Source organism: Lathamus discolor, chromosome 2, assembly GCF_037157495.1.
Source record: "Lathamus discolor isolate bLatDis1 chromosome 2, bLatDis1.hap1, whole genome shotgun sequence".
NCBI classification, from domain to species: domain Eukaryota; kingdom Metazoa; phylum Chordata; class Aves; order Psittaciformes; family Psittacidae; genus Lathamus; species Lathamus discolor.
Genome location: NC_088885.1, coordinates 54039428 through 54152479, shown reverse-complemented (window position 1 = coordinate 54152479; position 113052 = coordinate 54039428). Strand labels below are relative to the sequence as shown.

The following is a 113052-nucleotide window of genomic DNA, read 5'->3' as shown; positions in this document are numbered from 1 at the left end:
ATACCTGGATCACAGACTGCATCCAGAAATAACAGCTGGGCAATGAAAAGTGTTTTTTTCAGACAGAAAAAAACTAGTAAAAGGTGGGAAAAAAAAAAAAGCTTACAGCAGTTGCTTTTACATGTCAAAATAAAGGCACAACAGAATAGCATTACATTTCAGAACAGCTGGGTGGACATAACACAAGTATCACCTCTTTCTGTGGAAATGTCCTGACATAAAGGATTACTGCTTACTTGAGAGGTTACTGCTTCAGTCAGGGAACTGAGCATCACCCTAAAACTAGAGTTTTGAAAGAGAAGTCCCATGTAAGTGAAGGGCCAGGTGTGTTTAGAAAGTGGTCCAGGAACACACAAACACACACTCATGGTCCCACAGAATTGGATGGCAGCTCTCCCCTTGGCTTCCACAAGGCCAGGATTTCACTGAGAACATGGACGGCAGGTCTCCGCAATGGTAGAAGCCTGCTTGAGGTCACCTAAGCACTAATTTCAAAAGGCACACTGTCAAACCAGCTTCAAGGGATTGTGGCACACAGTTTGGTTTAAAGCTTTTTTCAGTAACTCTTACCCCGATGACACTGTGTTGTCAAGGTTAAGGGAACCAAAAAGACTGGAGGGAATTTTAGGTCCAATGGGAAAAGTTAGCTTAAGTGAAAAGAATACATTGTAAAGTTTTTTCTTTCATACTTTTAGAATACCTTGGATTGGTTACGCAAACTTGGAACACTTTTTTTCTAAGTAGGACTTTGGACATGACAGTGCTCCTTTACTTTAGTGCCTCAAACCCACACTGTGAAATCTGACATGGGGAACACAGAACATGTATCTGCATGTTCTGGTGTGGCCTGATTAGTTGTGTGACTTCAGAGAGAAGGAACTTCTAGGAATTGGTTTTATCAGGACTCTACTGGCAACAGCTCCTTACAGATCATATTGTCAATACAGCAGATGCAGCTGCTATAAATGGATATGGCAGCGAGTGAGATCAGCCCGGCTATTTGGTCTTGGTAAATTCTTAACACCCTGACTTCACAACTCACTGCAGCATCACGGCATATGCCAAAAGGCACACAGCTCACATATGGGTACTCACATGAATACATGAAAAAGCTTTCCCTGGTTAAACTGAAGATGGTCATAAAAAAGCAATAAGCAATTTTAGCAGAAAGGATGTGACATGCAAGATAACCTAAACATATACTTAGTGCCACCCTCAAAGCATGTCCAAGTACATCCAGACTTTTGCCTCAAACTCGTTTCAGGCTAAACTTGTTCTATTCTCTAGACTTTGATGTAGTGCACACTTAATTTAAACATTATATATATATTTATTTACTGTGCGTACACAGACCCTTCTCCCTTTTCCCTGCAGAAACATATCAGACATTACAAAAATAATTTGTGGTATAAAAGAATTCTCACACAATGTAGAATTTTTGTTTGTATATGTAACTAAAATATATATATATTTTCCCCAAAGTAAAAAAGTCAAAATGTCCTTATTTTCCTCTATTATATAGTCTATATTATTTACAATGTTACCAAACAATATTCTGTATGTAAAAAGTGATGATAATTTGTGGGACACTTCCTGCTTAGCAACTTCTCAAGCGGAGTGTGGCTTGAAGAGGACTGCAACAACAGCACTGTCATAACATTACTGACCAACACCTTCCTCTGCAATACGAGTTTCTCCCATACCAAATGAAACCAGATCCTTCCCCTCTAAGGCAGGGTAAGTTCTGACAGTCTGCCTAGAAGTAGCACAAGTGGAATAAAACGTGTGCTCTCTGGTTTCCATGCTGTGATACTAAGGGGGATCAGGATTCCTCATGGCAAGGCCTGACCCTGCCAACCTGGAAATACTCCCCAGCAACGTTGCATCAAGGGGTCCCAAGGCTTCTGCTGCTCCTACTGAAACCAGCAACTTCCAGTGGGAACAGTAGTGAGCCAGGAGACAAGTAAAATGCAGTACGGTTACTGGGGGCACTCACGGACCTTCTCTTTGAAACAGACAAACACAAAGATCTCAGCATTTCCATAGGTGTAACTTTATCCAGCACAGTATATTCTGTAAGAGAATTGCAGCTGAAAAAGAAGCAGAGTAAAAAATGGTTTTCTTTTGCCTTAAACAGAGAAAACTCTGTGATTGGGACTAGCTAAAATCCTTAATCATAATGCATAAGCCTGTACTACTTAACTGATGGTTAGATTGGTTTATAGCCATGCATATAGGCATGCATATGAGACACATACAATTTCCAGCCTTGCTGCACTACTACAATTTCATTAGAAAGTCACTATCTATCATATCAAACCAAGCAATTTTAGTTTCTGTGGCATTTCCAGATTCAAAATGCAAACTCAAACTTTCTCCACCTAGGAATCCAGCCCAGTCAGTGCAATAAATTCATAAAGAGAGTTACACCACATGGGGATGGGGATCCTGATGGAGAATCCTGTCTTCTAAAGTCAAGGGGAATTTTTACCCAAGGTTCATATTCACATAAGAACTGCTGTACAAGAGAGGAAGGTCAACAAAAAGTTCTGCAGCAAAGTTTTTGAAGAACTACATCCTCCAAGTCTGAAAGGGAAGTGAAACTTAGCGTAACATAAGAGGTGTTGTACCCATCATATTCAAGGGAGTGTTAAGAGGGAAAGAGCCACGATTGCTTATCACAGCTACACCTATGGATGTGCCCACGCTGACTTGGAAAAAGACTCCGCAGTACTGAACAGAACCAAAATCATGTTGTCAGTGAGAGTTCAAATGCCAGATCAGTGATGAGGAAACTAGTTGCTTGACTGCTCAAGTGTTGAAAAACCAAGAAATTAATCAGAGAGTGTCTTCATGAATAAAATAAATTCCAGTTTGAAAGAACAGCTTTAGCTGTACAAATCAGTAAATAAGCAAAAGCTCAGGATTTCCTTCTTTGCTACGATAGCGAGACAGACACACATACCTACACACATTTAAAATTTTTAACTCAGCACACACGCAATTTGGGAATTCTGTTTAAAATCAGTTTCTGAATCCTGTTTGACAAGATGATCTATAAGGAACCATCACATCAGGGAAGATATAATACTTTACAATCAACATTCAGTCAAAGTTTGTATAGTTGTGCAGTTCCCCACAGTAAGATAAGCTACATGTGAGAATTTTTGTTTATGCTTTCTCAAAAGAGAAGACTTCAGAGACTGTCTAATAGGCTATTAAAATCATATGGCACTTTCAATAAATACTTTAAAGCTTCTTAAAGAAATTAGGATAAAAAAAGCAACTGCTGTAATAAGCCTGTTTTAGCCATAACACATAATGCTGAAGGAAAAAATCCAGAACAGCAAACAGATAATAACAGTTAAAAGACAGTACAGCTTTTTTCTTTCTGCAGCAATATGAACTGGCTCCCATTCCTGGGGAAATGGGAGCAAGCTCACCTTGAAACAAGTATTCACTCAATCTTAACTGCTCTACGCTCCACCCCAACCCTTACATCACTTCACTTCTAAAACATAGTCACATTTTTATATAAATCTCAGTGCAGAAATGTATTAAACATGAAAAATACTGATCCTGCAAATGTTTACAACCACGCTTAACATTAAGTGAGCGCCCAACATCATGACACCAGAAGAGCTACCTACATGCTTAATGCTAAGCACAGGTATGTTGCAGCATCAGGCCCAAAGATGCCAACCCCCACCGGGGACATCACTTGGTCAGAATGGTTTCGTCTGTCTGGTTTTGTCAAGGTGTTCTCAACAGAAGCACATCAAGAAACAGAAACTTCCAAACCTACACACAGAAATACAGTTACATGTGTGTACATACTAATATGCAATATACATTCAGTAACTTGAAAGAATAGGTTAAGACTTTATTCAGATAGACAAATTAAGGCAATTATCTTAATGTCTGTTCAAGATAAAGGACCATGTCCTCATTTGTGACCTCTAGGTTTTAAAGCTATATTTTTTCAAGAAATATATTTTTCTTTATATTTTCTCCAATCAGCCATTTTGTTCGCTTAATAAATTATACCTGTGCAAGGGTGCACGCTGACAATTTGGCAGTGGCAAGAAGTCCAATTCATTTATATAATACACACTTCTTACATTTTCGTTACAGGGTGATTAGTTTAGGACTGCATTTTGGCTTAATACAAAGGAAAATTTAGAAGTTCTGGCCATCCAATAGACATAACTTTGTCAGTCCAGCAAGACACAGAATTCATGGTATATTCAAAGTAAAAAAAAAAAAAGTCAAAAAATTTACAAAATAATAAAAGAAAAAAAAAAAAAAAAAAAAAGATGTACTGTCCTTTCACTAAAACAGACCAAAAAAATAACAGAGGATGAAAACAGCCTTCACAAATAAGAGTGAATAATGCCCAGGTACCTTATATAGGCAGTTATTCTACAACTGTATACAGTTATTTACAATGGTGCTTTATAAAACAAACAAACAAACAAAAAATGGTAGCACTTCCTAAAAGATTTTGGAACTTTTTTTCTTTTTTTTTTTCTTTTTTTAAAACTCCCTTGTCATAAAAGCCAACTTACATTAAAATATACTTACTACAAGACAACACAACTAACAAAATATATAATAAAACTCATACAAGTAGAAAATTCTGAGGTATTTCTGGTTTGAGGTGGTCTGTGGTCATGAAGTTTTTAATTTTTTTTTCAGTTTAAACCTCGGAAGCCACGTAACGTGTGTGTTTTGTGTTTGTTGGTTTTCTTTTTTTTTTTTTTAAGTTTTTTTTTTTCCTTTTTTTAAACATTGCATGTTTTGCAAATTAAAAAAATATTTCAATGTTGAATCAGCAGCATTAGGAACATTCACTGACTAGAGCGAGTTTATGGCATAATAAGAGTAATGGTATTTTAGAATATGCACCACTTTAAGACAAAAGAGTTTTGTCACAGAGCAAGGAGAAAGCAGCGTCAAAGAAACCAGTCGAAGAGATGCTGCGATAATCGCTGCTGCTGCTGCTGAGCTGCCTCTGCCTCCTGCAGCTGGGCAGCTCATAGGTGTCTCAGATGCTACAGGAGCCATCTGCCACCGGTTCAGGCATTCCCACCACCCCCTAAGCCCAAATTAATAAGGAAAAAAAAAATTACAGAGCCAGTTTTCACACTTTTCCTTTTTGCACCATCTGTACCTGGAGCTTGGGCTGACAGATCACCAACCCCAAGGCCAAATTTGCTGAACTGACCCACAATTAAAGTAAGATGCAAAAATTTTGCCATCTTCCAGTCTTTTACCAAAGTGTGTCTGAAAACACACTTTCCTACCTCTTCCAATTACATGGCTTAAAAGCATCCCTCTTCTTACTAGCTGGAGTTGAAAAATAAAAGGTAATTATAGTTCTGCTTTGTTCTGTTACCACCGAAGCCTGAGATACTGGAGGAAGAAAGAACTAGTGCCTTGCTTACAACCACTGGCTCTTTAACTCAGCTTTCTCCACACTCTGCAGTCATTAATACTCTGCCCAGAAATGTCCTTCCTCTCCTCTATGGTTACCTGAGAAGTAGCTCCATAGCAAATGATGTTTCCCCAAATGCTGCCAAATCCAACGTCACTCTCCCCACCCCTATTCTATGCTCCCCCCTTCAATTCTACCATCAAGAATTAACATTCTCTGCCCAGTTACTTTTTTTCCATGTTACAATGACACCCGTTAGATCCGTAAAAGACACATCTGCTGTTTTTTTTTGAAGCTCACTTCCAAAAAAAACCAAGAACCAAAAGGAACTGAACCCAAAACCAAAACAAAACGGGGAAAAAAAAAATCTTTTGAGGAAGGTGTATTCTTTACATAACAGTCTTAAGTTTCCTCCACAGTTTGCAGCATTGCGTTTTCTAAGATGGTAGGTGGTTTTCCTTTATGTCACAGATGCTCCGCTCAGAAGACAGACCAATAAAGAGAAACCCAGAAAACTGAATAAAATAAAAACAACTGAAGTGAGTTTGTTGAGGTTCTGAGGTACCTGCACCTTTTCTGCATTCATTAGTCGGCACCTGAATGCTTGCTGAAATGTCCTTTTTTTTAATACAGTAGAGCAATGTGCTGGTAAAATTGATCCAATCCAAAAAATAATAATAATAATAATAACAATAATAATAAAAAGTCAAGATAAAATAGCAGCTGCATTCATGTGTTTGTTGGATTTTTGTGTTTTTGTTGTTTTTTTGTGTGGGTTTTTTCTTAAAACTTTCTTCTTTTTTTTTTCAATCCACTGAGTCTTGAAAGACAAAAGTGAACCAGGACTTAGATACTAGACTCTTTGGGCGGCAAGTCCACATTGGTGACGGACGTCACGATGGAGACGAGGCAGTCCGAGGTAGTGCCATTTACAGATTTGCGGATCTGCGCAATGCGCTCCTCGACACAGCCTGCCGAGAGCCGAGCCTCCGCATCATGGTCCCAGCACTCTTCGATGGTCACGCAGAGCTGCGCCAAACCCTGCAGGCAACAAGGGGGAGAAAGCACTGTCAGCATCAAAGCCTGCTCCAGGGACTGTCTGCAGCAGATGGGGAGGTCCACTTAACACAGCCTAACGCTGTGAAGAATAACTAAGAATATTTTCTCCATGGTATCATAGAATCATAGAATACCAGGTTGGAAGGGACCTCAAGGATCATCTGGTCCAACCTTTCCTGGCAAAGCATGACTTAGAGTAGATAGTCCAGCACCCTGTTCAGCAGAATATTAAAAATGTCCAGTGTTGGGGAATCCATGACTTCCCTGGGAAAGTTATTCCAATGGCTGATTGTCCTATTGTGGAAATTTTCCAAACATTATGCCAATTCAAAAAATTATGCCAATTATCGTGGGATAAGCATTAAAAGTGACTTTAAATATGTGTTTTGGGATTTTTTTTAAGCTTTTGCTTTCTCGGGCTATATGGCTCGATCATATACAGCTTTTTTTCATAGCCTCAAAAATACTTCTTTTTATATAAAAATATAGCCCAAGATTTGTCAGTTAAAGCATTAAAAGACATCAAGTATCTCGATTCCCATGATAAAACCATGAGAGCTGGCAGCACCGTATCAGTTACTATGAAACCATTGCTTTGTTTGCAGTCACTTCCAAAGAAAAACTAGGAAAAAATTCTTCCCTGTGAGGGTGATGAGGCACTGGCACAGGCTGTGAGGGTGATGAGGCACTGGCAGTGGCTGCCCCATCCCTGCCAGTGTTCAAGGCCAGGCTGGACAGGGCAGGGGGCTGCTTGAGCAACCTGGCCTTGTGGAAGGTGTCTCTGCCCAGGGCGGGGGGCTGGAACTAGATGAGCTTTAAGGCCCCTTCCAACCCAAACCTTTCTATGATTCTATGTAACCAGAATAACTAAATTCAACACTGCCCGAAGAGCGCAGTTCTTACTTCAACCCTCATTTGAACTGTAGACTCATCTTTACCTACAGCCCACAGCCCTCAACTTCAAGGCAGTGAGTTAATACACCTGAGTCTAGCCAAAACCATGGCAGTTTGGTTCGAATAGATGCATTTAGCTTCTTTCTGAAGCCCTGTGAGATTTCATCATCTGCTTAGTTTCCCAGTCTGAAAAATATAATATCTTTTATTAAAAATGCAAGCCTGAAATTATCTACCTCTGGGAAACCCACGCTGCATTTTGCTTCAATGCCTGCTTGCTTCACATCGAATTAATTTTTCCTCAAAAAATTGTTCAAGTCTTGAATCTATCTAGTTTGTGAGGTACGCATCTCTGATGTTACGAATCATTTTCTTTTTCTCAATGAAAAAGACTTTATTTTCCATTCTTTCACCATATTGAAGGAATCCTACTATACCACCAGACGCTCCATGTTTAGCACTGGCTGTCTTTAATCTGCAAATTTACTCTCTAAACAGAAGGAAAAATGGAAAGGGGAACATGAAGGTGTTGAGTGACCCCTCATTCCCAGCACTGACTCTCTTTAGCACTGGCGAGCAGGTCCATGCACCAGGGTGGACTCATTAGCTTCCCCCTGAAGCCTACAAGTGATGCATAACCACATCCCTCATTCCAATCACACAGGAAAACATTTTCCACCATTAACCAGAAGGGACGTACGGGGTGTTTCAGCCAGTGATCCTTGAACACAGGGCGCATCTTCTTGTGAACCACCACTTCTTGCAGGTCCTCAAGGGATGGGTGCTGACCTATTTCTTCTTCGAAAGGCAGCATGTATTCATCCACTGGACCTAAGGTGCACACAAAGAACTAGGTCAGTACAGAAATGTCCTGCACAGAGCCACGTCCTCCCCATGCATGAGTGAGCTGTGGCTCCAGAGCAACCTCAATCCACTGCAGCAAAGCCTGAAGTTCACATGTCACTGCAGACAAATGTGATTTATATTCTTTCTGCACAATGGACTTCGCTGTTCCCGCTGTCTGTCTGCCTTATGCATTTTCCACCTCATCAAGTTAAGAATCTGAACCCTCAGCCGGGCCTCCCAATCCCACTGCCCTCCTTGAGGAGGCTTGTCGGGTAGTCTGTGATTTATTTTAATAGAAAGGGCAAAGCAGCGCATCCTCACATTTTAGCATAGTAATTCAACACACAATAACCTAGAGAAAGGTTTCAGCATGAGCATAATTTTATTTTAGGCACTGACTAGCATGGTCAAGCATATAGAACACTTAAATTTCTTGCTTTGTGATCTGGCTTGTCATAGGCTTGAGTCAGCCTCGAGTCACTGGAGCCAGATGCACTCATCCCAAGTACTAGTTCCCAAGCGCAAAATGATTTCTGAATGGTTTAGTTATACCAGTTATGGCTGTGAACTGCTATGGGCCACAGGAATGAGACAACTGTTACGAGTATCAGTGCAGATGCTGGAAGGTAGCAGTAACTTCTGCTTATTGGAACATCATTTGGCTTTTGGCAATGTGTAGATGCTTTCTCACAAAGAGCAGCCTAGCTTAACTGATGAGCTTTCTCAGAGTGCTCCATGGCATCACTTATGGTTTCCTGGCAGCAAACAGTGACCTCTTTCAAGAGTGGAGATATTTCAAGAGGGCCTTTCCAGACTAAAGTAAGAGCTGAGCACTTCAGCTGGTCATGAACTGTGACGCCAACAATGTGATGTTAAGGTATGCTAAAAAACAAAAATATGAAATCACTAAAACAACTTATCACTATTCTTGTTGACATGGCACGCCAGTCACTAAACCAAACTGAAACACTCATTCCAGAGATGGCACAATAATGTTCATGACCTTCCCTTCCTCTTCCTCCAAGATGGATCAAGGCTATAGAGAGCTGCACTGATGATCTTCAAGCCAAATCTGTTCTTTACAAAACATCACTTCTGAGCTAGAAGTGCAGATGAGGTTCAGTGTAACTCCCCATCATCCTAAAGGAAGCCTTCCCTCTGATTTAATGGTGCTTTGTATAGCATTTGCAGTATGTTGGCCAGCTGCCGTATGAGAAGAGTTGGAAGGAAATCACAAACGTGACAGTCTAAAAATCCAAATGCTTATTTGGGGAATCTAAACAGAGAAGGGTCATTCCTAAATGGGTACCACTGTTAAACCCTACTGTGCTCCTACCTTCCTGCTCCTCCAGCATTTTATCTGGTTAGATAGTAAATTTTTGAAGAAAAATTCAGAAGAAAAGGCCTTCTCTTACCACACACCTGTGTGGTAAGATTGACTGGCTCTTTGGTCCTACTGTAATACTAATAAAAACATTTGAAGTCCAGGTGAGGTACTGTTCATGTATGAATACCCGTATCCACACAAGAAGAAAGAAGCTGGAGCAAGCAGCCTTGGAGCTACTACAATGAAATGATTGCTTCCTTGACCAGGGGCAAGGTGCTGCAAATGGCAAGGGTGTCACCAAAGGGCAGAAGTGCTATTTGGACAGAAAAGATGCCCCATTTTGCAGCATCATATTAGAATAAAAAAAAAACAACAAAAAACTGAGAAAGGAGACACCTTGAAAGTTCATTCTTTTGGATCATGCAGGAGAAAGTGAGATCTTCCAAAACTCTACATGGAACAACAAACTCTTCCCATTGCTGAGAGAGGGCTTGATCAGCAAAAGTCAAAGATTAATACCTAATGACTTACGATAGCAGGCAAATGGACTTGCTGACCCAAGAAGGTCCTTTCAGCCTTTGTTCCTGCTACTTCATCAAGGTGCTTCATTTCTGGGCATTCCATTCAGGCTACCACACTGCCTATCACACAGCAGAAGTGAGGTGTGACAGCCAAGCTGGAGCCCAAAGCCTGCCTTGGTCATGGGCAGGAATGCAGAGTGCTACGGAGAGCAGCACAGAGCAGGCTCAGGGCTACAGGACACCCACCACCACTGATGCAGGAATCACCTACACCTCCTTCTGAGTTCTCAGCCAATTTGCAACGTAACCAGCACACTTAAAAGCACGTTGAGACTTGAATGCTACAAAGGTTATTATCTACAGAGAATGACAGATTATGTTAAAAAATATGCAAGTGAAAAACAGGTTAGCTGCTTAATAAAAATATACCATTGATTATTATTAATTAAAAAAAACCAAACCCACAAAGACTGGACCACTGTCTGGACCACTAAACAATACTGAAACAAAGCCCTCCCCAGGGAAGAGACAATCTTTATTCTTACCATCAACTGCTCTGCATCTGGAGACTAGTTCCCACAACACCAGTCCCATTGCATACATGTCTATCCTCAGGAAGGCGTCTCGTTGGAAGTTGATTGCTCCCTCTAACACTTCGGGAGCCATATACCTCCTTGTTCCCACCTACAGAGAAAAAAACCACAACTCAGACGACATTCTAGTTGGGCCGTCAGTGTCCACTGGTTGGAGATGAGTGACAGCCAGTTTCATTAGCCTTAAGGCTACTTCTGCTGAAGTTGCACCACACTGGGAAAACAGGAAAAAGGGAGTTGTTTTTTCTGACACAGATTCACATTAACATCACTGGAATCTAGATAAGCTACCTGAAGGATAAAGCTGAAGTGCATGGCTATGTGTGTGATATTCATTCAGGGTACACTACAGGTCTAATTTAAACACAGTGTGGTGTGTAAGTATGGATGGAATTCTGCCTTCCCTGCATCCCACTGCATCTTGCTCTGGCGGCATACGCTCCATGAGAAAATGCTGGTTTTGGAGACACCAAACATCCTGAGGTCAACTCAGACTTGGTTATCATAGTTGTTGAAAGTTCAACCCCCTTTCACTCAAAAAAAAAATAACTATACGAAAAAAAAAAAAGAGTAAAATTGATAGATCTTGAAATGGCAGGAAAACTTATTGTTTTGATATCCCCGGATAAAACAAGTCTCCTTTAACCACAGGAGCAGTAAAGCATGAACCCTGCAAAGTCTACCCTGCCCTGGCTTGTTGTGGTCTAGTTTGGCAAAGATCCCCTCTCGCCAATTTGAGGGGACTCAGTCCTCATTAAAGTTGTGTTTAGTCCAGCCAGAGCCATACTAAGCTCCTCATATAGTTGTGTACAGCCCATACTGGAGGAGACTGGTGAGAAGAGCCAGGGGAAAAGCACCTTTCTGACATGGGATTTGAAACTCCTTTAATGCATTCTTTTAGAAAATTCTTATCCGTTCTTGCTGTTACCTGAGTCAGTGGGGACAGGGGAAAGGCAGGATGTGAAAAAGGTATCCAAAAACTCAGGAAAAGACAAAAATAAAATGGCAAAGATAAGGAAAGCTGGGAGGGACTAACTTCACTCCTAAGATAAAAGTAAAAAGGGAGCCTGTATTGGAGATGAACACTTAGAAAACCCCACAGGCACAAGCAGGGGATGCTGGCCTTGCTGTGCCCAGGCACAAGAGCATAATCACAGAATAGCAAGGGTTGGAAAAGACCTTAAGATCCTCTGAATGAGGGGCTACTTACTGCAATGCAAAGGCAGAAAATTTAGAACCCATAAAAATGTACGAAATCGTTGAGGCAGTGCACAGCCAGCTCACAAGATCTGCTGCTAGCAAAGGTCACCCAGGCAGCCACCCTGGCTGAACTCTTAAAACTAAATGAATGATTTTCAGAGTACTAATATACGCATTGTAGTGTTAGTATTAATATTTAGGAGTATTAATATTAGTGCTACGGTCCAGACAGGTGGTCCATGCAGTGGGTGGGGAGCTGCCTGACTGCCTGTACCCAGAGGGTGGTGGTCAATAGCCCCTTTTCCAGCTGGGGTTCCCTAGGGATTGATGTTGGGCCCAATGCCATTTAATATCTTTGCATATGATCTGGGTAATGGGATCTGTGGTACCCTGATGAAGTTTGCTGATGACACCAAACTCGGTAGGGAACTTTGGAAGGGAGAGCCACCCTGCAGGAAGACCTGGATGGGCTGGAAGAGTCGGCTAACAAGAACCTTATGAAGTTCAATAAGGACAAGTTTAAGGTCTTGCACCTGGAAAAACATAATCCAGGAGAGCAGCACAGGATGGGATCTACCCCGCTGGGGAGCGGCTCTCTGGGAGGGACCAGGGATCCTGGTAAACAGCAATCTCAATATGAGTTGCTGCTGGGGCAAAGAAAGCCAGCAGAAGGCTGGGTTACATCAACAAGGACACCACCAGCAGAGGTAAAGGAAGTCATCATTACACTCTACTCAGTGCTTGTCAGGCCACAGCTGGCATACTGTGTTCAGTTTTGGTTCCCAATATACAAAAAACGATACGGACAGGCTGGAGAGGGTGCAGAGAAGAAACATAAAGATGATCCGAGGGCTGAGAAGCCATATGAGGAAAGGCCGAGAGAACTCTTTTCAAACTTGAGAAAGGAAGGCTCAGGGGAGACCTTACCACCATGTTCCAGCATTTAAAGGATGGCTACAAAGAAAATAGAGACTCCCTTTTTACAAGGAGTCACATGGAAAAGATGAGGGGTCATGGGCACAAGTTGCTCCCAGAGAGATTCTGACTGGATGCAAGTGGAAAATTTTTCACAATGAGAACACAATGAGCCATTGGAATAATCTCCCCAGGGAAGCGGTGGTCTCCCCAGCACTGGACACTTTTAAGATTTGGCCGGACAAGGTCCTGGGCCATCTAGTCTAGGCCATGCTTTGCCTAGAAAGGTTGGACCAGATGGTCCTTGAGGTCCCTTCCAGCCTGGTATTCTATGATTCTATGAATATTTAATACCTAGACAATAAAAAGTCAACAAGTCCCATGTTTGAAGGAAGAAGCTGCCTGGCAGCAGGGCTGGGGTGACCTCACCTGCACAGTGGTCAGGAGGGTTTGAGCACTCTCCCAGCTCACCCACATTAAAGCAGCTCCTGGAATTTATGTCTGACCACAAGCTTTTATGGAAAATACATATCTCAAAGAGAATTAAAGCTACACAAACTACCCCAACTTGCAAGGAGCTTTGGCAAGCCCAACTTTTTAAAACGTGATTGTTAAAGATAACGATTACCTGTCCATGAGTGTCCCCTGGAGGCTTCCCAGGTTCAAACCGTACAGCTAGTCCAAAATCGGCTAGCACTGCCGTCAAGTCATTCTTCAGCAAGACATTTTTACTCTTGAAGTCCCTACGGACAAGCCGAGAAGCAAGTTTGGGAAGGGTTTATTATGGCACACAGCCAAATCACATTGCAACACACCATGTTGTAAGTCTATAGGCTTAGTAGCCCCCAGTACATCAACACCTTCCTTCCTTACCTGGCTATCCATCATGGCCAGCACTGGCGAATTTGCTTGCTCCTCACTGCCCATATCCCTAAAACACAACCAAGCAGCCCTGTGCTGCTCAGCACAGAGTTGACCAAATTCTGCAGTGAACTAACCTCGAACTAAATGAAGGAGTGATATGAAGGCAGTGTTTTAATTAGAACAGGCAGTATAAAGCACCGTTTCTTGCTCTGAGTACCAGCTGTGGACCCACTCCTCTACGCACTTATATTTCTCACTCCCAACAACAAAAGCAAGACAGGTTAAGGGGTTCATTTACTCTTTATCCTAGTAAGGATGTTTGCTCCCCTCTACAAAATTAGATCTTCCTGGAAATTAGTAGATGCTGGTGAGACTCTCTTCACCCTGACTACATGCTTCAACAGACTTTTGCCATAGTCATCTATTGTACTTATGTTTTAATTGCTGGATTGATCTTCCCTGGAGAATTCAGAGAGCTGGAAAGCAAGCAGGAAATGGGGTGAGCCCACACTCAGAAAAGCTGTTGGGATTGGACCGGGCAGCTGACAGGCAGGTGTAAACATCTGCAGTGGAGACGATGGGTCTGTCCTTGAAGGCAGGAGACATTCGTGTGAGTCCTGTGCTGCACTGGGACTGTTTCAGGGCAGCTCAGGTAAACCTGCGGGGGCTGGAAAGGGGAGGAGGGTGAAGGAGGGTCACACTGAGATGCCTAACCACTCGAGCCCTGTTCCCTGGGCTTCCCGCATTTTCATCTGAAAAGGAATGTTTGGCAATCTAATTAAATTACAGACCTTAGACAGCAGATGGCAATTGTCCTGTATGCTCAGCATTATAATTTCCCTATCATCAATTCACTCAGTGACCCTGCTGATTGCAGGACATTGCAGGCCTGCACAAATAATTAATGAGGGCAGATACAATTGTTCTACACTAGAGAGACCTGTCAAAATTCTCTGGGAAGAGAGAAACTGCTGGACCATAGAGAAGGACTGCTTGCTGTGGCCTCGGATGCCAGAGCACCAGCTCAAAGCACCACAAGCAAAAAGCATTCTGTACCACCCAGCCTCTGATTTTGAGCTTAAAAGAGGATTTTTCCTTTCTAAACTAATTGCAGCATGATGGAAATTTCTGACTCAAGGATTAAGATGGGGAAAGTGGGTGGGAAGTTGTAGAGTACCATATAGCCATGGAATGCCAGCAGAAAACAGTCTCCATCATTTCAGGGGGACACATCAGGTTTCTAGGGACACCGTACAGTTTTGCAGAAGCTGCAAAACATCTGGACCCCTCCGCTACACAGAAAACCACCGTTTACCTAACACCTGCCATCTTAGAGACTGCTTCCATGCTATAGCATTTTTCCCACAAGCTTAGAAAACAGCCATCATCTAATGACATAGATAAACGCCTTTGCTCAGCCAGCATTAAGGGATTATGCCCTCCAGGATGGTACAGATTGTGTGCAAGATTTTTCCAAAATGGTGATGCACAGAAATGAGGAGCACATAGAAACGCTCAGACCGTCTGCCTGAACGATACATTTCCAAAGTGAAATGTAAACCAGTATTATTGTATGGGCATTTTGTTCACCCACATGGCCCTTTGGGCATGCAACAGTTAACTACTGCATCTTGATACATGATGCAGTAATTTCCCTTTGTGCTTCCTTTTTTTTTTTCCACTATTTCTGTACATTTCCCCATTTTTCCATGTTTTGTTTCCTTCCTTCCACAAAGGATCTTGAACTGGCACATGTGAGCTGCAATGCAAACATATACAGGACAGGGAGAAAGACTTGATCCAAGCCATGCCAAGTAGAATTCCCAATAACATCACATGCATTAGACCATACTAGAATGGTCACTGATAAAGGAAAGTGACCTGAAAAATAAATATATATCTTTTCCCGTGCAATGCTTTAAACTAGGGAATAAGGGAGTGAGGGGACTGTGAACGATGGGTGCGTTAAACCGATTCAGATACCAGAGATTTTATTTTCAGCCTCCACGTGGGGGCACTTTCGCACCAACAAGCAATCCCATAACCTTAATCCTCCTTGTAGTGCCGGGGGCCAGTCAGGAGTTAGCTGAAGCCCTGCCCAGCAGTGACTGGAGGAGTCACACCTGACAACCCCAGCATCTTCACATGCTTTGCGTGAAGCCATTCATAAATACCCACCCTCCCCCCAGTTTAAAATGCATTTGGTATTTTCTTTTAAAGCAAAAATAAAACTGAAAGGAGTGGGGTAATCCAAGGGAAATACCCTGTGTCCCGAAATCCCTCTTTGGTGGGTATGTGCTAAATTCACACAAATAGCGCATTCTCCATCTTTTATAATTTGCTAAATGGATGGGGACACTAATGAGCACGATCTGTTGCTTTAAAGCCTTTCTATAGCCTTTCTCTGCTCCCCACCCTCAGGAATTTTCATGTATAAACTGCTGCCCTTTATTCCACAGGGACAAATGTCAGGGACACAGAGGTCAGCTCCAGGAGCAGCACAAAGGCAGCTGCAGGCTCTTTCAACAGCCCCCAGCTCTCAGGAACCTTCAGGTCTGGGTAGGGGGGGCTGTTTTGGGGACAGGGACACTCCTGCAAAAAAGGGATTATCTTGGCATAGATGAAGACAGACCCACTATACAGGGTACAAATTGCTGCAGCTGGACACGGGATTTAAGTCCCTCCTAGATGAAATGTGGTGGGTAGCAGGGGAGTACGGCTGCGGATTAGGGCATAACCCATGTAAATCCCTTCTGGAAAACTCCCCCCTCCTGCCGTGCCACTAGCATAACCCTGGTAGAGATGCTTTAGTCCAGGGCAAGCAATGTGGGACTTTGGAGAAGGGCTAAAGTAAGTATTATTGCAATGAGGATGCTTTAACCCACTGCTTTCTGGATTCCTGCTGTCCCCAGGGTCCTACAACCCAGACGGTTTGAAGACGGTGCCAAGAGGTCTCAGAGGCTCTGTGGTCCCTGCTCTGGTGTCTCTCATAAGCCCCCCTGGTGTGATTTGGGCACTATAAAATACAGGGAAAAATATACAGCAGCCATTTTCTGCATTTCTACGGTTTCTCCATTTCTTCTAACGATCAAAAGCTCTGTGGGAAGGCACACAGTGGAGTTATCAGTCTAAAACACTTAGGGAAAATTAGGGACCACATCTTGGTACGGCTACAGACATACGTAGATTACAATGCGATTTATCAAGCACGGTTCTTCAGCAACTAGATTTCCCTTCCTACTATATGTCAAGAAAAAGGTTGATCAAAGAGGGAAGCACCTAGCCTTCAGATGTTTGCCAGAAACCACTAACAATCGTACTAACTTTTTCACAGACAAGAAACTTACTTGCTCTTCACCATTTCCTACACGGCTGAAAATAAATTCTTGCCTTAGCATAGAATTTGTTGGGTTAAAAGGCATTTGCCTCCTAAAAGCACAACCTCCTCCTTTTTCATTCAACAGCACAATTTCAAAGAGGTTGCGAACATTTGAACACAACAGTTGAACGGTGTCAATGAAAGAGGCCATACCTGTGTGCTATAGCAGGTTTGTGTCCTTCACCTTTGCACCAAGGGACATCTTCATGAAGGTAGGACAAGCCACGGGCCATTGTTTCTGCAACATGGCAGAGCTCATTCCAGCTGATAATATTGCCCTTCAGGTAATCCGTCAGAGAACCCTGTGAAACAGGACATCGTATGCTCTTAATTGCAGACCCTGCTATGTGACAGATGTGCCAATTCATCAGTTTAGAAAATTATTTTAATGAGCGCTTAAGAAATTTGAACCTTGATTTAACAGGGAGAAAAAAAGTAAGAAAGAAGAAATAAACCCCAGAAGCATTCATCAGTCCTCAGCCTTTGACAGCACAGAAAGTATCTAGATGTCAAAAAGGAGTCTACTAATCTGCCAGGGAAGGGGAGGGAGGTAATGAAGGAACAAAATCATCTCAAAATGCAGCAATTCATCTAACTTAAGAAAGGAGAAAGCCTTCCATGCAAGAAGATTATGCATCGTATCAGCTGGTTGTGGCAATGATTGACTCAGTAGACCTTGGATTAAACAGAGGGATAACACTGCTGGCTCAACCCCGGATTTGTGCATGTTTGTTTTATTTCAAGTGTTAGTTACGTTTGATAACTAAAGCAATCCATGAAATGGGAGATGTGCCCTGAGCTTCAAAAGCAAATACAGAGCCCATCTGCAAGGGGTCAGTTGGAACTGCAATGGTCTGCAACACCCAACTCCCACGTTAAGAGATGGTGACCACCACATACATAAGCCATGGCCTTTTGTGCCTGCCTTTCACCCCAAGTCGCACCTTTATTAATCCCATGTTTGTGTAGGGAAGCCTTGAAAGCTTAAGGGCCTTTGAAGGAGGAGAGCTGTAGCCCTTCTCTGCTACCACTGAGCCACGACTCACCATGGAGAAACTGAACAGATTACAGTAGAGCTTCTGGGAGAATATTAGACACCAAATCCTGCTGTTTCACAGCCAGCTACCTCTCTTCCCTCCCAGAATGTACATGCAATGATACCTTACCTTATCGTGGAAAGCTGTGATCAGCCAGAGCTCTGTCTCTAGGTTTGTCCCTCTTTTCTCTGCTGCGATAAACTGCAAAAGGTTTTCATGCTTCATGCCAGGAGTATTGAAAATCTCCCTTTCACTCTGCCAAGACTGCTTATCCTAAAGCAGGGAGAAATGCACCATCAAAGATCACGCTTCGCTTTAAAGCAAACAGCTCCTTCAGCTCAGCCAGAGCTGTTCACAGTCCTCTTAGTATCATCCTCCTATGTTCGGATGTGATGTATCCCTTCAAAATGAGGCTGTTTTCCTAAAGTGTAGATGCTGGAGAAAGACTGGAAATTGCTGTTCTCAGTCTCCCTTCTCCAAAATTATCCTCAGCTCATACCCTACAGCACACGTGTGGGGAAGAATCCAAACTCAGCCTCACTGAGAATTAAGATTTGTCAAGATTTCCGAAGGATGCTTGCAAGAATAAAGCCAGTGCATATAGCACCCATATCTGCATTGTAGCTGTAATTGTTACGATTGCAAAATCTAATCTAGGCTCTATTGAATATTTACTAGTAGGTCACAGCTGGTTTGGACAGAAGATGTGCAAATCTCCTTTAGCAATACTATGACAACAAATACGGGGCAAAAAATTAACAAAGAAGGAGATAGCAGAGGATCACAAACATATTTCAGTCATTCTTCTTTCATTTGACTTTTGATTGCTTTACTCTTTCCGTCTGCAATTCCTAGAGAGTGAAGTCAGGAGTGTTCAAAGGTTTCCTAGAGCGGAAGACATGAGCTGACAGAAATGCTGCAGTGCAATTAGCTTTCACAGCGCAGGGGCTGTGCCTTTGTAAGCTCTAAACTGTTTGCTAGGTTTGGGTCTGGATTTACAATCTACCCAGGCAATACATACAAAGCCAGGGCTTTGGGCTTTTGTGTGCATTTTGGGAATCGCAGCTGCATGCTGCCTTGTTGGACTTTAACAACACAGACATTTGCAGTGAAGTTAAAATACCCTGTAGATTTCAAAATGAGTTTGTTTTTGCCCTTCTTGCAACAACTACTACTACAGGAAGCTTTTGATAATGAGATATGAGATAACAGAGAGAAAACTGTAGGAAGGAAGGGTCCTTGAACTTTTTCCCCCAGAAGAAGAGTCCAAATGCATCTTTGTTATTGTCTTAAAAACCATAACCTCCAAAGGCATTTAGGGCATCTCAGCACCGGTGAGGCAGCCCAGTGAGTGAGAACCTAATGTGATGCCCTCCTTACCTGAATAGGAAAGATTTTCACTGCTACATAGTCATTCATCAGCTGAGCCTTCCACACACAGCCAAAGCGTCCCCTTGCCTTGATCTCTAAGAGCTGCAGGGGCTTTAGGCCAACCAGGGGAGAAGGCGGTGGAGGGCCTGGGTCCTGCATGAGAGAGGAACATTGTCATGAGCTGAAGCTGGACTGTAAAACAAAGAGAAGGGAGCAATGGGGAGACTGTGGATGGAAAAAAAGGCATAAAGAAGTGGCATTTTATTTAATACAAATCACCTCCAAGTGTCATTTTGTGTGTAGAACTACTACCTGCCATCCTCTGGCAAAACCCAAATTCTCCTATGTTTTCAAAGCAAGAGCTATTTTGGGCTGTAAAACATTGATGACCTCAAGGTTAGCTCCTGTCAAAAGTAAGAACTTTTTGATCTGTGTGACCCAACAGCCACGTACACCTAAAACCTCCCACTGCTTTGCACTTCATTAGGCATTTTTCACATAACCCCTGCAATCGGCAGTAAACAGGTCTGTCAGCATCATAAAGATTGTATCTGTTTAAACTGCATTTGTCCAGGAGAACAATGCAACCTCACAGGATGTGTGAGGTTGGAGTTCTGTCCTATCTGCTTTCAGATGAGAAAGGCTCACAGTATGGGCTATAACAGGCAAAGGAGGGAGGAAGGGGAAGGTAGCTGCTCGACCGTTCAAAAGAAAACAGAATGCTCAGGGTACAGCAGAGCCAGCAAGGACCAGTTCCTGACGGCTTTGGGCCATGAGGATGACCTCCTACATGCATTCACTGATGGCTCATAAAAACAGAGCTTCAACAGGGAAAGCATCTCCCCAGCCCCATAAAGCTGGTAGGAACTTAATCATGTCCCTGATCTCTTTCTCTGCAAAGTTGGCTTAAATTAAGCAATGAGATTGAGAGTTTGGAGGGGAAGGATAGCCAACAAGCAGGGCTGTGTAACTCCATCCCTTAGTAATCTCAGACATGTTGATAACCCTATCTAAACCCATCAGCCCCAACAGGGAATGACTACCACAGAGGCCAACTGCACCACCAACTTTAAAAACAGAGGGAAGTTAGGCCATCTAAGGAGAGTGAAGCAAAAGTGGACACAAATATATAGTGAGCAGCCTCCATGCCTTTTGTAAGGTCCAAGTAAAGGGAAGCAACTCCCTCACCTCATTAATGTCGACGTGCCCGTAGGGAGGCTTCCGGTGACGATACATCCAGAAGGCCAAGAGGATGGCCATGGAGAGGACAGCAATGGGGAGCAGTGAGTACACCAGGATATTGAGCAGGGACGGCGTTGGTGGCGGCGGCTCGTATATGACTGGGAAGAGATCAGGGTAAATGTAGGAAAGGACCCTTCAGGCATGCAACAGCACTGTCAGCTACACGCCCAGATGCAACCAAACCCCATCCTTCCTTCTGCTCCAAAGTTGACAATGCTTAGTGGCATGACCCAGCACATCCAACAGCATTCATAAGGCTCTGTAGTTTACTCTTTTCCATATGGCTTTCAGTAATGGAATTACAGTGGTCCAAACCACACCGCACAAGCCGAGCCTCCATCTGACCTTTATTTAAGATGGGTATTTCTTGCCAGGATACATAAAAGCAGAACATTTCCTCTTCTTAACCCTTCTGAATGTATTAAGTGAGCACGAAATCCCTTACAGCACTGCTTTGCCTCTTACAGTGATTGACAAGATGTCAGTTTTTAGTAAAATGCTGCAGCAGCCACAATCAAATGCACTATTCCCACAGTAGTTCTTGTTCCAAATTACATCAGTGCAGTTGAGACACAAACAATGGGAATACTAAATGGAGCCATGTTGCTATGTTGGAGACAGGGAAGGAAAAAATAGCAAGACTTGCCAAATTAAACAAAAAACTGTGAGAGAAAGAATATTTGCTACTAGGTTGCTACGCATACATTAATAACAGGAGATAATAAAACATCTGTAAACAATTATAACCTAACAGGAAAGCCCAGGAAAATCTGATAACAGTCTGTCGGAACATCTCAGTAAATGTAGGTAGTTGACTGCAAAAGAAACCATCCTAGAGCAAAAGATCCACCTGCTTTAATAATTTTACTGAATAATACTTTAGCAAGCGTTGGCTAGAAGAATAATTTTTCCTATTAGCCTTTGAAGAAGGACCTGCTATTACTTTTCTTCCTTGAAGTATATCTACAAGCTCTGAAAGCTGACATGCACACCTATTCCCTTTCAATCCTCAGATGAGCAAGATAGCAATCAAATGCAAAAATCTCAGATGCTCAAAGTATTTGGAGACTCAAGACCTATGAAAATTAATGACAAAGGTGTCAAATACCTCGTTAAGAGTTTAAGTCTTGATCTGTGCTGTATAAATCACTCTACCCTCTTCCTCCAGTGTGTGGTTTTGTTTTGTAATATCCCACTGTGAATGTCCACTATAAAGAAAACCTAATCTTTACTGATGGGATCCAAGGTGTTATTACAAAACACTTTATTCATGGAGTGAAACTATTCTTAAAGGTCCATAGCAGAAGGATTTCTGGCCTTTGTAGCCAAAATGGTACTTTGTGTCCTGCTGGATGTACTTTTTTTTCCCCTCAACAATCAAAAACTCCACACCAAGAACCAACAGAGCCATCACAAACCAGGCCTAGAGGAATAGACCCCAACCGCCTATCCACCCAGTCACTCACCTTCTGGGCCGGTGACTTCAGGCAAATGGGTAAATTTTTCATTGCAATAGTTGCCCTCGCAGCAGCAGAAAAACACTTGAGGGTTTTCTTCTGTGGCTACACACTCCTGCCTGCATCAGGGACGGACAGACACGGCAATAAAGGGAAGAGAGAAAACAACATCAGCCAACTCCTGCCTCTTGTCTTTGGGAGCTGACCTGCCCCAAATTGTCTTCTCCATGTGCCTTCCCCTGCTGCTGAGCTGCACAGATCAGCAGCCTCCACTTACAGAAAACAACTTGGCACTCAAGTACCCCAGTGGATAGCAAAGACCCTTGAAAAGACCGTAAAGGAAACAAATGCTTCCATATGTACTGAAGGCATTAGATGGTGAGTAATAAATAACAGCCGCCACTGCTAACTGAATGAGAAGCAGAAAAATGATGGAGAGATGCTTCATTCCCTGAACAGTGTCTTTCTCACAGCCCATATGTATGCTGTCAGGGCAGAGGAGTATTTGATCATGCAATTAAAGATTGTGCCATAAAGCACGTAAGACGAGAGCTAAGACTGCTCTCACAGACTTTAGCATCGCTAACTCTAGAAGGGCACCAGACAGCAGTACCAACAGTCCAGCTGCAGGTTTTGTTGGGGTTTTTTAAGGTTTAATTTTAAAGTGCCATCTTCTTCAAAAAACATGTTCTGCACAAAAGCCTTTAAGAAAATCAGGTTGCGGTCTCATTTTTTGTATTTGCCTGTTAGCCTTCTCAGCACTGAGGTTTTCTTGCTCACTGTGCAAGGCATTAGGGGACTTCCACAGATCTGACCAACTCCACTTCCACACATCCTCCCTCTCCCACACATCAATGCCAAGAGATGTGCAGTGACTTCATCAGTGATCTAGTAGTCATTTCTCTTTCTTAAATGCCTGCTTCCCTCCCCTGCCACCTTTTGCTACATTACCCTCAGCTTTTAGTTATTACACTTGCAGAGCTGCTCTGCAGAGAACTGTATCAGACTACTTCCTGAAGCCCAGCTAAATTATATGCATAACTTCCTTCCTTCAACCACTCAGAGGAAGTAGCAAAACAATCATATGTGTTTGACATTATTACTCATTTATGAACCCATGCCAAGTCTCCCTTTCTGTGGTATCACTGACATACTGCCACAAGACAAACGGAAAGGACTCTCTTCAATCATAACACAGGGTAGTTTTCAATGCTTTATTCCTTTTGGAGGAAAAAAAAGTGGCTATAGCTGAAATGTCTCCTGCAAGATCTCAGCTGGGAAGCACTTGGTTTGTTTTTAGGCTTTTATTTTTTTAAACTTCAAAGAAAAAAAAAAACAACAAAACCAGCCATTTGACTTATTCAAATGAACAAAGATGTTTCAACAAGTTAAGCAATGTTTCCAGATGCTTTTTTGTGAAATCAGATAACAAGCCGTTTGGATTTAACAGCATCAGTATTGGAGTCTTCAATAGAAAACACATCCTTTGCTAAATCCGTTGGTTAAAAAATCAAGCTAATGAGTGAAAACAGCCTGCTCCACGTCTGCAATTCATTATCCCTGTCTTTGAGTTGGTGTGCACTCAGGGCAGGCATCCAGGTACATATGACATGTTATACTTAGCAAATATTACAAATGAGACAGTGGGAGAGAATGACACATTTTTCTATGGCAGCAAGGACAGGTTTTGTAGCGGTTCATGTGCTCTTCAAGGCAACATGAACACGACCTCTCTAGTGGGGCTGTGTAAACAAATGAAGAGCACAAGTCAATTTTTAAACACTACCTTTTTCCTATAACCTTAAATGTACACATGACACATTCTTGCTTCCTTAAGATAAAGAACAGAGTAAGGAGCTATCGCTATCAACATCCCAGCCCTTGAACTCCTGAATTTTTCCCCTTCCGGTGACAAAGAGGCAGTGCCAGAAAACAGAACATACTGCTTGTGCTCCAAGAGGACCTGCAGCCTGGCAGAATAAGGACCATGCCCTGCATCCAGGGGATGCTTCTGTACATATAGATACAGGTGAATCTCCTGAGGCTGTGCCAAGCTCACTTTCCAAAGATGCTGAAGACAGAGACAAAAAGGGCATCAGCACAGCACCGCTGATCGATAAATCATCTTTTTTAGCCATTTTTTGCTATCTTGGGATGCAACACTACCTGCATGAAAGGCTGCTGAGGGCACTCAAGGGAAGGAAAAAAAATACTGCATTTAAACAGCCTTTATTTAATTAAAGCTAACCTTTATTTCACATGATGCTTTCAACACTTGTACTGTTTGTTAATTCTCAGAAGATCTTTTAGCTTTGCCCTGGAACTGTGGCTTTGAAGAATCAGGCTTCAGGATAATGGATGCTCAACCCCAGGGCTGCAAAAGGCTGGTGAGGAGCCTTGGAAACTTTTTACTGTTGTAGCAGAGCAACACATCATGACAAAGTTTAAGAACCACTACATCCCTGCACAGAGACACTCAGTGACAAGTGGCACTGTATATGAGAGCAGGCACTGAAAAGAGAAATCTGTTTACAGTAAACACTTCTGCCTGGAAGTAGGAAACTAGAGTGACCTTCTGTTCTCAGAAGGATTGGCATTAAGATGACTAATGAGCCAAGAAGGATTGATTTATCGGGAAAGAATAAAAATTTAACTATATATAGAGCTTGGCTACACAAATGGCAAGGGAATAGGTGTGGTGGGAAAGTAACCCCGGTGCTAATAATAGAATGAAGATGAGGAACAACTCGCAGTCGGGGTAAGTTAAGACAACAGGCAGAAAAGCAGAGATAATGCACAGTGCCAAAGGGAGAAAAGTTTCCAGCCATGGGGCAAATCTAGTCCCAGATTAAGCCCCACAGCTTAAGATGTGATATCCTAAAATTTTTGGAATGAGAAGCTACAAGGATGTGCAGATGGGAATTGCACAAAGGTGAGATCAGCCTACGCTGGTGTTGTATCTAGGGAAATCCTTGAATTTTATGTTCTGTTAACCCTTCTTGGAAGGTTTGGGTTTGGACTGGTTGGTCATTGGGTTTTTATAACAGAAACACTAAGTCTAGAGCTACTAAACACTGTCCTTTTAAACTGTGAAACTTCAGAGGGCTATTTTCTTTAGCCGTAACTCTCTCTCCCCCTATAGAATTGCATCAAGGGAAGTAAGAAAACACTAGTTTATTTTCCTAGCTATTTAATGAGGCTGGAGGCTCCGTACTACAAAGCCTCACTCTTTTCAGCTCCATACAGGCAGTGACATGAACATTCATATTGCTTTGCTACCCTACTCTTTCTCCTGGACAGTCTCTTAACTCAGCCAAAGAACAGTGAAACTTTTTGCAACATCACAAATGCCAAATACCTCAACCTGTAACCACCCCCAGATACCCATGCTTTTCTAGAGAGCGTTTTCCTTTGTATTGCCAAATGCTCTTGGAAGAACATACTGCTCTTCATTTGATGGTACAGGACAGGTTTTTCAACAAATGCTAGAATTATAAAAGTTTTGCTAAGAAAAAAAGAAGAAAACCCCAAAACACTCCACAAACCACAAAAAACAAACCCCAACCAAATGCAAAAACAAACCTAAAACTGCCTTTTGTAGCCTTTTTTAGTTTCTATTTATAAAGTTAAGGCAGGTAAGAGACAATTTCAAGAGCTATGTTAGCAACATAAGTAATTACAAGGGCAAGTGACCTGGATTTGCTTTCTTTTCCCCAACACAAAAACCATGAGCCTTTGCACTTAAAGGAACAATTAAACCTGCATGCAGAAAACACAGCTAGGCTATTACCTGTCATAACAGTTGAAGTCATCTAACCAGCAGCCTTTCTTCACCAGCTCGATGGAGCCTGAGTTGTTTCTCCAAGAAGCATAGCAATGGAGCCGCTTGTCCTTCTCTCCCTCACAGCGCTCCACACCACTCTGGTTGGTCTTCTCCAACTCCCAGTTGGCGTTGTAGTAAATGCATTCCCTTGTCTCAGCCTCCCCATGGCCTGGTCCTGAAGCAAAATTCAAACCCCAAGTTAGTTCAAGCAAAATCAGAAACCGATCCCAGGAGACCTATATCGATGTCACTATGCTTCAGGTGACTCAGACATTTGCCTCCCTGGGAGCTATGCAGCTCATCGATGTGAGCTTCAGCATAGTGTAGGGGGTTATTGTCCTCTGCTGGTGTGAGGTGGGGAGCAAAGAGGTTTGGTTTGTTTAGGCGCACAACAGGAGCTCATGATGAAGTCAAGAGCCCAACTGAGACACACTCCCCTAAAGTCTCCTCTGGCCAGTGCTTCAACCACAGAATCCTAACAGTGGGATTTACAAGGCAACCCATACTCTCTGTGTTTTCTATCCACAGAAACCCTGTTTAGGAAAAACAACCTCCCAGAGTGCTACTTGGCTCTTGCTGGGATGTCACGCCATTGACTTCCCCTCCCTTTCCACCACTATTTTGGGAAACACCACCTAAAAATAAACGGATTCTTACACGGGCAGGATATGACTGAGAACAGATAATACTCATCCTGCAGAGGAGAGCCAGACCAGTGCCTGTTCCTCACTTGGATCCCAGTTTAGGCTTATCTGGATGAGTCTCCACACAATAAATACCATGTTTTTAAGCTGTGGCTGACAGAGCTCATGCTGCCTCTCCACCCAAGCAAGGCGTTCAGCAAAAAGCAACTGTTCCTCAAATGGACACTTGGTCACCATAAAGGGGCCTCCACAGCCTATGAGGCTTTCCTCCTTTAGAACCTTGTACCAAAGGACTGAGGAGTTCCTACTGCTCAAAGTGAAAAAATTCCCCCATAGCCATGGTGGAAATGAAAGACAACTTTTTCCCATTGAAAAGGGAATCAGGTACGGGAAATACTGGTATCTGCAGGTGGCCTGTTTTGTCCTAAGCCTCTCTTCATTTGGAAATACTCTGTGGCATTTTGAGGATTAGTTTAAAATAAGGAGAATGAAACAAACATACAACATGTAAGCAGACAACCAGAAAGGTACCATGAAGCTCACGTTCATAAATCTTGAGATGCCCTGCAACCATCTCTCTTTGAGATTACCCAACCTAAGGCAAGGTCAGTTATGGTCATTATTTTGATGGATTGCAATCACGGAAAACATAGGTGTCCCAATAAAATGTGTTGACAACCGGGCAGAAAACACAAAAGGGTCCCATGGGATGGTGAAATGAAAGTGCTGCACTCCTAAAATAGCCAGACCTTTGCAAAGTGCAGAACTAAGCTTCTGGCTAGAAAATTTTGCAGTGCTTTCATGACTCCATCATCCCCAAAGGCCGTGCAACCTTTAACGTTGAGATTAAGGCAGCCAGGGCCATGTCTGGACAATCTAAATGCAACCCAGCCTATGATTCCTACTCAATACGGCAAACCAGACACTTCTGAAAGAGCTCTATAAGGTGATGCAATTCATTCTTCATAAGACACTGAGTAGCGAGTGGCCTACAGCCAGCAAAGAAAACACCCAGCCTGGGCCCAGGCATCAGCTCCAGGCCCCAGATACCTTCTGTAGCTTCATCGTTTTCATTCCTGAACACCCATCAACTACTGAAGTGGGTACTCTCACAACACCAGCTAGAGAAGGGGGTATTACTTCCAACTGAAGATTCAACATGCCAAGTTTAAACAACTTGTCCCAAAGAAGCAGGATGCTGGGGAGGAACCTGACCTGCCCTTCCACAGCCTGCAACTCCTCAAGTTGCCAAGTCTCCAAGCTGTTACCTGGTGGCAGGATTCACCTCCAATTTTGCAGTGCTTGTAAAGCCCTTTATAGATAGCACCTGAGACAGAGACTGCATTTAAGCTATTCAACGTGGCTTGATCTGCTATAGGGAATCAACCTTCTGCACGAACAGTCATCAAGCAAGGAGTGCAGATGACCTGGGATGCAGTGGAAGCGGAACTGTAAGATGGTTGGAGGAAAAGGAGTTTCTGCCAAAGCTAGGGGTGATGCGTCCAACCCGATCTTGATACCAACACCTGGACTTCACCTTAGGTAATTTTCATGTAACGGAACAAACTCATCAGACTGGGAAGATCTCTTTGCAAGTAGAAGAGGGCTTCAATCCTTCAATAACTCTTTTTTGAGAGGAATGTTTAATCTATATTGTGGGAGAGACTGCAAGGGAGGAGGGGTATGAGAAAGTCATAAAGCTGACTTCTGAAACTGGAAATTATAGTCAAAGCACACACGAACAAGAGCTCGATTCCAGTAGCACCTGCAGGTTTTATCAGCACTTGCAAAGATCCGAGTTCACCTCTGACAAGTTGCTTACTGTAATAAAAACAACCTACCAATATCCCTCAACATAGAACAGTATCAATATTGACACTCCTTGTTAAAGCTTTGATATTTGTTCTCTTGATACTTACACTACGCTTTGTTAGGGAAGATTAAGCATTTTTGCTAAACACTGGTTAAATTAACAGGAAAGCAAAAGAGCATTGGCTTGTGGGGGGGGAGGGAAATACCCTTTTATTTATAAAGGGATGAGTAAATGTCTTTGCTTCATTGTAATACTTCACATGGCTTCCAGCTGATACGTGATAGCTAATACTAACAATTTCTGGTCCAGTCCTTGAAATATATTTTGTAATATCATTTCCATCACCCCAAACCACATCTTGCCTTTGCTCTGGATGGAAATTTCCTCTCCCTCCCCAATCCCATTTCCCACAAAGCAGGAAGCTTTCTGGGAAAATGAACCATTTGTCTGGGAAGCAGGCCCGAAATCTAATCCTGGCTCAGCCGCCTCTGTCTGTAACCATGAGCAATATTGAGTAGCCTCTGCTTTCTCCACCTGCAACAATAGCCAATGCAATGCACAAAGCTGCGGTGAGGTTTGACGTTTCCACTATGGTTCGAAAAGGTAATGTTAAAAAGATGTGCAGCAGGAGCTGTATCAGCCCTGGGACCAGCAAACTGAGGCTGCTAAATCCTGTGCTGAGCCCGGGCTCCCTTCCCCCAAGACAGTTGTCTTTTCTGGAACAAGTTTCAGCTGAAGACTAAGATCTGCTTGCAAACACACAAACCCAACTCTGCACACAGCAACTGCGCCAGGAAAAAGGCCTTTCACAGCTTTTCCCCTGCCGTCAAAGTTTAGATGAGTTGAATAAAAGCACATATAAAGTTCTGGATAACTAAATGTATGTATGCTTTCCTTAAAACTGCTCCTAAGGACACTCGCATTAAGGAGACACTTCAAAAACCCATGTGTTTGCTACCTGCTTTCACATCTCTCAAAAAGCCCTTTGGTGAGGACCCTCATCCCGCTGGGTGCTCAGGACTGCAAGAAACCCTTCTGTTTGTGCCCAACATGGCCCCAGCAGAAACAGACAGGGCTTCAGGACAGGGTATTAATTTACCTGCTGCTTTAGCTCATCAAGACACACTCATACCTTGCTCTGTAATGGATCATGCAGAGACCAAAGTTTCTCACTAACTGTCATATCTGAACTTGCTGCATTAAAACCCTCAACTGAATGGAGGGAGGGGGAATTGAAACAGGGGTTTACCCCTTTGAGGGATTAAGGTGGGGTGGTAGTGACTAAGAGAAAGAAATCTGAGCTCTGCTTCTTGCATCTCCAGGAAGCCATGTAGTTTTTCCTGCCTTCTCTTCCCCTCGTGCAATGGATAGTGTCCATCCCCCAGGGCCACTGGAGGCCTGTACGAAACACTGAGCTGGAGACTTCTGCCAAGTGACACAGGTGGGAGAGGCACAGATCAACCTTGTCCTACTCCTTATTTCAACTTGCAAGAACATCAGAGGGAATTGCCCCAAAATGGATGCAAAGAGAGCTTGTTTCCTTCCACTGGACACAGCTGATGCATTAGCACAAGTGTTGGGTTGGACTTCAGTGAGCTTCCCTCAATATCCAGCAACACAACCTGGCTCAAAGGAGGTGTTAAACCAAATTTGAGCCACTGAGGGAAGGGAGAGGATTAATTCTGGCAAAAAAAAAACAACCCAACCCTTTCCTGAAACAAAAGCCTTTAGGGACAGTTACAAACCACAGCTTGAGATGGACTACACGGGCTGTGTCCCCCCAGTCCTGCCCACCCCTCACCACAACGTTCTTGCTGTCTTCCTCATACCAGCACTGGTAGGGGGTAGGAAATCTCCTGACCTCCTTCATTCAATGGCACTCCCTGGTAAGGACATCCTGCTCATGCAGGGTAGAAAATAAACATATTGAGGAACTACTTAGATTTTGGCAGAAAGTCAACAGGACTTGGGTGCAATGAGATATAAAACATTTGCTAAGCAAGTGTTTGAAGATTGCTGTCAGAACTCGATTTGAGTCACTGGGCCCTTCTTCCCTCCTGCCTAAGCCTACTCTGCCAGCCACAAAGCAAAATTTGGGGGAAAAAGGCCTGTTTCCTACCTAGCAGGGACTCCCACGAGGTACAGACAAAGGTAGAAATGTGGTTGGACCTGCTGGCCTCTGCCACATGCATGCATTTTGCAAGGCAGATGTTTCTCCCAAGGCTGAATGATTGCTTGCAGAAACTACCGCAGGCAGAACCACACCACTACATTGGCAGCGCTCTGCAGAAAATGCTGAGCAAGCAAACCAGGAGCATGCACATCAGGCAGGAGCATGGCATTTCCAGCAGAACTGGAGTTCTCTCCATGGAAATAGCCTCATGTCAGCAGCCAGGCAAAAATGATACAAGTTTTAATACCACAATCCACAAGTAGTCATTTAAGGAATAAAGTCTGAAGTCTGTTTTGGAGTCAAAGTCTAAGGAAGGAAGAATTAGGCTTTGCAGGAGCAGATGGGTTTCTGGTATCCCGCTGTATCCACCCGATACTTCAGGATGATGCAGTGTGGCTGCTCCCAACACCTTTCTTCAATAAAAGCCACACAAAAATACCTTTTTACAAAATATCACCAAGCCCAAGTAACTCCCATCATGAAGGCAGAGGGAGGCTACTCCCCACCACCCACTTTGGGGGTCGAAATCTTTTTTACCTCAGTCCTGAGAAATCATTAAACTGATTCCTTTAGGTCAATTTTCTGCTCCAAATGACTGAAGCATCACCAGGTTTTTGCCGAGCAAGACCCCCAGCACCTATTTGATGCACATAATGATAGGAAGAGCAGTCAAAACACTGTGCAGCATGGGAAGACCTCTCTCTACTTCGGAGTTGCAAGGCACAGAGTGATCTCATTAAAAAGGGTCCTCTTGAACTGAAGGACTTCAGCCTGCTGAAGCATGGGACCTTGCTGCTGATCTGAGACTAAACTCTGCTCTCCTAATTTGGAGCTGCTGACAGATCACTGAGGCTGTGTCATTATCCAACAGCTGCTAAATTATAGCCAAGATCCAGTATAGCAACTCTGGGTCTAGGTGTTAGCAGTTGCTGGGCTCCTAACTCATAATTAGATACATAGAGAATATCTTCCCCAAGGCTGAAGGCTGCTATAAATCTCAGCTCTTTATTTCTGCCTGTCCCCTTTTTAAAACCTAAAATGAAAGTATATATGAAAAGATGGGATGTGTCAAAATAGTCTGCATAAACACCAAGTGATTTACCAGACAGTCTGTTTGCCTAACTGTCAAAACCACCGGGCTTATATATGAAACTGTGTATGCAACTGAAGTTATTTGCAAACACTTAGTTATGTCCCTATATAGCTATTTGTACATGCAATTTTATAATATAAAATGACAGAAATTGTACACTGAATTGGGGTAATTGCCCTCTAATTTGGAGGGTAATTGCATGTAGCAATTAAGCAACTGTGGATGCATTCTTGCACATGTGATTATGAAAGTTGGGCCCTTTGTTTGAGGTTTGGGGTTGTTTTCAAGAGCCTTCCCTCAAACCACAGCTTAGTTGAGCAGAGCTGGGAAATAAGAAGCTGCTGCTGCACAACCTTCTGGGATGAGCCACTTTCGATTGCTCAGCACCTGCAGGGATCCTAAACCAGCTGCCTTCGAGCCCTGAGCTGCATTTTGGCACATTCTTCAACGGGGAAAGCCAAGATCTAAGCATGTGTAGAGGACACCTGGGGGCATTGCTGGAGAGGGAAAGGTAGGGAAAGAGGGCTGCTGACCCCCAGCTTGCTCTCTCCCAGACAACTGCCCAGAAGTTATGTGCAGGATTGCGAATTAAAGAAATTCAAACAGTTAGTGCTAGCATTTCAGATCCCAAAATAAAGCCAGAGGAAGGTTGGCAACTGGGAAAGTTTGGAAAATGTTGCTCTGGAGAGACCACCCAGTTGCATCTCTACAGAGCCGATATTGAATCCGCAATTAGTAAGTATTGCTCCAACACTTATTCCCCAAGCAGGGTGATTTCATTCCAGTTATACTTAAATAATAGGGTCTAAATAATTTTTTAGGCAAAGCATCAAACTAGCGATGACATCTGTGGTTAAGTACGTAACTGTACATGAGGATTTAAAGACTTGTTGCGTGCAACCTCTGTTCTTTCACAAAAAACCTTGAAACAGCAGAGCCCTGCATAACAGAAACAAGCCCCCTTGACTCTGCACAGCCCTTTTCTCAAGCCAAAACTTCATTCCACCTTTTGGGATCTCCATGGCCAGTGAACACCCAGGCACAGAATGATCAAATATCCAGCCAGCAGGATGCAGGGATGGGCACTACTCTGGCTAATTAAAAAAACAACCCTGATAAAGCATCCACTGCTGCAAAATGGTTTGGTTCTTAAGCCAGACCAGGTAGAAACAGGCCCATGCAACACTGAGAACACTAACAGTGTAACACCAAGGGAAGATATTACTTTGAATTTTGTTTTCTGTCAATACATTTGGCATATCCCACGATAAAAGAGCTCTAAGTTTTCTAGTCAATCAATGGCTGTTAATCTATTATCTCAGCATATATTGCCATGGTAACCTGCAATGATGCCATTGACAACCAGTCTCAAAAGGACAGGAGGCTTTAAGTCATTTTCTTTTAAAATTAAAAAAGGAACTTTAATATTAAAGAAATACATCCTCCCTGCTCACCAGGGATGACAACTCAGGGCTTCTATATTCACACCATGACTCACGCTTCACAGCTTCCACGGACATCTGTGTAGCAACACCACCCCCCCCCCCCCCCCATGTACCATGTATCTCTTTTTTAACTTGGGCTTAAGTCAGTAAAAGATAACAAGGAAATTATTAAAAAGAATTAGATCTTTATTAGAATTTTCCCCCAAACTGCTAGTAAAACCTGTTTTGTAAAATATAGAGAGCATGTTTTAAGAGTCACTACTACCAGCTTGGGGAAAGGACACAATAGCTGTTTAAGTCTTCTGAATAATTTCCTTGGTATTTTAAGTCAAATAGGGTAGACAGAAGGAGGATCTGGAGAAGGACATGCAGTATTCCATCTCCTTACAAGTCCATAAAACCAGGCAGATTCCTGTTTAGGGAAGACAGAGCTCAGTGACATATCAGTGTTGTTCGATCTAGTGAAATACTGAGTGTACACACACACACACAACACACGCAGAGCTGATGAGATTAATCTCTTGGCCCAAAGGGGAGGATCACTCAGGAAAAGGTTTAGTAAATCATTCCTCTGGCCAGGCAGAGCAATCCGAGGAGGTTTGGCCAGGTCACCAGCTGGACTGGCGTGAGGCAAGACAGAAACGTTGCCAGCAGTTAATCAATTTATGGAAGCAGAGCATTTTTTACTTGAACTCAGTTGGTCATTTCTGTATTTTATTTAAAGAAGAGATCATTTCAGTTATCCATTAGAAAAAGGCTATTTTGTAGCATTTCAGTTAAGGACAAAGCCAAAATGTAATTAGATTTCTCCCTTCGCACTGCTAACCGTATCTGTCTCCCCCAAAAAGGTTTTAGTTCTTTAATAAAACCATCAGGGAGATCAATCAAAAGTATTTAATGCCACGGTGCTTCTGCAGTTCATGTTTAAATGCACTTTGGGTCACAAACGAGGCAATTTGGACAGGAGAGCTCAAACCGGATTAGTAACAACACACAAAAAAGGCCTAATTCCTTTTTCTTTTTTTACAGATGCATAGTACTCTGCTATACCCAAGAGGATAAAAACAAGATCAAGTCAGCCTCAACAAACACAAAGTCACACATCCAAAAAGGGCACCATCACTGGCTGACTGCCTGCCCATGCTGTGAGGTGAAGTAGAAAGCTGTGATGCTGGAGACCGCTCATCCAGACTTCCCCAAGGTGCTGAGCTGCTGTCTATCCGTGTCTGACTGTGCCCAAGGATGCCACCTCATGAAGGACCTCTACCACAAGCAAAACATGTGAATGCCTACCACTCCCTCCAATCGTCTTGCTCATTAGGAGACACCTCCTTACATCCTTTGCAAGAAAATGCCTTGACCCATATAGGATTTCCATAGAGGAGTGGGTTGCGTTTACCCTGCAGACTAGGAGTTTTCAAACAAGCATATAGTTATTGAGATTACTTTTTTTCTTAAATTTGAGGTGTGCATTTATAAAAGCATTAAGGAGACCATTTATTTAGTTCCTAACAGCAATGAGTACTCTCTGGCATGAAAAATGGACCCTTGTGGGTTAAGCACTGTGCAAATAAGCTACCGAGAAGATTATCTCAGCTGCTAAACTTTGCAGCCTTGCTGATGGAAAATAGTCAACTTTAATGACAAGATTAAGATATTTACAACTACACTCCTGAAAAATCAAGTAGAGAGCAAATTTTGACCAGATACCACAAATCACTACATAAAATATGCAGCAAATACTGAAATGAGATTTAAAACACCCTCATTTGTTCTCTCCTGTTCTCCTCAGGAGCCAGCATAAGTTCTCCAAAGGGCATGGGAGGAGGAGGCAAAATCACGTAGTTCGTAAATATTTTCCACACACACGGAGTGAAGTTTTGAATAGCTTTCAAAGCAAGTCTACAAAAGAAACTTCTTTCCAGGCGAAGGGATGTGGATACGGGAGCATCCCCTTGTGGAGTGCAGAATTTAAGGAACAGTAATAACCACACGGCAATACCTTTCCCAGCTCTTTCACATGTACCTGCTCCATCCCACCGCCCTCAAACTCCCATGTTGCTGCCACCAGCAGAAACTCTTTTCAGAGCTCCTCATTTGTCAGGTCTTCTCCGGAGAGAGACTGATGCATGTCTAAAACACCAGAGAACACCTGGCAAGCCACAGAGAACTTCAGTACCCAAACAGCAGCACCTCAATTCATAATCTACACATGGTCCTCTGAGATTTATCAGCAGGGACATTTCAAATATGCTTTAAAATGTGCTGAGTCTACTAAGATTGGGCCCCAAGTGCTTTTCTATTGATTCTGCTTGACATTTCCAAATACCACAATTCCAAATTTAATTCACTGGTAATTGGAAAAACTGTAATGCATGTAAATGGACAAGAAGATGTTGAAAGTCCAAAAGGTCAAGCATCAGGAAAGCATGCCCCCAAGAACTAAATGATGTTTGTTTGTCTTCTTGTCACCCTCTTCCACTTGAATAATCAAAGCTCGGAGCTGGGCAGTTTTCTCAACAGGATGGAGGAAGAAAGGAAATAAATAAGCACAAACACTCTAAACTATGGGTTCAAAAATCACTGCTTTAAATTTCATCACTGACCAAAATTCAAGTACACCATAGATATGACTCACTTGATCAGCAGATTACATGAGCAAGTGGGAAACTCAGGGAAGAATTAATTTGATAACTCTGTCAGTAGATGAAGATTCTCTCTATGTAGAAATCAGCTGTCTAAGATCACTTTTCTGCTACTCCATAGCTTTACAGGCATTAAGCTTCTCCTTGCCAGCCAGGTGTAGGGGAGGCAGTGGCAGAGAGAAAAATCTCACTAAATGTCTAAGTACAAACCTCAGTTCCAGTGTAATGATGGACATTTGCTGGCTGATCCCCACTGGGGTCCCTACTTTATCGATCTGAGAAAAATCAGACTTCTGTTTCAGAGGAACCAAGGACTTCAGCAAGAAGAACTGCTGTAGGACCATGCTGGGGATGCTCACCCAGCTCTTTATACAGAGCCCTGAGTTGCAGCAAAGCCCATCACTCTTTATAGCATGCTCAAGGGTTCAATGTATTGATGGGTAATTAAGCAATTTTGGGCAAAGACCATTTGCATATGATACAAAATTCCCATGTTCCTCCATGTTCTAGAGAATAAAACATGCCAATTTTAGCTGTGAGTGTGACCTGAATTCCCCAGCACGTAAGCAGTCCCTGATACTCTGACACCTTGGTGCATTTTAGCACAAACAAGCACTAGCACAATTTATAGTCAGTTACACTGATGAAGGACAAGTATGCATTAGCACATTCCAATCAGAGTTCCTTTAGTTCAGCCCACAGCAGTATATATGAAAATACCTGACAACTCCTCGAAGCAAGTAACATCTTTCACATTACACCCTAGATGTTCAGATCACTCAGGTTTTGTACAAGAAGAAACCACTGACTTTTCAAAGCCTCTTTCCCAGCATACACTGGTATTTCAAGAGTTAAAAAGCTTCAGTCAAAGCATGGGAAGGCAGCTGAAGCTAGCCTGAAAGAGAAGGGAGGCAGGAAGAAAAGCAACTCTCTAGCCCTTACAATCACACACTAGCCTTAAGCCCTCCAAAAGGAAGTAAAGACATTCCTAAAATTCTTCGAGGATGAGAAGCAAGCTGTCAGCTGAATCAGAAGTCCATTTCTCCCATCTTTACGCTCTTAATGGCAAATCCCACATGAGCAATTTTGAAAGCCTCTTTTACAATGGAGTTTTCTCCCAAGTGGCTACCGCGTATCTAGGACTTGTCTCATGTTTACAGAAATGTACCTTTCTCTTTTGGGTCTATTGAAAAAGCTCCCATCAAATGACCTGAGGAAGGAATGTAGCACAACCCAACAGCATCATGCAATTTCCACTGATTGTTTCTGTTACAATAATGAAAGGCACGGAAGAAATGGCTGGATAACTGCAGTGATTCTCTAAGGACAAGTTATAAGAGATGCTGGATATATATTATGTAAAGGGGGGGGGGGGGGGGAATGAAGTCCCCTATTAGCTTTCCTCTTGATTACCTGCACTCACCAGCATCCGGATTCCACTTTGAAATAAGAATGTTTCTGAGAGATTGTCCCAGAAAGTTGAAACTCTGCCTGTTTCACAGGTGGAAAGCAGTAAGATAAATAAGTGCTTTTGGATAGGTCTTCTCCATTCTAGTGTTTTATAGTCTTCTCAAGCCATAAGGAAAACTAAAACACTTTGGACCACAGTGTGCACACAGCATGGAAGGAAAAGCACTTACTCTCCCATCTGTGTCCAAGATTTCTGGATGACATGAGCTCAACAGCTCCACCCCAGAAACTGGGCACATTCCCTTCCAGTTCACCTTCCCATTTAGATTTCTGTTTCCATGGTGACCAGGCTCCAATATTACATAAAGCAACATCAAGTAATATTCCAAGATTCAGTCCTGTACTCCTAGACAATTTCCTAACCTCAAGATAGGTGGGAACCTCCACAAGCCCTATCCCTGATGCTGCTCCCATGTATTCAGATGCTCATGTATGAGAATAAGGAAACAGAGGTGCCCTAGTCTGGGCAGTCCCAGGGATATCACAAGTATTTTAATAGATATCTCACTGGAAATGTAATGGGAACCCAAGAGAAGAGAAAACTTTGGGGAGACCTTATTGCAGCCTATAGTTCACCGCTAGATCCTCCTTCCAGCCCTTCTTGTAGATGGACATCACGTTTGCTAATTTGCAGTCAACTGGGACCTCCCTGGTTACCAAGGACTGCTGATAAATGATTGAAAGTGGCTTGGTTGATGAATGATAAATGATCGAAGGTGGTTCCTCCCTCTACTAACCTAAACACTTAGTGGAGAGACCTTTCCTGACACCAGAGAGTAGGTCAGACCTTGACAGAGCAAACCACATCAAAACTTCAAGATACTTCACATTTTTCTCTTCCTTCTCCTCCAGATTTCAGCAAGAAGGCAACAAAGTATTAATTCATCCTTGTTAAACCACCTCGCAAAAAGTCTTTCAAATACTCCCTCCACGACCTGCAAAATTATTTTCGGCTGCAGTCAAACCCTTTCTTCTCAAAAGCTTCATCAGCAAGATGCAGTAATCACTTGTTTACCTCTGTGTGCATGAGTTGTAAAATGAGAGAGGTGCCTGCAGGAACATACACACAGAGGTCTGGCAGCCACATGGAGATGAGCAAACTGCAACTCCGAACAGATCTTCTCACTGCCTCCCCCCTGCTCAGGGACACAGGCGTGCAAACTACTCCCACCTCTCCAATAAAAAGGTACTGCATGAGACATTACTGTATACTCCTGTTAATCAGCAGGAAGAGAAATGGAGGGCATACCATGAATAAATTCAATTTTTCACTATATAAAGTAATAAAATATTCCAAGGCAACGTGGAAAGTTTCTCTGCAACTGCTGCCAGCTGAGCAATAAAACCACTAAACTACCCACTAGGTTTTGACACTCGGGTCTCGATGCTCTTCAGCCAATTTTCCTGAACTTTGGTAAGGCGTTGCAGCTATCTGAGAAGAGCAAACAAAACTTTCGCTAACTTTTTGGAGAGGAAAGGACTGTCCACACCAACAAGTAGGTGAACACACCTGCCCCAGGCAAGACAGCCACAAGGACAGGAAACTCTCCATCTGCTGCATCTGTTACTTTTTGAGGTCAGAGCAAATATAAGGAGAGTTTCAGCCCACCACTACATGTGCACGTTTACTGTGGGTATCATGTCACAGTTTAAGCCTTTCAATTTAAATACTCCAGTACAGAATTCACTCTTTAATAAAATAACCCCAGGAAAACATAACCTATTATTTCAGCTATCCTGGGATCTCAGCGACCACTGACACACACTCTTCTTAATGCTGAATTAAGACTGGAGAATAATAATATTGCTGATTAATCTCCCCCAGCTCTAAGATGGGCCATACTTTGCAAGGGTGAGACAACTGATGAAGAGTGGAACAAGTAATAAGCAAGAAGTGATGAAGGGTGAAACAATCACAGATGGTGGGGTTTATGTTCAAAACAAACATGGAGAAGACAATTCCTCATGAAAAGGGCAGGCGATGTGGAGAACCCCTTCTCAGAAGATGCCCCATAATGTTTTAAGAAGAAACAAGTGCACTTGCTTGTTCTGCCATTCCTCTCCAGGCATCTTTTGGCAATAGATGGTGTCAGGCCACTGGGCTGGATGGACTTTTGTTCTGGCTCAGTCTGCCCATTGTCTAGTTCCTATACTAAATGGCTTCAAACTAAAAAACATCATTTAAAAATACTTCAAATGCTGCAAGGACCAAGCAGCTACTACTAAACCAAATGCAGAGTGTTACTAACTGTGTCTTTGCTCTTGATTTTCATTTGACCTATCTTTTCTTTCATGTTGGGATTTGAGGAACCCAATCCCTTTGAACAACTGCCCTGAGCCTGTAAGTGCCATTTAGAGCCAACAGCTGCTGGGAGAAGGACACAACTCTTTCACAAGCTCCTCCCTCCACAACTCATCCCCCTTCCCCTTCAGATGAATGTCTGCAGCAGTTTCCCTGTGGGAAGGAGATTTTGCATAGGGTTTTCATTCATTGTTCATTGGTATTTTCCATCTTAACAAATTTCTAATGTTTTATGCAGCACGGATGTCCCTGCTTTATAAAGAGGGAAGCATGAAGTAATAACTATTCATTAACAACACATCATAAGTGACCTGTACACTGAAGCAGAGGAAGCTGCTGTGCCTGCCTGGCTGTATTCTGGAAGAAGATGTGGGCCAAGATTTTCAAAGGGAGTAAAGATTTTCATGCAGGGTAGCCAGTCTAACCTATCTTGAAAAGGTGTCTGATTCCTGAGGGCACAAAAAACGTTAAAAAAGTCTCAAGTTAAGTATCCACAACCCACTACACAGTTTTGAAAAATCTAAGGAGAGAAGTCACCATAGTGCTCAGTCCGAGGTGGCATCTCACAACCACCTTTGATCTCACCAGGGCAAGGTATTAACATATTGTCCTTGCCATAAGAGAGACATTTCTAGCGTGAGATAACTAGATTAGCTATCTCACCACCAATTCTGAACAATACTGGTGTTTCTATCAAAATGTAGTCCTACAGATTGAATCAAAGCAAGGGAAAACCTACAAGCCTTGCAGCAAGAGCTGCAGTCCCTTGTTCACAGCAGGCTTTTCTAGTGGGGTACGGACTACATGGTAGTTATGCCAATACAGGCCACACATTCCTAGTGTGGCAAAAATAAAGGTCCTGCCCTTGTGCCACTGGTTTTTCAGAAGGAGATAATTAAGCTTTTTTTATTCTTGGAAGAGGACTAGTCCCATCTTTAGGTTGCCATCTCAGGCATACATGGATGCATGCAGGAAGCAAAGCACCATACACACAAGTGAGGAGAAGAGCCAAGACACAGACAAGCACAGTCCAGACACCAGAATCATTTGTGAAGTAAAAATAACACGCATCACTTTATGCACAATTACATTTTCAAAAGCAGGAATGTTAGGGAATTTTTTTGAAGACAGCCAGTGACGTTTTTCGCAAGGATTGCTGACTCAAGCCCTTGATCTAGCTGTTTAGCTGATGACTGGAAAAAAGCCCTGGCTATGTTTATTCTTTAGACAAAGTCCAGCTAAAAATGCATACAGGCTTAAATAATCTGTGTAACAATGACCTCAAAACCCTAAATACAACACTGCATTGCATGCAGGCTTCCCAACAGGATAAAGCATTGTCAGGACTGATACCCAGCTATCCCCTTTTGATGCACATTCTACTAACACTGCGTTTTCATCTTTATATCACCACCACGGCTCTTGGAAGTAATATACTATTTCATTTCCATTTAGCATTTCAATACGGCCCCAAGGGCTTAACATACATCTGGTCCTCACTGCATTAGTCTCTTTCCAAGGAGGATATTGCCTGAAGAAGGTGAGACAAAGGATGCACCACATCTTGAGAACCTCCCACATCGGTTCTCAGCCAAAACCGTGAGCAGAACCTCCCGCATCCTCTCCTGGCGAAGCATCCCAATTTACTTTGCAGCTCTCCATGCCAGTGCTGCTTTACGAATAGCAGCAAATGCCATTATCCCAGTTATCACAGGTGGGGAGAGCCGGAGTAAGAGGCACAGCTCCAAGCCCAAGGTTATACATCAGTCAGGAACAAGCCACTAGGAATACCTGACTCATCAATGTCAGATCCCAAACTTTCCATGTTACCTAAACAAAAGCTTAATGTAAGACACTGTAACACGTCTGCTGAGGACAGCTTGGGAATTACAGATCTTGCATGCAGGCTTGTGGCTTTATGTCTATCATCTTGCTGTAAGTGCCCCTCTCTTTTCCCTCTGCACAGCCCAACACAGCAGCGGTTTTGCTCCCATCATAAGTGTTACCTTCAGTGGGAGAGAAAGACTTAATATATTTTAAGACATTTATATAGATTATTATTTAGGATTTGAGAACTTTTCAAAGTAGTGAAATACTGCTTTTTTTCCATACTGAGAAGTATTTTTACTCACACACCTAGTGTCTCCTACCCTTATGCTGGCCATAACCCCCCTTCAAAACCCATCACCCTGGGTCTGAGCACAGGCAGAGATAATAAACGAGAACAAGACCAAGTGCCTCAGACCAGGGACACAGCTGATTAACCTGATTAACCCTCTCTTCTCCTGGGAGAGCTTGGGCTGGTCATGTTGATTTTGCTCTTGCCATCGGGTGATTAGCAGCAGCCACACTGGGCACAGGGAGATGGTTACTGCTGCCTAGTGCAAGGTCAGGCTCCAGCTGCTGGTAAGCAGAGAACTGCAGACAGGAGGATCTTCAGACCCGTTTTAAAATCATCTTAAAATAGGGGGGATGCCTCTCCATCAAGCAGGCAGCACAAGCCTTGCCCAGACGCTTAAGTTTATCCCTACCCAACCACTCAATACATCCCAGCCCATCCCCAGCCTCAAGCACAGAGCAGCTGTGCATTTTTTTGCCGTAGGTATCTTTAACAAGGGCTCAGCGACAAGGAGTACAACACACTTACCTCTTCATCTATAAAATAAATATATAATTTTTTAAGCAAGGACACATATCAAAGAGCACAGGATGTAGTGCAGTGACTCATGCGACCGGCAAAGTACAAAATTGGCTGCATGCATGCCTGCATAGGGCATTCTGCAGCTATTCCTATAATTAGTCCTTCAAACGCTAGAGGGGAAAGTAACAAATTCAAAGAGGTTCCACTTCTCAATTATTCACATATTTCCAAATCACGGTTGTCTGTCAGAGAGCAACATGCCATTGCCCTAGGATATCAAAATGAGAACTGAAAAGTCTCTCCAGGAACAGGATTTGCTTCCATTACATTTATATCACCTAATTCATTTTAAGATTATATATAATTAGCCTATCCCTCCATTCCCAACTCCCCCCCTGCAAGTTCAATATTCTCTCCCAATTTCAGAACATACCACACGTGCCAATGGCGCTTCTTCTAAAGCAGCAGCCTCTTGCCTGTCAAACAATATGAGGAATTTTAATTTCTTTTTTTCAGCATTTGCTTTGAATTGCCAAAGTTTTCAAATGCACATTAGCACCAAACGAGATTTTTACTCTTTTTTTTTTTTTTTTTTTTAAGCAAACATCTCTGAGGAACTTTTTATCTTTACTTTTCTTTTGCCTTCCGACTGCGAGATTTCAGGCTACCATCCCTAATGCTTTACAGCCATTTTCCATCACCATCACTCAGCATGCTATCTTCATTTGAACGTCTCTGCTTTCATTTTAACCCTTCTCAATTCCAGCAGGTAAACCTGCTGTAAGGTTTAATATGAGAGAAAACAAAAGTGCCCTGATCACCTTCCCCTCAACACACTATTACAGCGTCACTCCCAGTGAGGATGCAATTTCCTTGAACTAGAAAAAAAAGTGAGCCCTGTATTCTTAAAAAGAGATTTCAGCAAATGTATGAGGAGACTCCTGAGATGGGCAAGTTTTTTCTGGCCAGCTATGAGTATAAAGGAGTTACTTGATTATTGTTAATTTTTCAATAGGGAAGGAAAAGGATCTTTCCCCATAAGGGAAACATGGAGTTTGCTGCTGCCTCCTGCTCTGCTCCAACCTTCTGCTGAGATTTCTCTGAATTGGGGGGGGGGGGGAAATCACATTAATCATCAACCATTTTAGCACAGGTGATTTTTGGACTAGATGAAAAGCACCCAATTTCTACCAGAGGTGAAACAGCACAATATCAAATACAAAGAATCTGCCTGGTGTGTCACCACTGCCATTCCAGCACAAACAACCCAGCAGGTTTTGTTAAGATGAAATCAAGTATTCCCCTATAGTAAGAAGATGCCACAGGGGTGGGATGACTCTCAACGGTCCAGGATCCCATTGCATTTCACTGCTTTGCTAACAACACCTGTGATTTCAGCTGCAGACTTGTACTTGGCATTTTCACCCTTTTGAAGGAATGGGTTTTTCAGTTTTCAAGCAACGAAACAGGGAAATAAGTTATTAGAGCTTCTTCCAACTTGCAAAACCAAGTAATATAAAAAAAACAAAATACAAAGGGATGTTTCACCCAACTTCCACAGGCACCCATGACCCCAGGCAGCCAGTGCTTGGTTTGATGATGTTTAGCACCAAGGTTTTGAGCATCTCTATAGAACTAAGAGAAAAATACCCTAGCCCTTAATTGGGATAACTCACAGGCCTGAAGGGAAAGCCAGGGTGAAGACAGGCTTATTTTACCACAAAATAAACCAGGTGAAGGCAACCTCAAAGGAACGAGCTGAGCTGTGCTAAAATAAGGAACAGCACTAGCAGGCAGGGTTGTCTGGATGTATAAATAGCTAAAGCAGAAAAGCATCACCATCCTCCATGAAAAGAGAAGAAAGCAAAGGCGGGGGGGGGGGGGGGGGAAGAAGGAGGATAGAAAAAAAGAGGGAAAAAAGCATTCTTTAACTCTACCAAGGAAAATGTGGCATCTTGCACTGCTTCTAATCAGACCCAAGAGAGCATGGTGGCCAGAAGAGCCCTGTGGCTGCACACATTGTCATCCAGCTCCTGTCATCCTTCTGTCCAGCCCATCAACAACCACACTGGGTGTGAGGACACCAGCACTGGGGCCAATCAACCCACCTGGGACCACCAGCACAACATCAATGGCGCAGGCAAGGAGAGGATGAGGAGGCAGCCCAGCATGAACACCCCTGCTGGCGTGAAGTCCCCCCAAACGCTCCTCAACCCCAGAGAGCTGGGAACTTCTCTCCCTACCTCAAAATCTGCCCAGAGAAACCATGGAGGAGCACTGCTAGTTTGGAACACACAGAAGTGAGCACAGAGAGAAGGATGTGATTGAGGGGTGGGGAAGCCTGGCTCAGGCATGGTAAAAGGAGAAAATACCACTTATACCCACTGTAGATTTTTGGGAGTTTTGGTGTATTTTAGCCTAAAGAGTTCCCAGAACCACCTTGAAAACTTCCCCATCCCCTCGCATAACCCTCAGTGCAAACAGCTCCCACAGACATCTCCTGAAGAGTCAGCTAACTTAAAGCAGGCATTGGGCAAACACCCCATAGCGTGGTGGCTTGCAAGAAATTCTGATCAGCCTTATTGCTTTCAAGACAGTGGAATCACCAATACTAGCTCCATTTGTTTTTTCCCCAAGTGCTTTTACTTTGTATTCTCCAACATTGTAACTCCTTGCACATCACACTGCAATTCCCCATTAAGCCCCAGCAGCTTATTTCCAGCTTTACTCGAGTTTTTTGCAAGCTGTTCGCCCTCGACTGGAAAGCAAACGTGCTGTTATTCCTCCCTCCTGGCTGATCCTCAGGTATGACTGACATATCAGCTGCAAAGGATTTTCCACATCATGGGTTCCCTCTTAAAATCGCAGCAGACGATTGCTGCCTGCAATCGGTTTGCGGCTTGCGCACACACCAAGCTGTTCCAGCAGAGCTGTTCAGGCTCCTGCTCCTCCTGAATATCCACAGGCGAGCACGTTTACCCTGCAATAATATTGTTTTGTTTCAATTTGGCCTTGTGGGTATCTCACAATGAAATAAAACAGATTAAAAATTAATTCTCCGCTCCAGATTAGGAATATCTACATGCCTGCATCCATTTAGGACCAGCTATTTCACATTAAATTCATATTGTGTTTTAATTTCAGTAGCACATCTGACCACATCTTTAGCAGCTATTTCTTAAAAGCTGTAGCGCTTAAGAGCAGCGAAGCTAATGAGTACTTGCAAATAGCTTTTTTATTCAAGAACTAGTAACACTTTAAACCAGGTAGGCAAACATGGGGTATGCTGAGCGAGAGCATTACAACAGCAGTCCAAAGACCTCTTCCCAGTGCACCATCCAAGGAGCTGTTGGCAGCAGCGTGAGGCAGGTGTGTGTCACTGGGGAAAAGCCTCAATTGGAAGCGATTTCAGTGGTGAAGCACCTTCCCAGAGATTCAGTCACTCAAGGACTTGAAGGCCACAGCGCTCAGAGGAGGGACACCTTCCCCACCACATCCAATGTTTTAGTGCCAAGACTTGCTGGTTGCATCCAAATTCCCCCATACTCTTGCCCTACACCCGTCTGCACAGCATCCTCTTGCTCATCAAGTAGGAGAGTTTGCAAAACAGAAAGCCACTGCCTTGAGACAATCTGTAATGAAAACCCCACTTGCAGCTCCATGGATGCCGTCCGTGCCTTCCCGTGTCGAAGCTGCACTCGATAGAGGTCTTTCACTTCCAACAGTCACCATCGTAAAGGCAAAACGTACTGAGAGCTGCTGCAAAATAGAAGTTAAAAGTCTTCAGCAGCTATCTGCTCTTCACAAAATCTGTTTCAAAGAGCATCAGACACCAAGATCAAAGCACATGTGAAAGTCCCCATGGAGCTCAGCAACTCCAGGAGGGGCTTCCAAGTGCCTCAGCAGATATTTCCCTCGGCTTCTGGAAGTAGGGCTGAGTCAACACCAAGTGCTTTTGGGAAATCCCTCCTTGCAAACCGTCCACCTGAGGGATGGCAAGAACAGAGAACACCACAGCAGTGCTAGAAAGTGACTCTCTCTCATGCATTTCAATGCACTGGGAAGCCCGATTAATCCACAAATGTTTTCTGGAGCACAACAGGAATCCTAAACTCCGAGCATTCTCAGTAGGAGATTGAGGACTGACGCATACTTGTTTTCAGAGGTGTCATCTGCATCAGCCAGATGTGCCTTCCAGGTATTTTGTCCCATCTCATTATCGTAGGATAGAAAGTTTTATCTTCTGATTCTTATTTCCATTTTCCACTTAGAGATGAAGGACACAACTTCTCCACAGTTCCTCAGTTTTTAACTCAAACACCAGAGAGGATATTGGGTTTCATTACAGTCAGACTTCTTGGTTCCCTTCCTTCAGCAGACCTTTGTGTCAGTAGCAACAGCCTCTGCCATATCATGGGTATTCCCACAGGATTTGGAACTGATATGACCAGTATCATTCTGCTCCTCAGCCAACTGTGCTGTTTCCAACTCTACTGACTGCTAAGCAATCTTAGAGGCTTAAGTAGACTTTTATCCTGGAACAGATTTTAAGCCCGAAGAGTACCCAGTAGAAAAAAAGACAGGCTGTGGGTATCAGAAGATAAAGGTCCTCTGTCCACACAATGTAGAAGGATAAATTAATGCAACACAGTCCTTGTCAACAACCTTAACATCTACAAAATCTCAAGCCCATGACACCAAGATTGTGCTGGGTGACTCCTTTTGTCATCCATCTGCTTCCCTGAATGGTCAACCTATGGCTGGTACCACACAGCATCTTCCAAGCACACAAATGCATCCTAAATCCTGCTGAAGACAGCATCTCTCCAACTCTGTTTGACCAGGGGATGGCTGTAGTTTAGCCCCGTTTTTAAAATGTAGTTATCAGAAAGAAAGTGAGAAATTCACATCCTGTCCTCCAAAAATAAGACATTATGGAGAATAAAGCACATGGCTTGTGGAGATACTAGCTTCACTTAATCATGAAGCATTTCTCCCAGCTGGCCTTGTAAAATATTATGGTTAATCCAGCCCCACTGTGAGTGGTTTGTTTTTTTTTTTTTTTATATAATGAATCAGGTGGAAACCAGTAATTTCCTCCAGACGAGGCTGATTTAAGAGGGGGCTGTGGCAAAGGCAGCTCCAGCGGAGCAGATCGGGATTTCTTCCCAATATATCCCCCTCTATGAAGATGGATGCTTGTCACGGATTTTTCCACATGGGCATTTCAGGGGGTAAAGATTGTTCCTTGCCTGCTACAAGGGGACAAGCAGACCACGACCTACCATTATTCATGCAAGTGGGATTTTCCATGGCTGCCTCATTTCGCACAGCCTTGAGCCCAGCTCTGCCATCTGCCCTGGGCAAACCACATCACACATGCATACATGAATAAGATAACAGAATGGGACGGAAAACAAGATGAATAGGTGAGTGATTATATGTTGGGGTTTTGTCCTGGGTTCAGCAGTCGCAGTCATTTTTCTCCTTCTTAGTAGCTGGTGCAGTGCTATGTTTTAATTTTTTGGCCTGGGAACAGAGCTGATAACACCGATGTTTTTAGTTGCTGCTCAAGTATTTGGTCTGGCCAAGGGCTTTCTGAGCCTCATGCTCTGCTAGGGAGGAGGGGAAGCTGGGAGGAGGCAGAGACAGGACACCTGACCCAAACTGACCAAAGAAGTATTCCATACCACAGCACGTCATGCCCAGGATGTAACGGGGAGTTACTCGGAAGGGCTGGGACTGCAGGGTTGGAGGAGGTATTGGTCGGTGCTCGGCTGCGGGGAGTGGGGCGAGTTATTGGTTGGCTGGTGTTGAGGTGTTGTATTCTCTTCCCTTGTTATTTCCTTTATCATTATTATCAATGGTGGTAGCAGTAGTGATTTGTGTTATACCTTAGTTACTAAACTGTTCTTATCTCAACCCGTGGGTGTTGCATTCTTTTCGATTCTCCTCTCGGTCCCTCCAGGAGTAGAGGGAGGGCAAGAAGGGGGGGGGGGAGTGAGTGAATGAGTTTTGTGGTTGGGTTTAAACCACAACAGGTTTTTTTTCCCCTATCCAAAACGAGCCACCTCCATCATTAGTGGTGGGTAGGGATGAGGATGTACTTTACATTCTCCACTGAACAATTGCTCTGTTTTAAGAGGATGACCAATTCAGAAGGTGAAAGAGATACAGTCCTCGTGAAAGAGATACTGTCCTAGTGGTTGCAATGATGTGTACTCATGAGACAAGACCTACCTTAAAAGATACCTTAACAGCGGAAACCCAGCTGGTAACACGCAGTGACACAACCAGATTTCCACGATGGGACAAAACCCAACCGAGGATGCCATATCTGAGATGTTCGTATCAATTTGAATAGTCAGAAGCAAGCCCCTGTTTGCAGGATTTCCCCCTAAAAGCAGAAAATTTGCCAGGTTTCTGTCTGCCTTTAGTTAATGCAGCATCTCTGCTCCAAAGCCAGATTGCTTAACTTCTAGTTTTTTTGTTAACATTAAAACATTCGTGACCACAAGCATCCACTCCCTATTTCATTTATAGCTTAGGTAAATTGAGAGTCACTGGCCAAACAATAGCCATTAGTATTCTAGTGCTCATTGTGTGGCTAATCTTTCTGTGTATTATGAAAAACAGACAAAGCATTGACATACACTTCTTTTAAATGCAATCTCCTTCACCTTCCATACTTCTTTTTTCCCCTCCTGGAATTAAATAGCAGCGGCAGGTACTATTACAAACAGCATTTCCCACTCAGCAGTCAATGGCTGGGTGCTGCATTAGTTCACCCTCCACCACTAACACAGCTGGCTAAGCTTGCAGATCCTAGCTGCAGCAGGATTGTATGGCAGATACACCTCTATGAGGAGTCACAAGTGCAGGGTGTACATCCCATAATATAAATCACAATACAGAAAGATTTCCACTGATTTTTCCCTCTACTGCTATTTTTCATCCTTTCTGTTGTAGTTTTCAAAATGGAATGGTGTCAATGTAAAGCACCGGCTCTTTACAGGAGAGCCTCATCCTATGCTTATGGAGAGCCTCCATACATTAAGCAATGTAGACTAAGCCACAGCAATCATGGGAGGAATTAATGCAAAGGCAACTCATATATATCCATACTAGGGGCAGAAGAAGCCCAGACAGAAGCAGCACATCTGCTCCTACCATCCTCACTGTATTCCCCAAACAATGGGAAGAAAAGCCTGGAGAAGCACTGACCCTCACTTCATTCAAAGAGTGCCCCTGCTCAATTCATGAAAGTTTGCCTTTCCTTTTCAAGTGAAAAGGCCAGAAGAATACTTGGGAAACCAAAAGATCGCTTGGAAAAAAAAGAAAAGAAAAAAAAAAAAAAGGGAGGGGGAAAAAAAATCATTTTAACTGCAGGAGGTTTCAAACTATCAAACCCCATAAACTTTGCTTAAAAGATTTACAGCGAACTGGTATGCTGGGGATTTAATTTTTTTCTTTCTGGGTTTTTAAGGAAGAAAGTAAACATAGTTTTTTAATCCTTCCACAAAGAGATTTACAACCCTAATGTGCTGAAGCATAAACTGATACAGTGACAAACCCCCTTTCTCCTTAAATGTGCTAATAAGGTTGATCCTTTCTCCAAAGCTTTGTTCTTGGGAGGTTTCTGCAATGAGTTCACGTCTTTCACCGGCACAGAGCCCTGCTCATGTGGAAATCATTGGGCTGAATACATTCACTGCCTCATCTGCCCCTCAGCATCAGATCTCAATTGGGATTTGGGGTGCTGGGCAAATGACTGGCCAGCAATGCAGGAAAACAAAACAAAAGAAAAAAAGGGAAAAAAAGGGAAAAAAAGGGAAAAAAAAAGGGAAAAAAGGGAAAAAAACCCAAAAAGAAATAAAAAGAGCGGAGGGTGGAGGGTTACTTTTACAATGCAAAGTGAAGCACGATTTAAAATAATCTATCTGGGAGAGGGAGCGGCTAGCAGGGAGCATGCCAGTGCTTGAGTGCAGCTTCCCAGCACCTTCACGATACTGAGCAGCAGCATCCACCTGTGGTTTTAATACATCTGGCAAGGAAGCCCTATCCCACACCCCAAAACTATTGAGGCAACAACAGCCCCAACATTATGGGTTTAAGAATGGAAACACTAAGCTGAAATTACCTGCAGGGACAAAAGGCCCAAAAATAGAAGGTTAAGTCAAATGTAAGAAATCCCATCCCACTGAGACATGCATGGGAGTGGTTTGACTTTTCAAAAGCAGGGAACTGATCAAAGGCACGCACAGTAACAGGAAGAGAGTCAATTTGCGGCATCAATATCCATTTTACCCGTTAACACAGTGAACAGGGTGCCTTGCTCAAATGAGGAAGGTTCAGTGTCATGGATTGATTCCTGCAGAAAGTTAGGCTGAGACACCTCTCACCCTCTGCTCTGTGAAACAGCAGATCGTCATGCTGATGAGTGGCCTCAGGGATGCTCCATCCTGCAGCTACCAAAGTCCAACTTATACCAGTAACCTCCACATTTTCTGCTTTTACAGGTAACTGCAAACCAAACCAACAGCCTCCTCCATCCCAACTTGCAAATAGCTGCCAAGGAGTCACTACACAACTATCCTTGGATGCAAAAGAAGGTCAACAGGGACTCTGGCTCTTCTAACACCCCGCGACAGCCACAGCATCACTTTGAAGACAGATGAAGTTTAAAAACAAACAAAATCCCCGCGACTCACAGCTGCTCTCCTGTATGCAGGCTGTGGCCAAGGAAGGATTCCTCCTGCAGTATTTTTAGCTGAACACGTGCTACATTTATTTCTTGAAGAGAAACCTCCTCAAGGCTGTGGTGATGAACACTTGTGAGAAGACATTTAACTCTCTCCCACTGAAAAGTCCATGAGACAAATGTGAGGATAAATGCCCCTACAGACATTTGATAGGAAGACAGGGATTTTCTTTAATAGCCCATTGGTTTCAGCTCCTACCAAAGCCTTCTCCTCTGTCCTTGAACCAAGAGGCATCCCCAAACCCCTTTTATTAATCTGAGCACCCAGTGGCCAGTTCACACCTATAATCCAAGGAGGAAAATGTATATTGGAGAGTACTTTCCATGTACTTCACAAGCGGGATCACTGCCATAGCATAGCAGGGCTCATATAAACACACCAATCAATCCCTGCTAAAAAAATTATCAAATGTATGAATCTGTGACTGCTCCCAGCCCAAGGAACCTGAAAATCTTTCCAGTGTTTAAAATTAAGCTGCCCAGGGATGGAGGAGGGATGCTCCTCACCACCCAGCCCACTGCTTCCCCTTAGCTGCTGTATGGTGCAGGAAATGGTCCCTGAGAAGGGGCTGTATCCCCTTTACATCTCCCTCCCCATCCAGGCTCCTCCATCCAAGCTGGACATCATGCCCTATGGCCACCCTGTGCTTGCTGCTGACTGATGGTTAGAGGAGTATTTATGGCAGAAGTGTTCCTCCATAAAACAAACATAAATGACTTAGCAGCACAAGCACAGGCTGGACACGCAAGGCAGAGTATAAATAATCTGCTTACCCTTAAAACCTTTTTCCAACTCACCTATGCCAAGTGTTTCTGCAGAATCCCCGTCTTAATTTAGAAATCAAATGTATTTTGAACAGGAGCTGGCACTGAGCGTTCCCCGCCTCCGGGTGAGCAAACGGGCCACGCCAGCACCACTGACAAGCAAAAATCCAGTTCCTTCCAGCTCATGGTATCACTTACCCAGCAGGAAGATATTGCAGAGGAATGGTAAGGAATAAAATCAGAGATGAATGCAGAGCCTGCTATTCAGGCGTGCCTTCTCCTTCCTTTTAAACAGGATGGGAGAGCAGCCTGGAAAGGCAAAGCTCAAGCTGGGGTGCTGGGATCTACAGAAGTGGCATTCTGACCCCCTGGCAGCACTCAGATGAGCTGGCCAAAAGGGATTTGTGACTTTGCACCAAAGCTGGCCATGTGCGTGCCAACTGCCTCTGAAGTCTGTTGCAAGTTCAGATGTACTCAAGGCTCTTAAGGACAGGAGTTCAGCTAATCTGAGCTCATCTCGCCCAGCGCCACCCTACTGAACTCCGGATGCTGACTCCACAGCACCACAGCACCAGTCTCACATTCACCCCATAGCAGGTGCCCTTCATTTTTCAATTGGTCCCTTTCCTCTGCTTGGAGCTCAAAGCTGCAGCCTCTGGCCAGAAATGCTTTGTTACAGAAAAAACAGCGTAGCGCATCCGGAGCCCCGCAGCACCCACTTACACCTTCTCATCACAAGGCTGTTTTGGCTGTGAAATGTGGTCCCTGCTCAACTGAGCCAGGGACAGCTCACCCATGAGCTGGCACGGAGCTCCTTCACCGCTCCTGGCAGAGCCAACCCAGCTCAGCCCCTCCTTGCATCGACATCCCGGGGCAATGGGGACAATGAGCCAGGCAGAGCTGATGGAGGGGCAGCTCAACAAGGCATGCCTGAATTTTCACCTCTGGTTAGCAAAAGGTAAAAGGCCAAAACTCAATTTATACAAGCTGGAATTCTGTTTACTTATGCAATAGGAGATGAAGAGGGCGAGATTATCGCAAGATAATCACTCCCTTGATTAATTATAAAGCAAAGCCAGCTGCTTCCAATTCCTGCATGGTACAGCCTGCTTCCCAAGGAAGCAGCCAGCACAGGAAAGTTTCAATTCTTTCCTCCTCAACTGTTTAATTCTAAACTTAAGAAAATAATGCCACTCGCTATCCACCCCCTAAAAGTGCTCACTGCTTAAAGTGAACAGATCACTGCTTAAACATGAAAAAAAACCTAAACCCAGTCATAGAAAACCCATTCATTCAAGATTCATCTGTGCTCAATTAAAGAGCACAGGAGCAGCTGATGAAAACATTTACAAGATACTATCAAATCTTAGAAGGTGGGGAAGCCAAGAGGAATCCAGATACTCGGATTTTGCCAGGATTGATTTTTATTCCACGTGCACAAGAAAAAGAAAGAGCAGTTGTAGAAGGTTGTTTTGCCTGAACAGAATTGGTAAGTGCAGCTATCAATAACCATTGCAATAAATAAAACATTTGCAGGAAAGAAAATACCTACATAATCATAAATTCAATGAAAGTCATCTTTCCTGGTACGGGCTGTGCTAGCACTAGGTACATGGCCTGGTACAAATTATTCAAATAGAAAAGTACTCTAGGTCTTAGAGTCCAGAGGGACAAACGGGAATTACAATGAAAAGAGAGACAATCTAGATGGGTCCAGAGTCATCCCCATGTCCCGCAATATGGGTATGAGTGAGAAACCACTGAACCTCCTGCATTTCCTCCTATTGAGGGAGAGTGGCAATTCCCCAAAAGTGATCCCAGAAGGGAAAAATCCCCATTTGCCTTATTCCCCAGCACAAACCCCAGGGACCAGCCATGATGCCAATGGGCAGCGCATCCCTGGAACAGCCCAGGGGGCTGACCACATCCCCATCCCCTGCTGAGCATCACTGCTGCCCCTCAAGCCACTGGGGAAAAATGCTCCTGGAGGGGACAATTTAAGCATATTTTTGTGATTGTGAACTCACCCAGGAGGCTACATGACACTTGTATGAAAGGGAACCTGTGCCGCGGAGCTGCTGCAGCAGGGATCAGGTGAGAGCCATGCAAGCATTCATGCTCGTGTTTCCCTAGCAACTCCAGCTCCTGCTTCCCCCTTACACATTCCCTTCCTCTCGCTTCAAAGTAGGCCAAGACTCTCTCCATCACTCAGCCACACAAACCAGAGATTAGGGGAATTCAGTGAGCCCTATTTTCATTTCACACAGATTTTGGTGGACGATGCAGTCACATTAAACCCTGCCTCTGCACATGCACTCAAGCTCCCCTGCAAATACAGGAGGGACGCATTTTGAGAAAGGGTGTCTCAGCATCCCCAGCATCACACCCGAAGCCTCTTAGCACTTGGTAAAAAAACAACGATGAAGATGTAGGACCAAACTCCAACACCTGCTCACAAACTTGGAGGTGCCTGGATAGATATCAACTAAACCCAACAATCACTCAAGGGGTCTGACTTCCTTTGGAAAACCAGCTCTAAGGCTGAGACCTGCCAAGATATTGAGATGGTATTATATTTTTATGGCTGAGATCTATACACACTGCAATGCTGGGCAATTTGGTGCTGTGTGCACACGTGTTTTGCCAACCGAAAAGCCTTGTCATGGACTTAATAACACGCACTAGAAATTCAGCCGCCACGGCCAAAATCCATGGATGGCCAGCAAAAGAAAGCACTCCCGTGGTGAAGGAGAGGCTGTCAACAAGGTGCATTTGAGTGGAGCTTCTCAGTTTATCTCCTCGACTGCACAAAATCCATTACAGCCAGAAATGAAGCCAAAACACCACTTAAAAAAACCCCACAAAATAAAAGGCAGCAACTGTAAAAGTACACAGTACTGCACCAGCGCTGGGATGCCGCAGTGGCCAGAGGCTTGCTGAATAGGTCACTGGAGGGTTGACTCGGGGAAATCCCTTCTGCAGCTCTATCTCACAGCTGAGGTTTTCACCCAAAGCCCCAAACAGTCCACATGCGAGCAAACACCTAGTCAAAATGATGGCAGAAACACAACTCAGCAAACACCTAGTCAAAATGATGGCAGAAACACAACTCTTTCAACCCTGCAGCTTCTTCACGCAATAGCTGTAGAAGCACACATTGCTTTTGAGAACTTCATCCATTGAGATGGCAGCAATGTCAAAAGGCTGAACAGAAGCAGAGCAGGCAGACAAGTAATGTTACCGCCTAACATCTCCATTAGCAAACACTTGGATAAGAATGGCTCATGGAAGAAAAGCACAAGCTTTGAGAAACAATTCAAATCATTTTTTAACAAAATTGTTAAAACCAGGAACATTTATTTTCATCTGCATCTAGATATAGAAATATGAATGGTAAACAACTGTGTCCTTACGTGACAGAAAAGCAGAGCATGATAAAAACTGCTGCTTCTCCTACCCTCCATCTACATATGTCCCCTCAAAAATAGGCTGCTGAACATCTGGTGAATGTTATTAAAAACCCCGATTCAGAGAGCATTTAGGCAACATGCTTTAGTCCACACCCTTCAGCAAATGCCTTAATTATGACATTAAAATAATATATATATGATGGGTCTAAACTAGAACCGCAAGATGTGCTCCACTGAACAGGGGCCAAAACTGTAACACAAGACGACTTCAATCTAAATTTCACGTTCATTGAGTGAACTGATCTGTTTTAACAGTAGGGGGAAAAAAATGAAGAGAGAAATTTTCCTTTGGAAACATCAACATGCTTGGCTCTACCACCCCGCAAGGCCACCACCTGGCTGCTCATCACACAACCTCAACCTGGAAACTGCAACTCCAGCTGCAATAAGATGGCAGGCAAAATGTCTTTAAATCAAATTAAAACACTTACGTACCTTCAGTAGCTGGGAATAAATACATGTGTATTTTATATTCACCTGTTGTATTTATGCGTGCATGTGTATATACATGGTATTTTAAAAATTCAGTAGTAAACCTTTCACTAGCCACAAATCTTCTTTTCTTCCACAAAAATGAAGCATTGCCTGGGTTAACCGGCCACAAATCTCTACAAATTTCTTTATTTTTCTTCCCCAGGAATCAAGTATGGCACAAAGCTGGATATAAGCACTGTGGATCCAACCTGATTTCATCACACATGAATCCTCGTCATGCTGGAGAACATTTTTCATCAGCCCCGTAAGGTTATATAGTAACATAATTAATAAAGTGACATATCACACATAAATAAGAACCCTGATGCTTGGAGAACAAAAGGTAGCCAAAATGTATCCTAATTCACTCTAACAGATTGAGGAGAAAATACAAATACCTGGCTGAAGCATCCATCTTTGCACTGTCAAATACCCTCAGCTACGAGGAATCCGCACATCTGCCTGGAAAATATTCTTTCATCCTTTATTTGTTTTCCTCCCTCTCAGCCCTTTTGCGGGTAAAAAGTGGCATTTGGGCTGTGTTACAGTTTCAAGCTAACATGAAAATGAATGAAGGCAGAACTTCTGGACAAGATGGGCTTCCTATTATCAAACGTCCTGCAATGAATTTTAGGTATCGCGCACTCTTGTCCAGCAAGGGTGTCTCTAAATCACAGCCAAATCTAGGTGAGATGCCAATGCCAGCCAGGCAAAGGAGAAGAGTTCATGAGGAATTTCCAGAAACTGCAGATCAGCTACTGAGAGGCAGAATAATCTATAAACCACTCCTTCAAATAAATGGATTTGCTTTTGAGCAGAGTAATCTTGACAGTCCAGGTACACAAACGCAACTCCCCCCACAAAAAAATTTAATCCTTTAAACATTCCCAGTAGCGCATGTTAAACAATTCTGAAGCAATATAATTTACACGAGAGTTGGCAGCAGGGTCATCCTCTTCCCTCTCCCTGGAGCCCCCCTCCTTTTCCATCTGTGCTATGAGTGTGGAGTTTCTCCACATGTCCTTCCTTTCTCCCTGCAACCTTCTGCCTTGGAGCTGCCACCATGAAGCCACTGAAGCGACCAACCACCCTGAGTCACCCTGATACCAGATCTTTGCACCCCTCTCCTGACCTCATGATAAAGCCAACTTTTTCTGTTGCTTTGCAATGCTCTTGCACTGAGAGCGGGTGGAAACGGCAAGGAGAAACCATCATGAGGTCCACCAGAACATCGCTCCTACCACCCCTTACAAAAGGGCACTGAGCATTTCAGGCAATGTACAATCTGCAGCTAATATACACAACAGCTCGAGGTTATTTGCTCTTTTATAACAATAGAGCATGGGATGGTCTGGCACTGCTCCCACTCTTTGAGCGTAACTAACCTCCAAGACTGCTCTGTCAGGAGGCTGATTACATGAAATAAAACACTGCATTTGTCTATTAATTAATATTGACTTCACTGCTTGACCCCCGAACATGTAGAAATTTATAGGATCACTCTCCAGGTTTATTAGGGCACTATTAATAATCTGAGAAGTATTTGAAGTCAGTCACCTTAAGCAACTAAAAAGAGCTCTTCGGTATGATGCATAGACATCATATCAGGCTACTTTTGGCTTGGAAAAGCATTTGGATAATTTTCAATTTGTCAAGTGAGTCGCTGACAATTTGGTAACGTATGACAGAGCAGATCTTCAGGAACCTCCAGCAAGCTTTTTCTCAGCCACGGCCAGCCACAACAGCATGGCACAAGGATATTACAAGAAGCAATATAATAACCAGATGGAGCAGAGCAATCACCTAGGCTATTTTGGTAGATCCACTGCAGATGAACATGATACAGAAGCCAATTAACTCCAATATATCTGACATGCAAAAGAGTTTTAAACTGAAAGAAATCTCACTAATGAGGTGAACTATCTGACAAAAGTCTGAAGCAATTCAGAAGATGGTGATGCAGTCATCAAGTATGCAACTTTTTGTGATGTGTTATGGTGAACTGAAGTGGTATTATTATCGGAAATATGACAGGCTGAGAAAGTTGGGGCTGTTCAGCCTGGAGAAGAGAAGGCTGCGTGGGGACCTAATAGCAGCCTTTCAGTATCTGAGGAGGCCTACAAGGATACCAGAGAGGGACTTTTCATTAGAAACTGAAGCGATACAACAAGGGGTAATGTGGAACAGAGGAAGTTCAGGTTGGATATAAGGAGGAAATTCTTTCCTGTTAGGGTGGTGAGGCACTGGAATCGGTTGCCCAGGGAAGTTGTGAGTGCTCCATCCCTGGCGGTGTTCAAGGCCAGGTTGGACAGAGCCTTGCGTGACATGGTTTAGTGTGAGGTGTCCCTGCTCATAGCAGGGGGGTTGGAACTAGATGATCTTAAGGTCCTTTCCAGCCCTAACTATTCTATGGTTCTATGAAATTTATTTTTTTCCCTTCCACATTTTTCCCCAAATACTGGGACTTTTAAATATACAATATTCCAATTTTTTTTTTCAGAAAAAAAGTAATTAGCCTTTTGAAAAAAATTTCAAAGGAAGCATGGTTCATTTTAAGTCCATAAAAAAAGCGGAAAAAGTAACTATTTTTGTTAAAAACCTGGCTTTCCTAAAAAGAAAACATACAGACCAAAACCACAACCTCCCCCACACTATTTTCAAGCTTGTACTTTAAAACTAGAAAGTGTCTTAGTTTCTTACATGTACCACATACTAAATTGTTAAGGACTATATTTTTGGGTACTTTATTCAGTGACAGGGAGAAGACTTATGAAAAAATCTCCAGAAATCTTGCTTCTAAGCCATAATGTTCCTTATGAAACCCAACATGCTTTTTAGAAAGGCCAAATCTGTGAATATCAATCTCTAAATATTACAAAGGGCAAACTTAGTAAGCGTGCTTTCCTCAAAAGAAATAATAAGTAAAGTGTGCACTGAGAGAACTAACAGCCTCCAGCATTTTATCTTCTAAATCTATTTGTGACTTACAGATGCTTAAAAGCAGTGGTCCAAGGTCTGGGGGCTTAGTGCCTAAGACGTTAAAAGAACTTTAAATGCTACAGGCGCTTAGAAAAATCTGCTCGTCTTTGCCACATGCGGGTATTTTCACCTGCGGAGCAAGGAATCAGTGCAAGTATTTAAACTTCCTTTTGTCACGAATGACTTAAACCAGGAGAGCACAGAGGCTTGTAAACAAAACTGCTGACACGTCCTGCACTACTGAAAGTGAACCATGATGCAGCATTAACTGAACGAGCACCTTCAATCTGTCAAGTCACACAACACCCACATGGGCTGTTCCTGGCAGAGCTAAGGTTGACACTGCAGCCGTCAGGGCCATGCCATTAAATTGGGAAGTTTTTGTGATACCTGATCAACCATGACAGGGCTTGGGTCATCTTGGAAAGATGAAAGGACCAGCACAGCTGCTGAGACCATCTTCACGGAGCCTGGGCTTGATTATCAGTAAAGACATGGCTCCTTGGAGTCTCGCTCTACTTAAAGACTTCTTGCAGACCAACTGATTTTAACCCCACTAGCAGACTGCCGCTTCCACTGAGTCTGCTCCTCCAGCCCAGGAAAATAGATTCTTTCCCCCTCACAGTGGTGCTCCAGCCCACAAAAATGGCTTTTATCCCCCTGACCCAAGAAAATGGATGCTCCCCCTCATATCCCCATGCACACATTTATGTTATTTCCACCACTGAGAGCACCAGTTGCACCCACCGGGCACAGAAAGGATCAGGTACTCTCAACAGCTCACCCTAACACAAATCCCAAACCATTTCTTTCCAGCACCACAAAGTCACCACAGCCAAGGCGCTTGGTCTTGCACAGTTTGCGGACATGACACCAAATAGGCACAGCAAAAAGGAGCTTTCAAAAAGGTAAAAAAAAAAAAAAAAAATGGCAGCATCAAGAGGAACATTAAAACCAGCGAAGGTCTGGGCCACCACATCAGCACAATTGCTCCTGTGGAGCTCCTGCCCTCTCCACACCAATAGGCTTCACTGGTGCAAATGAATGATGCAGGGCCATAGGAATGCGTAAGAAGGCGATTGATCAAACCTCCTTCTCCAGCTCCCTTTGCCATCTGCTCAGGAGATACACATTATGCTTGCTTTTAAGTGAAGTGTTGGTTAAAGAATGACATCTCTCTCTTCAGTAGAAAAACCAAACAAATAAATGTATAGCACCAAATTAAAAACTATCTCATTTAGGACCACGTTTCCAACTAGCAGGGCTCCAGACTACTAGAAAGAGGAGGCAGAAGAAAGGCAAGACCCAGCACGAAAACTACCTTCTCAACGATCTTCTCTGATGAGGAAAAGCAGAAATCAGTGCGGTCTGACCCTATGCCCATTTGATATGGCTAAAGCACCCCTGAACAGCCAATTATCATTGACACCTCACTAATGAGAAAAGTGGTTTTACCTTTCCTTTCAACCATACTCCATCTTCTCTCTCCACTTCTTTAGGCCACAGCATTTTGAAGGAGGAACTTCTGCTTGGCACTAGACTTAATTCTCCCATTTTTGGAAAAAAACCCTGTTAGTATGAACACTTGAATTCGACAGGCGTTCATATTACTCACTCCTGAAACTCAAGGTAAAAGACGCCTCTCAACTCTCTCTCGAAGTAAAATTACTGTTTTTTCTTAATTACACCATCAGTTAATGCAACCTCTGACAGAGGAAAGGTTCAACATTTAATTTGGCAAGGTTTAATGCCAATCTGCATTAGGCCACAGTGATTTAACCTCTATCTCCATGGCAGTGTGCCTACATCATTCTTCTAATAGCACACAGCCCAGCCCTACATATTTCATTGGGATCCCTATGGCAGCTTGGCTGCAGTACCCAGACCAGCAGTTCTCAGTGTAGTCATTAGGGACACTGTGCAGCACCATCACAGTGACATTTATTCCTTCCAACCACCAGTACACTATTTTAGATGTCAAAAATCAAGGCCTGCATTAATTAGAAGGCTAATTATACTGCTAATTACACTGTATGCTCAAATACACTGCTTTCATGTCTCAAAACCGCAACTCTGTACAACCTTATACTCCTAAATTTCTAACAGAGAAAGCACCTAGCACTGCTTGAAACCCACTCTCTACAGCAGAGGAGTTACAGCATGAAGTCTCGTGGTTTGTTTTGCCCATAGTTCAAACAAGCAGCATGGTTTCAGTCTACCTCTCACTATTGATACATGACCTTCTGATCCGCACCAGGAGATGTGAAATTTGGGAACATGGCATCACCGCAAGCAGAAGGTCTGGCTCCCTTCACTAACTACAAGCACTAGGTGGTTAGAAGACAAAAGCTGTATCATGCGAGGAGATGTTTCAGTTATAAAATACACTTAATACAGCTAAAAAGAAACCAAAACAAAGTATAGAGGCATTGTTCCATAATTAGCCGAAGTAGATTTTACTCTAAGAGCTAACAGTAACTTCCCAACACTCTTTATGCTGTCCATGACCTGTGTAGCCCAGCAGCACACCAAAGTCCACATGGGAAGGGAAATACCGCCAACAGCCCCCAGAGTGCTTTTCGTGTTTGTTTCTCATGTGGCACCTTCCACTATTAACATGTCCTTATCTGCTATCTCCTATTTATTAGAGAGCAACACTTCCTATCAACAAGCTTTCCTGCCACAAACAAGCAAAGGCCACTCAGGAGAGGGAGCTCGCAGGGACAGCGCAAGAGACTCCAAAAGCCTCATTAGCCTCAGTCTCCTTAAAGCTGGATTACTTAACTTCTCCAGTAGTTGTGACTGTAAGAAAGCTATTTGTCAAAAATAAAACCCAACCCACAAACAGCATTTTATCGCAGAAGATAACAGTGTTTCCCTGGATAACAAGTTCTTGCTGTCAGAAAAGGGTCCTTCAGTGACCTCTTCGTGAAGCTCAGCATCACAGTGACGCCAGGAAGCAGCTGAAGAGGTGGCCAGTCCCTTTGTAACCCAGCTCAAGTACTCCACACAAGGAGAGAGAAGGAAAGGGGCAGCAACACAAGTTGATGATAATTATCTGCTTCAAATACTCTATTTGACAACTAAAAAGAGAAAGAAAGAAAAAAAAAAAAGGAAAAAAAAAAGAGAGACAGAAAAGAAGAGGAGACCTTCCACCATTTTAAATGGATTACATCAAACCAGAGCTGCTCACTACAGGCAAAACAAAGTACAACACTTCATGCTTCAGGGAGAAACACACTTGGCCAGGCAGTCACTAATTGCCAGGTACCCACCCTTTTCCCCCCTAAATTTGGGGTTGCTCAAGTAAATGCAGCAGCACCTCTAGAAACCTCCCACATTCACACATGCTCCTTGCACTGGGGAAAAAAGCACAGCTCAGGAGAAGGCTTCAAAGCTGGTATTGAAGGTGGTGCTCCCATATCTACTTCTTTATTGACTTCCCAAACTACCATTTGCAAACTCCCAGCTCAGCCTGGCATTTGATCTCTATCCTGGGTTAGCAAACACCACTGTGAAGAACAAATTGTCTACTCTGAAAAAGGCCAAAGCCAGCTTTCCACATCTCAGTTTCATCCAGGAGCAATCCTGCAGCCTCAAAGAGGATGGTACCCCACCATGACTTGGGGGTCACCACCTTTGTTTGGGGTTATGGAAGGGCTCTGCTGACCTTCAGCACTCGAATTCTCCTAATGGCATTTCCAGCCTGTGCCCCACAACCTATCCCACTCCCTCCAGAGGGTCCCACTCTCATCCAGCTGCCTGAAGATACTTAAGTGGGGGAAAAAAGCCCCGCTTGGTCTATCAAGCAACCTTTCATTTCTCAGCATCTTACATTTCACCATGGGAGATCAAAGCAGCCCTGATATCACAACAGCGCAAAAGAAACTCCGTATTTCAAATTCTCCTGCATGACCTTCTCTGTCTCCTGCTCCAAAAGCAGAAATTACAAAATCCCAACTTAAAACCTCTATAAAAGAAATATCAGCAATTCAAATGAGACAGGGTTTTTTTTCTTTTTTGGTCCTTTTACTCTAGCTACATAAATGAGGGAAAAATAAGATCACGACACAAAAGACCAATCATAAAAATAGTCCAATTAATTTTCCTCTAAACATTTCAAATAAATGGAGTGCCATTTCTGCATTTTGAGACTATTCAATTACAGAAGGGGAAAAAAATATTATCCTGCAATATAATATGCTATGCAGCTCTAGCATCTGAATAGCTATGAAACCAAAAAGAGAGAGACTTATTTATTTATTAAATGAATGCTGCATTACCTGTATTGCAGGATCATCAACACAATTAGAAGGAAGCTTAAAAAAACAAAAGAGAAAGTCCCCAAAATATGTAAGAGAGCAAACCCCAGAGTGCATGGCTTTTCTGAAGGAGACTGTGCAGGACCTGAGGTTATTCTGGGAAGACAGTTGCAGTAACTCACTGCACCACACAGCACTGAAGACCATAAACACCTGAATATATTGTTCTGCCATATAAGCAATCATTAACTCATTACCATCACTATTAAAAAATAACACTGCCTTCATCAGTGTATCAGCTGATCCCTAATGTCCTGCTTACTTTTTTGTGGTGCTAATTTGTCAGTTTTGAGGTTTTAAGAAAATCATTAATTGGACTTCTTAATGGGGAGAGGGGGGAAGGCTTAACATAAATGTTTCACACTGAGTTTGCAAATAAATTATAAAAGGAGAGGGAAGAGTGAATAAATTTCCTGAATACTTCTACTTCTCGCCCCTGTTTTGAGTATCTCACAACTCATCGAAATTCTCCAGTTTCAGACTGAAATTCGGCAAATTCAGTCTATACTCACAAAGGAAATTTGGTGGGGTTTTTTACTGTTTTTCTTTCCAAAACTGAAGGCCAAAGACAGCAAACTCTTCCCTCATCCTCTTTCCTTCCCACAAACCTGGCAGGGTCTCCTGGCTGAGCTGCCACTCTTCTTAGAAAGCCTTTCAATGGAGCCGAAATAACTGGACAGAGAAACGGCAGGTTTTCCCCAGTCCAATTCAGGCTTTATTGAAGAAATGTCTCTTAAGTGTTCTGATAAAAACTCATTTAATTCAACAGTAACAATGCCATTTAATCTGTGCTTCTATACAAGGCACTTAAGGGCACTTCCTAGTTTCTTCTTTGGTATATATATTGATAAAAGACTTCCTAAACAAAGTCCTTGATTAAGTTATCTACACATAGAGGGGAAAAAAATTATTTATCAAGGGATCATTCTGCGTGTTGCCTTCTAGGCTATTTGCACAGCCCCAATTGCTCCGGGGTCCACTCGGTGCTACAGTAATGCAAGAAAGCATCATCATTCTCCCAGAAGGAAGTGTCTAGGTGAAAGGAATCTGGTTTGGGGTTACAGGTGCCCTTTGGGGTGCCCAACCAGCAGCTCAACCCCAGAGATGATGGGGATGGAGTGATGCATGATGGCCCCATCCCTCCCAATGCAGAGGGACCATTCCCATGTCCCAGGCTCAGAAGTCCAAAACCTACCAGGATCACATACAGTCATGAGAAGTGCTGGAGATGCGACGCTCATAAACACGTGCAACACCCCAGTTCAAATGTGATGGCACATTTCCAGACCAGAAAAAAGGGAGAAGAAACTTGACTGATGTTACATGTAGCAGCAGCAGGAGTAAAATCTCAGCCAGAACCTACCTGATTCCCAACCTGGCACCATCTCATCAGGGATCCTCCAGAGCATCCTCACTGCTATGCCCTTCCCACGGCTCACTCATTAACACTTCGAGGGATCAGACCTTGGTAGGAAGCCGCTTGCAGCCCACAGCATCCCTGCCAGCAGCACCACCCTGCCCACAGGCAGCCATTCATAAAATAAAACCCCAACAAAAGACACACACACAGACATCCACACACACCTCTAACCGGAGAAAGACCATCTTACTCACTGCTCTCTCCTTCCCACGCTACCTCAAAACACTCATCTGCTGAAGCAATGCGCTGCTTGGCCGGCAGCCAGCTGGAAGCCAAAAGGGGCTTTTCCTTTCCTGCCGCTCAACCTCATTCAGGCACTTATTGCTTGTACACAAGGCTATTTATAGCTGCTGGCGAGCGACCAGGCGCAACCCAACCGCAGAGCCCCAGCAGTTCCAAAAATAAAATAAAAAATAAAAAAAAACCAACAAAAATAATAACAAGAAAATAAAAAAAAATCAAGCGCAATCGGTTTGTTGGTCTGCTCCCAAAGACCCTGTCGCGTGCGAACGCGACGGCAAGAGAGAGAAGCGCGAATGGGCTGTTCTGAGTTAAAAATAAACCAGCCAAAAAAGCCACCGCAGGGAAGCGTGACCTTTACTACTACTACAGGAAGAAAGCACGCTGCACCCTGTGCCTGCCTGGGTAGGTAGTGCTGCTTTGGAAGGCAGAACTCAAAGTTAAAGTGGTGGGGAGAAAAGGAGATGAAGGTGAAACTATGAGACAAGAATACTGAGCGGGGCGGGGGGGGGGGGGGGGGCGGGATAATAAAAACCCCCAAGAAACGAAAACAAACATCCGCCCAAAAAAACAACACCAAAACAAACAACCCCCCCAACCCCAACCCCCCCCAACTTCTTTCCAGGAACAGCCCATTTTTCCCACGTCCTAAAGGCAAAGCTCTTGTTCCTTTGGACACCTCTTCCCAGAGAATGATCCTGAAATATGGGGGAGATGGGGAGGTGAAGGGGTGGGGTGGGCTAAGGAAGAAGCAGCTTAGTTTCTTGCAGATAAAGATGACAATTCTGAAGGGAAAGATAGTAGAGAGGATGCAGTTTTGCTCATAGGCAGAGCTGGCCCTCAAGCAATACCACAGCCAGGGGTTCATCTTCCCGCATCGTCCCGAGTGCTGGGTGCTAGCAGTGTTGCCACAATAAAACCCATCCTCAATCCCCCTGGTTTACACCCATTTTCCTCCCAAATCATATTTAATCCCAATGGAAAGATGCTGCTGTCCGCGACAAAGATGTGAGCTGCTGCTCACATAAACCAAAAACATCCTCCTTCAACCTGATTTGACCATTCAGCAATGAACTGTCCCCATATCAATACCAGAGGAGAGATTCATGGCCACTACTTTGCCCTCCCCCAGCAAAGCGACTGGAACTGAGATTTTCACAGAAAAACAGTGGGGTTTGGTTTCTGCTTCAGCCTCCCTGGGGTCAGCACACGCATCCTATAGAAAACAGACAAAATTTCTTGGATTTTGGGGAGTAGTGGCATGAATTGGCACACAAGCATGCACACATGAATGCAATTAAACACTTCTCATAAACTGGAGAGCTAAAAAGAAAAGCCTTGATGAGAGTGTAAAATGGGGGAGTTACCCCATGGGTCGGCAAACATCAGCGACCCTGAACTCACTCTCTCCTTCTCTCCTCTATTTTTTCCCCTCTAAATGAAAGCACTTTGATTCTGCCGAAACAGGTGTTTCAGATACAGCTTGAAAACTAATTAAATCATATCTGCAGCTTGAAAACTAATTAATCCTTTATTCCCTATTATAATAGATAATTACAATGCATGATAGGAAATGACTTGTCAGGTTTTCTGTTTAAAATGCTTGCACTTCATGGAAAATAAAATGGGGGAAATGGTTACTGGGCCTTCCCATCCTCCTGCAGCCCACCAACGGAGGCTGCTAAAGGGCTGGGGTTTTTTTTTAGATGTAGCACAAACAAAAACTACAGTTACTGAAAATAGCTTTGAGAATGAAGGGCAATGATAGGTCAGATTTCTCGGGTCTTTCTTGTTCATTTGAGTGTACGGTCAAGGGGCCACTTCTAGAGTCCAGCCCCCATGCAAACAAACAGGTAAGTAAAGCATCTGTAATTAAAATAACAAGCAAGGCAAGATTCAACATGCAAAAAAGGCAACATAGCTGCTCTTCACTTTCTCCTCCAACGCCTTTTCCTGCATCAGGATCACATGAAGCCAACACTCCAGTGGCCAGGAAGGTGAGCCAACACCCACAATCACCCATCAGCAAAGGCACCCTAGAACCCACATTCTTCCCCCCAGATTTATCTTGAATTATCCAGCGGTATCTTTACTTCCACTGTGAGGTAAAAAGTGTGGTTGCGCTGAAAGATTTCATAACTCCTTTGCAACAAAATAAAAGTCTCCAGTCTTGCCCTACCTTAAAAAAAAAAAAAAACCCAAACAAAAAAAACCCCAAAAACAAAAAACCACCACAAACCACCCCCCCCAAAAAAAACCAAAAAATCCCACAAACAAAACATACAAACAAAGCCACATCCACAAAGCCAGGTAGGATGAAACCTACCAGGTAACAAGAAGCAAAGTCATGCCAAGAGCAGAATAGATGAGATGTCTCCATTTGCACTCAACAGACAGCAACCACCAACAGAAAAACCTTGGACAATATTTTTTCCCCAAAACCCCCCAAACTAATCCCAGTCTTTTTGCGTTTAACTTTTGCGTTCTCCTCCACTGGTTGCTGCTCTGCAGACTTCATGACCTTGATGTAACTCCATGGAGTTGTGCATTCCCATTTGGGGGAAACAGGAAAAAATAAGCAAGCAATCCTGGTCATTGCTTCTTTTGTTTTACACCTTTAGTTTGGGAATTTGTTTTATTTTAGAAACAGATTTTTCTAAAGCACCCAAAGGTGAGAAGCACCTTTCAAAACTGTCCGATTCTCCACTGGGTCCACATAGGTTCCCTCCCCAAATTGCCTCCATCTCCTCAAACCCCCCAAGGAGCAAAGAAAAATAACCTCTGCATATAAAATTGTCAAAAATACAGCCAAAGTTGTTTTCTTTCCAAGGAAATGCTTTGCTGGTCAGGAAAATTGTCAGGACATGTGTAGCCAGCATTTGGGAGAAGGACAACACAAGCAATTAATGCCATGGACAAAGATCTTCAGTGCGTTCTGGTGCCAAACATACTTATCATATAGTCCTTTAGCAAGATATCCTTGTGAGCTACCCCCAGAGACTGGATTGAGGCCCTGTATGCTGTATTAATGAGGTTAATTATAAACACTGTTACCAGCAGGGGGACTAAAGGGTGAGATCCCTTCTACGCTGTCCAGGGAAGATATCATCCAGCCTGGTTTTCCTCTTTCCCCATGGAATGACCAAAGATGCCACATCCAACAGTGGTTTTATAACATACTTTGTCCCTGCAGAAAGCATCCTCCACTGCCAATTCATCCAAACCAATTTCTCCATCTCCTCCCTCCCTCCTAAAGTAGCACTTGCGCTGCAAGCCACAGCGTTCCAATCCAAAAAGGTCAACACATCACCCCATTTCAAAATTGATGACCTGTCACCAACAGGATGAACATGTGAAGAGATTTGGGGAAGGGGAAGTGGAATGAAAAGAGGGGAAGTGGGGTTGATATCAACATAATTAATTGCTTTGGTGTTTGCTCATGTATTAGATTAGTAGACTCGGAGGCAGTTAACCATATTCGCAAAGAAAATACCCCATGGCAAAGCTTGGCCTGCTACTCATGCCATTTAAGAGCTTGGGATAGAAGGGAGGGAGGAAATTCCACTATTTTGGATTATTCTGTGATAAAAGAAGATATTTCCAAAATCTGCATAACAGGGTAAAATATGAGAATTAATTCCTTGCATTTATCACTTTCCTTTAGAAATATGAATTTTAAGTAACAAAGCTAATTAGTATGAAGAACTTTAGAGAGAAATTAAACCCTCTACCTTGTTTTGCCTATACTGATTTATTTTCTGAGTTTCATCCCAACCTGAACTGATACTCTTCTAATAATATTTATTGAAACTGCTTAAACCACAGCAGAAACCTATGATGGGAAGACATGCTTCTTCAAGCATTAAACCATCTGATGATACTTAAATTGACCTTTTATATATACTAGAGCCTGTTAAAAAAAAATAAATCTCATCATCTACTACCAACTTTGTTTTCATTACTGTTCAGTATCTCATGGACTTTCCACCTAGGAAACAAACACACCCTCCAAAGCCACTGAAGCATAGCTTTGGGGATGGATTCCAAATAGAACTGAGGTTATCTCCTAGCTCTGATCATTCGAGTACAGCTCTCCCTCCACTTTGCTATTACTTAATCTCCACCACAATCCTACAGCTGTTTTTCACCCAAACACTCATTTCCTACTCTTTCAGTAATTAAGGTTTCAATGGAACAGCCTGGCAGCACTTAATGCTGTTTTTATTAATGCTGTAATGACTTGAGTTACAAGATATTGAGCCATTTTCATGTTTTTGCAAACAAGACTATGGGTTCCCCCCACTGCTGCAGGGTTTCTGATTCTCCACATTCCTATTCAACAAATCATTTAGATTCCAGGGCAACACAGGCCTTTCTAAGGCAGGCATGGCCCAAAAGGCTTTCTAATTGAATTACATAAACTGGGTACACAGAAAAACAAAAAAATCAAAACTAATTATATTATAGCCTTGATTTTTTTGGCATCCAATTTTCCCACCCTTACAGGGTCACAATTTTCTAAGAGCACCAGCTCTTTATCCACTGAATAAAAACCCCTTTTAAAAAATCCTTCTACTTTTAAGCTTCTGAAGGCACCAACAATACTTGCAGGACACCAGCCCAATATCTAGCTGTTACCATAGAATCACAGAACGGTTTGGGTTGGAAGGGACCTTTAAAGATCACCTAGTTCCAGCTCCTTTGCCATGGGCAGGGACACCTTCCACTAGACCAGGCTGCTCCAAGCCCTGTCCAACTTTGGCCTTGAACACTGCCAGGCATGGGGCACCGGCAACTTCTCTGGACAGCCTGTTCCAGTGTCTCAGCACTCTAACAGTGAAGATACTCGGTGGCACCTCTTTTGGTCAGTAGTAGCGATATTCTCCTTAAGGAAACTTTGAAGTGGTTTCAGGCAAGTTACAAGACATATTAAGAACGACATGCCATCTGCTTCCCAATGTGATGTTTTGCATTGTGTAACTAAACCAATTTAAGAACTGAAGTCTATCTGACATCTAATTAGTCTGTTTGGTAGCCTGATCACTTGTAGATGTTTTGGAGGGGAAGAAGCATTCTAACAATCTTGATCTTTTTTTAAAAAGAAAACAACTAAAAATAATTAGTCACAGAACTGTTTTTCCTTCCTGAATATTTTTTTCTTCTCCATTTAGGAATCAAGGCATATGTTTCTCCCATGCTACCCTCTATTTCTGGTAGAATGTAAATCGAGCTATCCTTTTTTTGGGTACCACAACCACAGAGCTTTACCAGAATCCTGGAAAAGAGAGAGGAACATTCCCTAGGTTGCTGAATCAAAGGCTCCATCATCAGTGCCCAACATCACATGGTGATTTGCCAGGTCATTCATTTGCTTGCTTAAGTTAACAGTATTTCTCAGGAAATGCGTGGTCACCTCAAGAGTGATTTATCCTGGCAGAGTAGCACTAGGGTATAAAAGCAGTAGGCGCAATCCAAACAGAAACAAAACAACTCATACCAGAGCATTTAAAATTCAAAGTCTAGACTCCAGCTTGCATACTGCTGTAGCTTCCTCACACACTACACCAGCGCAAAGAGGAGGACCACGGATAGCTAGCAACATGCCACATCTTAAAATACCAAAGCAGGTCAGACTCAAAATCAGAAGTACCTGCTGGCATATGCTTACCATGGATGGGGATGTTCAGATTCACATACCCATTGGGAACACAGCAAGATATAGCTAACAAGCATATTTAATAGGGACAGCTTTTATGGTAGCCACACCAAGGAGAAACAACTGTTTTTCATGCATGAGCAGATGATGAAGAAGGAAGTGCACACCACATCTCCAGAAGCATTTCAGACATGTCTTGTAGAAATCAAAGAAGACAGCTTCCAGCAGACTCACTGTATGCACCCACACACCAAATGCAGTCACACTCCAGAACCCCACAGACAAAATTTGATGCCAGCATCAGCCATGAACAACAGCATGAAGAAGCACAATGCATTGCTCCACACAGCATTCCCCCAGGAAAAAAAAAAGAAAAGAGATAAAAAGAGGTGAAGATAGATGAGTAAGAACCACAATCAGGCAAGGGTAATAGTTGAAGGGAGGGTCAGATCAGGTCAGTCCCAGAGCATGTTGTTCCTGGAACCGCAGGAGTTAGGGTTTGCAACCTTTATCAGCTCCCTCAATGAAATACAACTACTCTTCTGGCCAGTCCTGTTTTCCGAGTTTTATTTTCTATTGTTCTGTACCAAGCAACTGCCTCTCCTTATCAGCACCACCCTGGTCCCACTTGTTTTCCTGTTACCTTCCCTTGTATCACGCTGGTTTTTCAGCCTTGTCTGGACAGGCGTTTTGGAAGGTGTGATGACTCTGATAGCCTGATCTAATTACCGCCTTCCCAAAACAAGTCAGAAAAGAAAGAAGAAGAAATGAAAAAGACCATTTCAGTTAGTTAAACATGCAGCTACCCAAGAAAAGAGCTGGAAGGAGGCAGAGGGAATTTGCTAACTTTCACTCGGTGTCGGAGCAGAGCTGCTTTCAATATGCCATATTGACTTACCGCTGCTGGAGGCACAATAAAGGCAGGCCTTGGAGTCAATGCGGGCTCCTGCAGCTCTGTGTAAACTCCGCTTAAAATGTATTTCAAGGAACTTGATCTATTGACATGGCAACTGTGAAAACTTGAGTCCATTTGAAATTTAAATAGCATTTCCACCCTTCTCTAAATGCCAGCCACAGGGTGGGCCCCACGGCCCTTGTGTGGAAAATGCTTTCACTGGAAGACATCTCCCCCAACAGAATGCCTCCAGACACAACTGCTCTCCTCAAAAGCAGCCAGCACAACTGATTGGGACCCCTTTCTGATGCAAATTCATATTATTCTGTTGGGGAACAGCAGGTGTTCAGCCATGCTTTCCTTTAGAAGAATTAGGACCTTGCTTTCTTCCCCTCCTTCTTGCACTTGGCTCCTGGTTAGCTTCAACCGCTCTCACCCTCAGCGCACACTTGGGTGCCTCCCAGGCTGTGAAGTACAAATCAGTGCTATTCAGGAATGGGACAGTGTGTGCTACTGATCCGTAAATATGACTTTTATTACACATGACAAAAGCTACATGGCAAATGCCCACAGTGCAGCATACCGAGTGAGCAGAAGTCCTCTTTCCCACTGCACGGCCACCGAGACCCAGCGTGGCACAAATTGAGGTTAAAATAGAGAGGAAGCATTTCACAACCACTTTTGTTTGACTTGTGGAGCTGGCCCACCAGAAGCCTTACCAGCAACCATACCACATAAGTAATTTACTTCAACTTTGAGAAAGAGGCAGAGGAAAATAAAATGGGTTGCTGTTGAGTATTTCAAGGTCACTACGGTCTATATAAAAGACACGTGAAAGCTGGCTGCCCACACAGGGAGCACATGCTAGCCCCAGGAAGGTTCCAATGGATGATGCTGTTGGGCAATTATGCATATCACTCAACAAAAAGGTCTACATTAAAAGTAGTATCAAAAGGTATGAAATAGGACTAACCTCTCTCATCATTCAAGCACAAAAGGAAATGTTCCTGCATTTCATAAAATGCTGGAATATCAGGCTGGAAGTGACCTCAGCCATCATCTGGTCCAGCCTTTCTTGCCAAAGCATGACCTAGACAAGATATCCCAGCATCCACTCCAGCCAGATTTTAAAGGTGTCCAGCGTTGATGAATCCACCACTTCCCTGAGATCATTCCAATGGCTGACTGTTCTCATTGCAAAAATTTTCCTCTTGTATCCAATTGGAATCTCCCCAGGAGTAACTTGTGCCCATGAAACCTTATCTCTTCTGTGTGACTCCTTGCAAAAACAAAGGAGCCTCCACCTTCGTTGTAGCCACCCGGTAAACACCCTTCCTCACTCTCTGCAATGCCACCATGTCATTTGCAATTTAATTTGAAAACAAACAATGGAAAGGGAGAGCAATAGAGATGACAAATTCACAGCAAGACACACAGGCATCACCTAAAATCCCTGGGGTTTGGAAAGTTAAAACCCTCAGCCTCCTGTGGAACTGTATCTCCAGGATTTCCTGAATTATCTACCTGAGCACATCAAAAGGGCCTTTCTCCTAGCACATATGAATACCAACTCTCTGTTGGATCCCTAAAGTCTTAAAGAACAATTTGGAGGACAAAGAAGCTTCTTCATGGACCCATTTAAGGAGCACAGGAAAGACCTGCTGAGGACACCCGCAGGAGAGTCGGACAAATGGATGATTAAGGCTAGCATTGTCAGAGTGATGCAGCAAAGCACCACAGCTAAGTGATGGGAGAGGGAGCCACAAAGGGCCTTTAAAGATGAGGTAAAGGAGCTTAAAAAAGATCATGTGATATTGCTGATGGAAGAAATGTTGAAAGGATGAAGGAAAGGCTGGGGATGTTCACAGAGGTGATGCAGCAGGGATGGCTGGATGGTTGCTCATTGGACAGGGGAGGCCAAAGGAGCAAATGCCAGTAGGCCAGACATGGGACAGTGTATAACATTTGCCCATCACCGTAACTTCCTTTAAAAACTAAAAATTTAAAAAATAAATTAAAAAAAAAAAAAACCAAGGGAAAAAAAAATACCAAACCACAAACCAAACAAAAACCAACAGCAAAAACAACAAAAGAGAATGGAAAGCTAAAATCTATGTTTGACATGTCTTCTACTCAAGCCGCAACTCAAACCTGCTGTTTGCACTTGAAAGCACCTACAAAAAAGTTATATAACCAACAGTTCATCTGACCACATTGAAAATACCGATACTTCAGGCCTCTTCAATAATAAAAAGGAAGGGGGCTGAGTGATAAACTAAAGAGATATTATTTCAGCTCTTCAAAGTCAAAACAAAGAAAACCCAGGAAACTTGTGGGAATATTAGTCTAATTTAAGCCTTAAATTCCTAATTTGAGACATGTTTGTTTAAGCATAATGTAAGACAGACATGTGAAGTTATAAAATAACAAGACACTTCCAGCAAATTTGCCAGTTTTTATTGCCAGTAACGATCACTGTCTCATTTACAGGCTGCAGTTAGGACTCTATTATGCTGGACCCTTTATAAAATACAGTCTGTACCATTAAAGTTCTACCTGGCTGGCTTACAGACGTTTGATAATATAAAGAATAGCTAATAAAGAACTGAGAGTTTGAAAGCCTTGTCTTTATTTTTTCTTAAGAAAATTTTAATCAGACCATTACTCAATGGTTATAGCAGCAATGTTTATATAGATATACATATTATTATCTTCTGATATATATACATGTGTATATATATTTATAGACAGATACATATACATTATATAATTCCCCCTCCCTCCCATTTGTAAAAAGCTCAGGCAGGTCCTCTTTGGAGCAGCTTGGTACAGATACACAACCAGAGCCCATAGAAGCAGTCCCAGCAGTTTAGCAGAGATAAAGCACACGGATTGAGGAATTCATCCACTGAGAGCTGCTCACAGCACTAACACTACAGTGACAATTGATGTTCAGTGGTGAAAGCAGGGATAATTTTCCTTTCTTCTCATCCATACAGCCATAAAGCAAAAGCAGGCATATGATGCAAACTAACCCATTTTAAACAATATCAAAGTTTTAGCTCTTCTTTTCTGCAAAGCTACCAACACTCAACCCTTCCACAGCTCCGCTTAGAACTACATATTCTTATTGCAGCATAAGAAGAGGTGACCCACCCACAGCAGTTCAAGGGAGAAAAAAAAGACAGAAACTAAGTAAAAAAAAAAAAAAAAATCATTTTTAGGACATGCAAAGGGTTTTGCTTGCTAATACCATTCAAGATGGATGGAAAACCCTACAGCATTTCCAGTAACAAGGTTGGTCTGCCAGAAGGATAGTTTCTTCTGTGACCGGCACGCATGGAAAGGATGAGGGGGAAAAACCCAGATTGTGAGAGAGAAACTAGGGTTATAAATGCAATATTGAAAGTACAGGTTTTACTCTAAGTGTAAAAAAAAATAAATGTGGAAAAGCTACTTGTGTACCCATCATTTCATATGCCTGGCTAAATATCCTTGAACAAATTGAAAGTCTAAAAGACATGCTGAATCAGTCAATGTCAAAGCACAGTGCTTGACACTTGTTTTCTAAAAATTAGTTATTGGCACAGCATCTAAAATGCACTGTCACCAGAATTACAGCCATATAATTCACTTTTTAGCTGTTCAGAAACAGGGATAACAAAAATGTCTTGGCCAGTCACACCACGGTTTGTACTAACAACGCTCCCGACATCTGATGTTGCTTCATTCCGCCTTTGGCAGAAGTTTGGAGTTTCATTCTTGAAGTTGTGTAATAGATACTTTTGATTTGTGATTGAATGGAAGATTATAATCAACCTTGGGACATTCACTCACTCATGGAATAAAGCCACACAGTCCACTATAAATATTTATAATTTTTTCCACATTTGTTAGTATAATTAAAGGGAATGAAATTCAATGCAACAGTTGGGGGAGGGAAGAGAAGTAAAACCTGTTATTTACGGTGTCCTTTAAAATTAAATGTATAGACATTAATTGCTTATTATACACACTGTTATTATACACACTGTTATATTATTACAACCAGTGACACACAGAAAACTGAGCCAAAGAGAAGAGCCTGCTGCATACAAACACCCCACAATAATTTGTCCCAACCGGTCATTCAGTTAAGGAAAGACACAGGGCATCTTGTTTGCTTCACTTGCGCCAGCCGCAAATATAAGATGCTACTGCAGCAGCACAGTATCATTTTACACACCACAGCACCCGCATGAACGACTGTGCAGTGTCAGATGCTACCAGTCCAATTTAGGAGTATTTTATACCACTACATCCCAGGCAAGATAAATACAATTGGCCCCGTTATCACTATATATAAACCACTTACAACCGCATGGCAGAAATGCAAGGGCAGAGGGTGGTTAGGAAAATGCTGGTTCCAGCTCCATATTTGCTGCTGTCTTGGAGAAAAATAAAACCACCCATCACCTGGGTATTAAAATTGCAAAGGCAAACAACCACCACGCCACAAGCTGAGAAATTCGAAGTTTACAGTGCAGTTCCTGAGGAGGAGCTCCTGTTTTCAAAAGGGTCAAACATTTTGACATAGAGGTTTTTAAAGCTTGTCTTCAGTGAGAAGAAGGGGGATTTTATTCTGGGTCCAGTGCCTATTCATTCTTTCTTTAATAATACATGCTTCTGTTAAAAAGGGCAGCGCACTATTTTTAGACTGCCCCATAATGTATAAGAACGCATCAGCTAGGGTTTCTTTAAGCCTGGTACCGCAAAGGTTTGGGAGTCTGGGAAAAAAATGGGGCACAGGTAGGAGTTTGTCCCAGGTTGTGGAGAAGGATTTGAAGGCTAGGTGAGAAAGCACTGAAAACGTGCCCAGCACTCTTCAACTCTTCTCAAACCTGAAATGTGCTGATAGAAAAGTAGGGAGAGAGTAAAAGAAAACAAAACCACTGAAGTGCTATTGCTTGGAAACCACTTTAATGAAAGCCACCGCAGAGTATGACAAGATACCTAACCTACGCTGACAGGGAAAACAGGCAAATCAAATCCACACAGCCACTTTTACATGCCCTCTGCTACAAAAATAGCTGGATAATAACCATTTCGCAGCTGAAGATGTTTGCAGGATCCAACACCTCTCTGAATCTTAAGACTGCTGCTGTACACGGAGGAAACCCTTCTGGAAGCATCAGCTTCGAGGCAGGAAGATCATCCTTTACTGCCGCTGTAAAGGACAAAGGGCTTATTGGAATTAAGGGATGTTTCAGCCTCAGCCTCTTCTAAGTAAAATGCTAGTTCTTATTTGCTTTGCTACAAGCAGGCTTAGATCCTGTCCCCCTCCCCTTTTCAACATGGTGCAGAAATCTGTTTCTAAAGGATGCTGCCCCTTTACTCAATTTTAAGAGACCTGTGAGGAGTCGTCTCACCTTCCCACCTCCATCAAGTGCAGCGCCCTGGGTCAGGGAGCAGAAGACCACAGCCTCTCTCATTTCCCTCAGATTTCATATTGGGGGGAGGCAGTATGGGGGGAGAGTTTCTCCTTCTGGCACTGAAACTGAACTCCTGCCCCAGGATTTGATAAGCAATGCTGCGTTAGGCTGCTAAAGACCTGACTCCAGCCACAGTCACAGGGCAGTCACACCAGGCTCTACAGTGGGATCACATCCAAAACAATACACGTGGAAAAGGTCAGTGCTCCAACCTTTACTCATTAAACCCTCCCTAGAGCCCAGCACAGCATGCTTGCTGGATATAATGGCATTCCCCAAAAATGTGTCAGTGATGCACGAGCTTTAAAGTAGATTTTTGAACCCAGAAAGTAAATGCCAAGTCAGATGCAGCTACATGTGACAAGGAACTTTTTGTTCGAATAAACCCAAATGCATTTTAAACCTGCTCTGTTAGATAACTGCATCCATCCAGCACTCCAGACCCCCTCAGAGCCTACCTGGATGTGCTCTTGTACCATTACAAGGATTGCCACCTTTTTCTTCGACACAAGAACAATGAGAAGCTCAAAAGGATGACATCATTTTTAGAAAGCCCAATGACAATTGGGTACACCAAAACTCAACCACCACCCAAGCCTAGAACTAGAATTACTGCGCTCTAGCCCGATATTTAAGGCAAATAAAAAAGACCAAAATAAAGAAGCACAGAACAAAAGCAGAACTCCGCTGTGCAGGGTGCCCAGGTCACACATTCAAACTGGCTTGAGATTTATGTCCTAATCCCACCTTTATTCTTTTCAGGCCATGCATTAATTTTTAAAGAAATCCGAGTTCAATGGGCTCATGCTTTATAAAGCACGAGGAGAAGGTTACTGCTCTTTTCTTCCATCAAATCCATAAAGTGACCTGGCCAGGTACTACCACATTGGTTCAGCAATCACATCCTGTTTGCTGGAACATTTTTGCAGGTACCACTGCAGTGGCTCCTCCAAGAGATGCCACACACATATCCTAAACTTCTGGTTCAGACAGGCACATCTTTCACTTCTTCTATTTGCAATACACAGTGTATGTCCCCTGCTGTGATCAGCCAAACTGGGAGCTGGGAGTCCAGCTAATCACCCTCACCCTGACCACACCAAATTCATCCACAGGAGCAACAGTCATGGACAAGGGCTGAGCTCCCTGCATTTTTCTGTATCCTCAGATCCCTCCTCCAACACCAGCTGTTGCAGCACAGGGACAGGAATAGCCCCCAGTTAATCACTCCTCATTTCAGAGACAACATATTGGTCCATCATAAGAAGCTATTCTGTGACTGAGAAGACACTGTCGTGACAATCTCCACCAGTTAAAGAGCAGAAAGAGCTTTGCCCTCTCTCCCTTGTCCCAGGAGCAGCAAGATTTCAGTGCCTTATATCCTCTTAAGAGCCAGCACTGCTCCTCAACCCCCAGGAGACTTAAAGAACCTCAGCAGGAATACGTGCAAAATCCTCATCAGCTGATCCAAAGCTTTGCTTACAACCACCCTTTACGTAACCAGCAAGCAACATCCTAATTATCCAGCTAAACGTCATGAATTCAATTTGCCTTCACTTCACGCACTTTCATTACTACACTAGATATAAATTAACACAGAGGGCAACTTGCCCCACAGCACTTTAGTAAAAAGTGGAGGGCCTGGGGATGTGGAAACACTGGGTGAAACCATCCACTGAGTCTGCAGTTGAAACATTAACCTAGATAGGGACCACCAAAAAACAAATATACCCACAGCAAAGCTCATTTACTGCTCTGGGTGGGGTTTTCCAGTGCTTTTGCTCAGCCAGAGATGGAGAAGCAACAGAACAGCTGCAGCAGAGGAGTAGATGGATACTCTTTTTTTTTCTTGGTCCAGTTCCCTATCACACTGTAAGTAATCTCTGCTCTCATCATCAAGAATGCTTGCAATGAGTGCAGAATACAACCCAGATTTTCTCCACTGGGTCCCTCTACCCTGACTTAGGTTAACATCTATATTAACCTTTCCCTTCCTAGCCTGGGTTTTCGGCTTCGGGTTTGTCTGTTGTTTGGTTGGTTTGTTTGTTTTTAATTGAACCACACTGTACTCCCTATAAGCCTTGCATGTAATGAAGTAAACAGCACCACAATGCATTCCTCAACACTAGCTGAACCACTAAATAGCTGCCTGGAGTTTGAGGCTGAAGCAGCTGGGTGTTGGATTACAAACGCAAAACAAATGCCAAGGCATGGCCATAATGTGTGCAATACATTGATGACCTACTGCACTTAAATAGCTCCTCGGAAAGCAGATCGGCCATTCAAAAGGCTTTTTTACACTTAAGAAAGAAGATAAAGTAATTTGTGCCTATAGTGCAGATTTGACAAATTCAAAGCAAATTTTTTCATGTATACAAACTACACTGGCAAGAGGGGGCGGGGAAAAAAAAAAAATCAGCCTTGCAGGGTTGGCACGCTGGGAGGGACAGCATTTCACACTTCAGAAATGTTTCCAAAGGGTGAGATCCCTCCCCACCGACGCCAGGAGCAAGACTCTTGCTAAACATGGTTGGGCAGAGGATTTCCGAGACCGATCACGGCAATTTGAGCCTCCTCAGATCCTCCTTTTTCCTAGCCAGCAGTGCTTTTCAAAGCCCATGGAGTCCACAGCAAAAAGTCCCAGCCAAATAGCACACATAGCATTTTAAAGCCGTGAGTGTATCAGTGTACTGCAATCTCAAGTACACTAGTAAAGCTATCCATGGAGTTAGTTGAGTGCTTCTGGGTTTTGGAAGAGTTATGCAGGGTCTCTGACTCCATGCTCAGCAGAATGAAAAGGGTGTTTTCATTCAGTCTACAACACAAGATAAAGCAGCTAAAGTGTAAAATTCACCCCTAAATTATCTTTTTACCATAAGGTAACATAAGGCTGAATTACAGTTGTACCACTCCAAAATCATCACAAAGGCAAAGCAGGGAAGTTCTCACCCACAGCTGAGCAAGGTCTGGGGAAGTCACTTAACTGTGTCACCATGAACATTACCTGAGTCTCATCTCCAGGAAAATTTACAGCAGGAGGGAGGACATTGTAGCTTATCTCCCTGCTACAACACCCCTACTCAACCACAGTCATAACTCCCCATTGCCTTGCCTTCCCCCATTTCAGAGCATGGCCTAGTTTAAAGCCATTGTTTAACGCCACATGCTGCTGGACCACAAGCAACATTTCAAAACCTCAGTTTGGTGCTGCAAAGTGAGCTGCAGGAATTTGCACCATACAGCTGCTACTCTGCAACAAGGAAAGAATTGCCAATGCTCCCAAGTATCACACTTCGGCTAAAAGGCATCAAAATGGAAGCAAGTCTTTGGCTAAAGCAGACTGCAAGGAACTGGAGGAAGCACTTGCAAGCTTTTCTGTAGGAAGAGTGACAGAGGGGCTAGCATCCACCTCCTCTTTTGTTTTTAAATGCTATGTTCAGTACTGAGCAGGAACATCTCAATCTGCAAAGACTAATTCAAATTGTTCTAAGGGAACCAAAACTTCTTTAGTATCTCAGCAATAGATGGGATGTAACTGGCAGCATCTCACCACTCCTGTCAACCTCTTGGTCAACTGGCTGAAGAAAGTTGCAGACTCTTGAATACAGCTCTTTAAAGTCTTTAGGGTTCCTTCCTTTGGGATGCTGGGGAAAAGACCCCTCTTATATTCAAATATCTCTGACAGCAAGGCATTAAAGCTGGGTTCATGCAGAAACTAATGGTAGCTTACCCTAGCCAGCAGTGGCAAGGCTATGTGTGGTGACCTGGCCAGATACCTTACATCAAACAACACACAAGTGCAGCAAGAAAACAAGACCAAACTTCTGATCTGTATGTACCTGTCTGAAAACCTGAAGACTCAAGAGGCCACCCAAACTAGAAAGGGAAACATTTAAGAAGAGAGTCAAAAAGCACATTGCAATCACAAACAAGAAGAGTAGCAGCAGGCTGAAGAATTTGACTCTGTTTTGCCTAATGATAATATTCATTCCTGTGAAAGAGGGGAGATGATGCTGGGAGAATTTTTGACAATGCACCCAAAATAAAATAACTCAAAAGACACTGAGGCTGCCCTGTGCTCACTTCCCCCTCCTTGACTGCACTCGCCCCAGGTACTCGGGCAGGGAAGGAGGCTCACAAGCCTTTCATGCACAACCATAGCCCTAAATAACAATGATACAAATACCAAGGAAATACTCATGGGAAGGCAGAAGATTTCCGAGAAACTGGATTGGGCTCAGGAACATTAGACTGAGGCAGACATGGAGAGACCACTAGAAGATACGGAGATGTTCAGAATTGCAAGCCTGGATTAAGATCAGCGCAGGTCTACCTAACCCTGATGGATCTGCTCCCCAGTGGATGCTCATCTGAGTTATCTTGATTACTGCAAGCTCTTCCTTTACTCCCTCTGCCACTGAGCTACCTGTTGAGTGCAGCAGAAGAAGAGTCAGGTTATGAAAGGGATTGGAAAGGTAAGGAAAATGCTCTTATTGAAAGAAAAAAAACCTGCTCCCTCCACTGTGCCCCTTCACACATGCCATTGTCTCAGGCCACCAACAGCCCGATAGAGGAAAAGAAACCAGCTACCATGAAGGAAACAACTGCCCTTTCATGCTGCAGACTTACAGCCCTCTCCTAGCGCTGAGACAGCTTAAATTTTTTAATTAAAAAGTGCAGGATTGTGCTTGTAGCAGAATAAAGAGGGGGGCGGAATCACCACAGCAAAATACCATTTCTTTTTTGGGGCCTACTGTGTATGAAAGCCTGGCTAGTTTTGCCAACAGCTGGTCCACAACCTGCACAGTATTTCCAGAAGTGTTTCCAGCCCAATCTACTCAATTTAGCAAGAATAACTCACGCGTTTCGTAACGGCAGCTGGAGAGGTTTGCAGCACTGCTGCTTTTAAAGAGGAGACAAAATCTGAATGACTTTTAGGAATGTAAAAAGAGGGGGGAAAAAAAATAGATGCAAGTCATGTTTCAGCTGTGATTTCAAATCATAGAGCACTCTCAAATGTGATCCTACCGGGACAACAAGCAGCTTTTACACACAGGGATTTCACTCAATGCAATTCCTTCTAAGAAGAAAAATGAAGGATATGGAAGAGCACCCTCCAGGTGTGTGGAAGCTATCAACCCCTGCTCTTCTGGGATGGCCCTGCTGAGGACCCCCAGATGTCCTTCCTTCACCTCACATCCCACCAACCATATATCCCCATCACCCTTTGGCCCATCCCAACATCCACCCGGGGTGGGATGGCTATGTGGATATCACCAAGGCCACAGCAGTGGTCCACCTGTTTCCACAGTGGCCAGGCCGGACCTTGCCTTGGAGAGCAGCTCCCATCCCACAGCCTGGCCAGTAGCCTGAAGACCACACGGAGCCAATGGCTGGATTACAGCACATTTTAAAGAGCACCCAGCAGGGTATCATGAAGATGAGTGCTGGGCCAAGGAAAATCAGGAATGTTGGACAAGATACAACTGTAGAAGGGGACGTGAGCAGAAAGCGTAACGGCAGAGTGCCTGGCTCATTCGTGGCAGCAGCAGTCTCCTCCCTGCATCCTGTGGGATGGGGACCATCACATCTTTCTTTTGGCTCTTCCCACTCTCTAACTATACCCAGCAGAGAGCATGATGAGAAATGCAACCCCAGCCCAGCATGCTGCTGCACCAAGTAGGATGCGACATATAAGCAGCCACCTCAGCTGCTGGATGCTGGGAGAAAGGCAACAACCTGAAAAGGTGCTGCCTTTCCTCCTGGAGACATCACACGTGTCAATCAAAAGTGAGAAAAATGCAGACTTTCAGTGACTTCTATTACCAATGACAGGCATTTAATTGTCTTAAAACTTCTCTGCAGCAACCTGTTCTGCCGGTCCAAGTACCAGTACCTGGAACAAGGAAAAGGCAGGTAATAGCTCTCGCACCAAGGCAGGACCACTCACATCCACTGTGTGCTGATGGCACGCTCCAACATAGATGGTCATGGAAAGCTGAACAGCAAGCTTGAGAAACCTTCACCCTGGCACAAAGTCAACAGAAAGTACCACAAAGCCTCAACACTAATGCCATTTCAAAAGGACCGAAAAAGCAAGCAGGGCAGCAAACTAAAACTAAATATCCCACCCATGCTTACAAAGTCTAGGCCCCACTTAAAAAAAAAAGATACAGTATGGAGAGGTCCTTTATCTTTTGTAACTTGTAGCTGAATGCCTCCTAAGGGAGAGATAGCATCTGGCAGAGAGCAAACAGGCTGCAGTGGTAACTCCTTCGATTTCAAAGCACAAAGCAAACTTTCAGCTTCTCCAAGAAAGAGGGCTAAAGGGAGAACAAGAACATATTGGCCCCACTTACAAGTAGGGAACATGCACCTCATCATCCATAAAACCTAAGTAGGGGGATAATAGAGAACGCTTCAATTTTCCAGAACTAATGCCCATACTGAACTAGGTATACAACAGCTTCTCAACATGCTTCAAGTGAGGCACAGAAACATGTCAAGGATCTGAGCAGACTTAGACTGCCTGTGGAAGAAAAAGTCTTTATCGCAGAGTAAAGAAAAAAAACCACCCTGGTTTCGTAAGGCTGTAATTCACCCTGAAGATTAATAACGTCATATGGGGCTGAAGCACCTCAGAACTAGGCCCAGCATTTCCATACCAAACCTTCTCTTTCCAAACAAGCAAAATGTCAGATGGCATCAGGTGAGCCTCAAATGGGATTTCTCTTTCCCTGCCTTGACTGCTAGCCACTTACCCAGCTTACTTCGAAGAACATGTGGTACAGATCAACTGAGGTGAAGCCTGAAAGGACAGAGGTTACATTATTCCCTTCCCAGATGGAAGGTTTGCACATACACATGGCGACCTTTGTGTTTCACAAAAAGATGATTTCTTACTTGAAAAATACAGTTTGTGTCAGCCACCACAACCACTCAAGGAAGAGAGGTTGCACTGTGCTCTGGCCGGCAAGAAACAAGAAACTGCTGCTGTGTTTTGGAGTGATATCCCTGTTACAGAAACTCCCCCCCAGTTGGTTTTTGTCTTTTCTCAGCCATCATGGGGGCAGGATTTCCAAAGTCTGTACTTCTACTGACAAATGAGAGGAATTAGTTAATCAGTCCCTTCCAGAAAGTCTATCTCTTGCACCTAAATCTGATTGTCAGTGTCAGCCCCAGACTACAGCCCTCACTAAATGCTACCACAGCTCACCAACAGGGGTAAGCCCCATGTCTTTACAGATGGAAACAGTAAGAAAAATTTAGGTAGCTACATTTCATAAAAAGATACCGACATGAGACTTTTAAATACCTTCCAGGCAATTTTTTTCCCTGTCTTTTCCTGGCACCAGGGTTTTCCAAGTGGTGCTCTGGGATCCACGAGTGCCCTACTGCCGGTTTGTGTTTTCAACTACATGTCTCACACAACAAACAAGAATGTCTCATGAGAAATTCAAAGGGGCCATCAGTGCCAAGAAAGGTCAGGACCTCACTTGGAGTACTGTGTGCAGTTCTGGTGTCCTCAGCATAAAAAGGACATGGAACTGTTGGAACAAGTCCAGAGGAGGGCCACAAGGATGATCAGGGGACTGGAGAACCTCCTGTATGAAGATAGGCTGAGAAAGTTGGGGCTGTTCAGCCTGGAGAAGAGAAGGCTGCGTGGAGACCTCATAGCAGCCTTCCAGTATCTGAAGGGGGCCTATAGGGATGCTGGGGAGGGACTCTTTGTCAGGGACTGTAGTGACAGGACAAGGGGTAACGGGTTCAAACTTAAACAGGGGAAGTTTAGATTGGATATAAGGAAGAAGTTCTTTCCTGTTAGGGTGGTGAGGCACTGGAATGAGTTGCCCAGGGAGGTTGTGAGTGCTCCCCTGGCAGTGTTCAAGGCCAGGTTGGATGAAGCCTTGTGTGGGATGGTTTAGTGTGAGGTGTCCCTGCCCATGGCAGGGGGGTTGGAACTAGATGATCTTGAGGTCCTTTCCAACCCTGACTATTCTATGATTCTGTGATTCTAACATCTCCCCACTACTTTATAATCACTAATTCATGTCCCTGGGAACCTACAGTAACCACTGTGCAAGCCAGCCCTCAGCTATGCTTGCAACCCAGCCCGTGCCACCACCTTCCTGCACTTCCATATGCACAAGTGCCACCTGTCCAGCCCCGAGGGATGAAAGCCAGCATGCTTTTCACGGAAGGAGTTTTGCAGAGGGACAAACAGATGCAGAGGAGATGCAGGTATCAAAAGTATTAAGTTGCATGATACGAGGATCCGGAAGCAGAAGAGGTGGAGAAACAGAAAGGTAACGGAAGTGGTGAAAGGAAGAGTCGACGTGCTGCCTTGTCTCTCTTCCTCCAAATCTTACCATTACCCTCTCCTTCCTCTCCAAATCATGGTAATGGTTGATGTTCCACTTCCTTTTCTTCCCTAGGAACTGGCCTCTCCATAGTTCCAAACCCAGGATAACAAACAAAACAAAAAACAATCAAGCAAACAAACACCACAAACAAAACAAGCACTCCCCGCAAAACAACCAACCAAACACAAAAAAAACCCCACACCTTTTATGCCTTATCTTTTTTAAAGAACCTTTGTGTACTGCTAAACTGTAGCATTATTTTAAACATTCATTTTCTGCCGCTAGGTCGGCTTTGACAACAGAAAGGAACTGCTCCTTTTCAGGTTCATATCAGGTAAAGAAATAACAAAGCACCAGGGAAACAAGTTATTTTCAGGCTATAAGAGTTGGTTTTTGGTGGGGTTTTGTTGTGTTTTTTAAGTACCATTTAACAACAACAAAAAAAAAACAATAACAAACCCCACATTACTTTCATGATGCTGACCACAACACTTTGAGGCAGCGGGGCCTCAATAAATATTTTTACGATGAAGCCTGCAAGAAAAGATAATACATAAGACATTTATTGGACTTTTGTTTCTTTGTAAATGCATCATGAGAGTTGAAAAGACAGAACGATTATTTCTAGTCTAACTTCAGAAAAGTTATGGAAAAAAGATGCCTTAATATTTTACTAAGCGGAGGCTTTCTTGGGAGACCTCTCTCCAGAGCTCCCATTAACTCATTTTTGCAGCTTCTTTGATGCAACATCAACAACAATAATTCAATTTATGGTCCAGATAAAAGGCATTTCAAAAGATGTGAGAAGAGGGAGAAGGGGTTTCAAATGGCATTACCAGTTTAATTCAGTCCAGTTACCTGCTGCCTGTTTGCAAATTAACTCCTGACAGCTCATCCTCCACCGAACAGAACAGCTGTAGCTAATGGCATCCCAGAGGGGACGGATGAGTGTCAATGCCTGTACACACAAGAAGACCCTGTAACATCTTTAAATTGCAGTCAGACTGGATCGGATCACCGAGGACACTGCCCACACCTTGCAAAAAAATTGTGACAAGCATGGTCATTCTGGGAACAGGCGCTCACCCCAGGGCAGGAGATGCTCCAGCCCAGAGGGTTGGATTCAGCTCCAGCCCAGGCCCCTTGGAACATAAGGAACAGAAGAAATAGGCACAAAGAATTGCAAGCATCAACCCCCAAACTGCCACTTGGGAGAAAGATAAGTAAAAAGCTTTTATCAGCATGGTTATAAGGACTCCTGACTTCTGGCATATCATTTGGTAACTAGGACTCCAAAGAGCAACTCGGAGAAGACTGCCCCCCCAATGAGGAAAGGGCAGGGACAGGTTGCTCAAGTTCCATTTAGGTCCCTCCAGCTGTGAGGAGCAGCTGGGGTGTGGAAGAGAGGAGAATTCACTGCAAACACAGAAGGATCAATAGGACCATCACAGCAGGATGACCTCTCTGGGGATGGAGATGCTGTGAGAGCATCCCTGTCTGCATCACCCATCACCTTGCTCCTATCAGGCAGGACAATGTGTCATTTGGCAGGGGCACTGCATGAGTGGTGGTTGCAGCCTTCCCCTCCACTGAACTGTCAAGACGAACTTCAGGCTACCCTTTCCTTGCAAACTGGAGATAAAAGTCTGTTAAGATACATAATCTATAATGGAGCCTGGCTTTCCTGGTCCATCCACCACTGACATGCTCAGCAACAGTGCCCATAAAAACACCCTGACACATTCTCTGCACACACACACAAGAGCAGAAAAACCATCAAGCCCAGCTAGCTGCTCTTGTTCTGACAAGGGAGAAAACATTTCCTGAAGTCAGGACAGACAATTTCTTCTAATGAGAGAGAAAGGTGGAAAGAGCACAAGGAAAAAAAAACCCAAACATGCAAGAATTAGGTGAGTTACATGAGAAGTCATAAAAGAAAAAGGTTAAAAAACACCCAAACCCCCACAAACCAAGGCCATATATCACTGGCCATGTTTCCCATTAGGAGAAACCTTTTGTAAACACCACATCCAAGCAGTGTGCAAGCCATGATGGACACAGTGATAAAAAGGGTAAGCAACACGAGGTACAGACAAGTCCTATGCCTTGTAGGAGGTGCCCCATCCTGCATCTTCTAGGATGTGGAGGCTGACAAACTCACAGACAACTGAAGAAAACAAAGCTGCCCTAATTGCTGGTGTTCCTGTAGCACAGAGAAGGGATGTCATTTTGGAGCTGCTCTAAGAATGGTTTAACTTTCTGAGGAAAATATCATCAACTACAAATTTCTCAGGGATGTCAACCACATTCTGCTCTTTGCGGAAAGCCCTAAAGGACTGGAGTTAGTCACGTAATCCATACTTCAATAGGTATCTTAACCTGCAGCACTAAGAGAGCTTCTAGCAACTGGGTGGCAACACAAAAAGCCCCTTTGTCTCAAGAACACATGCAGTCACAAACTTCACACACAGTCATGTCCAGCTGGCAAGAGCTATACCTGTCCCTGCAGATATGGTGGCGTTAGTTCCTGCCCCGTTCTTTCTTCCCATGATTTCGCACAACCCAGGGCAAGGAAGAGTTGGATTTTTTTCAGCTACAAACTCATCCCTCAGTGACATTTAGAAGATATAAAACATCACCTTCTATTTAAAGAAAAATATTTTCCAGCCCTCAAGGAACAGGAAAAGCAGCACAAAATGCAACCAATGTGCATTCTTACACCTGAAACCCCAGAAAGCAAATAAAAACAACTCAGTTGTTTGCTTTAAACTCCCAATAACTAAAGCCAAGTCTGAAGGCTTTACTGTAAGGAAGAACACAACAATGAACTCATCACTTCTAATGTAGTGAAAATAATCTGCTGCTTGGACCTGTCCATCCCGCACAGTGATGGAAGGGAAGGAGCAGTAGTATTTCACACTCCCAGGTCCACGGTCTATATCCATAATCAGCTCTCCAGTACCACCACACACTTCAGGAGAAGATCCAAGCAGATTTATAGGAGGCTGATTCTGGATTACAGGTCCCGAAGGAAATCTTCCTCCCAACATCCACAATTCAGAGGTTGATTTATACCCAGTGCATAATAGACTATGTTTCTTAGAGAGAACTCGTTGTCTTCAACCCCACTGCCATTGCTGCACCTGGAGGCTTGGCTTGTTTTGACAGTTGTAGAGTTTATAAATACTGAAAGCAGCACTCAATTAAGGCTGGAGACAGTCAAACTACCTTAGACCAACAGGATGCCAAACGGTAAGGCACAGTAACAAGACGATGACACATTCATAACCTAATGCTTTCATTAAAATCTTGCTGTCCAGGAAAGCTTGCCCCTTCACAGCAGAAACACTTGGTTTTCATAACTGCCCAAAGAGAAATTTTTGCTCAAACCGGTGAACCCTGGGGAGAGCTCTTGAAAAGCACATGTGTATCTCCAGGAGCAACTGGAGAAGTACCAACCAAGGGGTTGCAAGTAAAGCGGTGCGCAACCCATCTAAAATGCCACTGAGCACTTTGGCACGCACCCATGCACCAACAAGCCACTAATGATTGCACTAGCATGAGGTTGGGAGCTCACAGTAAGCAGATTCAAGGAAAAGCAGGACTCCTGAGATAAGTTGCTGGATGCCAGAAGTCCTTGAACAGAGGTTTCTTCATCCACAAGCACAGCCTCTTTCCCAGTTTTTAATTATTTTTAAAGGCATAACGTGTTACTCTGATCAGAGCCACAGCATGCGCACCAATCAACTGCAAAGCTAGGCATTCGTCACAGCATCTATGCTTGAGGTGAAGCCATCTATTTGCTGTATTATTAAAATAATAACAACTGTAGATATCTACTTCCCAGCATAGGAACGCTGAAGGGATCTAGAAGCCCACATACAAACTGCTGTCTTTGGGGATCAGGGACCACAGACTTTATCCTGCCCAAACACCACCAAGGGTCCATCCATCACTCTCATAGAGCATGTCTCTCTGCTCTGGTCCTTATCTGTACATGCAAATAATGGGACTTCCGCATCCCACTGGAGTGGTGCTCTCAGGTTATCATATTCAAAATGTATGAAAGTGAGGTTGGCAGGGATATTACAGAAAACAGTGCTTTGTAGTGATGATCCAACACTGCTGATCCTGCCTTTGCAAGTTTCTAACGCTGGCAAGTATCTCAAGGACACAGTCACTTCCAGCACATCATCTACTCTAACATAAACTACAGGTGATGGAAGGCACCAAAATTTAAGAGTTGCCAAAATTTTGAGAATGAAGTTCTGCAAAGCACAAGGCTAACTCTTATAGCCGTACAAAATCAGATCTAAGTGTCCAGAAAGTAGCGAAGATCCATTTATCTATCCAACTAGAAAAACATATGATGGTTAAAAGAAACTACAACTGAAAAATTACATGGTAAGCACCAGCTATGTTTTACAATACACAAGTCAGAAACACAAAAATACTCTTCTTGGAGAGCCAGCATCATAAGATGTAACCCAGAGCACAAATAAGGGGTGAAAGAACAAAAACCCCACTTTTCTCACCTCCCACAATTCTGCCCCATGACCATGTGCCGCAGAAACAGAAATCTATTCGGGGTTGTTTTGTTGTGGTTTTTGGATTGTTCTCTCCCCCACCCAAAAAAAAAAAGTAAACCCTTTTATTTGAGTTTAAAGGAAGAGAAAGGTAATGCCAACCACTTTTTAAATTAAATTTTGGTTTCATGAAGTTGTGTGCATTTTATGTGTTTGGGTTTTTTTCTAGTTCAACAGCACAAACCAAACAAGTGGCTGCTCTTTTGAGAATGGTCTCCTCCTGGTTCTTCTCAAAACAAGAAGATGAGGAGGTCAAATATCCCAGCTCTCAAAACCACCGTCACAAATGGGAACCTCCTGGGCAAAGAACACCCCAAAAAGGGGAAACCAGCAACTTTTCATCCACCTCATCTTTAGACGCTTCCCTTTCACAGGGTTTGTGGAGCAGGAAAAGAATGAGAAGCCGTAACACAAATCCACATTCAGAAGTACGCTTAAGAAAGCAAAGCACCAAGATTGATTAGCATGTTCCACAGCTTTAATAAACAGCCTAATGATGACCAAATTATAGCAAAGCTCAATTTTGTAACCAAGGAGCCAAGATTTCATCCTTGATAAGGACATGGATTTCTGTCTCACAGGAGAAGCCTGCAGTTCACTAACAAAGATGACCTTTTATATTACACCCTTCAAGGCCACAGTTAGGTGGAGAAGTACCGTACTAACTTGGCAACATGAGTTTTCGTACACCGTGCTAATTTTTAGCAGAATCTTGCCAAGACCATTACCATCTTATAACAAGGAAAAAAAAAAAAGAAATACAAATACAAAACCCACTGCTCTCCAGACCCAAATTACTTTCCACAATTCAATGCAATTTTAATTAAGATGATTAAATTACAGCAAAAATGATTAAGATGATATCCCGCAGCAAACCACTAAAGGTATAACACCTTAATCCAGAAGAAGCTGGCATGCACATATCCATGATAAAGTATTCATGAAAGCTAGAATTTTACACATGAACCAATTTTACATCACTCAAACAATACCTTGGGAGATATTTGTCACAAGTAAAAAAAATAGTGACATCCATCAGCAGAGCACAGTTTTTCTGAGACTACACAGAAAGAAATCTACACAGAAAAAATTGAAAAGGCTACAATTACTTTGACAATGTTTCTACAGCTCAAAGGAATTTGGGGGTTGAAATAAATGGTTTCCTTCTCCTTCCCAGGGCTCCCAAAATCAATTTAATATATAATTCTTTTTTCTTTTTTTTTTTTTTTTTTTGGAAACAAGTTAGATCAGAAACGCACGTGAAATCGGGTCACTGCAATGATCATGTACATGGTACATTTCCACTATCGCCTATTAACCATGAGGTTTAAATGAATGAGGAAAGTCTCAGATCCATACTTCACCAGTGGAAATTATGAATATAAACATAGAGCTGCAAAGGTTTTACCCTTACCATCCAGCTAGGCCTATACTCCTTTGGAGAAGGATAAATGGATTCTAACAGACAGGGTTCAAAAGGCAGCTACGCAGAGGCATGTATCTCAACCTGGGATAGAATATTGCAACAGAACCCCTAGGGTTCAGGTAGCCTCTTGTGGTGCTTCAGCACTGGATAAATTCAAGCCTGTGATCTTCAAGGAGTGGTAGCTTCGGTGTATTTTAAAAAAGCTGTGCTACTGCAATGAAAAAAAGTTACAAACCAGCTATTTCTAGGTGCAGTCTTCTGGAAAACCTCGGCAGGGCCAGAGACAAACGACAGAAATGGTGTAAGAGACTTGGAAAGAGGAGGAGCAAGGGACACAGCTCTGGCTTGTGCCTCTCCCAGACCATGCCCAGGGCATGGGACAGGACAGGGGTCGAAAATTACCATCGAGCTCAGGTGGGCACCAGATACTGTATTCTGGAGTACAGATGTAACCCCAAATTGTCTTAAAAGCTGTGGCTGAATATACAAGAAGGTACCAAGTAACTAAGCTTTGCCTTGCTCTGGACCTCCATGACTCCTCTAAGCCCGACCTATAGCAGGGGGTTCTGCAGAGCTAACTGCATCATTTCCACAACGTAGGTCCATTCCCAAAAATGCTGCTGCAGGTTGCATCAGGGACACCTTTGGAGCTGTTCACACTAGCTGTTAGCTTTCAAAACAAGGGGGGGGGGGGGGGGGGGTTGGTGTTGGGTTTGTGTGTGTGTGATCTCTAAATAAGAGGAAAGAAGAAAAGAGTTCTGTACATTGCAGAGAGCTATTAACAGCCACAGAGAGTCACCCAACCGCTCCCAGATTCAGGACACAAAAACCCTGAAGAGCTTTTTAAGGACAAGTGTATTAGTGAAACTTGGAGGTTTGAGGTTTTTTTAACTCTAACTCTGAATGCCCAGTTAAAGTCTAGTTTCCTCCCAGCAGTAATTAGTCAGATATGACATGAGGTGAGACCCAGACCAGGTGAGAGGTTAACTTTGTATTTTTCTTTAATGGATGAAGAAAAGTTTAACTGGAGAAAGATAAAATTCCAACATAAATCCTCCACTGAGGCTGCTATGAAATAACTCTTTTGTTTAATTATTATGAGCTGGATCGGCAAACACTAGATCCCGATGGACAGAGAGCAGCTGTTACTATAACAGAAAGACATTCATCTTCCCTTCTCAGGACACTGAAACTCTATCAACAATGCCTGTAAAACGACCCTTTCCTCCCCCCGTGACCCTGAGTTTTTGCCTGGCTTTCATATTCAGACCTATTTTTAGAAGACTTTATCTTGTCGTATTGCACTTCAATATTTTGTACATTAGCTGGTTCAAAACCATATCCAGGCACAAAAGTGTTAGGGACATCAACAGGGCAATTCTCAAGTGCAGGCTGCAAGAATGGCACGTACCTCACTCGGGGTTTCTTCTTTCATCAGCAATTCATTGACAAGGAGCCTATAGACACAGTTACACAGCCAGATACACTTGCATCTCACTTATCTAGCAGAGTAGGAGTGATCTCATTTACCTTTGGGGCTTACAGTTACCTTGGAAGGGCTTCTTTTAGCTGTTATTTACATAATAAATAGCCAATCTGTACAGGAGTGCATGGGAAAGGAAATTCTATTACTACTACTAATAATAATACTAATAATAAATAAAGGTTTCTCATGCTTGCTTTTAACAGGACTAACCCTGTCCCATTAGACAACTGAAGCAGCTATCTACGGAAAATTATCTACAGCAATAAAAATTATCTGTAAAAGACTTCCCCAGTTATCTCAGGTACAATATAAATGCTAGAATACCCCCCAGGAACGGACGCATCGAGCCAGACTCCCTGCCAACACAAACAGGCACCCTGCCAGCGCTTCAGCCAGGCAACAGCCGCGTGGATACACACTTGCACGGACCGTACGTTCAGTGGGGTTTGAAGGTTTTTGTGTTTCCTTTTTGCTTTGGTGTGGTTTTGGGGGTTTGTTTTGTTTTGGGGTTGTGTTTTTTTTCATCCATCACCATCAAAACTCAGAAAGAATGAGCTTTGTGCCACCAAGCTTCACCCACGAGGGGAGCTGCCCAGCAACAGTAAGTGTGCTCATCAGAAATGCTCCATCAGGCTTTGCTTTTCTTCATTGCCTGCATAAAGAAGCCTGGAAATCAAGAATGGAGGGCCACCATGTCGCTTCAAAGACTCCAAAAGGTGATTAAAATCCACATGGGAATTTCTTGCTATAACCAAGTGTGCCAAGCCTGCCCTTCGTACAAACCCCTGCTTCACACTTCCACTTTAAAAAGAGATGTTCCAGGACTCTGAGGAAGGGACTAAGGTCTATTGTAACAGTGAGGTAGTAGAACAATAGCAACCAGGTAAAAATGTTCATCTCCATAAATTTTAGTTTGTTGTGAGGGTTTTTATTTGTTTTTGGGGGGTCTTTTTGTTTGTTTTGTTGTTTTGGGGTTTTTGTTTTGTTTTGTTTTGTGGTGGTTTTTTTTGCTTGCTTGCTTGAAAGAGGATTTGTCTCTGAAATACTTCAAAGGAAGCCAAAGAGCACGGAAGGGGCAGCTCTGCGGCAGGGCACACCCGTGACAGCATCCCCACCTGAGGGTCCATGCGCAGCATCTCAGCCAGAGATGCTGCGGCTCTGTTGTAATCACTGGAGTCAGGCATTCACAACTCCTTGCCTGCCAACAGCTAGGGCCAACATCGCAGCAAGGCACTGCCAAGCATTAAATACACCATCCTCTTCTCCTTCTTGTTGTGCTAAGCTTCATCCCCTGTGCATCTCAGGTTCCTTAAGTAAACAGGAATTTCACAGCAGGGAACTGGTATGTCAGCAACAGTGCCTATCATCACTACCCCAAACTCAATTTTTAGAAGCCAAGCAGGTGAGCGTTACCCGGTGCAACTGTAATAGGTATCTGGGAAAATGCCTTGCCCCAGGCCTAAGAATGTGCTTTAGCAGAGACTTCCCTATAAAAATAAAGCGGCTGGTATGCCGTGGGTGCACGTGAAAGCAAGGAATTCTGAGTTCAAACTTTTGTGCACCCGAGAGCTACCCAATAGCCGCTGAGCTGTAACTGGATACTCCCACCATGAACACCCAAGGACAACTGAATTTCTCAGCCTGCACATATATAGGGGAATTAGCATTCTTAACCCATTAATTACGCTCAGGAACTAAAGTGGCAAGACAAAACCCTCTGTGTTTCGGTTGTCATACTGCAGAAAGGAAAATAAAGAACTGGAGAAACAAGCGAGCTGTGCACCCACAGGTTGCATTGCCACGTCTCAGCCATCCCAAGAGTGAACCTGCCAGAACAAGACTACTACCAAGATAACCACAAATCTGCCCTTTGCTGAGCAGCAGCATCTCATGTCAGTCATAGCTGCCCTCTGTTGAGCAGAGGGACTTGGGCAAATCTGCACAGTAACATACAGGTCTGAAGCAAAGCAAACGCCTACTCGCACTTGAGCATCTACAAAGCTCACAAGCTCCTCCAAGACCAGTACCATAGTCTCCTTACAACTTTAATAGTGTACACCTCAGTTTGCTGCCCCAGAGAAAAGCCTGAATATCAGCTGTGCAAAATTTAAAAACCCCCCTTTCCCAGAAAAAGGAGTATCAATGGCAAACAGGGCAACTGGAAAGGGGAGTTTTCAAACAGCTCAGCCAAACTGCACCAACAACCACCAGCCTGCAGAAGCAGGCCACAGACTGTAAGACATGGGAAGAGCATTTAAAAGGCTTTAAAAGACCGAAATGCCTTCATTTTATGAAATGCTTTTTAAAAGTCACGAAAAGGAGACAGAGCTTGATTGAACATCACTTCAGACCCACAACTGCATTCCTCCCTTCCCCAGGCATTCAAAACTGTCTGCAGAGGTAAATTATGTATAAGCAAAATATTCCTAAAAGCCAAATTAAAAAAGCTGCACATATTACACAAGGCCTTTTAAATACGTAATGTCAGAGGAAAGAAGGGTTAGCCACCTAGATTGACCATTTGATAGATCAGGCACAAATGGAGCTAACTTTATCCCTCTCATCTACTCAAATGCTTATAATCTCACACCTTGAAGCAATAAATTAGGAAGAAGCACTACACTAGCACTACAGACAGGCACCACACAGAAAATTTGAACTTCTGCTACTAGTTAGAAAACAAGTTCTACAGTGGGAAAAGCTTTAAATAAAAGGTATATAGTCACAGTACTAAGACACTACAGAGTAGCATCAGCTACCATAGACTTAAAAATCACCTTTGCCGCTGTTGGTTTGGGGCTCATTCAGGACATCCTCGGGATTTTGAATCAGTCTGGATAGTGCCAGAGACACACACATCTCTCCATTCCATTGCCAGCCTTACTGGAGGACTAACACACACCCTCTGCTCTTCTTCTGCTCTTACATAATGGTACGTACTAGACAAGAGGAGTCGAGTTCAAAGTTCAAGTCTTAATTTGCATGAGTATCCATTTAGATCAAAATTTATGTAGCTCACACTGCAAAGCACTGCATCCGTTCATGAATGCACTTTATTCTCTTTAAATAAAGAGGATGGACTCTCATATAGATCTATTAGTATGAGACCAAGATAGGAGAAAGAAAACAAAATTATACCTCTGATTTCATAAATATACCAGAACATTCCATTTTTCTCAGCCAATTTCATTCCAGGTGGGCAACAAAGGACATTGTGGTGGTCAGAGCTCCAGCTGTGGACCCAAGAGGATGGGGAGCAACACTCCTGCCACTGACTCCCAAGATCTCAGTGAAATGCCTGCCATAGAAGTGGTGGGAATACCCGATAAACTTTTATTACATCCCATAAATTATGCACTACAGGGGCACAATGCAGACATCCACAGATACAAGTTTTATGTCTAACAACTCCTGTGCAAACATTTTAACAGGCTCATTTCAGCTCCTTAATACACCTCTGCTTCCCCCAAACCCATCAGTGAGCTTCAGGTCCAGGCTGCCTCCTGCCCAGTGCCTGCAAGGCAGCCCTGCCTACACCCAGCCCCATGCCTTCCTCCAAGCAACCTCCTGCCCGCAGAACTCTCCTCCAATACAAAACCAAACCTGTGATGAAATGGCACAGCAAGCTGGAAATTGCAGAATTATTAATGAGAAACAGATAATTCACATCTTCCTCCAGCAACAGGGTCACTCCTTCCATTACGTTTCTTCTCTATTTAAATTTACAAACCTGTGCGCATGAGCCAGTCCCCTGCTTGCAGGCAACCCAACCTAAATGGAAAGGATCTTCTCCAAGCGCCAAAACACACCAACCACCTCCAAAGTCACCAAAAGAAAATAAATGTAAATCACATAAGATGGCCAGAGCACGCTACCAGCTCAAAGCCTGATCGCACCCAATACAGAAACACTTCCTCATGCAGCTTACATTTTTGGTATGGGTACAAAATATTTGGTGTGACCCTGGGTGAGCCACCTGACAATGCAGCAGGGAGTACTTGCAGACAGTAATGTTTTCTCATACTTGGCCCCTCTGCTCAGTGTTTTTGGGGCAGGGACCTTCTCTTGACACAAACAGCACTTTCCAAAAGAGGAGCGGCATTTTTCAAGGCATCTAGACATCAGCAGTATTTTTTTTCTTAAGTAGCGCGATGGACCAATGCCACATGCAATAACATAATCAGGGAGACAAGACTCAAATACTGGCAAAATAAGAGGCGCTTGTGAGCTAGAGGGAAGCATATTATTATTTTCAGTGTACACTGACAATTGCTGCTTTTAACTTCTAGTTTGAATTGAAGCTATACTGTAGTAAAGGAGGAAGATGACACAGAAAAAGAACATGAAACTGGTGAAAAGGACCAATGGTTGTATTTAAATCTAAGAATAAAATGTGCTGAGTCTGCAGAATGCAGGCAGAGTGTTTCATCTTTAATTTACTTCTCTGCCCCTCTGACTTCAGTGGCTCCAAGAAAACTTACATGGAAGATCTGGGAGAGGGAATTTAGGTACATTATTTTTAATATACCTTAAAGGAACAAATGACTAAAGGGATACAAAATTATTTCAGAATGAAGTAATAATGAAGAGAAGAGATTAGACATTAGCTGATCCTCAATGGTTAATGGAGGGGAAAGGCAGGGGAGAGGAGAACTTATACTGGTGAATGCTGCAGCCACAAACACCTCTCTTACACATCCAATTTCACTGATGTGAAAATCCCCACGTGAAGGAACAGGCGAAAAAAGAGCTTAAGTGGGAACAGGGTGCAGAATGCCAAGTGCTACACTGAATAATTCAGATGCAGGCGCTGCTATTGGCCAGGCAAGAAAATCACACCCCCCTGATAGTTTTAAAATCAAAGGCCAAGGAAGGATGAAAGGGAAAGACAACACCTCTTTAAAGCAGAGATTACTCTCTGCAGTTCCCATTTCCCAACTTCCCACAATGTTTTGTTACAGCAAGAGCACTGGAGCTGGGGTACCGCAGTAGTGCTGAGGCATGGCACCACGCTATCCACAGCTGACCAAAAGCCTGGATAACACTGATGCCTTTTTGACAGCACTCCTTCAGCCCGACAGCATGAGAAAGCCAACTCTGAAGCAGGTACTGACCCAACAAAAACAAACTGACTTCATGGGAGTTGCCCTTGCAAGATGTTTCCAGCACATAAGCAGTTCTTCAGTCACTGAAGCTGAAGGCAAGACCACATTAGGGCTTTCACTTGGGTCTATGTTACCGCTGAACTCAACCAGATTCTCTCCCCTCCCTTTGCCCTTCCCAGTCACAGCAATGCTTCTTCGGCACCTGGCCAGTGGGGCTGCATACACAGATTTCCAGGTGAGGGATGGGAAGCTCCGTAAGGACAGGCTGTGTGCCTGGTACAGGGTGCAGTATTCCCCGGAAAAGGGACATCCAGCAAATTACCTTGCCTTGGTCATGCACAGCTAGAAGCAGGCAAGTTATCAAGTCACTTCCACAATTTTCAGACTACAGCTACTGCGTTAAGCTTGACATAATCGCCCTGAGTGCATTTAGTAGAAAGATGCTATATATTCTGGGGCTTGAAAGATGCAGCGCTGCTAAAATCCCATCTGACCAATCAAGTGCAGCTCCACATGGTCAACTACTACCAACATTAAATTTTAGAAATGTTTCTCAAAGTAGACCTTGATATTTGACACCCAAACCACTTTTCCCTACAAAGCCCAAAAGTGGAGTAACTTTGACTCCTATTTATTTTACCTTTAAGGTATCCTGGCTTTCCAGGAACAAGCACCATGTGGACAGTGCACACAATCACACCTTTGCTGGATGCCCAGCCTCAAACAGTCTCTTCCATTGACCTCCTTCACTCTTGATAAATTAAGATAGACATCCCTTGGTTCCTTTCACAACCACAACGCTTTTGCAGAGGAACCCAATCCTTGGACAGGCACTATGCAAATCACAGCAGCAGGATTCCTGGGCTGGTCTCATCATCCCATTACCAACACTCCAAAACCCACCCCTCCCAGCCCAGATGAGAGGCTACCCTTCCATCTCAGCCTGTGTTCCAGTCCTGCTTCCCAGAACTGGTGAAGTAAGGGAACCCCTTTAGGTGAGCCGCAAAGTGAGGAGTGCATGTGTGGTGGAGAAGGAGGGGGAAACAGTGGGAGGGAGAAAATAGAACAAAATAAAAAAAAGAAAAAGAAAAGAAAAAGAAAAAGGAAGGAAAGAAAGAAAAAAGTGAGGCTGGCCTGTTTCTTTCTTCTCTACCATCTATTCAGAGGCAGCAGGGGAGGTCTACAACTGTTGTGTCATGTAAAGCACAAAAAAAAAAAACTGACAAGCATGTTTTAGCTGATGGAGACCAGAGTGGACAGGAGGCTGGTGACAGCTCAAATGCAGGGAGTAAGAGACCGCCACTTTAATTGCCTGTTTCTTACTATCTCATCAAACAAGCAGGAGCGTTTGAGCCTGGATGGGCTGCTCAAAACCACAAGAAATGGCAGAAATTTCAGTGTGTAAATACTTCAGCTAACTACCCAGGCTGACAGAGATTCTCACTCCTGTCCAGGGATACTGAATTTTTAACCCTACCTCATCTACAAAAGCCTATACCAAAGGGAACATGCAGAAGATGCTTTGAAATGGTGAAGGGAGGGAGGGGGGAAAGGGAAGTTAAACCACAGGCTGGGCAGGACCTGGAGAGGTGTTTATAAATAAAGCCACTAAAAATAATACACTGCGCACTCGCATGTCTAACATAGCATTTTCTTCTCCACAGAACTGTGACAATGGTTATCTCGGTGGTATAATTATCTAGATTTGATGACAGATTAAAAAAATATATCTCTCAAACACCTGTTCAAGAGTTCTGTGTTTTTAAAGGCCATTGCCATTAACCTTGGGCCATGCACTTCATTGTGTTTAATTAGCAAGCTAATGAAGCCAGTTTTATTCCCCTTCTCAAGCACAAGAGGATAAATACAAGACAGTGAAAGAGGAGACCAGATCCATTTGCAGCACAGTTCATTGCTGCATGGCATTACTTAAACTTGCACCAAAATAAAAGTAATGCAATGGCTCGGGAAAACATGCTAGCAATGCATTCTGCAAGACAAATCCTTTTACACCTTCTGTATTTTCTAAAGCTCATAGATTAAAACATGATTTCCGAACATTTGGGCTGCACAAAAATTTGCAAACAAAGGGCTAAAAATGAACATAATGTTTTCCTCAATGAATCCTCAGTATTCCAAAAATTAAGCCTAACAGATTTCTTTCTTTCTTTTTGGTTTGGGTTTTTTCTGCAAAGAACAGCAGCCCGTGCTTGCTTTGTTACAGCCAGCCAAGGTAGCGATGAGAGAAGCATCAACAATGGAGGTCAAGCGATTTTCGAAAAGCCCACCACTTTCTCAGAGTCCTAACATGTACGCACACACAAAAGACATACTCCAAGCAAAGCCGGGTGCTACGAATCCCAGCAACACATTGCAACTGTGGGTATCTGAGGTTGTTTATTTTTTCCCCCCTGACTGAAGAGCTTTAGGAAAAGCTGGACAATGAAGATCACGTTGATAAATACTCATAAATAAAAGCTTTAAAAGAGAGGGAGGGATTTACAGAATTGCTAATGCACTGATTTAACGATTCCAGGGGACCTTTCCAAATAAACAGAATTATATTCATTTTCTAGGGTTTCTTTATTCTGTTTTCAGGGGGAGGAGAAAAAGTCAGCATAGTTATGCCCTATCACGTTATCCTTTTCGTAACATGATACATTTAAGAAGCTTTCAGGGTTAATTTTTTTTAACGCAATCGTTTTTTCTCCTCCAACTTCCATTTCTACCACTATATGCACACAGCCATAGGATCGGCTTAAAAAACAAAACCAAACCAAACAAAAACCCAACCCCACACCCAAAACAAAAACAAAATAACAAAACAAAACAAAACAAAAAACCACCAACCCGGAAGCCATCTCTTTTATTGAATCACCCGAGATAAAAGGATTCCAAGATATATGGAAAGAAAATACATTGACCATAAATCTCCTTTATGCACATAATAGAATTTTCCAGCCAAGAGAGCTGTTGTGATGATAGCAACGGCGAGCACCACGAATACTGATGGCACACACACACACACACACAGCCTGCTTCTTCCAAAATACCTGCTCTCCCTCAGCACTGCTATGTAAATACAAGACCGCACAACCCCCTTCCTAACACATGGAAACAAAGCTGCGTACAAGTGTCCCAGCGATCAGATAAAAAAGCCCAAGCTGCCTTTGCTCCCCATCAAATCCATTTTTTTTTTTCATGTATTTTTATTGCCCGCTCCCTTTTCATTGCCTTCCCCTCCCCGCCTCACACTTTCGGTGTGACTTAAAAAATAATTAAGCGATGGCAGTGTTTATAATGCCAAAGGCAGGCGGTGGCAGTGCATATTTAATGGGCACTCGGAACAAAGGAAGCCCGGCTGCAGGAGCGCCCCGGGGCCGGCCCCGCCGCCGCCGCCCCCCCCGGGCAGCCCCTTCCCCGGGCCGGGGGACACGGACACGCGGGGAACCCCTCCCACTCCCACCCACTTTGCAATACAATGAAGCCGCGATGGCAAAGCCGCCGGGAACTCTCCGGCTGCCCATCGCGGAGCAGGGAAAGGGCACGGCTGCAGCATCGCCGCCTCCCACACCCTGCCCCCGGGAAACCCTCGGCCACAAGCAGCACCCCTCCCTGGCCACAAACAGCCTCCCCCCCACCCCGCAAATCCAACCACCACCCCCTCGCCCCGGGCTGGGAAATGGAGGTACCGAAACAAGTCACTGCCGAGAGCCGGGGCGGGGGGCTCAACCTCGGAGGGGGGGGTGTCAAGGGGTCGTGGTGACCAGCAAGGGCGGGGGGGGGCCGGGGAGGGCAAAATTGCTGCCGCCGTGGTTTGTCCTGGGGAGTGCGCATCAACAATAAAAAGGAATAGAGAGGAAAATAATAATTACAAAAATAAACACAAGGGGGGAAAGTGGGGAGCGTGGGGATTTCAAGCGTGCCCGCGTTTTCAGTGCTGGGGAGGGAAACAGGGGTTCTGACCCCCGCGAGGGCTGCGGGATGGGGCACCCCACGGAGAAACACACACACACCCCCCACACCCCCCCGGAGCGCTGCCTGGGGCTCCCATAGCTCCTCCGGCAGTGCCCGGGCTTTCGGCTAACTTCCACCCCGCGCCCCCCGGCAAAACGCGCACCCCGCGGGTTGGAGCCTAAGTTTGGGGGCCAGTCTAGTTCCACAAAACAGATGGGATGCAAAACACACTAAACAAATACAGCTCCGCCACAAAAGCCCCCTCCCGGGGGATGCTCCCCCAGGCACCCCCTTCCCGCTCCGCACACCCCCTTTATCCCAACTTTCTCCCAGCTCCCCCCAGCGCCAGCCAGCCCCAAACGGCTCGTTTCGCGCTAACAGGCAAACCCCGGCGGGACCGCGGTAGCCCGGGGGGCTCTGAGGGAGCGGGGCGGGGGTGGTGGGTGTCCTCTAAGAACCAGGGAGGGGAGCTCCTCTCCACCTCCCTTAGGTTACACACCCGCAGCCCGGCAGGAGCGAGCGCACACATGGCTACTACCTGAGCGGCCCCGCACCATTCAGGAGCGACCCCCAGGTCTCCTCCCGCTGCTCCCAACTTCTCAATCCCCGACCCCCGCAACCTCTCCGGCTCCCCCCCCCCAGCCCCACTCTGGTAGCACCCGCCCAAAAGTAAATGCCCGTTTTTGTAAAGTTTCCTCGATATCGCGCCGTGTTTACATTGCCATTAATTCCCACAGGCTGCCTGAAGGGAACAAAAAGCAGCAGCACGGGAAGGCTCGTCCTGCGAGCAGGGAGAAAACAGAGGGGGGAGTGAGGGGATGAAAAGCAAAAAGAAAGAAAGAAAACCAAACAAACCCCCCAGTAATAATAAAGCAAATGAAGCAGACGGCACCGGTGGGGCCATTCCCCAGTTCGCAGGCTCGCTGGTTGCTCCGCTCTGTTTCGGAGGGTGGCTGCAAATAATTGCACGGCCCATTCAATTCTGCATTTGGAGAGGCGACCGTAAGCCCGAGCGGGAGGTAAACACACCGAAATGCACTTACCTGCACAGAAAGTTCCACAAAGCAAGGCGAAAGTCAGCCACGAAGCAATCATATTCCTTTACTTGTTGTTTTTTCCTCCCCCTCGTGTGCCGCTCTATCCCCAAGGGAAGCAAAAATAAAAATACGAAGATCGAGAGAGTGAAAGAAGGGGGGAGACGCGAGGCTCTGCCCGCGCTCTCTCGCGCTTAAAAAAGAAAGAAAAAAAAAAAAAAAGGAAAAAAAAAAGGCAAAAATCCTGGGGGAGGGGGGAGGGACGGGGGGGAGGGAGAGAGGGGGAAAAAAAAATCGGATTTAATTCCTTCGCAGTTGCAAAATGTATCCAGTGGAGAGGAACAGCCCCGGACGGTTCGACCTGCTCCTGCCTGGCCCCGGCGTTCGCTCCGAGCTTTCCAAGAGTTTCTTTCCCTGGGCTTTTGTGCTGGGAGCTCGGCGTGCACCACACACTGACTCCCCCCTCCCCTCACCCCCTTCTTCTTCTCCTCCTCCTCCTCTTCCTCCTCCTCCCAACCCAGCCCCTCCGGCTCCCCCAGCACTACGGGAGAGCGCACACGCGCGCGCACACACACACACACACACACCCCCCCCCCCCGCCTGTCCCCGTGGATGGTGCACGCGCAGCCCCCCGTGCAATGCACGCGCAGCCCCGTGCAAAGGCGCGCGCGGGCGCGCAACACGCGCGCACGCACACCCGCACCCGCTCCGCTTCCCCGCGCAACGCACACGCGCTCCCGGCGCCGGCAGCAAGCGGCAGCGGCGGGACTTTGAGAGGTGACCGGCCCCGCGTGCAGCGCGGGCGCGGAGCGGCAGGCAAGAGCTCGCGGAGGAGCCGCGCAGCGCCGGCAGCGCGGTGGTGGTGATGGGGGGGGGGGGGGGGGGGGAGCCGGTGGCGGCGGGCCGCGGCATCGCGGGCTGCGCGGGGCGCGGAGCGAGGGGGTGGCGAGCGCGGGCTGAGCCGGGAGTTGGTACGGGGGGGGGGGCGGGGGGGGGGGAGGAGGAAAGGAGGGAAAAGAAGCAGCAGCTGGGGGGAAAGGGGGGGTTTGTTGTGTTTTGTTGTTGTTGTTGGAGGGGTTTTAATAATTAAAAAAAAAAAAAAAAAAAAAAAAGCTGAACCGGTTCCAAAATGGCTTCTAAAAAAAAAAAAAGGGAGAAGCCAAAGCGGAGCCAGCGGGGAAACCCGGATGTTTGATACAAAGAGGCTGGCGCGGGGCGGAGCGGCGCGGGGGCTCCGCGGCCGCTGAGTGGGGAGCGGAGCTGCCCGTCACGGCCGCGCCCCGCAGAGCACCGCCCCCCGCGGGGAGGGCCGGGGGGGCTGGGGGGGGGGGCAGGGAGGGGGGAAATGGGGAGGATGGGGTTGAGGGGTGAAGCTTCCTCCCCTCGTGCCCACCGCCTTCCCGGAGGAGAGAGGAGGGCAGGAGGACCCCCCCGGGGTGGGAATATACCCTGTCCTTATGGAACAAGTAATCCTTCTCTTCCAGGTTGGTGAGAATGTGTTCTCTCTACCCTGGAGCCCCCCGCACGCAAAGAAGTCCCTTGACCCCCAGATCTTGCAGTAGCGATGGCTCAGGGACAGTGTCCAGGAGTGTCAGGGCAGAAGGGCCACCTCAGCAGAATCAATTCCCAGGCTGTTTCAGGGTCAATAAGGTTTTCCTTATTGCTTGGATTGCGGGGATTACGGGAATTGAACTCTCTCCACAACCTGTTTTAATGATAACTAAATAATACGGTATCAGGGAGCACCACAAGGGGAAGGAAGAGGAACGAAAGATGCTGGAGTTGGGTCATTCCCAAGGCTTGGAGTCTGCGAGGTCCACTGACTCACTGGAGAAAGGGCTGCAGCACAGATAAGCAGCTCCTGCACACAGTGGTGAATCTCAGATCACCTCCCTCCAGTTTCTGCTATGGGGAGTAAGGTTGAAAATGTTTGTTTCTAAAAGAGTTTACTTTTTCCTCTGGAGGGAGAGAAAAGTAAAACTGAATCATTCCTTTTCAAAGTTTGAGGAGTGTTTTGTTTCAAGAAGAAATAAATAGATTTGTTTTTGCAGTAAGAAGTTTGCAGAAAACTTCAGGAATCTTTTGTAAGGGCTTGTAACATCTTGGAAGCTGGAGTCTTTATATACATACAGCACTTGCGTAACAACGTCTTAACTGTGAATGAGATTCCTAGGTGCAGTTGCAATAAACTGATTAATAGTATCATTCATGGTATCATACCTCATTCATATGTTCAGTGTAAGTAAAGGATACATTGGCAGGAGTATAGCGGTTGTGACTTCAAACATGATACTCTTGGGGGGAAAAGTTACAGCTAAAGCATGCACCACTGGGCAGTGCAATTGGTAAAGCTGCAAAAAATGTTCAAGAAAATAATTTTTGGAGTGAAAAGCAGCAAAAAGAAGCTCACAAAGAGCTAGTGCTGGGCAGGTCTATGGCACGGAAAAAGCAAGGTGGGTAACGTTACCCAGTTAGTCAAACCAAGGATGGAAAATAAGAAGGAGACATGTCTGTCAGAGGGATTGGTCAGGAATGACCCCTACTTATGCATAAACAAGCACCCATAAGTAGGGTTGATTGTTTTTTTAATCTGGAGACAGCCAGAGCTGATTTTTGTCACCAAACACTCATGGGACAAATCACTGCCAAGGGCACACAGAAAGCAAAAGGGAATGGAAAATGGTTAAATGAGAAGGAATGTCTTTGCCATGGGCTGCAGCTGCTTGGAATGCATTGGGATCCTCAAGAGAAGAGACAAGTAATGGGTCAGTATTTCCTGTACGGTTGCTTATTTCATTCAAAAGCAAATAGTGGGTCATTTCTATGTATTTCATTCAACGAATAAGTTACTAGTTACCACATGGCTGAAGTATGGAGAAATGTGTGGGGCAATAAAAAGACCCAGTGTTTCACTGTACCGGCATCCCCACAGTTAGCTAAAATGAGACATTTAGTTCATACCAAGAAAATATTAGCCCTGGGGAGCAGGCAGCTTGGCTAACACAGTGATCGGTTGCGCTGTGTCCCTGCCCAAACTTAAATGCTCCCTGGCCAGCGCTGCTCCTATTTTTAATCTCTGTGCTATGAAAAGCCCTGTTCCACAGTACCTGAATTTGTGCTTTATAGGCAGAGACTTGGGAGCACATTTATCACGTGGCTGTCATTGCTTTTGAGGAAACGGGTCCAGAGTGCTTGGGATGTTGTCCTGAAGCCACCCAATAAGACGTGGCCCTTTGCTCTTGGACAGTGTGCTGCTTCACGGCGATGCTGTGAAGAGCAAACTGACGAGAGCTGGACCCAGGGCAGATTTTGCTCAGGGTTAAATGATACCCTGATTTCTCATTTATTAAATTGCAGCCTGTGTTGTGTACATTGTTTCACAGGGAGATGTTTACCCAGCTGAAAAGCTAAAATGTTTTCTCTCCTTGCAACATAAAAAGCCCAGGAGTGAGTATTGTCACCGGAGATAATGTTACAGCCTTAGCAAGATGACACTTAAAAACTTCGTCAGCCTCCAAGAATTTCAGAATAGCGATGCATGAAGGTAGCAAGTGTTAAGAGCAGGCAGTGCTTGCAAGAAGTGCCCTCACAAGCGGTGTTTTCAAGAGCTTTTTTCTGTTCCCAGTCACCATTAGAGCTGCACAGCTGGGACCGTTTTTAAATCATTATACTTACCAGTTAAAAACCCTCACATTTAAATTTTAGCTAAGATGGCTTTGTGCTTTGCAGCCTCATATGACACTCCATCTTTCTCGTGTGACTGTTGTAGCAAGTCAAATTCATGTATTTTGATACCCGGCACATGATAAAGATGCTTGGATCACTTAAGTCTGTACAAAACTGCAATGCTCGCATGTCATTTATCTTAAAATCCTATTGTAGCTCTTGAGAAATGTGATTTCTTCAGTGAATGGAAATTTATACTGGCAGAGGTGTTATAAAACATGGAAAATACTCAGGGAAGGGGACCCAACGCTTCATTTATCTCTTCAAGTATTCAGTAACAGGAATTTATTTTTCAGCTTGGCGTTGGTTCGTTGCAGGTTACAGAGCTTTGGTGCAACCAAAGGGACCCATTTCCAGTCGTCTTAACCAAAATTGCAATAACTGCAACAGGTGAGACGTGCTTGTGGCCCCGAGACGGCAAACTGGTTCACAGGCTGCAGTTTCCGTATCAGTTCCTAAAGCTGCTTGTAGGAAATCACCCAGCCTAAGGAACCTCCTGGGATCCCAGCTTCTACATTCCCATTTCAAAATGCATGGGTAAGAGAAAGCAATTTATATTCATAACTTGAAGTAAATAAATTGTCACTTTAACTACACATTTTATTGTAATTAAGTGCTTCTCAGTAATAAGCAACCCACACTATGAGGGAGTTTCCTAATATAACAGTAAGCTAAGTTCCTAGTTGTGAGCAGAATTAGGAAGCTTTTAAAAGCACAGACCGATTAATATGGCAGAGCCGTGTTGCACAGTTCTCAACATGTGGAGGAAAGGCGGTTTTGCTAGAGAACTTTATCCTTATTTTCCATTGCTGTGTGGTCAGCACCTCACCTGCAGGATTTCCCACTAGGATTTATACCCAGCATTAGCCTGACTCTGCTTCTGGTGGTTTTGCCTGACTCTTAACGGGAACAGACCTGAGACAGATTTAAACCTTCCCCAGCTTTCTAAGGACTCGCTGCTGTCACCTCTCCATAATGCAGCTACAATTAACTTCGCTGGAATTTCTATATTTGAAGCAGCTTTAAATTAGAGCCTGAACTTACAGACGTGGATGCAGATGGTCTTTGCTACTGTCTGTATGAGCCCTTGGTTTTTGCACTAAAAAAGCCCACCCACATTGACAAATTTGCCCTTTGCGGTCTGGCTTCAGTGCAACCGGTAAAAATAGCGAGTGATACGACAGACAGAATGGGCCCTAAACTATATTTTTTGATCGCTTTTCTTAGCTCTAGACTAAAGAGCAAGGCATCCGATGTTGACAGATTAAAGGGGAATATACCAAGCAAAGGGATCTGCTACCAAGATGCCCATAAACCGGCAGTTCTGCCATCTTCCAGAATGTCAATTCTTCCTTTGGTTCTTAGTTGTATTTTGATCAAAGTGTAAATACCAGCAACTGGCACATGTCAGACAGTGTCAGAGCCGCGTACCAAAGCTTTCTTCAGGTTCAATCTTTAGTGCAGCTTTACTCATCCATGGATTTTGTTAGGACTTCTGGGACATAGCTCATTATTTTTACCACTGTAACCAGCAGAGTGGCCGTATCATCATTTCCCCTTAAATCCAGGAGAACAAGTCTGGCCTATTGGGCAGGGAACTTAATTGTGAGAAGTCTCTGGAGGGTGGTTGGCACTGAATGGTAGCTGTACTATTAGCACGTTACTGCCCCTGAAAAGGAGAATCCAAGCTGTAATGCATACCTGCAAGTCCCGCCAGCTCGACGGGTACCAAAGCACGCCCACACTTGAGCTGGAGACTTCTCTGCTCAGACAAGGAGGATTACGGACATCATATGACTAATTCTGCAATGACGGTATATGCTTAATTGGTAAAGGACTGCATTTTCTGTCTTTTTTTAACCCAGGACATAGCGTCAAAGGTCTGCCTGATGTTCGAGGCTCATTTCAGGTATTTTCTTCGTTGCGATTCACTGTACCTAAGGTTACTGTGACCTCTGGCTTTGTCTTGTGCTCTTCATCGCTATGAGAAGCTAGTATTCAAATTCCCCTGAAACAAAAGGCTGTGCTGCTCTCGCCGCTCACAAAGAGCCTTCTCTGAACCTCAGGTACAAAAGCTTTGGCTGTTGCAGGAGCCAGTGGCCAGGAGTCACAAAAAGCATGATATTTATGTAAGTGGACTACGGTACCAAACTTTAGACATTCATTCTAATGTCCTGCTTTCAAGATCTCTGCCTCAGTTTCCCTGTGGAATGCAAATACAGCATTGGTGATGCTTAGCTCATTAAAAGAAATAAATACTTCTCTAACTTCTAAGAGTGTGTGTTGCAGGGAGTTGAAGTCAATGCATCTTAAATTCAGTGGAAGATGTTTTTACCAACCTTTCAAACAGATTACCAAGAGCCACAGCAGCAAAATCCCTTCTGCTTCAAATGTTAACACTGCCTGGGTGCCTGTCAGGAAAATGTGCTCCAGAACTGGGGGTAGTAACACCGGAATCACTTCTTGGTGCCAATGCTAGTGACTGTGACAGCCTCTAGTAGTGGCAACCTATTAATGTTTTGCTCTGTGCCCATAAAGCTCTGTCCTCCTTCCTTCAAAAGCTGAAGGTAAATAAATACGGGTCCCTTCATATGATCATTTTGCTTGCATAGAAGTTACCTACAGAGCCTCTACATGAGATGGACAAGCAGAAGGGCAAGAGAAATTCTTCCCATCCTTGGTGTAAGGCTAGCCAGTGCACATTGCTGCAACCCTGGGGCTCAGGAGCTGTTGAGTCGCCCTGGTTGGTCCACTTTTCTGTGCACAACAGCCGACATTGCTGATACCAGCTGCGGGTGGCAGGGGAAGGGCAAGGTGTTAAACCTCTGTGCTGGAGTGTGTTTGGAACAGGCTAGGGCAGCCTTAAGTGCTGCACTCTTTTGGGTGGCTGCCAGCATGTCCCATGGGGTTTTGCCACACCTAAAAAAGAGCCTGGGAAATACAACAGAACCCTTGAATCTGCAGAGTGAGAACAGCATGTTCAGTTACTGCCCTTAGACTGTTCCCTAGCCCCATCCATTTAAGTTACCATCATCTGCAAAACAGTCCGGTAGGAATTTACCCACATTGTCTTCAGCTGTTGATGTTTTACCTGAAAATGCAATGCAGGTGTTTTAAAGTGCATATGGTGGCTACAGCAGCCTAGAGCAGAGGCTTGTTATCGCCAGCTCCTTCACGTTTCTCCCTCCCCAGGTGTTCCCTGGGCAGAACATCTTTCAAATTCCAGTATTCTATTTAAAAGCCTAGACTGGGGGTTTTCAAACTGGTTGCAATTAAGTTTTAACAATGGGAAGGTTCATATGGAGGTGCTGTGCCCCTCTTTGAAATGGCTTTGCCTAAGAAAAGCATCTGTGTCCCTCCTGCAGCCAGCCAGAACACACTGCAGGCTTTACTTCCACTACTCTTACCTGTGGCCTTGTGCCTCCCGATACACTCAAGACATGTATGGAAAGGCTAACAAAATATGTCCTGGAGTGTTTGGTGTATTTTTAGAGTTTAACCCAGATTATTGGCCTTTGTCCCAGATTTCAGTGGTTAGGGTGTAAGAATGCCCAGTGAGGCCAAGTGCTTCCTGCATTGCTCTCAGGAAGGCTTTAATCACAAAAAGTACCCTCTCAGAGAAGGCAAATAATTAAGCTTTTGTGGCAAATACCCTACTGTCAGTAGGAGGAGGTGGTAAACACTCAAGACTACAGTATAAATAGAGCAAGGCAGATGCACTAAGCTTCAAAGTGCAACATTATTGTGTTACATGGTATTGAGTAATGAACTGGACATCACTAGCACGGTAATTTTCCTTTTGTCTTTATTGGGACCGGAGTTTGTTTTTTACATCATAAAGGGTCTGTCCTTGCTGCTCATTAAGGGAAATGCTGGTGTAAACAGCCTGGATGAAACTCTTCCCACACTGTGGCAGCTGGCAGTGTGCAAGTGGGAATATTCAGGTGCCATCCAGCCTATCCTCTTCACTTCAGCAGCACCTACTTGACCTAGCTCTTCCTGCAGTGCTGGGTACTGCACAGTACTCCAGACTCTTAGGGCATCATGAGCTTTGCCTGCAGAATATCTTTCCTCCTGTGTAACCTCAGCCTGACCTGCTGTGGTTTGGTCCTTGCTGAGCATGTTGGGGAGGGATTGCTCCTTTTCTCTCTGCTCCAGCTTTTTCCCCTTAGAAGATTGTCTCTTTTCAGCCTGCCAAACCCAAAACAGGCAAATTCATTTGTCCCTTCCTCATATTTCTGGCTGCACAGCATGACCCTCGCTCTATCCCTTGGGTTGCTTAGGTGTATCTCAGGGACTAAATTCAGTTGCTGAAGTCCTAGATTTCCCATGCTACCGTCTCTGGCATGCACTCCTCAGTTCTGAGGGACGTCTCTAGGTACAGCCCTCCAGTTACACTGCAGGTCTTTGGGATCATGAGGGGCTCCCTGACAGACTCATCCAAGCAATTTGCGGCTTTCGTGGGCTTCCACCTTGGTATTACCTTTTTACCTTCCTATCAACTGCTTATTGCCCAGCTGCCCTAATACCCTTTCTAAGACTGTTTCCTTAGCTTTATAGCATAGGACATACCACATGTCATAACAAGTACAAAATACAGAAACTATTCTGTTAAGAATCCAGCCACTGGTTCATCAGTTTTGTAGAGAGGCAGGAGTGACATATTGCCAATACAGATGCAGGTAAAATCTTGCTGCGCTCAGTCACACTTGTGCTTCCCAGCGCTCCCCAGCATTCAACTGTTGGACATTTTGGCATATTATCAGTGATAAATGTGTTCACAAGTGAGAGCAGCCAGCCCCGCAGGCTGTGATGCCAGGGTATTGTGGGTTCCTGGCATGGGCAGAACGAGACAGGGATATTTTTGTAGTCAGCCTCAAGTTTTTATCTATTTATAGGTATCTTGGTGACCCCTAAATTGGGATTAGGTCCTTTGGCAGGAAGACTGTGCTGCATTTCCTGGCCCCTTATCCATTCAACACTCTCTTGCTCTCAAAAGCCACTGATTTTGTCCTTTATTTTTGCCACCAAATGCCACTCCTTTGGGTTAAGAAGCAAAAACAGGCAGCAGGAAAATTATCAATAATCCATCAAGCAACCAGTCTCATTTTTAATCCCATTTTTTTGTGGCCTGTGGATGCTGTGGGGTGGTACTCAGACCCTTAATTATTCAGCTACAGTAGTTTAAATGATTGCAAGTGGCTACACCAGATTTGAAAATAATTCAGTAATAATGGAGGGGAAAGATTGTTTTTTAAACAAGGATGGCATAAGACAAGGATGAAAAGGGTGCAGGACCCTTGTGGCAGAAGTACTGGTTGGGAGTATTTTTGTGGCCTGGGTTTCAGCTGAATCTTCTGCAGGATCTCTGATAGGCTTTGCTTTACTTAAGAGATAAGTCCTGATCAGAATGGGAGCAGCGGGCTTTATACGCAGAAGTAATTAAAATGTTTCACTCCCTGGCAGGGGAGTTAAAATCAATTTCTCAAATACAAGATGAGAAGCAACTGGCCAGGCTGCTGCCATGCGGAAAAAAGATCTGGGGCTGTGATGCTTGGGAGTACAGCAGAAATCCAGTCCTGCAAAAATCCAGCAGTCCTCCTGGGATGCCTCTTCAGAGGGGCATGCTGCAGAAGGCATGGGACAATCTTTCCATTAAACTTGGCAATGGTGGCGTCTTGGCTCAAGAACAATTTCCACACTTCAGGAAAGATATGGGTCAGCAGGGAAAAAGCCCAAAGAGGTGCAAAAAGAATGATTTGAGTTGTAGAAAACCTGCCTTTGAAGAAAGGCTGAGAAAGAGAGAAGTGTGTGGTCTGAAGAGGGGACCAAGCTGAGACAAAGCAAGTTGCCAAATACATACAAGGTTGAAGCAAAGAGGAATAGCACGGTGTGTCCTGGTACCTTTTGCAAGTAGGGCGAGTAATGGCCTTTAGCTCCAGCAGAAAAGATGTAGGTAAAAGATCAGGAAAAACTTTCCAGTGCTATGGATAGTTCAGCACAGGGGTATTCCCACAGGCTGTTGTGGAATTGTCAGTTCAGGAACGTGTTAGACAAAGATCTTGCAGGGATGGTTGAGGTATTGTTGATTGTACTGGGAGCCTCTTAGAAGGCTTTATCAAACTACTTCCTCCAGTTGCCACTGAAATCATTGCAATTCAGCACTTCAGGGTTTAGGAAGACTTGCTACAATAGCAATCCCCTGTTTGCAATCTAGTGGATTGCCAGAGCAATCACATGCATATTTAGCTCCTGGGATTGTAGGGGTGCTGGAACAAGCTAAGAAATAAACTTGCTGTAACCGTAGAAGGTGGTTACTCTAGAGCATTAAAAGTCCAGTCTTTCTTTGACAAAAAGTGGTGCACATGAACTTTTCCATGTAAAATAATGCAGGGAAATCTCAGTTATACTTAGTGTTAGAGAGGCACAAGGGAAATGTCATTAGAACCCACCAACAATGATATGTTATAAAGGGAACAGGAGCAATTTGTGAGTTCTCAGAAAACAAAATGTGTCTCTGTTCTGCCCTGTCCTCATTGTCTGCTGCTGTACGTAGATTCCTTCAGAGAAGGATCTGTGCCTTCTTGCTCAGTTAGCTCTTACACATCACATTTTATTTGCTAGGAGACTTGAATAATGAGCAGCAAACACTCTTGTTCCTACTTTAAACACATAGAAACTGCAGTACAGAGAAATAAAATGACTTGCACAGGGTCACAGAGCAA

The 113052-nt window shown here is 44.0% G+C and overlaps 1 protein-coding gene across 1 annotated transcript; it reads right to left on the bottom strand.

Moving 5' to 3' along the window:
* Nucleotides 1-6109: 6109 nt before the first annotated feature.
* ACVR2B (activin A receptor type 2B) lies at nt 6110-102698 on the bottom strand. The gene is given in 12 exon segments (XM_065669263.1): nt 6110-6478; nt 8091-8221; nt 10630-10768; nt 13222-13266; nt 13268-13535; nt 17189-17337; nt 18202-18345; nt 19453-19635; nt 20632-20783; nt 22152-22261; nt 25933-26140; nt 102611-102698. Coding segments are annotated over 12 exon segments (1776 nt in total). The 5' UTR covers nt 102663-102698; the 3' UTR covers nt 6110-6283.
* Nucleotides 102699-113052: the final 10354 nt, after the last annotated feature.